General features: G+C 42.9%; 2 pseudogenes and 3 gene segments (V, D, J or C); all 5 read left to right on the top strand.

Annotated features, from left to right (window-relative positions):
* Positions 1 to 24443: 24443 nt before the first annotated feature.
* LOC128772860 (immunoglobulin heavy variable 3-74-like) lies at positions 24444 to 52069 on the top strand (annotated as a pseudogene).
* Positions 52070 to 66940: 14871 nt separating this feature from the next.
* Positions 66941 to 70242, top strand: LOC128772859 (immunoglobulin heavy variable 3-74-like). The segment is given in 3 exon segments: positions 66941 to 66986; positions 67086 to 67433; positions 70061 to 70242. Coding segments are annotated over 3 exon segments (576 nt in total).
* A 5685-nt stretch (positions 70243 to 75927) lies between these two features.
* On the top strand, positions 75928 to 76372 carry LOC128773086 (immunoglobulin heavy variable 1-69-2-like). The segment is given in 2 exon segments: positions 75928 to 75979; positions 76059 to 76372. Coding segments are annotated over 2 exon segments (366 nt in total).
* Positions 76373 to 88120: 11748 nt separating this feature from the next.
* LOC128772858 (immunoglobulin heavy variable 3-74-like) lies at positions 88121 to 125162 on the top strand (the record flags this gene model as incomplete). The annotated part of the segment is given in 2 exon segments: positions 88121 to 88230; positions 124816 to 125162. Coding segments are annotated over 2 exon segments (393 nt in total), but the record flags the coding sequence as incomplete, so codon positions are not given.
* Positions 125163 to 140543: 15381 nt separating this feature from the next.
* Positions 140544 to 142769, top strand: LOC128772857 (disintegrin and metalloproteinase domain-containing protein 21-like; annotated as a pseudogene).
* The last annotated feature ends 1410 nt before the right edge of the window (positions 142770 to 144179 follow it).

Genomic DNA, 144179 nt, shown 5'->3' with positions numbered 1-144179 from the left:
AAGATAAAATTATGGGGGAAATGAAGCAGGAAAGAAGAGGAAAACTAAATATTGCATCTCAAACGTATACTTCGGGAACTCAGCAACTCCAAAAAGTGAAATAAAATTCTTTTCAAAGGAGTCCCTGAGAAATTGTGGTTTATATACACAAAGGAGTACTACGTGGCAATGAGAAAGAATGAAATATGGCCTTTTGTAGCAACATGGATGGAACTGGAGAGTGCTATGCTAAGTGAAATAAGCCATACGGAAAAAGACAGATACCATATGTTTCACTCTTATGTGGATCCTGAAAAACTTAACAGAAACCCATGGGGGAGGGGAAGGAAAAAAAAGGAGGTGAGAGTGGGAGAGAGCCAAAGTGTAAGAGACTCTTAAAAACAGAACACACTGAGGGTTGATGGGGGGTGGGAGGGAGGGGAGGGTGGGTGATGGGTATTGAGGAGGACACCTTTTGGGATGAGCACTGGGTGTTGTATAGAAACCAATCTGACAATAAACTTCATATAGTGAAAAAAAAGGAGTCCCTGAGCAAAATGAGAGGGAGAAAAAAAAGGAAAAGTTTTATCTGAGTGCATTATAGTGGAAAATGTCCACAAACTGGGGAAAGAAACAGTCGTCCACATCTATGAGTCACAGAGAACTCCCATTAAAATAAAAAAAAGCAGGCAACAGAGAGACATATAACAGTAAAATTAGCAAAATACATATAGAAAGAAAAACACTAAAAGCAGCAAGTCAAAAGAAGTCGCTAACTAAAAAGGGAAGACATAAAAGATTATGGCAGATGTCTCCACAGAAACCTGCAGACAAGAAAGGAGTGGAATGATATCCTCAACATGCCCAATTCAAAAATATGCAGCCAAGAATCCTTACCCATCAAGGCTGTCATTCAGATACAAGGAGAGAGAGAATTTCCCAAACAAAAACCAAAGGAGTTCGTGGCATCTAAACCAACCCTTTGAGAAATATTAAATGGGACTCTTTGAGTGGGTAAGGAAGACTAAAAGAAACAAAGACTAGAAATAAGCAGAGAAAATCTCCATAAATAGTGACTTGAGAGGTAACACAATGGCACTAAGTTTATATCTATCAATAATCACTGTGAATGTAAAAGGGCAACATGCTACAATCAAAAGGCATAGGAAAACAGAATGGATAAAAAAATAAAAGACCTTCTATACACTGCATACAATAGACTCATCTTCAACCCAAACACCTGTAGATTGAAAGTGAGGGGAGGGATAGCAATTTATCATGCTAACGGACGTCGAAAGCAAGTTGTAGTACCATACACGTATGATACTAACTAGATTTTAACCAAAATCTGTTACAAGAGATGAGTAAGGCAGTATATCATCATAAACTGGTCTATCCAATGAGAAGATACAAAGCTTTAAATCTTTATATGCTAAAATTGTAACCACTGATATATATAAATCAGTTAATAAGAAACATAAAGAAACTAATTGATAATAATACAATAATAATAATAGAGAACTTTAACGCTCCACTTACAACAATGGACACATCATCTAAGCTGAAAATCAATAAGGAAACAATGGCTAAGGAAGACACACTGGACCAAATGGACTTAACAGATATATTCAGAACATTCCATTCTAAACAGCAGAATACACATTCCTTTTGAGTGCACATAGAACATTCCCCAGAACAGATCACATACTATGTCACAAATCAGCCCTCTACAAGTACAAAAAGATTGACATAATACCAAGCATATGTTCAGACCAGGACACTATGAAACTTGAAGTCAACCACAAGAAACCTTTGGCAACACCACTAATACATGAAGTTAAAGACACTGTAGTAAAGATTGTATGAGATTTTCAGGAAATTAAGGAAACAGTAAAAAATACATGGAAGCAAATGAAAACGGAAACATGCCAGTGCCAAACCATCTGGATGCAGCAAAACTGGTTGGAAGAGGGAAATATATAGCAATACAGGCCAAACTCAAGAAAGAAGAAAAATCTCAAACACACAACCATGTTACACCTAAACAAGCTAGGAAATGAACAGAAAATGAACGCCGAAGCCAGCAGGAGAAGGTAAATAAAGAGCACTAGACCAGAAATAAATGATAAAGAAACAAACAAAAACAGTAGAACAGATCAATGAAACTATAAGCTGGGTTTTGGAAGCATAACTAAAAATGATAAACCGAGGCCATACTTAGCAAAAACAAAAGAGAAAGGACTAAGTAAATTTTTTTTTAATATGAAATTTATTTTCAAATTTGTTTCCATACAACACCCAGTGCTCATCCCAACAGGTGCCCTCCTCAGTGGCCATCACCCACCCTCCCCTCGTCCCACCCCCCATATACCCTCAGTTTGTTCTCAGTTTTGAGGAGTCTCTTCTGTTTTGGCTCCCTCCCTCTCCAACCATTATTTGCCTTCCCCACCCCCATGGTCGTCTGTTAAATTTCTCAGGATCCACATAGGAGTGAAAACATACGTCCTTATCTGTATGACTTATTTCACGTAGCATAACACTCTCCAGTTCCATCCATGTTTCTACAAAAGGCCATATTTCATTCTTTCTCATTGCCACGTAGTATTCCATTGTGTATATAAACCACAATTTCTTTATCCATTTGTCAGTTGATGGACATTTAGGCTCTTTCCATAATTTAGCTATTGTTGAGAGTGCTGCTATAAACGTTGGGGTACAAGTGCCCCTATGCATCAGCACTCCTGTACCCCTTCGGTACATTCCTAGCAGTGCTACTGCTGGGTCATAGGGTAGGTCTATTTTTAATTTTTTGAGGAACCTCCACACTGTTTTCCAGAGAGGCTGCACCAGTTTGCATTCCCACCAACAGTGCAAGAGGGTTCCCGTTTCTCCACATCCTCTCCAGCATCTATAGTCTCCTGTTTTGTTCATTTTGACCACTTTGACTGGCATGAGGTGCTATCTGAGTGTGGTTTTGATTTGTATTTCCCTGATGAGGAGCGACTTTGAGCATCTTTTCATGTGCCTGATGCCCATCTGGATGTCTTCTTTAGAGAAGTGTCTATTCATGTTTTCTGCCCATTTCTTCACTGGATTATTTGTTTTTCAGGTGGGGAGTTTGGTGAGCTCTTTATACATTTTGGATACTAGCCCTTTGTCCAATATGTCTCTTGCAAATATCTGTTCCCATTCCATTGGTTTCCTTTTAGTTTTGTTGATTGTTTACTTTGTGGTGCAGAAGCTTTTTATCTTCATGAGGTCCCAATAGTTCCTTTTTGCTTTTAATTCCCTTGCCTTTGGGGTTGGGTCAAGTAAGAAATTGCTGCAGCTGAGGTCAGAGTTTTTCCCTGCTTTCTCCTCTAGGAGAAAGTCTGAGTCTCCTGTCTCAGACTCAGGTTCTTTATCCATTGTTAGTTTGTTTTTGTGAATGGTGTAAGAAAGTGGTCTAGTTTCATCCTTATGCATGTTGCTGCTCAGTTCTCCCAGCATCATTTGTTAAAGAGACTCTCTTTTTTTTCCATTGGATATTGTATCCTGCTTTGTCAAAGATTAGTTCGCAGGTCTAGATTAGTTTTGTGGGTCTATCTTTGGGGTTTCTATTCTATTCCATTGGTCTATGTGTCTCTTTTTGTGCCAATACCATGCTGTCTTGATGATTATAGCTTTGTGGTAGAGGGTAAAGTCTGGGATTGTGATACCCGCTTTGGTATTCTTCTTCAAAATTACTTTGGCTATTTGGGGCCTTTCGTGGTTCCATACAAATTTTAGGATTGCTGGTTCTACCTTCGAGAAGAATGCTGGTGCGGTTTTGATTGGGATTGCATTGAATGTGTAGATAGCTTTGGGTAGTATTGACATTTTAACAATATTTATTCTTCCAATCCATGAGCACGGAATGTTTTTCCATTTCTTTATATCTTCTTCAATTTCCTTCATAAACTTTCTATAGTTTTCAGCATACAGATCTTTTACATCTTTGGTTAGGTTTATTCCAAGGTATTTTATGATTCTTGGTGCAATTGTGAATGGGGTCAGTTTCTCTATTTGTCTTTCTGTTGCTTCATTATTAGTGTATGAGAATGCAACTGATTTCTGTACACTGATTTTGTATCCTGAGATTTTACTGAACTCATGTATCAGTTCTAGCAGACTTTTGGTGGAGTCATCAGGTTTTCCATATATAATATCATGTCATCTGCAAAATGCGAAACCTTAACTCCATCTTTGCCAATTTTGATGCCTTGATTTTCTTTTCTTGTCTGGTTGCTGATGCTAGAACTTCCAACACTATGTTAAACAACAGCGGTGAGAGTGGACATCCCTGTCGTGTTGCTGATCTCAGGGAGAAAGCTCTGTTTTTCCCCAATGAGGATGATATCAGCTGTGGGATTTTCATAAATGCCTTTTATGATGCTTAAGTAGGTTCCTTCTATCCCGAGTATCCTGAGGGTTTTTTTTTTTAAGAAACGATGTTGAATTTTGTCAAATGCTCTTTCTACATCGATTGACAGGATCATATGGTTCTTATCTTTTCTTTTCTTAATGTGATGTATCACATTGATTGATTTGCGAATGTTGAACCAGCGCTGCAGCCCAGTGATGAATCCCACTTGATCATGATAAATAATTATTTTTATATGCTGTTGAATTCGATTTGCTAGTATCTTATTGAGAACTTTTGCATCCATATTCATCAGGGATATTGACCTGTACTCTTTTTTTCCTGGGTCTCTGTCTGGTTTAGGAATCAAAGTAATGCTGATTTCATAGAATGAGTCTTGAAGTTTTCCTTCCCTTTCTATTTTTTGGAATAGATTGAGAAGAATAGGTATTATCTCTGCTTTAATGTCTGGTAGAATTCCCCTGGGAAGCCATCTGGTCCTGAACTCTTATTTGTTGGGAGATTTTTGATAACTGATTCAGTTTCTTCACTGGTTTTGGGTCTGTTCAAGCTTTCTATTTTTTCCTGTTTGAGTTTTGGAAGTGTGTGGGTGCTTAGGAATTTGTCCATTTCTTCCAGGTTGTCCAGTTTGTTGGCATATAATTTTTCATAGTATTCCCTGATAATTGCTTGTGTTTCTGAGGGAGTGGTTGTAATAATTCCATTTTCATTCATGATTTTATCTATTTGGGTCATCTCCCTTTCTTTTAGAGAAGACTGGCTCCAGGTGTATCAATTTTGTTTATTTTTTCAAAAAAAAACCACAACTCTTGGTTTCATTGATTAGCTCTACAGATTTTTTAGATTCTGTATTGTTTATTTCTGCTCTGAACTTTATTATTTCTCTCCTTCTGCTGGGTTTGGGGTGTCTTTGCTGTTCTGCTTCTTTTCCTTTAAATGTGCTGTTAGATTTTGTATTTGGGATTTTTCTTGTTTCTTGAGATAGGCCTGGATTGCAATGTATTTTCTTCTCAGGACTGCCCTTGCTGCATCCCAAAGCGTTTGGTTTGTTGAATTTTCATTTTCATTTGTTTCCATATATTTTTAAATTTCTTCTCTAATTGCCTGGTTGATCCATTCATTCTTTAGTAGGGTGTTCTTTAACCTCCATGCTTTTGGAGGCTTTCCAGACTTTTTCTTGTGGTTGATTTCAAGTTTCATTTCATCACATTGTGGTCTGAAAGTATGCATGGTATGATCTCAATTCTTGTATACTTATGAAGGGCTCTTTTATGACCCAGTATATGATCTATCTTGGAGAAGACTCCATGTGCACTCAAGAAGAAGGTATATTCCGTTGCTTTGGGGTGCAGAGTTCTACATATATCTGTCAAGTCCATCTGATCCAGTGTATCGTTCAGGGCCCTTGTTTCTTCATTGATCCTGTGTCTAGATCATCTATGCTCTGTTGTAAGTGGAGTATTAAAGCCCCTGCAATTACCACATTCTTATCAATAAGGTTGCTTATGTTTGTGATTGTTTTATATATTTGGGGGCTCCCTATTTGGTTCATAGACATTTATAATTGTTAGCTCTTCCTGATGGATAGACCCTGTAATTATTATATAATGCCCTTCTTCATCTCTTTTGTTACAGCATTTAAAGTCTAGTTTGTCTGTTATAAGTGTGGCTACTCCACCTTTCTTTTGACTTCCAATAGCATGATAGTTGGTTCTCTATCCCCTCACTTTCAATCTGAAGGTATCCTCAGGCATAAAATGAGTCTACTGTAGACAGCAAATAGATGGGTCTTGTTTTTTTATCCATTCTGATACCCTATGTCTTTTGGTTGGAGCATTTAGTCCATTTACATTCAGTGTTATTATAGAAAGATATAGGTTTAGAGTCATTGTGTTATCTGTAGGTTTCATACTTGTAGTGATGTCTCTGGTACTTTGTCTCACATGATCCCCCCTAGGATCTCTTTAGAGCTGGTTTAGTGGTGATGAATTCCTTCAGTTTTTCTTTGTTTGGGAAGACCTCTTTCTCTTCTTCTATCCTACATGACAGACTTGCTGGATAAAGGATTCTCAGCTGCATTATTTTTCTGTTCATCACACTGAAGATTTCTTGCCATTACTTTCTGGCCTGCCACGTTTCAGTAGAGAGATCCGTCACTAGTCTTTTGGTCTCCCTTTATATGTTAGAGCATGTTTATCTCTAGCTGCTTTCAGAATTCTCTCTTTCTCCTTGTATTTTGCCAGTTTCACTATGATATGTCATGAAGAAGATCGATTCAAGTTACATCTGAAGGGATTCTCTGTGCCTCTTGGATTTCAATGCCTTTTTCCTTCCCCACATAAAGGAAGTTCTCAGCTATAATTCCTTCAAGTACACCTTCAGCACCTTTGCCTCTTCCTCCTCTAGAATCCCAATTATGCATATATTATTTCATTTAATTATGTCACATAGTTCTCTAAGTCTCCCCTCATACTCCTGGATTTTTTGATCTCTCTTTTTCAGCTTCTTCTTTGTCTATAATTTTATCTTCTAATTCACCTATTCTCTCCTCTGCCTCTTCAATCTGAGCTGTGGTCGCCTCCAATTTGTTTTGCAGCTCATTTATAGCATTTTTAGCTCCTCCTGACTGTTTCTTAGTCCCTTGATGTCTGTATTAGTAGATTCTCTGCTGTCCTCTATACTTTTTTCAAGACCAGCGATTAATTTTATGACTATTATTTTAAATTCATTTTCTACTATACTGCTTAAATTGTTTTTGATCAGTTCATTAGTTGTCGCTATTTCCTGTAGTTTCTTATGGGTAGAATTCTTCCGATTCATCATTTTGGAGAGTCCCTGGAGTGGTGCGGAACTGCAGGGTTCTTCCCCTGTGCTGTCTGGAGTAACTTCCATTGGTGGGCGGGGCTGCAGTCAGACCGGATATCTGCCCCCAGCCCACCGCTGGGGCCACAGTCAGACTACTGTGTACCTTATCTTCCCCTTTCCCAGGGGCAGGACTCACTGTGGAGTGGTGTGGCCTCTGGGCTACTTGCACACTTCCAGGCTTGGGCGCTGCTTTGATGGGATCTGACATATAAGCCTGGATGGATCCACAAGATGCACAGGGGCGGGAGGGGCAGGTTCAGCTCGCTTTGCCTTTGGTGGTCCACTTCAGGAGGAGCCCTGTGGCACTGGGAGGGAGGCAGACCCATTGGAGGGATGGATCCGCAGAAGCACAGCGTTGGGTATTTGTGCGGTGCAAGCAAGTTCGTGCCAGGAACTGGTTCCCTTTGGGATTTTGGCTGGGGGATGGGCAAGGGAAATGGCTCTTCCCTGTGCCTTTGTTCCCCGCCAAGCTGAGCTCTATCCTGTGGGGCTCAACAACTCTCTCTCCCATTGTCCTTTAGCCCTCCCGCTCTCTGAGCAGCGCGGTTGAATTGTAACATTCCAGATGTTAATTCCCACTGGCTGTCAGAACACACTCCATCCAGCCCCTCTGCTTTTGCAAGCCAGATTCGGGGGCTCTGCCTTGCTGGGTGGGCTGGCTGCACCTCCACTGCCTTTTTCCCTCCACCCAGTCCATGTAGCGTGGACCGCCTCTCCAACCTTCCTATCCACTTCTGTGGGCCTCTCGTCTATGCTTGGCTCCAGAGAGTCCATTCTGCTAGTCTTCTGGTGGTTTCCTGGGTAAATTAGGCAGATGTGAGTGGAATCTAAGTGATCAGCAGGACCCAGTGAGCCCAACGTCCTCCTACACTGCCATCTTCCTCCAGGACTAAGTAAATATAATCACAAATTTGAGAGGAGAGATCACAACTAACACCAGAGAAATACAATTATAAAAAAATATTTTGGAATTTATATGCCAAAAAAATTGGTCAATCTGAAAGACATGGATAAATTACCAGAATGATATAAACTAACTAAACTTAAATGTGACGAAATAGGAAACCTGAACAGACTGAAAGGAGAAAATAAATTGAATCAGTAATCAAAATCCTACTGACACACAAAGTCGAGGGCATCATGGCTTCACAGGTGAATTCTACCGGATAATTAGAGTGTAAATATTCTATTTAAGTAGAATAGAATATTCTAGTCTTCTCAAACTATTCCAAATAATAGAAACGGAAAGAAAACTTCCAAACTCATTCTATAAGGTCAGTATGACCATGGTTCCAAACCAGATTAAACCCCACTAAAAACGAGACTTACAGGCCATTAGCCCTAATGAGCATGGATGCAACAATTCTCAAGAAAATACTTTCCAATCGAATCCAACAATACATTAAAATATCATTTACCATGATAGGGTGGGATTTACTCCTTGGCTGTAAGGGTGGTTCAATATTCACAAATAAATCACTGTAATACATCACAGTAATAAGAGAAAGGATAACAACTATATGACCCTCTCAATCGAGGCAAAAAAAATAACTTTTGACAAAGTAAAACATCCTTTCTTGATAAAAACCCTCAACAAGGGATAGAGGAAAAATACCTCGACACCATAAAGTCCATATATGAAAACCCCACAGCTAATATCCTCACTGGGAAAACAAATTTCCTCTAATGTCACGAACACAAGAATGCCCACTCTCATAATTCTACCTAACATATTCCTGGAAGCTTTATCCACACAAACAGACAACAAAAAGAAACAAGGACATTCAAATTGGAAAGGAAGAAGTCAAACTTCCACTCTTCACAGATGACATGACACTCTACATAGAAAACCCAAGACTCCACCAAAACATTGCAAGAACTGATACACCAATTCAGCAAAGTCACAAGATAAAAAATCAACATACAGAATTCTATTGCATTTCTATACAGCAATCGTGAAGAAACAGAAAGAAAAATCAAAAAAAAAAAAAAAAGAAAGAAAGAAAAAGAAATCCATCCCGTTTACTATTGTACGAAAAATAATAGGATACCTAAAGAGTTCAAAGATCTATACTCTGAAAACTATATAACATGATGAAAGAAACTGAGGATGACAGAAAGAAATGGAAACACAGTCAATGTTAAGGATTGAAGGAGCAAATATTATTGACATGTCTATGCTACACAAAGAAACAGGAGACTTCGTGATTGAAAACTTCATGCTATATTACAAAGCTGTAGTCATCAAGACAGTATGTTACAAGAACAAAAGAGACACACAGGTCAATAGAACAGAAAGGTTAACCCAGATATGGACTCTCAAATGTATGGTCCCCTCATCTTGGCTGAAACAGGAAAGAGTATGTAATGGAACAAAGACAATTTTGTCAACAAATGGTGTTGGGCACACCAGACCAGAAGATGCAGAAGAATGAAACCGAGTCACTTTCTTACCCCATACACAAAAATAAATTCAAAATGGGTGAAAGACCTAAACGTGAGACAAGAGACCATCAAAATCCTAGAGGAGAACTCAGGCAGCAAATTCTTTGACACTGGACATCGCCACTTCTTAGTAGACGCATCTCAGAAGGCAAAGGAAACAATAGCAAACATTCAACACTGGGGCTCCATCAAAATAAAAAGCTTCTGCACTAAAGAAACAAACAACTATACTAAAAGGCAACCTACAGAACTGAAAAAGGTATTTGCAAATGACAAATCTCATAAAGGCTTACTATCCAAAATCTATAAATAATGTATCAAACTCAACACCAAAAATACAACTAATCCAGTGAAGAAATGGGCAGAAGACATGACTAGACACTTTTCCAAACAAAGCATCCCGATGGCTAACCGACACACAAAAAGATGCTCAACATCACTCATCATCAGGGAAATACAAATGAAAACTACAATGAGAAACAACCTCAAACTGTCAGAAAGTCTAAAACTAACAACTAGGAAACAAGACATATTGATGAGGCTGAGGAGAAAAGAAAACACTTTTATACTCTTGGTGAAAATGCATAGTGTGGCCATTCCAGAAAACAGTTCAAAATCTTAAAAATGAAACGACCTTACACTCCAGCAATTGATCTATGAGGTATTCACCCAAAGAATACAAAAATTCTGATTTCAGGAGGTACATGCGCCCCAATGTTTACAGCAGCATTACCAATGAGAGCCAAAGTGAGGAAAGAGACCAAAAGTCCACCGAGTGATGAATGTGCTATATGTATAGACTAGAATATTACTCAGAAATGAGAATGAAATCTTGCCATTTGCAAAGATGTTGATGTAGCTAGAGGGTATCATGCTAAGCGAAGTAAGTCAAAGAAAGACAAACATCATATGATTTCCTCATATGGGGATTTTAAGAAACACAACGCGGGAACATAGGCGAAGGGAAAAAAGAGCAAGAAAAACATAAAAGACTCTAATGTTAGAGAACAAACTAAGGGTTGCTAGAGGCCAGGTGTGTGGGGGATGGGATAATGGGTGAGGGGGTTTAAGTAGGCCATGCGTTGTGATGGGTACTGGGTGTTAATGTAAGTGATGAATCAGTAAATTCTGCTAATGAAATTAATATCACCCAATATGTTAACTAACCAAAATTTAAACACAAATTTAATAATTAAAGTAGTAAAAAAAAAAAAAAGGAAGGGAGAAATGTTGTCACAAATTTTCATGAACATGGAATCTAAGATAGTGAGCCTAACTTCCTGGATTTACCCATTTTATCCCTAACTGGTCCTGGACATAAATTAACATATGCACGAATTTTCACAGCAGTGCCAGGCGGGCTGGAACTCAAACTACAGCAACCCTTTCCAAATCCTATGTGCCCATATGTCATGGGCCGCTTGTCCAGACACCTGCACAAGAACCCAAGTTGGGCTTCAGCAGGGACCCACATCTGCAGAACTGGAAAGTCTGGAGAGATGACCCTTTCTGCCAGCCTGTAGGTTTCTTTCCCCAACCTTGTGTCTCAGCTCCCTTGTCTTCCTTTGCCTTTTCTTTTAAAAAGGACCATGTCCCCTGTTAGTGGTGTATGAAAGTGAGGGGCTATCTTTTCTATAAACATTCAATATGACAGATCACTTACATGGGAACCGAACAACAACAACAACAAAAAAAAACCCAGCTATATGGTTCAGCCTGTCTTACACTCCTATCACCGAATGTGGCAGAGTACAAATAAACCTAAATATGCACTTAGTGAAACACTGTACAGCACGTTGGAAAAGCATTAGGGGATGAGAAGGCTGGAAGAATTCCACAAATGCAGATATGAACTCCCCTTTGAAGGAGAAAGAAAAATCATACCCCCAAACATGCAAGAGTAAAATAATTTTAGGAAATAGTTTCAGGAAATGATATAACATTGCAGTGTGTTCTATTCATGAAGTGTCTGACAGTGACAATGCATAATATGAATTTTCAGGGTTTTACATAGAATTGTGAAGGGAAAATCCTGTGTCAAGAACTAGGTTGTGTGCACAGAGCTCAATGGCTCCTGAGACATAGAGAAAGCCCAACACCTGGAAAGGTAAACGCGTTTTTTGACCCCAGGAGCACATCTATCATATGTGATGAGCAATCTGTCCAAAGAGACACGCACAGAATCTCTTATGAAATTTGAAGTTCAATTACAGCATGACAACAGAATTGACCATATAGTTATCAAAAAACCATGCCATGAAACTGAGTTACTGGAGTCCATAAACTGAAACAACAAAACACTAAGTCACCAGAGACCACTGAGGGAACAATTCAACATTGAGAGAAACCAGAAAAAAAGGCTTTTATTTACATTGTAAATCAGGAAATAAGTCGGGTGCCTGGGTGATTCAGTCGCTGTAAGCATCTACTTCAGCTCAGGTCGTGATGTCACAGTTCAAGAGTTTGAGCATCCTGTCAGGCTCTCTGCTGACAGCTCAGAGCCTGGAGCCTGCTTCAGATTCTGTGTCTCCCCTCTCTCTGCCTCTCCACCACTCACCTTCGGTCTCTCTCTCAAGTATAAACATTACAAAATAGATATTAGTCACAATTAATCATCATGAAAACCAAAATTAAAGCTCAGAATACAAGACCCATAAGAAGAAATGGTATAATTACATTTTGTGAAAATCGGATGTTTTTTTCTGCCAATGAGGAAATAGCAGTAAGACAAGTTACATAGGAAGAGACAATATTCACAAATTGCATAACCACCAAGGACCTGCATCGTGAATATGCTAAGAACCCTCGACAGTCAATAGGAAGAAAGGAAACAACCCTCTATAAAACAAGCACAGCCTTGCATAGTAAACATCCCATCCTAGAGGTTGTAGACACATTGGTAAGGACAGGAAAAGTCTCTTCACACCATCGATTGGCAAGGAAATTCTAATCAAGAATGCAATAGATGCCTTATGCACACACCCTGAGGGCTCAGGTATGAAGGGAACACTGGCAACACAATCCAGGTGGGCATCCAGCACTCTGGGGGCCTCAAACACTGCAGGCAGGAATAAAAAATGAACACCAGATCTGGAAAATCATTGGCTGTTACTCATGAAATTATACATGGATGACTTAACATGTAACCTGGAAATACCACTCCCGAGAATTTTCTCCAGAATGAAATCCCATGCTCTGAAAATACATGGTGTGTACATATGTATAGTATCTTTCTTAGTGTTAGAAGCTAAGAATAAGTCAAAAGTCGTTCTAAATATAAAGGAATAAACCAAGTATAAAACTTCCATCAATGGGATGCTTTTCCACAGAAATGTGACACTACTGATGCAGACCTGAAACTAGGATAACCTCAAAGACATGATGTGAGGGAATGAAAGTAGTCTCAAAGACTACAGAGGTGGTGTGGCCTGAGACATTCACACAGCCAGCCTAGATGTGACAGCCTAGGCGACAGTGTTTGGTTAGACTTTATCACTTTCTGACCCACCCCCACATGATAAATTCCTCTGCTGCATGTTGAATGTTGTCCTATGTTCAACAATGCTCTGATGTATGGAGTCTCCACAGACTGAACCTCACCACCTCGGACTCCTCTGAATGGAGAGTTGCTGAGAACAGAATCTCAAATGTGTTCTGACAGCAGTTGTTCCCTCCACTGTCCCTGGCTCTTGCTCTCTCCTGCTGGTGAGCAGGAGTAGGTTAGGAATCCTCCACTGAAGCCATTTGTCTCCTGCACCTGACTCTCCCACAACATGAGGCCCAGACCTTCCTCACACTCAGCTGGAAATGAACTCGGTTGTACCAGAACAGATTTTCACCTTGGTTTAGTGGATTGCTCCAGGTCCCCCCTGCCCTGAGCAAAACTCTGAAGCTGCAGGTGGGGACAAAAGGAGGGATCAGTTTAGGGGTGGGTGGCACCTTCATTTCCTTGTGGCTTGCTTGTCCTGGTGGCATGAGACTCCTGCCATATAAGTCAGGTCTGGGGCGACCAGGCTCCCAGCATCCCTAGTGGACTGTGCCCAGGGCAAAGCCTCCATCCTGGAAGTGGGGCTGCATACAATGAGTCCCACATCTCGGTGGCACCTGCAGGGGCTTGGCGTCAACAGCAAACAGCTTGGGGTCACTGACATTCTGTGCCTCTGGAAAAGAGTCCTCTGAACAGGAGCTGGGCACCGGGAACCCTGTGTATGGGCTACAACAATCTGGCGTGGAGGTTGCAGCCAGACTCAGTGGCACACGCCTATAGTCCCAGGTACTTGCACTGGATTCTCCATTTGCTGAGGTGGGGTGGGGAAGGAAAGGAACATACCTTAGCTCAAAATTCTAGTTGTTCCTTTTGTCAGTATAGTTTTTGGAATAAATGATTCCTAGTGGGCTGTATGCCAACAAGGCCATTTGTAGACACTTAAAATACATTGATTTTTTATTCAAATTCAAGTTAGTTAACATGCAATGCAATATTAGATTCATGTGTAACATATGGTGATTCAAAATTCCCATACAACACCCAGTGCTCATTATGAGTGCACCCCTTCATCCCCATCACCTACTTCCCCAAACCCTCCATTCACCTTCCCTCTGGTAACCATCAGTTTGTTCTCTATACTTAAGAGTATAATTGGTGTGCTTACATGCTCCATGGGCTAAAGCCATGACTCTTGATTTGGGCACATGTCTTGAACTCATGGTTCCTGAGATCGAGCCACACATTGGTTCCTGTACTGACACCACAGAAAATGCTTGGGATTCTCCTTCCCTCTTCCTCTGCCCCTCCTCCCATTTTCTCTCAGAAAAAAACATTGTTAAAATGTTTATACTACCCATTTAACATTGTTAAAATGTTTATACTCACTCGTTCCTCACCCCCACATCTCAGCTGCTCTGGCAAGGAGCTGGAGCTTGCCGGTGGTGTGTAGCTTTGCTTTGGGCTGATGCCAGGTGTTGCCAGAAACCCCCACCCTAAGTTACCAGTGCCATGAAAGGTCAGACTCCCTGCAGAGACCAACAATCAGGCACCATCCTGGGATTCCAGAGGTGTGTATGTCCTACTCATCTCCAAGTGAGATATTGCTGGACACCGAACACCATATCCCTAGATTAGTGTCAAAGAAGACGCCAGCTGCTGGGTCCACTGTGTTGCAGCCAGTACCCTGGTGTTGTGTTTGCTTAGCCATGCCTACCTAGTGACAGAGGCAACTCTGCCAGGAGCATCATGTCTCCCTGGGCGGAGGACACAGCCAAGGCAACCTCCCCCTACTGGCTGTATTCGTCACTGCTGTTGACAATGGCTCCCTATTTGACAGGTGTTGATGGGGACACTGCAGCGTGGGAGGCCTAATCACACGTGTCTGGGAAGAGTTAACTTCTATCCCAGGTCCTCACTACACCAACATATCCACGGACCAGTGTGAAAGAGAGAAATGTTGACAGGCACTACACCATCATGAAAATGCAAGGTTTCCTGGAATCATTTGACCAAAGGGAGGGAGACAAGGACATTGATTGGCTCTAGTGGGTCTTCACAATTGGTTCCAAGCTGTTGCTTTAAGCGCTTGACATACTACAGATGTCTGGATTGGTCCAAGTGCCCCAGATTCATAAATCACTGAAAAGCCCAAGTTATCAATGGCCTGTTTACTTAGAGACAACTTACGGAGCTTCCAGTCTTTTCACTGTATCAAAAGGCTCTGACAATCACCCCAAGGCACATGGCAAGAGACACACACCAAGGAAAAAGGGGAAGGCTCTGAGGAAGAGGCTCCCTAGGGCCCCAGAGCCCACAGAGGTAGGAAGAAAGAAGCTCTGATTCTCCGGACTTGGATTTTTATGGCACGACAGCACAGGTCCACTGGGAGAGGTCAAGGCCAGGTGATGCAATCCAACTCTAAGATAGAATGGGGACAATTCAATGGGTGTGGGATTTGGGTTTTGTTTTGTTTTGTTTCCCTCATGTCATGTGCCCATGAGCCCTTGTCCATTTCCACCTGGAGGAGAGGCACTTGACAACAGAATCTAAGGAGTTCTTCTTGAAGGTCCACTCTGATCTTAAGCCTTGTGCCAATACAGTTCATGGAAATACCAGCTGTAGTGTAGCAGGCATTAGCATGCATGCCATAGTCAGATGTGAAAAGGAGAATTTTCAAGAAGCCCAAGACTTCTTTGCTGCAAATGCTGATGGGATCACCACCTCCATAGATAGGAGCCTACAGGAGGGTCCCAGCAGTGCCCCACCAAGGGGTGGAACTTCAACCCAGATCTCTTGCTCTAGAGATGATGCCCACACTTCTCTTTATGCACAGCTCTGAGAAGAGGGGTCCCTAGTGACTTAATCTCAGGACAGCCTGAACACAAGTCAGAAACTTTGATCAGACTCTTTGGGATCTTCGAGAGAATGCTGTTCCTACCCTTCGGGTGGGTGCCATCACTTCTCTAGACATGACAGCCCTGATAGTGGGGTGCTGGGATCCCAGTGGGTGGGGAGATGCCAAGGCCCCTGCCTAGGGACCCGGAGGTTTGTGGTGTATGTCCTTCCTCCTGGGACAATTGCCTATATACTTCTATAATTACCCTGTAGGACACAGACACAGACAACACTTTATTTCTCTCATTGACCCTGAAGCCAAGGTACAGTACTTCCCAGGAACCCCTCCAAATATAAGTGTGGTGCCCTTTAGCTTACAAGGTACAAAGGGAGGGATAGTAGAAGGGTCTCAACATCCCTTTAATGTCACTATTGGAAGAATCTTTACTGAATCTCTTTTACCAACGGTGGCCCCTTTGACCCTGCATTGTCTTCCTAATGGTGTGGATGCCCTCACATGCCATCAAGGCCAGTGGAAACAAACCCAGTGCCTGGCTTTCCTGGGGGGAGCTACATATCAGGAGTCTGTAGGACTGCAAATTGCACCCCCCACATCCATTTAAGACAGTATATGTACATCAATATTGTGTGCAATAGAGGACTGAGTAATTGCACCCCATAATTCAAGATTTCCTAAAGGAGCGGGGACATTAAGCACACCATTTCTCCTTTCAGTCTACCCACTTGACGGGCATTAAAGCCCCCTCCTAACAGGTGGCGCTTTACACTTGACTACTGAAATGTAAATTCCCAGCTGTCCATAAGATGGCTCACATTCCCAAGACTGTCTAGGCAGTTGAGGGTATCTCAAGAGCCACAGGGGAGACTCTGTCATGACTGAGCTAGACAGTATGTCCCATTCAGCATCGATGACCAAGGAGTCCCAGCCAGTCTGCTCTCAACCTGTACATCTCTATCCTGCTGCCTTGGGAATTCCTAACAGGCCAAAGAGTGCCAAGATGTTAGGCTGACCAGCTCATGTAGAGCCTGTCATGAGTTCCCACTGGTGGGCAATTGAGGGTCACTGTCACTGGTCAATTATCATACATTCCTGAAAGTTTGTGAGACATGGGAGGCCTGCAGTCCTTCAGCAGCTATAAGGTGGGTTTTGTCACCTGACTGAACTACTCCAGATTTTCGGTCTACTCTCATATGACTTGTGCTGTTAGGCAGCCTTACCTGGAAGTGGCTGAGCTATGCCACTTGATGCACAGGTAGTCTGAGTGCCAATGAAACATTTTGGGATCTGGACAGTGTTTGTGCCATGGGGGTTATGCTGGAGCACCTAGTGACCATCTGGCACCAGACTGCCTTGCTATGTCACCGAGAGAGAGAACATAGCACCATGACTGTCTTCATACAAAGGGAAATATTCTCTCCCAATACTTCACCTGAGCAAAGGACCATCCTGAAGCTTCCATCAAAGTTGTGGTCCCAATCAATGCAGTGGAAGGAAATGCAGAGAGACATTGTCGTTCTGGTTGTGGATACCACACCCTTCCATTTGTCCATCCACATGGTGCATTCACCTGCTTACACTGGCAGGAAATAACACTACTTTGGGTGCTTACTTGCTATCCCGATGACAAAACAATTGACAATCAGACTGATTATTTACTGTAGACGGGACTTGGAAAACTGGTGTAAGGGTCTGTGTCTGACCTGCTGAGATAACTACGCAGGTGAAAGGGGCAGATGCAGTCTGAAGACAGACAGTCATAGAGGTTCAGAGGGAGAGCAGGAAATGTAGTCAGTCTTTTAATAGTGGGGGAAAGGGTAGGCTCCATTTTAAAAAGTTTTTTTTTTTTTTTCCTGACAGGAAAGAGCCAGAAAATAAAACTAGGTGGAAATGCAGTTTTTTGATCCGTGACCTACTATGTGATGCCATGTGCTTCTGAAGCCTGGGAATTGGCTCTGGGAATCCTTACTAATGGTCATCATGGGGATGGTCATCCACGGTCTTGACAATGGCGATCTGGAACTATTTTGTGCAGCTTGCGTGAATCCAGAAGAATCTTTCCCTTATTCTGATGGCAGTGTAGTCGGTTAGGGGTTCGTCATAAGGTCCCTCTCAGCAAGGTGGCACTGGGTGCTCTCTGAAGACCTGATGAGTGTCCCATATTCTGTAGAAAGGGTGGCAAGGCTAGTCAGTGGCAGAGGCCATGTTCTTATTGTCTGTGGATGATATGACCCAAGTGCACCTGTTACTTCTTGGACATGGCTATGCATGGCATCAACTTGGTCATATAAGTTATCATGAAGTTCACCCAATCAGTAAAGAAAGGGTTAAGGATTCCTTTCGAAAATACTGTTGCAAAGGGGGGTCAGTCCCTGCCTGCTATTTGGAGCATTCCAAATCTCATTAAGGGCCAAGGACAACGATTCTGGATGTTCCAGGCCAGTTTCCAGGTGGATTTTTCCTGAAGGAATTTTGTGTCTAGTTTTTCATGTTCCATATCTGTTCCCCTAATCCACATATCCTCATCGTCCTCTTCTGTAATGATTAAGGATGATGTGGGGTATGAAATTCTAATTATCACCCCCAAGTTTGCAAGTACGTAGTTTGTCTATGTGCTGAAGTGAGTTCCTTGGTCTGGCTAAATCCATAATGGAATGGCAAATCCAGGAACCATTTCAGGCATTACATTCTTTACCACAGTCGTGGCATTGGCATGTCCAGTCAGACAGCATCAGTCCATCCACCAAACATGCAGCCATTAACCAAAGAGGAAGCCAATTTGTCAAATCCATCTGGAGAGCCCCAGTGGCAGGGAGGGGCTAGAGGGACTCCCTGGGGCCTGCTGATATTACACAAAACTTGGAGAGATTTACAAGTAGTGCCCTGGGAAATAATTTAGTCAGAGGTTTAGTGGATGCCTGGGAAGAACCCGCTGTCTCTCAGTTTCTTAATTATCCCATCTGATGGGGTTGGTGCAAGACCAAAGGAGAGAAGAAAGGGGCCTCAGGAGGCCCACTCAACCCCGATGTACACCCCATCTGATCATTATCTGTCCACCTGTCTTTTCCCATTGTGAGGAACTTACATGATAAACAATAGTCCAAGTCAGGGAAAAAGGCAGGCTTCTAAAGTGAAGGAAAGGACAGGGGCCTCTGATCTTGGCTGTGTATTTGACAGCCTTGTGAGCTCTGTCAGTCGCTGGAGAGATAGTGACAGTCTCCTCACGGTTTGGGCTGGAGAGTGACTGTTAGCAATTTTAGCAGAAAGATCAGTTGCGTATAATAGGGCAGCAATTATAGGCCTGCTGGCAAAATGTCCTCTGTCCTCTGGTACTCATGGCGGTTAGGACCTGTGGGATCTCCAGAGGGTGCCAACAGCCCTGAAGACTCCAGGGCATGTCTGGAATGGCTGTGAATAGTGGCGGTCTTTCCCTTTGCAGATGTGCAAGCTTGGGAAACCCTGGGAGTGCAGTGGCTTAGGCTGATTTCACAGCAGGCAGAGAGGACGCCTGGAGTACTTCTAGTAGGGAAACTGGCCTGAGTGGCTCCTATGTTTCCCCACATACAGAAGCTGTCACAAAATAGAAGTCAGGGAGGGGCACCTGGGTGGCTCAGTTGGTTAAGCTATGGACCTCAGCTCAGGTCATGATCTCGCAGTTTGTGAGCTCAAGCCCCACATCGGGCTCTGTACTGACAGCTCAGAGCCTGGAGCCTACTTCAGATTCTATGTCTCCCACTCTATCTACCCCTCCCCTGCTCACGCCCTGTGTCTCTGTGTTTCAATAAGAAATAAATGTTAATTTTTTTTTTTTTAAATAGAACTCAGGGTTGACCACCAGATGTCCCAGAAACCATTCCTGTAGCTGAGGGCAATCGTGTGGAATGAAGTAGGGTCTCCCCTTTTAAATTTTTTTAATGTTTATTTATTTTTGAGAGAAAGAGTGTGAGTTGGGAGGAGCAGAGAGAGAGGGGGACACAGAATCTGAAGCAGGCTCCAGGCTCTCAGCTGACAGCACAGAGTCCGATGCAGTGCTCAAACTCACAATCCGCGAAATCATGACCTGAGCTGAACTAGGACGCCCACCAACTGAGCCACCCAGGTGCCCTGGGTCTCCCTTTTTAGAGAGGGGAGTGGGATAGCCCAATTTAAACTGTTAACATGACACAAGATGATGCAGGGGTTGGTCAGTGGCCTGCTGGTAGGTAGGTGGTGGGCCTGGAAATTACAAACTTGTCAGAGAGGAATACAGAGGTGAGTGGGGATCCTAATGTATCCAGACAGCAGCTGTGGGGGTACAAGCATGCAGTGGGGCCTGATGGCCCAAGGTCTAATTTTCATGGGAAGAAAGTTATAGGACATATCCGAGAGGCACAGGTTGTCACAGGATACCTGCAGCCACTCCATTTCCATGGAATGAGAGGTGAAACATATTATTGATATTCAGACAGATGAGAGTTTGCGGTGTGCACAGAGCTAATATTAACACTTTAAAGTAGGTCAATGACTCTGAAAGCCACGAAAAGAAATCTGTGGCAGCATCAGGTAGGTGTGAGGGGCTCACAGAGACAGAGCAAAGGCAGTGAAGTTAGGGGTCCTTGGGAAGCAGTAGCCAGGTTTTCTTAGAAGCTTATGCAACTGCATTTTTGTACCGGTGAGAGGGATGTGAAAAACTGACAAGACACTTTGTGGGGAGTTTTGAAGCACTGTGACATAGTCCTCGTTGGCAGTAGCTGTTTGCAACCATGGACATTAAGAAGACAGGAGGGTGTATGGCCCTGACCGGCTGGTGCTTTAGGAGGGTGGGGGAGTCTGCAAGGGCTCTCTGACTCCTTTGGTAATAGAGTGACAAGTCACAGACATACTAAACAAGATTGCAGCCTTGGGTGAAGGCACAGAATGTAAGTTGGCTTCAAGAACTTGGGAGTACTATTGAGCCCTACTTAGTTGCCTTCCCCAAGCATACATGAAAAGAGTACTTTTGAATCAGACTGCAATGGCATTGACAAGAAAGTTGAGCAGATGTTCATTCCAGGAATGCATCTTCATCACCAGGAATTGAGGCATGAGCAGCAGCCCAGTTAGGGACAAAAGATGGTGGGGGGGTGTAATAGATGACAAAAGACTTTATGGTTCCTACATTGTACAAAGCAGTAGCTTTGTCTTCTGAATGAAATTCTGTTCTTTCTTTACTTACAAGATCGGGGTGTTACACGGTGAGGAGGTAAAGCAAGAACATCCTGCGGTAACAGAGTCTATCACAGGGTCAGGTCCTCCCTCTGCAGCGAGACAGGGCATCTGGCTACTGATGGGTGGGGGCAGTTCCTTTCTCAGGCCCCCTGAGCACAGGCTCTGCACTGGGGGCAATCCATCCTCTTGTGCATGTGAGGCCCAGACACTAGTGGGCACATCTTTTAAGACTCATCCTCTGAGGAGCACTTTGAATGGAGGTGGGTCTCCATTAGGGAAAGGGGGAAGCTTGAGGTGTGGTCTGATGGCAGGGAAATGAGAACTCCTTATTGTCTCTCCTGCATTTTGGATATTAACTCCTTTTCAATGTTTTTTATTGTAATGTCTACCCTCCAATAGACTGCCTTCTAGCTCTGCAAATATTTGCTTGCCCCTTTTCTGGTATGATGTAGTCCCCCTTGCCTGCTTTGTTCTCTGTGACTTTGCTTTTATATCAAATCAATCATTCTCAAGTGAATGTCATCATGTTTATCTTTCATGTTTTCTTTGAAGGCATTTAGGTTCAAGTGTTCTTCTTAATCCTTCATCCATTTTAAGATTTTTTTGTGTCGACGTATATGTATGAAGCAAGGTTATGGCCAAATGTTATTATTTTGTATGTATATATCAATACTATTTTTTACTTTTTACTTTGTTTTTGAGTGAGAGGGACAGATCATGAGTAGGGAGGCACAGAGATAGAGGCAGAAACAGAATCCAGGCCCTGAGCTGTCAGCAGGAGCCTGATGTGAGGCTCGAACCCACAAACCGTGAGATCATGACCTGAGTGGAAGTGGGATGCTTAACTTACCGAGCCACACAGGTGCCCCTAGTCAACACCACGTTTAAGAGACACTATCCTCCCCCCACTGTGCATTGTTGGAAATCTCGTGGAGGATTTGCTCACTGCATCTGCAAACTTCTACTTCTGGGCTCCGTAATGAGCTCCACTGGCCTAAATGTCTCATTTGATGCCAGCAGCACACTGTTGTGGTTAATGTACCTCTCCAATATCTTTAGAAAGAGAGAAGTGTGATGTCTCCAGGTTCTCTTGACGTCATGATTGTTTTGTTGCTTCCATGTGTTGTGTGCTTTCATATGAATTGTATATTTTTCAGATTCCTTAAAAAACTCATTGGCATTTTTATTGACATAACAAGATAAACATGAAAATACCATAAAAATATAAAGCAGACAGAAAATAGAGACTATCACAAATACAGAAAACAAATCAATTACATAAAAATTTGTATTTGGAAAAGTATGTAAAATTTGAAACAAATAGGTAGCCTGGGGAAATAAGGAAGACTCAAACAAATGCAATCAGAATTGAAAATGGAGACAAAACTGAAATAAAGACATGAAAAGGATCATTAAAGAAAAACTTAGGTATTTATAGGCCAACAATTAGATCACCAGGAACAAATTACACATTTTATACCATAATGTAGGCCACCAAGACTGTATCATGGAAAAATACAAAATGAACAAAAGAAAAATTAATAACATTTGTCTATCTAAAACCTCACCCTCCAAAAAATCTGCCTAGGAGTCCATTGCTTTATTAAAACTTCTACTAAGTATTTAAAGAGGAATTAATGCTAATATTTCTCAAACTATTACAGAACACTGATAAAAAAACAGCACTCCCAAATGAAATTTGTGAGGACAGCATTGTTTTCACACCAAAACCAAAGAAAGACACCACAAGAAGGGAAACTACAGGTCACTATCTCAAATGAACATACATGCAAAATTCCTTCACAAAATCTGAGCATACTGAATTCAACAGAACATTGAGAGGATCATACAACATAATCCAGTGGGATTCACTCCAGGGATGCAAGGATCCTTCAACATACACAGATGCATAAATGTGATGTCCACCATTAACAGAGGGAATGAGTGAATCAAAGCCATCATTAATTGATTCAAAAAAACATTAGACAAAAATCAACACATGTTCATCATTTAAAAAGAACCCAATTAAAAAGGAACTGAAGGAAATTACCTCCACATGATCATGGCCACTATGAAAAGCCCACACCTGACAGCATATTGAACGGTAAAATGCTGAAGGCTTTCCTGTCAAATCAGGAGCCAGGCAATGATGGTCACCCCTAACATAAGTGTTCCCCATGATAACGTGAAGAATACATATGCCACCTCAAACTATGTCATCTTGTCACACTGCTTATTTGGGTGAAAGTCACTTGAGAAAGAGCCCAAGTACACTCAGACTCTCCATCGTCCCTTGACAGCAGGATATAAATCTCCCTCACGTGTACCAAGAGGGAAGAACCATCGTTAGCACCAGAATAAGGAACACAGGGACAAGAAGGCTATGCAAACAAACCTACTTACTCGGTGACTAACATAATACCCCAAACTTAACTCTTGCCAAATCCAATGTTTTGTTGTCTGAAAGACACAAGTGCCACCTGCTTTGTCCTTTCTCTGGGTGTCATGTCATTAGGAAGGCCATGCACTTACAAAATGAAATTTATTCTCTCCTGTAGATAGGTCTTAGGTCAATTGAATCCTTACACTGGCTAAATCCCAGAAAAAAAGAAGGGAAAAGCTTTCTTCTCCTACCACTGGAAGACATAACCAGAAAAAAAAAATATGGAATAAAAAAAATAAAAGACATTTAAATCAGTAAGGAGGAAGGAAAACTACTTGTTTGCAGGTGACATTGATCTTAAACATAACAAAACCCTAGAGATTCCACAAAAAATATTAGAACCAGTTTTTTTAAATGAGGAAAAGAGCAGGATGCAAAATGAACAAAGAAAATAAATAGAAACAAACCACCTATGATTCTACACACCAGCATGAAAATACATGCAAAATAAATAACAAAATTATACAAGTGAAAATGGCAGAGAATGAAGTATTTTGGGTTAAACTTCAAAAAGTATGTTAAATACTTGTAGAGTTAAAATGATCTATGTTGATGAAAGACCTGTAAAAATGCACACAGGACTGCAAATACACCTGTACTCACTGAATACAATTATTCAAATTGTCACAGCACCATCTACACAAACTAAACTACAAGTGCGTCCCTAACCCTGTAGTTCACTTTTAAAGAATCAAATCTAAGACTGGAGCTTGATATATATGTCAGAGCACATGCAAATGGGGTCCTCTCTGTGCTGATAAAACCAGCCCATCCCAGACTCTGCAGCTGGGAGAGGAGCCCCAGCCCCGGGAGTCCCAGGTGTTCCCATTCTCTGATCAGGAGAGAACAGACACCTCACCATGGAGTTTGTGCTTGGCTGGGTGTTCCTGGTTGCCCTTTTAAAAGGTAAGTCATGGTGAATTAGAGACACTGAGTATGTGAGTGGGTATGAGTGAGAACCAGTGGATGTGTGACAGTTTCCTGACCAAGATGTCTTGTGTCTGCAGGTGTCCAGTGTGACGTGCAGCTGGTGGAGTCTGGGGGAGACCTGGTGCAGCCTGGGGGGGCCCTGAGACTCACCTGTGTGGCCTCTGGATTCACCTTCAGTAGATATGGAATGAGCTGGGTTTGCCAGGCTCCAGGGAAGGGGTGTAGTGGCTCACATGTATTTATGATGATGGAAGTAGCACGTACTACGCAGACTCGGTAAAGGGCCGACTCCCCATCTCCAGAGACAACTCCAAGAACACGCTGTATCTGCAAATGAACAACCTGCAGGCCGAGGACAAGGCCACATATTACTGTGCAAGAGACAGGGTGAGGGGACCTCGCTGGGAGCCCAGACACAAACCTCCCTGCAGGAGGCGATCAGCACCACCGGGGGGCGCACACTATGTACAATTCTGCTTTGTGTTGCCAGGAGCAGGTGAAGATGGAGGTTACAGGCAGGTTTCCTCTCAGGGTCTGGGGCTTCCTCTCCACACAGCAGTTTCTCCAGGGAGCCTCTCTGGACACAGGATTCTGTGTTTACCTATTACCTGTGTGAATTAGATCATTGTTTTCCTAGGAAAACTACCCTAACATGCACAAAGACACAGTTGTTTGCATTCCTTACTCCTGTCCCTCAACATGAGTGAATTACAGATTTCCTGAGGCACAACAGCTGCACCTTTACATGAGTCCCAGATGCACTCCCTGTGCAGCCAGGACCACAAGCTCCCACAGCTCCCCATTATCTTCACCCAGCCCTTGTCCCAATCAAACAACGTGACACTTCCTTCATGACACTTTGCTACTCAGGACTTTAAATGAGCTACACCTTTATTCGATTCCTCTAAACAAGAGATAAATCATCTGCATGTATTAGTCAGGATTCCCTCGAGCAACAGAACCCAAGGCACATTGGTTTCCAAGACAAAATATGTGGAGAAGTCCCATGATCTACTGTCACAAGTTGGGGAGCCAGGAAAACCTGTGGTATAATTCTCGCCTGATTCTGAACTAGTGTGTAGTCTCAGAACCTGCAGAGCCTATGATGTAACTTTAAGAACAAGGGCAGGAGGAGACCAATTCCAATTGTTCCAGTTCAAACAAGCACATGGGAAGTAAAAATGAGGGAAATCTTCCTCCCTCTGCATTGGATTCTACTCAGAACTATGATGGAATGGGTGATGCCCAGGCAGAAAGAAACCATGGATGGAAATGCCAATCTCTTCTGGAAACTCATCACAGACATACACAGAAACAGTCATGAATCTGGACACCCATGACGCAGTCAAGATGACACATAAACGTAATCATGACAAGTCAGCCTGCTGTAAATGTCCAGTTCAAAAACTGAAGATTTAGAACTCCATGCCATCACTGGGGTGGACCCTGGTGGGCATAGCAGTGCTCCTGTGGAGAAGGAGCCCCGAGGCCCATAGGGACTGCTGCGGTTTGAGGATCCCCTGGGTCATATCAGGTGAGACAGTTACCTTCTTGGAGTGCATTTGGGAGACAGGGCATTGCCCCTCATGGGGCAGGAGAGCTGACAGGCACCATTGCACTGCCCTGGTCATTACCATAGGAGCCTCTGCTGAGAGAAGCTAACTGAATGCTGCCTTCTTGTTCTTCCTCACCATTAACTCCAAGCTCCTAGTGTTCATGCAACTGCCCTTCTGGGATAACCAGCTCCAACCACATCACAGCAACACACTGTCCCAGAGGATCAGTGGGGTCCCTGTCACATTGAGTTCAACAATTTGGTGTATTCAAACCCAAGTAGAGCTCCTGAGATAAAACATAAGAGCCCTAAGCTGCCAGGTGTGCCAATGGATTGGACAAAGGCAGGGTGAAGGCCGGGTTCTGAAGGAAGCCTGGGACCCATGAGTACAGATTGTTCTATGTGAGGGCTTCCTGAACAGGGGTGGCTGGAAACTCCAACTGCAGGGACTAGAGAAGGAGTTGATGCCAATATTTCCTCCCACCAATTATCATGGACAGAATTCAGTGAGCAGCACAACACCCCCCAGTAGATACTGAGCCACTGACACCAAGACATACCCACCTTTCCTTCCTCAGGTGCTTCCTTACAAGGGAAAGAGTGCCTACAACCCAGATCGCCATTGCACCCCTCCCTCCAAAGACCACCATATACCCCCACAGGCACCAAGTCTACTGACCATAGAGTGAGGCATAGCTTCACCTCTAGGGGAAATAGGAATTAGCCTCTTTTAATAAGGAGACCAAACTCACCTAGTTAAAACTCACAACACTATGGACAAAGTTGAAAAAATCTCCCCTGGAGGCAAGGAGATCTCTGCAGAGGACTGACCTGAGGGACAGAGCAGCCAATACAAGACAGCACAGTGCACACAGCACATGCAAGAAATGCTTCCAGAATGTCAGGTTGTTAACAGTATGTAAACATTTCTCAAAAAAGACACTACTCTAGAAGCAGAAAACATAACAGGATTTTACTAAAACACTTAAGAAAGCGGAGAGGGGCACCTGGGTGGCTCAGTCGGTTAAGCGGCCGACTTCGGCTCAGGTCATGATCTCGCGGTCCGTGAGTTTGAGCCCCGCGTCGGGCTCTGTGCTAACAGCTCAGAGCCTGGAGCCTGTTTCAGATTCTGTTTCCCTCTCTCTGACCCTCCCCCATTCATGCTCTGTCTCTCTCTGTCTCAAAAATAAAAATAAAATGTTAAAAAAAAAAAGCGGAGACATGGACATACAGAGTGATGGAGGAATTCATGCCAAAAGAAAAAGCCATAAAGGACATTGCCAGGGATATAATTAAAACACATATAAATAATAAGCTTCAAACAGAAATTAATACCTATCATAAGGAAACTGAACTTTTAAAAACTATCATAAGGATACTAGCTATGCTTGAGAAAGCCTAGAAGACATGAGAATACCCTGACTACAGATGGAAAAGACCTAAAACCCAGTCAGGCTGAAATTTTTAAAATGCTGTAACCGAGACGTGAACCTGATTGGATATAATGAACTCAAGGCAGAAAGAAGCAGATGAATGAGTAAATGACATGGAAGATAAAATTTTGTGAGAAATGAAGCAGGAAAGAAGAGGAAAATTAAAACATTGCATCACATACGTATACTTAGGGAATCAGCAACTCCATAAAGTGTAATAAAATTATTTTCAAAGCAGTCCCAGAAGAAGAAGAGAGGGAGAAAAAGGGGAGAAGTTTTGTCTGAGTGCATTAGAGTGGAAAATTTCCACTAAATGGTGAAGGAAACAGACGTCCACATCTATGAGTCACAGAGAACTCCCATTAAAATTAAAAAAAAAAAAAAGCAGGCTGACTCTGAGACATAACATAGTAAAACTCACAAAATACACAGATTAAAAAAACCTATAAACATGAAGACAAAAGAGTTTGCTAATGAATACAGGAAGATAAAAGATTATGGCAGAAGTGTCCACAGAAACCTGCAGGAAAGAAGGGAGTGGCATAATATCCTCAAATGTTCAAATGAAAATCAGGCAGTCAATGGGGGAGGAGACAAGATGGCGGAACAACATGGAAGACTTTTGTGTGTCTCACGTCCATGAAATACAGCCAGACCAACACTAAACCATCCTACACACCTAGAAAACTGATTGAGGATTAACACAACAATCTGCACAACCTGAACCACAGAATTCAACAAGTACGTGGCGTGGAGAGGGGACCTTGGGGAGCACGAAGCTGCAGGAAGGGAGGTGCTTTTGCAGGCGGAGAGAGGACGGAGACTGGGGAGTGGGGGAGAATAAAGGAAAAGCACCCCTCCCCAAAAGCAGCTGGAGAGAACGTGGAAAATTGGAAACAGCCACAGGGACTCAACTAAAAAGGGAGAAAGGAGAAAGGAGAGTATGTAAATTCCACTAAGACTGTAAACAAGGGGAGTGCAAAGGCTGCAACTCCACAGCTCGATACCTGGAGGTGCTCTGGTGGGAAGGGAGAATCCCAGGAACAGAGTGGGGTCCGGGATGTTCTCAGGCCACACCGGGAGAGGCAGTTGCACTGATGGAAGGACATTTGGAGGAGACTGCCAAAGCCCTCTGGTCCCAGCAGACCCCGGAAAACGGCCACATTCGCTGCTGCTGGAACAAGGTCGTTTAGGGTGAAGCCTGATGCCAGACGTGTGTTGTGATTTTCCATAATCCATGAAACGCTGCTGCTACACTCTCTTGCGAATTTTTTCTGGGGCGGGCTGGCACCTGGCCAAAGTCTCGGGGCACTGACAACAACAGGGTCCAGCAAGCGTTCCTAGGTGCTGCTGATACTTGGCCATTGCTCATTAGGACATTGCTTGGTGAGACCCTCCCACAGAGGGGCAGAACAGGTCAAAGCTGCGGTCCTTTGGACGTAAGGGACCGGGGAAAACAGCCGCGTCTGTGACAAAACTTGGAACAGAGGTGCGGCCTGGGGCCTGGTCACGGAGAGTGAAGGAGCAGGGAGTGGACAAGGGTTGAAGACAGAGGATGGGTGCCCGATTGCTGATCCAGGAGAAGAGACTGGATACCTGAGTGGCGCCATTTTCACTTCTCCCGCGCATGTGCATTCGCACCTACAAGCACCGCAACAATCCACCCCAGGAGCCTAAAAGCGCCATCTAGTGGACAGCAGAGCCATTACACTGAACCCCGCCCAACTGGGCCAACAGGGCTCTTCAGGAATACAAGTCTCACTGCCACTTACTTTATGGACTATAAAGAGCTACATAGACTGACATCTAGGGGATAAGGAAGTAATTTCAGTCCTACTTCAATCTGTTAGCCGATTCATCTAGTCAATTTTTCTTTTTTTTCTTTCTCTCTTTTACGCTTTTCTTTTTCTTGAATGTAGAAACAGAAAAAATTATTTTTATTATCAATTATTATTAAAAATATTTTCTTTAATTTTTATTACTATATTTTTTACATTTCTGAATTTTAGTAAAAGTTCTATTTTACTTCCATCATTTTATTTTACCCTACGTCAGTGTATTCTCGTTTTCAAATTTCCAAACAATTTCCTTTTTATTTTTTCTTTCTTTTTCTTTTTTTCTCTTCTTTGTTTCTGTAGTTTTTCTGGAATGCAAAATGAGAAAAACTTGATTTTACTTTCAATTTCTATTAAAAATATTTTATTTAATTTTTTTACTATATTGATTGCTTTTATGTAAATTTTCTCAAATTCTATTTTACTTCCATCATTTTATTTTAGTCTACTATGGTGTATTCACTTTTTGAATTTTCAAATGATTTCCTTTTTTTCCTTTTTTTATCTTTTTTCTCTTTTTTGATTCCTCTCTTTTTTCTAGAATACAGAAAAAGAAAAAAATCACATTTATTTTTAATTTTTATTAAAAATATTTTTCTTTATTTTTTCTATTATATTCTTTACTTTTCTTTATATTTTTTCAAACTATATTTTACTCCCATCCTCTCATTTCAGTCTACTTCAGTGTATTCATTTTTTCAAATTCTCTAATTATTTCCTTTTTTTTCTCCCCCTCCCATATTTTTCTCTGTCAAACCAATTTCAACACCCAGAACAAAACACACCTAGGATCTAGCATATTCCGTTCAATTTGTGTGTGTGTGTTTAATTTTTAATTTTAATATTTTTGTAATTTTATCTTTTTATTTCACTTTTGCGACCTCATTAATTCCTTTTCTCCCTTCAAAATGACAAAACGAAGGAATTCACCCCAAAAGAAAGACCACAAAGAAACGACAGCCAGGGATTTAACCAACACAGATATAAGCAAGATTTCTGAACCCGAATTTAGAATCACAATAATAAGAATACTAGCTGCAGTCAAAAATAGATTAGAATCTCTTTCTGCAGAGATAAAAGAAGTAAAAAATAGCCAGAATGAAATTTAAAATGCTATAACTGGGCTGCAATCACAGATGGATGCAGCGGTGGCACAGATAGATTAGGCAGAACAGAGAATCAGCTTGATAGAGGACAACCTTATAGAGAATAATGAAGCAGAAAAAAAGAGGGAGATTAAGGCAAAAGAGCAAGATTTAAGAATTAGAGAAATCAGTGACTCATTAAAAAGGAACAACATGAGAATCACAGGGGTCCCAGAAGTGGAAGAGAGAAATAGGGGTGGAAGGGTTATGTGAGCAAATCATAGCGGAAATCTTTTCTAACCTGGGCAAAGACACAGACATCAAAATCCACGAAACACGGAGGACTCCAATTAGATTCCACCAAAACCGACCATCAACAAGGCACATCATAGTCAAATTGACAAAGTACTCAGGCAAGGAGAGAATCATAAAACCAACAGGGAAACAAAGTCCATAACTTACAAGGGAAGACAGATCAGGTTTAGCAGACCTATCCACAGAAACTTGGCAGGCCACAAAGGAGTGGCGGGATGTATTCAGTGTGCTAAATCAGAAAAATATGCAGCCAAGAATTCTGTATCCAGCAAGGATGTCATTCAAAATAGAAGGCACATGAAAAGATTCCGATACAAACAAAAATTAAATGAGTTTGTGACCACTAAACCAGCCCTGCAAGAAATTTTAAGGGAGACTCTCTGAGGGGAGAAAAGATGAAAATATATCTGTATAAATAAATAAATACCAAAATCAACAAAGGTTAGAAAGACCAAAGAACACCACCATAAACTCCAACTCTACAAGCATCATAATAGCAATAAACTCATATCTTTCAGTACTCACTCTAAACGTCAATGGACTCAATGCCCCAATCAAAAGACATAGGGTAACAGAATGGAGAAGAAAACAAGATCCATCTATACGCTTTTTACAAGAGACCCACTTTAGACCTAAAGACGCCTCCAGATTGAAAATAAGGGGATGGAGAACCATCTATCATGCTAATGTTCAACAAAAGAAAGCCGGAGTAGCCATATTGATATCAGACAATCTAGACTTTAAAATAAAGACTGCATCAAGAGATGCAGAATGGCATTACATCATTCATAATCAAAGGGTCTATCCACCAAGAAGACCTAACGATTGTAACCATTTATGCGCCAGTTGTGAGAGCACCCAAATATAGAAATCAATTAATCAGAAACATAAAGAAACTCACCTATAAGAATACCATAATAGTAGGAGACTTCAACACCTCACTCACAATAATGAACACATCACCTGATCAAAAAATCAACAAGAAAACAATGGCTTTCAATGACACACTCGACCAGAAGGACTTAACAAATATATTCAGAACATTTCATCCTAAAGCAACAGAATATGCATTCTCTCCAGTGCACATGGAGCTTTCTCCAGAATAGACCATATACTGGGACACAAATCAGCCCTAAGTAAGTACAAAAAGATCGAGATCATACCATGCATATTTTCAGACCACAATGTCATGAACTCAAAATCAACCACAGGAAAAAAATTTGGAAAGGTAACAAATAATTAGAGACTGAAGAACCTACTAAAGAATGAATGGGCTAACCAAGCAGTTAAAGAAGAAATTAAAAAGTATATGGAAGTCAATGAAAATGATAACACCACAATGATAACCTCTAGGATGCAGCAAAGGCGGTCATAAGTGGAAAGTATATAGCAATCCAGGCCTTCCTAAAGAAGGAAGAAAGATCTCAGATACACAACCTAACCTTATGAATAAAGAGCTGGAAAAAAAACAGCAAATAAAACCCAAAACCAGCAGAAGGCAGGAAATAATAAAGATTAGAGCAGAAATTAGTGCTATTGAAACCAAAACACAGTAGAACAGATCAATGAAACTAAAAGCTGGTGCTTTGAAAGAATTAACAAAATTGATAAACCACTATTCAGTTTGATCAAAAAGAAAAAGGAAAGGACCCAAATGAATAAAATCAAGAATGACAGAGGAGAGATCACAACCAACACAACAGAAATAAAAACAGTAATAAGAGAAAGTTATGAGCAATTATATGCCAATAAAATGGGCAATCTGGAAGAAATGGACAAATTCCAAGAAACATATACACTACCAAAACTGAAACAGGAAGAAATAGAAAATTTGAACAGACCCCTAACCAGTAAGGAAATCGAATTAGTAATCAAAAATCTGCCAAAAGACAACAGTCCAGGACCAGATGGCTTTCCAGGGGAATTCTACCAAACATTTAAGGAAGAGTTAACACCTATTCTCTTGAAGGTGTTCCAAAAAATAGAAATGGAAGGAAAACTTCCCAGCTCTTTCTATGAAGCCAGCATTACCTTGATTCCAAAAACAGACAGAGACAACACTTAAAAAGACAACTATACACCAATTTCCCTGATGAACATGGATGCAAAAATCCTCAACAAGATATTATCCAACCGGAAACAATAATACATTAAAAAATTATTCACCACGACCAAGTGGGATTTATACCTGAGATGCAGGGCTGGCTCAATATCTGTAAAACAATTAACGTGATTCATAACATTGATAAAAGGACAGGAACCATATGATCCTCTCCATAGATGCAGAGAAAGCATTTGACAAAATACAACATCCTTTCTTGATAAAAACCCTCAAGAAAGTAGGGATAGAAGGACCATACCTCGAGATCATAAAAGCCACCTATGAATGACCCAATGCTAATATCATCCTCAATGGGGAAAAACTAAGAGCTTTCTCCCTAAGGTCAGGAACAAGACAGGGATGTCCACTCTCGCCACTTTTATTCAACATAGTATTGGAAGTCATAGCCTCTGCAATCAGAAAACACAAATAAATAAAAGGCATCCAAATCAGCCAGGAGGCGGTCAAACTTTCACTCTTCACAGATGTCATGATACTCTATATGGAAAACCCAAAAGACCCCACCAAAAAAAACTGCTAGAATTGATTCATGAATTCAGCAAAGTGGCAGGATACACAATCAACACAGAGAAATCGGTTGCATTCCTATACACCAACAATGAAGCAACAGAAAGAGAAATCAAGGAATCTATCCCATTTACAGTAGCACAAAAACCATAAAATACCCAGGAATAAATCTAACCAAAGAGGTGAAAAATCTTTACACTGAAAACTATAGAAAGCTTATAAAAGAAATTGAAGAAGACAAAATATGGAAAAAGATTCCATGCTCCTGAATAGGAAGAACAAATATTGTTAAAATGCCAATAGTACCAAAATCAATCTACATATTCAATGCAATCCCGATCAAAGTGACACCAGCATTTTTCACAGAGCTAGAAAAAATAATCCTAAAATTTGTATGGAACAGAAAAGACCCCGAATAGCCAAGGCGATCTTGAAAAACAAAACCAAAGCAGGAGGCATCACAATCCCACACTTCAAGCTGTACTTCAAAGCTGTAATCATCACGACAGTATGGTAATGGCACAAGAACAGACACTCAGGGGCATCTGAGTGGATCAGTCTGTTACGCATCCGACTTTGACTCAGGTCACGATCTGGCAGTTCGTGAGTTAGAGTCCCACATCAGGCTGTGTGCTGACAGCTCAGAGCCTGAAGCCTGCTTGGAATTCTGTGTCTTCCTCTCTCTCTGACACTCCCCCGCTCATGCTCTGTCTCTGTCTCTGAAAAGTAATAAATAAATGCCAAAAACAATAAAAAAAAAAAACAAGAACAGACACTCAGATCAATGGAACAGAATACGAAATCCAGAAAAGGACCCGCAAATGTATGGCCAACTAATCTTTCGCAAAGCAGGAAAGACTATCCAATGGAATAAAGACAGTGTCCTCAGCAGGTGGTGCTGGGAAAACTGGACAGCGACAGGCAGAAGAATGAACCAGGACCACTTTCTTACACCATACACAAAAATAAAATTCAAAATGGATGAAAGACCTCAATGTAAGTCAGGAAGCCATCAAAATCCTCGAGCAGAAAGCAGGCAAAAACATCTTTGATCTTGGCCACACCAACTTCCTACTCAACACGTCCCCAGAGGCAAGGGAAACAAAAGCAAAAATGAACTACTGGGACCTCATCAAAATCAAAAGTTTCTGCACAGTGAAAGCAACAATCAGCAAAACTAAAATTCAACTGACAGAATGGGAGAAGATACTTGCAAATGACATCTCAGATAAAGAGTTAGTATCCAAAATCTATAAAGAATTTATCAAACTCAACACCCAAAACACAATCCAGTGAAGAAACGGGAAAAAGACATGAATAGACACTTCTCCAAAGAAGACATCCAGATGGCCAACCGACACATGAAAAAATGCTCCACATCACTCGTCATCATGGAAATGCCAATCAAAACCCTAATGAGATACCACCTGACACCTGTCAGAATGGCTACCTTAACAACTCAGTCAACAACAGACGTTGGCGAGGATGCAGAGAGAGGATCTCTTTTGCATTTTTGGGGGCAATGCAAGTTGGTGCAGCCACTCTGGAAAACTGTATGGAGATTCCTCACAAAACTAAAAATAGAACTCCCCTATGAACCAGCAATTGCACTACTAGGCATTTATCCACGGCACACAGGTGTTCTGTTTCAAAGGGACACATGCACCCCCATGTTTATCGCAGCACTATCAACAATAGCCAAAGTATGGAAAGAGCCAAATGTCCATCGATGGATGAATGGATAAAGAAGAAGGGGTAAATATATACAGTGGAGTACTACTTGGCAATCAAAAAGAGTGAAATCTTGCCATTTGCAACTAAGTGGATGGAACTAGAGGGTATTATGCGAAGTGAAATGAGTCAGTCAGAGAAAGACAAAACTCATATGACTTCACTCATGAGGACTTTAAGAGACAAAACAGATGAACATAAGGGAAGGGAAACCAAAATAACATGAAAACATGGAGGGGACAGAGCATAAGAGACTCATAAATATGGAGAACAAACAGAGGGCTACTGGAGGGGTTGTGGGAGGGGGGATGGGCTAAACTGGTAAGGGGCACTAAGGAATCTACTCCTGAAATCATTGTTGCACTATATAATAACTAATTTCGATGTTAATTTTTAAAACTAAAAATAAATACTAATTAATAATAAAAAAATTAAAATATTTTAAGAGAAAATATTGCGTGATCATGCTGTTGAGGTAAATGTTTCTTAAAGATTATGCGAAGCCTCCATTAATAAAGGTAAAAATCCAAAACTGAAAAAAAAAAAGAATTCTTCATATTGTCACACCGCCATCCACACAAACTAATGTAGAAGTGCATCCCTAACCCTGTCATTCACTTTTACACAATCAAACCTAAGTCTGGAGCTTGATATATATGTCAGAGGACATGCAAATGGGGCCCGTTCTGTGCTGATAAAACCAACCCAGCCCGACCGTGCAGCTGGGAGACGAGCCCCAGCCCCGGGAGTCCCAGGTGTTCCCATTCTGTGATCAGCACAGAACACACACACCTCACCATGGAGTTTGTGCTGGGCTGGGTGTTCCTGGTTGCTCTTTTAAAAGGTAATTCATGGTGAACGAGGGACACTGAGTCTGTGAATGGATGTGAGTGAAACAGTGGATGTGTGACAGTTTCCTGACCAAGGTGTCTTGTGTCTGCAGGTGTCCAGTGTGACGAGCAGCTGGTGGAGTCTGGGGGAGACCTGGTGAAGCCGGGGGGGTCCCTGAGACTCACCGTTGTAGCCTCTGGATTCACCTTCAGTAGCAACAGCAAGGACTGAGTCTGCCAGGCTCCAGGGAAGGGGCTGCAGTGGGTCGCATGTATTAGATATGACGGAAGGAGCACAAGCTATGCAGACTCCGTGAAGGGCCGATTCACCATCTCCAGAGACAACGCCAAGAACACGCTGTATCTGCAGATGAACAACCTCAAGACCGACGACACGGCCACATATTACTGTGCGAAAGACACAGCGAGGGGACATCACTGGGAGCCCAGACACAAACCTCCCTGCAGGAGGGGATCAGCACCACCAGGGGGCGCACACTAGGCACAATTCTCCTTTGTGTTCCCAGGCGCAGGTGCAGATGGAGGTTACAGGCAGGTTTCCTGTCAGGGTCTGGGGCTTCCTCTCCACACAGCAGTTTCCCCAGGGAGCCTCCCTGGTTATATGATTCTGTGTTTACCTATTAACTCTCTGAATTAGCAACTGGGTTGTCATAGGGAAACTAGACTAACATGCACAAAGACACAGTTGTTTGCACTTGCTTACTCTGATCCCTCAATATGAGTGACTTACAGATTTCCTGAGGCACAACAGCTGCACATTTACAGGATTCCCAGATGCACTCCCTGTGCAGCCAGGACCACAGGATCCCACAGCTCCTCCTTATCCTCACCCAGCCCTTGTCCCAGTCAAACAACGTGACACTTTCTTCATAGCCCTTTGCTACTCAGGACTTTAAATGAGCTACAGTTTTATTCAATTACTCTAAAGGAGAGACAAACAATCTCCATGTATTAGGCAAGATTCCCCTGAGGAACACAACCCAAATGTCATTGGTTTCCATAACTAAATATGTTGAGAAGACCCATGATCTACTGTCACAAGCTGAAGACCCAGGAAAACCAGTGATGTAATTCTTGTCTGATTCTGACTAGAGTCTAGTCTCAGAACGTGGAGAGCTGATGATGTAACTCTCAGAAAAAGGGCCAGAGGAGACCAATATTCCAGTTCAAACAAGCACATGGGAAGTAAAAATGAGGGAATTCGTCCTCCATCTGCATCAGATTCTATTCACAAACTTAATGGAATGGGTGGTGCCCAGGCAGAAAGAAACCATAGATGGAAATGCAAATCTCTTCTGGAACACATCACAGACATCCACAGAAACAGTGGTGAATCTGGGCACCCATGACACAGTCAAGATAACCTATAAAGTTAATCATGACAAGTCAACCCCCTGTAAACGTGGAGCTCAAAGACTGAAGATTTAAAAGTCAATCCCATCATTGGGGTGGAGTCTGGTGGGCACAGCAGTGCTCCTGTGGAGGAGGGCAGAGGCACATAAGGGGAACTGTGGTCTGAGTATCCCCTGGGTCGCATGGGGAGAGACAATTCCCTTCGTGGAGTGCATTTGGGAGAAGGTGCATTGCCTCTCATAGGACAGGAGAGCTGACAGGCACCATTAAAGTTCCCTGATCATTAGCATAGGAGCCTCTTCTGAGAGCAGCTAGCTGGACACTGCCTTCTGGTTGTTCTTCACCATGCACTCCAAGCCCCTAGTATTGATGCAGCTGCCCATCTGGGGTAAATCAGCTCCAGGCACAGCACACCAAGACCCTCTCCCAGAGGATCAGTGGGGTCCCTGTCATATTGAGTTCACACAATTTGGAGTTTTCAAACCCAGCTAGAGCTCCTGAGATAAAACATAAGAGCCCTGTGCCACCAGATGGGCCAATGGCTTGGACGCAGACAGGGTGAAAGCAATTCTGACGGAAGCCTGGGACCCACAAGTGTTCTTGCTGTGTGAGGGCTTCCTGAACAGGGGAGGCTGGGACCTCCAACTCCAGGGACTAGAGAGGGAGCTGATGCCAATATTTCCTTCCACCAATCAGCATGGACAGATTTCACTCAGCAGCACAGCATCCCCAGTGCAAGCTGAGCCACTAACACCAAGCTCCACCTACTCCAGCACCCATCAAGTGTTTACTTACTAGGAAAGAGTGCCTGGCAACCAGACCACCACTACACCCCATCCTCCAAAGACCACCGTAAACCCCCACACGCATCAAGTCAGCTGATCATACAGTGACGCATATCCTCACCTCTAGGGGAGATAGGAATTAGCCTCTTTTAACAAGCAGACCAAACTCACCTAATTAAAACTCACAACACTGGGCACAAAGTCCAACACTCCCCACTGGAGGCAGGAGAAAATCTGCAGAGGACTGTCCTGAGGGACAGAGCAGCCAAAACACGACAGCCCAGTGCCACGGAACATAAAACAAATGCTTCATGAAGTGTCAGGCCCTGGACAGTATGTGAACACTGCTCAATAAAGATACTACCCTAGAAGCAGAAAAGATAACAGGATTTTCTAAAACATTTAAGAAGGCAGAGACACAGACAACATGATTGAAGAACTCATCCTAAAAGAAAAAATGATAAAAGGTCATTGTGAGGGATATAATTAAAACACATAAACTAATGTGCCTCAAACAGAATTTCTAAAAACTCTCATAATGAAACAGGATTTTCAAAAAGTATCATAAGGATACTAGCTGTGCTTGAGGAAAATATATGAGACATGAAGGATATGCTTACTGCAAACAGAAAAGACCTAAAAACTAGTCAGGATGAAATTTTAAATGTTGTAACCGAGATGTGAAACTGATTGGATATAATGACCTCAAGGCGGAAAGAAGCAGATGAATGAGGAAGGGACATAGAAGATAAAAGTATGGGGGAAATGAAGCTGGAAAGAAGAGGAAAATTAAAATATTGCATCACAAACATACACTTAGGGAATTCAGTAACTCCATAAACTGTAATAACATTCTTTTGAAAGGAGTCCCAAAAGAATAAGAGGGAGAAAAAGGGGATACAATTTAGCTGAGTGAATATAGTGAAAATTTCCACAAGCTGGGGAAGGAAACAGACATCCACCTCTAGAAGGCAGAGAGAACACCCATTAAAATAAAAAAAAAAAAGCAGGCCAACACTGAGACATATCATAGGAAAATGGCAAAATATCCAGATAAAGAAAAACCATAAAAGCATCAACACAAAAGAAGTTGCTAACTAACAAGGGAAGATTAAAAAAAAACTATGGCAGATATCTCTACAGAAACCTTCATGCAAGTAGGGAGTGGCATCATATCCTCAACATGCGCAATTGAAAATTTTGCAGCTAAGAATACTTTCTCCAGTAAGGCAGTCATTCAGATACAAGGAGTGATAGAATTTCCCTGACAAACAAAAACCAAAGGAGTTCATGGCCTCTAAATCAGCCCTGTGAGAAATTAAAGGGGACCCTTTGAGTGGGAAAGGAAGACTAAAAGTAACAAAGACTAGAAATAAGCAGAGAAAATCTCCAGAAACAATGACTTTGGAGGTAACACTATGGCACTAAGTTTATATCTATCAATAATTACCGTGAATGTACATGGGCAAAATGCTCCAATCAAAAGACATAGGATACCGGAATGGATAAAAACAAATACAAGATCCTTCTACACACTGCACACGATTGACTCATTTTCAACCTAAAACACCTGTAGATTGAAAGTGAGGGGAGGGTAATCAATTTATCATACTAATGGACGTCAAAAGAAAGTTGTAGTACCATACTCATATCACACTACCCAGTTTTCAAACCAAAGTTTGTTACAAGAGATCAGGAAGGCAGTATATCATCATAAAGGGGTCTATCCAACAAGAAGATCTGAAGCTTTAAATATTTATACCCCCAAAATGTAAGCACTGAAATATATAACTCAATTAATAAGAAACATAAAGAAACTCATTGATAATAGACAATAGTAATAATAGAGAACGTTAACACTCCACTTACAACAATGGAAAGACAATTTAAGCTGAAAATCAATAAGGAAACAATGGCTTTGAAAGACACATGGACTGAATGGACTTAACAGACATATTCAGAACATTCCATCCTAAAGCACCAGAATACACATTCTTTTTGAGTGCGCATGGAACATTCTCCAGAACAGATCACATACTATGTCACAAATCAGCCCTCTACAAGTACAAAAAGACTGAGATCATTCCATGCGTATTTTCAAACCACAACACTATGAAACTTAAAGTCGACCACAAGAAAAATTTGGGCAACACCACCAAAACATTAGGTTAAAGAACATTGTAGTAAAAGCTGAATGAGATTTTCAGGAAATTACAGAAGCAATAAAAAATACATGGAAGCAAATGAAAATGAAAACATGCCCGTTCCAAACCATCTGGAGGCAGCAAAGTTGATGGAAGAGTGAAATATATAGCAGTACAGGCCAAACTCAAGAAAGAAGAAAGGTCTCAAACACACAACCACTTTACAACTAAAGAAACTAGGAAAAGAAGAACAAATGAACCCTAAAGCCAGCAGGAACAGGTAAACAAAAAAGATTAGAGAAGAAATAAATGATATAGAAACAAAGAAAAACAGTAGAACAGATGAATGAAACTATAAGCTGGTTTCTGTAAGAATAAATAAAAATGAAAACCCATGGGCAGACTTGGCAAAAAAAAAAACAGAAAGGACGAAAGTAAATATAATCAGAATTTGAGAGGAGACATCGCGACTGACACCACAGAAATACATCTATGACACAATAGTTTGGAGATTTATATGCCAACAAATTGGGCAATCTGGAAGAAATGGATAAATTCCCAGAATAATGAAGACTACCTAAACTGAAAAAGGAAGAAATAGAAAACGTGAACAGACTGATAATGAGCAAAGAATTTGAATCTTTAATCAAAAATCTACTGACACACAAAAATCCAGGGCCAGATAGGTTCACAGGTGAATTCTACCAGATATTTAACAAGAGTGTGAAATATTCTATTTAAGTAGAATAGAATATTCCTGTCTTCACAAACTGTTCCAAATAATAGAAATGGAAAGAAAACTTCCAAATTCATTCTACAAGATGAGTATGATCACAGTTTTAAACCAGATTAAACCCCACTAAAAATGAGACTTACAGGCCACTAGCCCTAATGAGCAAGAATGCAACAATTGTCAAGAAAATACTTGCAGGGGCGCCTGGGTGGCTCAGTTGGTTAAGTGTCCGACTTTGGCTCAGGTCGTAATCTCGCGTTCCGTGAGTTCGAGTCCCGCGCGGGCTCTGTGCTGATAGCTCAGAGCCTGGAGCCTGTTTCAGATTCTGTGTCTCCCTCTCTCTGACCCTCCCCCATTCATGCTCTGTCTCTCTCTGTCTCAAAAATAAATAAACGTTAACAAAAAAAAAGAAAGAGAATACTTGCAAATTGAATCAACCAATACATTAAGAGGATCCTTTAATGTGACCAGGTTGGATTTATTCCTTGGCTGTAAGGGTGGTTCAACAGTCACAAATAAATCAATGTAATACATACCATCAATCAGAGAAAGGATACGAATGATATGACCCTCTTAATAGATGAAAAAAAAAATTTTTGACATAGTACAGCATCCTTTCTTGATAAAACCCTCAACAAGGGGTAGAGGAAACACACCTCAAATTCATAAAGTCCATACATGAAAACCCCACAGCTAATATCCTCAGTGGGGAAAAAAACTTTTTCCTCTACTATCAGGAACACAAGAGGGACGTCCACTCCCATCATTCTACTTAACACAGCAGTGAAAGTCTTATCCTCAAAAACAGACAACAAAAATAAAGAAAGAAAGAAAGAAAGAAAGAAAGAAAGAAAGAAAGAAAGAAAGAAAGAAAGAAAGAAAGAAAGGCATTCAAGTTACAAAAGAAGAAGTCAAACATTCCCTCTTCTCAGATAACATGACACTGTATAAAAAAACTCAAGACTCCACCAAAATATTGCAAGAACTGATACACAAATTCAGCAAAGTCACAAGATACAGTATCAACATACTGAAATCAGCTGCATTTCTACACAGCAATAATGAAGAAACAGAAAGAAAAATAAAAAAACTATCCATGCCGTTTACAACTGCAACAAATATAATGGGATACCTAAAGAGTTAAAATATCCATAATCTGAAGACTCTAAAAATGGTGAAAGAAACTGAGGATGACACAAAAAAATGGAAACACTTTCATGTTCATGGATTTAAGGAGCAAGTAGTGTTGAAATGTCTCTGCTACACAAAGAAATGGTGGCTTCATGATTATGGATTTCATGCTATATTACAAAGCTATATTATCAAGACAGTAAGCTACAAGCACAAAAGAGACACATAGATCAAGAAAACAGAAGAGTAAACCCAGATATGGACTCACAAATGTATGGCCACCTCATCTTGGATGAAGTAGGAAAGACTATGTAATGGGAAAAAAGACAGCCTTGTCAACAGAGGGTGTTGGGAAAACTGGACCAGAACATGCAGAAGAATGAAACTGAACCACTTTCTTACTCCATACACAAAAATAAATCCAAATGGGTGAAAGACCTAAATGTGAGACAGGAGACCATCAAATCCTAGAGGAGAACAGGCAGCAACCTCCTGGACTTCAGACATAGCAACTTCTTACTAGACATGTCTTGAGAGGCAAGGGAAACAACAGCAAACTTGAACTACTGGGACCTCATCCAAACAAAAACCTTCTGCACAGCTAAAGAAACAATCAACTAATCTAAAAGGCATTCTACAGAAATTAAAAAGGTATTTGCAAGCCACATATCTGATAAAGGCCTACTATCCAAAATCTATAAAAAAAACTTCTCAAACTCAACACCCAAAATACAAAGAATCCAGTGAAGAAATGGTCAGAAGACATGAGGAGATACTTTTCCAAACAAAGCATTCAGATGGCTAACCGACACACGAACATTCGCTCAACATCACTCATCATCAGGGAATTACAAATCAAAACTACAATGAGAGATGACTGCACACCTGTCAGAATGGCTACAATTAACAACTCAGGAAACAACAGATATTGATGAGGATGAGGAGAGAAGGGAACCCTTTTATACTCTTGGTGGGAATGCAAAGTGCCCGGACCATTCCAGAAAACAGTTTAAAAACTAAAAATTAAACAACCTTTCACTCCAGCAATTGCTCTACTAGGAATTCATCCAAAGCATACAAAACTTCTGATTTGAGGAAGTACATGCACCCCAATGTGTACAGCAGCATTAACTATGACAGCCAAACTGAGGAAAGAGACCAAAAGTCCACCATGTGATTAATCTGCTATATGTATAGAATGGCATATTACTCAGTCATAAAAAAGAATGAAATCTTGCCATTTGCAAAGATGTTGATGCAGCTACAGGGCATCATGCTAAGCAAAGTAAGTCAGTCAAAGATGACAAACACCATATGATTTCCTCCTATGGGGAATTTAGATCTAGGGGAAGGGGAAAAAGAGCAAGAAATCATAAAAAAAAAACTCTAAGGTTAGAGACCAAACTGAGGGTTGCTGGAGGGTAGGTGTGTGGGGGATGGGATAATGGGTGTTGGGGATGAAGGAGGCCACGTGTTGTGATGAGTACTGGGTGTTAATGTAAGTGATGAACCAATAAATTCTACTACTGAAATTAATATTACACAATATGTTAACTAACAAATATTTAAACACAAACTTAAAAAATTTAAAAAGTGGAAAAAAGGAAGGGAGAATTGTTGTCACAAATTGTCATGAACATGGAATCTAAGGTAGTGAGTCTAACGTCTTGCATTTACTCATTATATCCCTAACTGATGGTGGACATAAATTAACATACTCATGAATTTTCACAGCAGTGCCAGGTGAGCTGGAATTCAAACCACAGCTGCCCTTCCCAACTCCCCTGTGCCCACACATCATGGGCAGCTTGTCCAGACACCTGCACAAGAACCCAGGTTGGGCCTCAGCAGGGACCCACATCTGCAGAACTGGAAAGTGTGGACAGTTGACGCTTCCTGAGAAGCTCTGGGGTTCCTTCCCCAACTTGCTGTCTCAGCTCCCTTGTCTTCCTTTCCTGTCTCTTGAAGAGAACCATGTCCCCTATTAGTGGTTCATGAAAGTGAGGGGCTATATGTTCTATACACATTCAATATGACAGGTAACATACAAGGGGACAAAAAAAAAAAACCCATATGATGCAGCCTCTCTCGCGGCTCCTATCACCCAATGTGGTAGAGTACAAATAAACCTAAGTATTCATTTGGTCAAAAATTGCACAGCACGTTGGGAAAGTATTAAGAGATGAGAAGCCTGAAAGAATTCCACAAATGCAGATATGAGCTCCCCTTGGGAGGAAGAAGAAAAATTACAGTCCCAAACACGCAAGAGTAAAATAATTTTAGGAAATGATACAAGAGCTTCAATGCATTCTATTCATGAAGTGTCTAAAATTGGCAATGCAAAAATGGATTTTGAGGGTTTCACATAGAATTGCGAAGGAAAAATTGTGTCAAGAACTCAGTTGTGTGCACAGAGCTCAGCGGCTCCTGAGACATATAGAAAGCCCACCACCTGAAAAGGTAAACGTGTTTTTGGACCCCAGGAGCATATCTATCAAATCTGATGAGCAGTCTGGCCAAAGAGACACAGAATGGCAACTCTTGTGAAATTTGAACTTCAATTTCCTATATTTCCACTTAATTTCCATATATTAGGAAAAACCATGCCACAAAAATGATTTGCTAGAGTCTATAAATTTAAAAACAAACGACAAAACTCTAAGTCACCAGAGACCAAATAGGGAACATGTCAACATTGAGAGAAACCAGAAAAAAAAACAAGACTTTTAGTTACATTGTAAGTCAAGAAATCAGTGGGGTGCCTGGATGGTTGAGTCAGTTAAGTGTCTCACTTCAGCTCAGGTCTCGGTGTCACAATTTGAGGGTTTGAGCCCCGTTGTCAGGCCCTATGCTGACAGCTCAGAACCTGGAGCCTACTTCAGATTCTGTGTCTCCCTCTCTCTCTGCTTTTCCCTGCTCACGTTCTGTCTCTCTCTCTCTCTATCAAGAATAAACATTTTTAAAAAATATTAGTCATAAGCAATCAATCAACAAGAAAAGGAAAACTATCGCTAAGAACACAACACCCATAAAAAGAAATGGTATAAATAGACTTTGTGAAAATCAATTCCGCTTATCTGCCCACGTGAATACCAATAGTAAGATAAGTTACAGAGTAAGAGACAACATTCACAAATTGCATAACCACCAAGGGACCTGCATCTTGAATATGCTAAGAACCCTCAACAGTCAATAGGAAGAAAGGAAACAAACCTCCATCAAACAAGCACAGCCTTGTGTAGTAGACATCCTATCCTTGAGGTTATAGACACATTAGTTACTGACTGGAGAAGACTCTTCACACCATCGACTGTCAGGGAAATTCAAATCAAGAATGCAACAGATGCCCTATACACACATCCCAATGGCTCAGGTAGGAACAACTCTGACAACAACATCCAGGTGAGCATCCAGCATACGTGGGGCCTCAAACAATGCAGGAAGGTTGACAAACAAACACCAGCTCTGGAAAACCGTTGGCTGTTGCTTATGAAATTATACATGGATGACATAAAAAGGAACCTGGAAATACCACTCCCGAGTATTTGTCCCTGAAGAATGAAATCCCATGCTCAAAAAATAAATGGTGTGTAAATATTTACAGCATCTTTCTTAGTGTTAGAAGCTCAGAATAAGGCAAAAGTCTTTCTAAATATAAAGGAATAAACCAACTACGAAACTTCCATCAATGGGATGCTTTGCCAGAGAACTGTGACACTACTGATGCACACCTGAAATCAGGTGAAACTCAAAGACATGATGTGGAGGGAAGGGCAGTAGTCCCATAATTACAGAGGTGATGTGACCTGGGACATTCACACAGCCAGACCATGGTGACAGTGGTTTGGTTGGGCATTCCTTATCTCTTTCTTTCCCAAACCACATGATGAGATACTCTGCTTCATTTGACAGCACTCCTATGTTCAACCACCCTCTGATGTATGGAGTCTCCACAGACTGAACCCTACAACCTCGGACTCCTCTGAATGGAGAGTTGTTGAGATCATACTCTGATGTGTGTTCTGACAGGAGCTGTTGCCTCCACTGTCCCTGGCTCTGGCTCTCTCCTGCAGGTGAGGGGGAGTAGGTTAGGAATCCTCCACTGAAACCATCTGTCTCCTGCACCTGACTCTCCCACAACATGAGGCCCAGACCTTCTTCCTCACACTTAACTGGAAATGAAGTCAGTTCTATAGGAACAGATTTGCTCCTTGGATTAGAGGATTACTCCATCTCCCCCTTACCCTGGGCAATATTCTGGGCAAAGGTCTGCAGCTGCAGGGGGTGTCGGGGACAAACAGCATTCCAAACAGTTTGGAAACTGAGGGCTCTGTTTAGGGGTGGCTGGCAGCTTCACTGCCTTGTGGCTTGCTTGTCCTGGTGGCATGAGACTCCTGCCATACAAGTCAGGTCTGGGGTGATCAGGTTCCCAGCATCCCTAGTGGACTGTGCCCAGGGCAGAGCTTCCTTCCTGGGAGTGGGGCTGCCAACAATGAGTGAGTCGCACATCTCAGTGGCACCTGCTGGGGCTTGGCCTCAGCAGCAAACAGCTTAGGGTCACTGACATCCTGTCCCTCTGGGAAAGAGTCCTCTGAACAGGAGCTGGTCACCGGGAACCGTGTGTATTGGCTACAACAGTCTGGAGGGGAGATTGCAGCCAGGCTCAGGGGCACCTTCCTATAGTCCCAGTTACTTGCACTGGAGTTTCTTCTTGCTGATCTGGGGTGGGAAAGGAAAAGAACATACCTTAGTTCAAATAGTCTAGGTATTCTTTCTGGTAGTATATTTTCTGCAATAAATGCTTCTTCATGGGCCGTATGCCAACATGGCCATTTGCAGGCACTATAAATACATTATTTGAGTTTTTCTTCAAATTCCAGTTAGTTAACATGCAATGTACTATTACTTTCAGGTGTAAAATATAGTGATTCAACATTGCAATACAGCACCCAGTGTTCGTGATGAGCGCTCCCCTTAATCCCCATCAACTACCTCCCCATCCCTCCACACACCCTCCCCAGGGTAACCATCAGTTTTTCCCCTATAGTTAAGTATCTGTTTCGTGGGGCTTACATGGTTCCATGGGTTAGGCCCACGACTCTTGATCTGGGCTCTTGTCTTGATCTCATCATTCCTGAGATCGAGCCCCACTTTGGTTTCTGCACTGACAGCACGACGTTTCCTTGGGATTCTCTTCCCATCTGCCTCTGCCCCACCTCCCATTCTCTCTCTAAATAAATAAGTGAACATTGAAAAAATCGCCTATTTCTTGGTTTGCCTCTTTTATTTGTCCCTTTGCCCATTTGTTGTTTCTTAAATTCTACATATGGAGGAAATCATATATTTGTCTTTCTCTGACTTATTTCCGTAAATATAATACTCTCTAGGCCCATCCCTGTCCTTAACAATAGGTAATGTCATTCCTTTTACGGCTGAGAAATATTCCAGTGTGCGTGGACGGGGTTATGTGGATATACCACGTATTCTATACCCATTCATCAATCAATGCATACTTCGGCTGGGTTGTTTCCATAGCTGGGCTGTTTGTGACATAGCTGCTATAAACAGAGAGGTACAATTCCCTTAAATTAGTATTTTTGTATCCTTTGGGTAAATACCTAGTAGTGCATTTGTTCTATCGTAACGGAGTTGTATTTTTAGCTTTCTAAGGAACCTCCATGCTGTTTTCCATAGTGGCTGTGCCAGTGTGCATTCCCACCAGCACCTCCAAAAGGATCCTCTTTCTCTGCATCCTCACCAACACCTGTTGTTTCTTGTGCTGTTGAGTTCAGCCTTTCTGACCAGTGTGAGTTGATATTTCATTGTAGTTTGGATTTATATTTCCCTGATGAGGAGTGATGTTGACCATATTTTCATGTGTTTAGTGACAATCTGTAGGTCACATTTGGAAAAATGCTTATTCATGTCTTCTGGCCATGTTTTAATAGGATTATTCAGTTCTGAAGTTGAATTTTATACCATATATAGAAAACCTGAAAGACTCAACCAAAAAAAAAAACCCGCTAGAACTGGTACAATAAACCTGTAAATTTGTAACATACAAAATCAACATATAGAAGTTTGTTACATTTCTATACACCAATAATGAAGCAGGAGAAAGAGAAACCAAGGAATCAATCCCATTTAAAATTACACCAAAAACCATAATATACTAGAAATAAACCTAAGTAAAGAAGTAAAAGATCTGTACTCTGAAAAGTCTGGGACATTTATGGAAGAAATTGAAGAAAACACAAAGAAATGGAAAAATATTCCATGCACATGGATTAAAAGAAAAATCATTGTTAAATGACAATACTATCCAAAGCAACCTAGACATTCAATGCAAATAATTCAATTTCCTGTCAAATAATACCAGCATTTTTCACAGAGCTAGAACAAATAACTCTAAAATTATCATGGAACCACAAAAGACCCCAAATAACCAAAGATCTTGAAAAAGAAAAAAACCTGGAGGCATCACAATTCTGGATATCAAGCTATATTACAATGCTGTAGTCATCAAGACAGGATGATACTGGCAAAAAATAGACACATACATTGATGGAAAAGATTAGAAAACCCTGAAATGGACACATCACTATATGATCAACTAATCTTTGACAGAGCAGGAAAGACTATCAAATGGAAAAAGTCCCTTCAACAACTGGTGTTGGGAAAACTGGACAGCATCGTGAACTTGTAAGGAACCTGGACCACTTTCTTACAGTACACACCAAAATAAATACAAATTGAATGAAAGACCTAAATGGGAGACAGGAAACCATCAAAATCCTAGAGGAGGACACGGGCACCAACCTCTTTGACCTTGGCCAGAACAAGTTCCTACTAGACATGTCCCTAGAGGCAAGGGAAACAATAGCAAAAATAAACTATTGGGATCTCATCAAGATAAAAAGCTTCTGCACAGCAAAGAACAAATCAACAAAACTAAAAGGCAACTGACAAAATGGGGGGAGATATTTGTATGACATCTCAGACAATGGGTTAGTATCCAAAATCTACAAAGAACTTACCAAACTCAACGCTCAAAAAACAAATAATCCAGTGAAGAAATGGGCAGAAGACATGAATACATATTTTTCCAAAGAAGACATCCAGATGGCAAAATGACACGAATAAAGATGCTCAACAACACTCTTCATCAGTGAAATATAAAGCAAAACCACAATGAGATACCAACTCACACCTGTCACAATGACTAAAATTAACAAGTCAGAAAACACAAAATATCAGCAAGGATGCAGAGAAAGCGAAACCCTTTCGCACTGTTGATGGTAATGCAAACTGGCGCAGCCACTCTGGAAAACAGTGTGGAGATTCCTCAAAAAATGAAAAACGGAACTATCCTGTGATCAAGCAATTGCATTTATCCAAGGATACCAAAGGTATCCAAAGGATACCAAAAGGCTGATTCGAAAGGGCACGTGCATCCCAATCTTTATGGCAGCCTTATCAACAAAAAACAAATTGTGGAACAGCCCAAATACTCATCAACACATAAATGCATAAAGAGGTGGTAAATATATACAATGCAATATTACTTAGCCATCAAAAAGAATGACATCTTGCCAATTACAATAATGTGGATGGATCTACAGTGTATTATGCTAAGTGGAACAAGTCAGTCAGAAAAAGTCAAATATCCTATGATTTCACACATTAGTGGAATAGAAGAAACACAACATACAGAAAGGAAAAATAAAATAAATCAAAACAGAGAGGGAGGAAACCAGAAGACACTCTTAAATACAGAGAACAAACTGAGGGGAAGTGGGGGAGGTGGGCTAAATGGCATGTGGCCATTAAGGAGGGCACCGGGTGAAATGAGAACTGGGTGTTATATGTATGCGATGGTTCTCTAAATTCTACCCCTAAAATCAGTACTACACTGTATGTTAACAGATTGAATTTACATTAATATAATACAAGAAAATTATATATAGAGAGAGACTACCTCAAAATAGCAAGCTTCTGCACAGTGAAGGAAACAATCAACAAAACAAAAAAACAACCTATGGAATGGAAGAAGATATCTGTAAATGACATGTCCTCAGGGTTAGTTTCCAAAACGTATAAGTTTTTTAACTTGTTTTCAAATTATCAGTAGAGAGTGTGTCCATGCAGTTCAGCACACTGTTGTGTGAGAAGCAAAACTCGTGTCTTCCACTTTTATATTGTGGTAAGATCTCACTGAACATGAGACCCAGACTCTTCACAAAATTTTAACCATACATTACAGTATTGTTAATTACAGGGGTAATGCTGTGGAGACCCCTCTAGAACTTAATCATCTTGCATAACACAAAATCATAGCCCTTGAGATCTACTCCTCACTGACCCTCCCTGCCAGGCCCTGGAAACTGCCATTTCACTCTCCATTTCATTGTTATCAAAACCCAAATTCAGCTGCCTGTTGCTGGAAAGGTCAATGTTCAAAGTTTTAGTTTGGGTGGCAAAAGAATTTGATCTATATTCAGAAGGCCAGCCACTGGGGAAAAGGCAAACTCTTGTCCAAACACCAATTCTGAGGTTTCTCCCTGACCCAGGGCGTTTTAAAGCAGTAGAGGGTACTTATTCAAGCAAGGGAGTGCCATGGTCAAACCCATCTTTTGATCATGGGCAGACTCCATGGTGCAAGCTGCAAAGTAACCTCAACTCCCCTCCATCTCCAGCTGAAGAGGGAACCAAACTACATGGGAGGAGACTGCCAGAGGCCAGGAAAGAACCCCCATAAGGGATTAGAGGAGAAAACCCCTGGGGCTCACACATGGTCAGGAGTACTTTCTGTTCTCCCCAGCTGGCATAAGAAAATACTAAAATACAACCTTGTAGTTCACCAATCATCACTCAGAATACTGACAAATGTTTTCCTCAGTGAACTCAGAGGAACCTTCAAAGCAAAAACCAAAAGGACCAAATGGCTTGCAAACTAATAGCCAAGGAGAGTAAGACACACAAAACTACAAAGAGATTTTTTGCATCCCCCATAAAGGTAAAATTGACAATGTTTACCTCCACATCACAAGGAAGCAAAAGCAGTGGTCTCTGTAATGAGGAAAAGTAGTCATCCAAAGAAAGTGACCCAGCAGTACCAAAGGACATGGAATAGGTAGAGAAGTTCAGGGTGTTATAACTGCATAGCCCATATGCAAGTAGCTTCAGTAAAGATTGAAGGTGTTGACTACAGCCATGCCTCTGGGTCCAAATCCCTACCCATGTCCATGTGACCACTCTTGACCATGGCCCACCTGACCCTCCCACATCCACCCCAGCCGAACTGATGTGCAGGGTCACCCAATGCCACACCCTGGGACTGTTGCCGAACCCCACAGGGGGCCCCCAAGAGCAGGGTGCTGGCCACCTGGCACAGCCCTCTGTTCTCTCTGATGGTCTAGACCTAGTTTTGCTGAGGATCCTCCATTTATCCATTCTCACTGGCAGATGTCCCTGAGCAGGGGCATGAGGCTGGCAGAGGGCCAGGTCACCCTGAGGGCACCCCTCTTGCTGTTTGCACTCTGGGCAGTGCTGGCTCCTGTGTAGGGTTCTCAAGGGCATCCCTCATGGTGCTACATCTCCTCTGAGATGGTAATTCCCAAGAAGGAGCCGCACCACAGCAAGGGCATTCAGATGCCTGGCTGGCTGTCCTATAGCCTGCGTTTTGGGGGCAAGAGACATGTTATGCACATGCGGCACAAGAAACTCTTTTGGTCCAGACTCTGCTGATGATGACTCAGGATGCTCAGGGAGCATCCTGACTACACTTTCATGCCTCCAGACTGTTACTACCTCGGCTACCTGGAGGAGATTCCTCTTTCCATGGTCACAATCAACACAGGCTATGGCAGCCTTGAAGATATCATGAAGTTGGATTAATTTGCCTATGAAATGAGACCCCTCGGTGATTTCCAATGGTTTGAACACTTTGTTTCTCACATAGTCGCAGACATCTGTGCAATGGGACCTACTTATAATCTAGGATATAAGGAGGACAGGGGACCCCCTGTTCCTCAAGGAAATGCCAGTGCAGCCCCAAGGATCTCTAGTAAGTTCTGTTCATCCCATCATGGAATTTTCAAAGAACTTGCTCTCAGTTTCAAAACAATGTATAGTGTGTTAACCACGTGGAAAAAAGTGCCCAATTCCGAATAAGGCTAGTTAGCTTAATTGAGTCAATATTTCATGGTATCGATGTAAGTTATTGGTTTCATGGTCATTTATAGTGAGAGACATCAAGCTCACGCGGGCAATTATGTGTTGCATCAGAGTCCTTTTGTCTCTTCAGTAGGATGAGTCAAAGTATTTTCGATTTCTTAAAACACATTCACCCTTAATGTGATTTGAGATGGGCCCCATGAGGTTCATTGCACTCCAGTTGTGTATTCTATATGCCATCCACCAGTGGGTTATATGCCATCATTCTGAGTTATTTAGGCAGACATTATTTACTCTTGTCTGTCATAGCAACACATCAGATGGCAAGAAATTGTGGCTTGTGCATTGACACTGATGGATGTGCTTGCCAAAAAAGGTCCAGCTGCCTTAGGACCCAACTAACTGGTATAATGGAAGCTTTCAGTAACTGTTCCTTCATTCATATGCAGCACATAATGAATTGTGGAACAGGCAAGTGCATGTTCAACACTGAACTGGTGCATTTAAATAAAAGCCTGACCCACTATCATTATGGAAACTACATAGTGGATCCAAGAAAGCAGTGTGACTGCGGCTCATTCAACCAGTGCTACAGCAATCTAGGCTGTATGCGTGATTGTATCTGAACCCCTGGGGGCAAATGGAATACAGGCAGATGCTATACAGACTGCACCAACTCCGCTGCTTGGACACCCTGCAGACCAATCCAAAATATACGTGATCTTCCAGAGTTCTGCCATGGGGTGACCTGGCGTACCCTGTGACTTCCATATGCAAGATGGAACCGGGTGCACTGAAGAGGGCTGCTGCTATCATGGAAACTGCACTGACCGCACTATTCACTGCCAAGAAAGCTTTGGCGGAAATTCTGGGAAAGGTGAAGATGTCTGCTATACCATAAATCACAAAGGCAGCCGACATGGACACCGCAGAACACCCTGGGGGAGTCAACGCTGAACCTGTTCCCCTACAGGCGTGCCGTGTGGAAGGCTGCAGTGTAGGAATGTCACACATCTCCCTCAGCCGCAAGAACATGTTGGATTCCATCTGTCTGAGATCCAGGGTTCTCATGTTTGGGGCTGGATTCACAGCGTAGCACAGGAACAACCCAGATCGGTCATGTGAGAACTGGTACTTCCTGTGCTTCTGGATAGTTCTGTCGGGATACCTACTGCACTGGCAGTGGGGCTCAGCTGAATTATGACTGTATCCCAGAGAAATGCAGTCACAGAGGGATGTGCAACCATAACAGGAACTGCCACTGCCACACAGCCTGGGATCCTCCATGGTGCACGGACAAGGCACTGGTGGGAGCACAGACTGTGGACCCCTCCAAGAAGAATTCAGCCAGTCAGGCAAAGTCATGAATCCATGGTGTATCTCAGAGTGGGTTTTGGTCACATTTACGCCATAATAACTGCATTCCTCTTTGTTGTTTCTGTAAATGTCAGAACTATAGACACAGAGAAAGTTAAGGAAGAGATTTTTGGAGAAGACAATCCATAATTTAGCCTCCAGACCCCTGAACAACTATACACAATGCATCTGGTGCATCTGTAAAAATACAGTATTGAGGCGGCACAGCTGACATCCACGTTTCCAAGGGTCTACGGGAGACACAGGGGTCCTCAGGGACATCACAGCTCTGACACCAGGTCTCTCATGGGTCACCGACCAGCACTCTGAAAGAAAACTTGAAAACTGCATGTTGTGGCTTTTATGTAGTTTTTAGGCCTGTAAGAACCCAAACTGAGCCTTAGTTTCTCGGAAGAGGACCTGAGTCAGAGCTGTGTCTTGAGCAGAAGTGTCTGGTTCCAGAATTAAGAGAAGTTGACACAAGCTCCTTCATTGGCAACTTCATGAGTTTTCTCCAAAACTACGCTGTTGTGGACTGAAAAGTTTCTCATTCTCCAGGTAATTTGTCTTACCCCAGTCCCATGTGGGCTCAGGATAATGGAGGGCTACCACCCACCCATACTGCCTGTCCCACACGGGGGTGTCTGCGGGCTGTGAGGGAAGGGTACTGGCATTAGGTTCCACTAGTGTAAGCTGTGCCTCGCTGGAGAGCAAATTCCCAAATGTGGGAGACTGAGACCATGAGGCTCAAAGGAGCACCCCATACATCAATCAGCAAGGTAGGCACAAGTGTCTATGGATGACTCTGGCATCCAGAGGGAGACTGGTAAATGTGAATCCCTGCTCTCTTTCTCTTGCCTACTTTTCAGTGAGTTTAACCGTAGATAAGAATCTGCCTAGGGTTCTCACTTTGGTTTCCCAAGCACCTTCTAGAATAACACAGAGGTGAGCCTGTGAAAGTTAGTGAATTCAGCCCCATCCGCTCCCAAGAAATCCTGTACTTGCTACCCTGTTTTCTATGTCCTGATCATTGCGAATGTGGGATGGAGGCCTGCCCTTCCCTGGGTCCTTGTGCCCTCTTGTTCTGGGCTCTGTAATCCATAAATCCTGTGCTTCCATTTCCTTTGTTGGGGGTGTACTGAAACCCCACCTTCAGTCACAAGGGGCCCGCACATCTCATGTACCCCAAACGAGGGCTCAGATGCCTAGGGAGCTGCCTGTCACCCACTGTGACTTCCTGTTGCCACTTCCTTCAGCAGGTCACAGTCTACATGTTCTTAATTCAGTCCAGAAGCTGAGTCCCACAATACATTTATCCCCACGGATGGGATTGGGAGCCTAGCTGATGCCCCCCTACAATGCCTTAGACCTAAGAATGGCTCACTCATTCCTCACCCTCACGTCTCAGCTGCTGTGGGAAGGAGCTGGTGCTTGCTGGTGGTCTGTAGCTTTGATTTGGGCTTATGCCAGGTGTTGCCAGAAACCCTCACCCTAAATTATCAGTGCCATAAAAGGTCAGACTCCCTGCAGAGACCAACAAGCAGGCACCAGTCTGGGTGCAGGGGTGTGTATTTCCTATTCACCTCCAAAGGAGGTGGACACCGAGGACAGTGTTCCTAGATTAGTGTTGAAGAAGACGCCACCTGCTTGGTCCACTGTGTTGCGGCCAGCACCGTGGTGTTGTGCTTGATTAGCCAGGCCTAGCTAGTGATGGAGGCAAATCTACAAGGAGCATCATGGCACCCAGGGTGGAGGACTTGGCCAAGGCAAGCTCCCCCTAGTGGCTGCAATCCTAGCTGCTGTCACCAATGGCTCCCCACTTGTCAGGTGTTGAGTGGGACACCTCAGTGTGGGAGGCCACAGAACACGAGTCTGGAAAGAGATAACTTCTATCCCAGATTTTCCCTGTCACGATCCACTACACCTACATGTCCAAGGACCAGCGTGAGAGACAGAAATGATGACAGGCACTATACCATCATGGAAATGCAAGGCTTCCTGGAATCATTTGTCCAAAGGGAGGGAGACAAGGACACTGATTGGCTTTTGTGGGTCTTCATCATTGCCTCCGAGCTGTTGCTTACAACGCTTGACATGCTGCAGCTGGCTGGATTGTTCCTAGACCACCAAAGTCATCATTCACTGAAAAACTCAAAGTATCCACAGCCTGTTTACAGAGACACCCTAGAGGAGCCTCCAGACTTTTCACTCTATCAAAAGACCATGACAAGCACACCAAGGCCCAGGGCAGGAGACACAGACAAAAAAAAAAAAGGGGGGGAAGGCTCTGAGGAAGACGCTCCCCAAGCCCCCAGAGCCCACAGAGGTAGGAAGAAAGAAGCTCTGATTCCTGGGACTTGGATTTTTATGGCATGGCAGCACAGGCCCACTGGGAGAGGTCAAGCCCAGGTGACGCCATCCACCTCTAAGATAGAATGGGGACAATTCAAAGAGTGTGGGGTTTTTGTTTTTTGTTTTTGCCTTGTGTCATGCGCCCAAGATCCTTGACCATTTCCAACCTGGAGGAGAGGCCCTTGACAACACCATCTAAGGAGCTCTTCATGAAGGACCACTCTGACCTTAAGTCTGTGCCATTACATGCACAGTGGGGGAACAGGACGACATAGGTTCCTGTCCACGTGACAAGAATCTGATCTCAGGACTCACTGTGAAGACTTCCGGTGGAGGAGCGCCCGCGTCCACGCCGACCAGAACTGGTTTCATCAGAACCCGCTGTGAAGGATTCAAGAGGACTAGGGCCCACGTCCAAACCCAGAAGTACCTGGTCTCCACAGGACCCCCTGCGGAGGATTCGGGAGGACTAGGGCCTGTGTCCATGCTGACAAGAACCGGCTTCATCCGGACCCGCTGTGGGGGATTCGGAGGACGAAGTCCCAGGTCCAAACCGACAAGAACCCAGTCTCTACAGGACCCGCTGTGGAGTCTTGGGGTAGACTAGGGCCCACGTCCGAACCGACAAGAACCTGGTCTCCTCAGGATCCGTTGTGAAGACTTCGGGCGGACAAGGTCCCGTGTCCACACCAACAAGAATCCGGCTTTTCAGGACCCGCTGTGGAGGATTCGGAAGGACCTGGACCTGCGTCCACACGGACAAGAACCCGATCTCCTCAGGACCCGCTGGGGAGGATTCAGGGGGATGTGGCCCCACGTCCACACAGACAAGAACCCGGTGTCCTCATGACCCGCTGTGGAGACTTCGGGGGGATGAGGGCCCGTGTCCACACCGACAAGAACCCGGTTTCGTCAGCACCCGCTGTGGAGGATTCAGGGGGACGTGGCCCTGCCTCCACACTGGGGACGTGGCCCTGCGTCCACACTGACAAGAACCCGGTTTCGTCAGGAACCGCTGTGGAGGATTCGGGAGGACCTGGGCTTGTGTCTACACAGACAAGAACCCGGTCTCCTCAGGACCCACTGTGGAGGATTCAGGGGGACGTGGCCCTGCGTCCACACTGGGGGACGTGGCCCTGCGTCCACACTGACAAGAACCCGGTCTCCTCAGGACCCGCTGTGGATACTTCGGGGAGACGAGGGCCCGTGCCCACCCCGACAAGAACCCCGTGTCGTCAGGACCCACTGTGGAGGATTCAGGGGGACATGGCCCTGCGTCCACACAGACAAGAACCCAGTGTCCTCACGCCCCGCTGTGGAGACATCGGATGGATGAGTGCCCACGTCCACACTGAGAAGAACCCGGTCTCCTCAGGACCCGCAGTGGCGGATTCAGAGGTACATGGCCCCGTGTCCACACTGACAAGAACCCGGTCTCCACAGGACCTTCTCTGGAGACTTCGGGGGGGGATGAGGGCCCGTGTCCACACCGACAAGAACCCGGTTTCTTCAGGACCTGTTGTGGAGGATTCAGGGGGACGTGGCCCTGTGTCCACACTGGGGGACGTGGCCCCGCGTCCACACTGACAAGAACCCGGTCTCCTAGGGCCCACTGTGGAGGATTCAGAGGGACGTGGCCCTGCGTCCACACTGGGGGATGTGACCCTGCGTCCACACTGACAAGAACCCGGTCTCCTCAGGACCCGCAGTGGCGGATTCTGAGGTACATGGCCCCGTGTCCACACTGACAAGAACCCGGTCTCCTCAGGACCCACTGTGGAGCATTCAGGGGGACGTGGCCCCGCGTCCACACTGACAAGGACCCGGTCTCCTCAGGACCCACTGTGGAGGATTCAGGGGGACGTGGCCCCGCATCCGCACTGACAAGAACCCAGTCTCCACATGACCTTCTGTGGAGACTTCGGGGGGACGAGGGCCCGTGTCCACCCCGACAAGAACCCGGTGTCGTCAGGACCCGCTGTGGAGGATTCAGGGGAACGTGCCCCTGCGTCCACACTGGGGGACGTGGCCCTGCGTCCACACTGACAAGAATCCGGTCTCCTCAGGACCTTCTGTGGATACTTCGGGGGGATGAGGGCCCGTGTCCACACCGACAAGAACCCGGTTTCGTCAGAACCCGCTGTGGAGGATTCAGGGGGACGTGGCCCTGCGTCCACACTGACAAGAACCCGGTCTCCCAGGGCCCACTGTGGAGGATTCAGAGGGACGTGGCCCTGCGTTCACACTGGGGGACGTGGCCCCGCGTCCACACTGACAAGATCCCGGTCTCCTAGGGCCCACTGTGGAGGATTCAGGGGGACGTGGCCCCGCATCCACACTGACAACAACCCGGTCTCCTCAGGACCCGCAGTGGCGGATTCAGAGGTACAAGGCCCCGCGTCCACACTGACAAGAACCCGGTCTCCTCAGGACCCACTGTGGAGGATTCAGGGGGACGTGGCCCCGCGTCCACACTGACAAGAACCCGGTCTCCTAGGGCCCACTGTGGAGGATTCAGAGGGACGTGGCCCTGCGTCCACACTGACAGGAACCCGATCTCCTAGGGCCCACTGTGGAGGATTCAGAGGGACGTGGCCCTGCGTCCACACTGACAACAACCCGGTCTCCTAGGGCCCACTGTGGAGGATTCAGGGGGACGTGGCCCCGCGTCCACACTGACAAGAACCCGATCTCCTCAGGACCCACTGTGGAGGATTCAGGGGGACGTGGCCCTGTGTCCACACTGGGGGACGTGGCCCCGTGTCCAAACTGACAACAACCCGGTCTCCTAGGGCCCACTGTGGAGGATTCAGAGGGACGTGGCCCCGCGTCCACACTGACAACAACCCGGTCTCCTAGGGCCCACTGTGGAGGATTCAGGGGGACGTGGCCCCGCGTCCACACTGACAACAACCCGGTCTCCCAGGGCCCACTGTGGAGGATTCAGAGGGACGTGGCCCTGCGTCCACACTGGGGGACGTGGCCCCGCGTCCACACTGACAACAACCCGGTCCCCTCAGGTCCCGCCAAGGGAGGAGCAGGCGAGGAGAAAGCCAGGCCCCGGGAAGAGGAGCTTCCGGAACCTGGAGGCTGAGGGGGGCGCTGTTCGCCAGACCCTGGGGGGAAAGGACCCTGCGCGGCTTCGTGCGCGGTGACACTGTGTCCCCCGCGGGGCTTACCTCACCGGCGCCGGGCGGCGGGGCCGCGCGGCCGTGTTCCTGCTCCGCGCCCACTCGGTTCCCGCCGCTGCCTCATGCGGTTCGCGGTCCAGGAGCGGGCTCCCCTGGCGGAGCTCGCACTCCCGCCGCTCTGGCCTCGCGGGTCCCTTCGGCCTCCGCGCGGGGCGGGGTGTCCCTCCCGAGTCTGCCACGGCGCCGTGGGGACTTCTGTACGACACCCCGGAGCTGCAGATGGCTCCGGGCAGGACAGACGTGCTCACAGGGGCGGTTCCTCCGCGGCCAGGAGCACAGAGCAGCTCTCCGCCCCCGTGCGTCTTCCTGCCTTTCTGTCCCCAGTGCCCTGTCCTGGGACAGCAGGCCTGCCACCTCCTTGCTCAGATTTCCTCTGGGGCACGTCGTTCCTTCCGCCGCGCTTGCAAATGGCACCGTCTCTTCCTTTCTCTTTCCGACGGGTCGTCAGGAGCGTGCAGACGTGCACGTGGTGTGTGTGTGCTGCTCTCCTATCCTGCGAGTGTCCTCGTTGCTCCTTCCGTTGCCCTTGGCAATAACGCCGCCAGTTATGTTACCAGCCAAAGTGGGTTTCTTCAGGAGTAGCGGAGAATTGCCATCCGGGCCCAGCAATCTGTGGCAAAACCGCGGCCGAGCGGGGAGCACACGGAGAGGAGCGCTGTTTCGCGGAGAAGAGGAAGTTGGGAGCGTGGTTTTGAAGCGAAGTCCGCAGGAGGAAAGCAGGGCTGCAGGGCGAGCAGGCGCCTCCCGGGCCCAGCTGCAGGCGCGGTGGGTTTCCTGCAGGGGCCGCAGGGCACAGCTTCCCCTGGTGGGGCCTGAGCCTGGGGCTTCTCTCTGTGGAGGGTTCTAATCTTGGGTCTGTAGCGGTGGGTTGTTCCCCAGCCTGACCCTGGGTGGTGGGCTCCGCCTTCCAGCCTCCCCTCCCTGCCTCCCGAGTCCACTTCCGGGAGATGTCCCTTCATTGGTTTTCGCAGTTCTAACAGCTTCTTAGTGGCGTCTTGTGGACAACGGGAATTCCAAATCCCACTGCTTCCGCTGCACCCAAGACACGTGGCCACCAATAGACCCCTCCCACGTGCCTCTGGCTCACGTGCTGCCTCCTGCAGGGCCCGTGGCCTCTCCGCCTGGGTGAGCTGGGTCTGGGCGTGGGCCTACGTCACAGCGTTTGACCCCTCTCTTGCTTCTATCGTGTGGGGCTGACACTGTTGTTTGCAGGAGTACCTTACTCTGTGATTTCAGACGTGCAGTGAACGTGTCACGGCAGCGCAAATACGCTTTACCTGGAGGCTCATTTCTTTGCCGCGTTTGCCACTTCACACGAGATACTTTGGTGCGTTTTACCCCAAACAGGGACACCCTCCAGAGAAACCACCACAGAACCCCAAATGAGGAAATCCCTGCGTTTCCACATTAGACCCCTGACCACAGGCCCACTTCAAGTGTCCCCACCTGCCCCACTGTGAAATGTCTTTTCCCAATCTGATCTGGATTCTTTTGGGGAAGTGCTCCTGAGACTTTCCCCTATCTGTGTAACCTGGGGGGATTTAAAGAGCAAGGTGGTTCCTGGGGCTCCTGGGGTCTCAGTCTGCTAAACGCCGAGTTCACATCAGGTCGTGATCTTGAAGTTGATGGCTACCAGCACCTGCTTCTGGCTGTGTGCTAACAGCTCAGAGCCTACAGATTGCTTGAGATTCTGTGTCTCCCTCTTGCTAACCCCTCCCCCTATCATGACCTGTCTCTCTCTTTTTCAACAATAAATAATAAATGTTAAAAAAAAAAAAAAGGAGCAAGATGGTTCCTGAGTGGCCTTTTCTGGATGGCTTCTGTCACTGAGGATGTTTTCTGCATTCACCCATGTTGTGATGTGTATCAGTCCTTCCTTTTTAAATTCTGATTAAATGTATGTAACATAACACTTACCACGTAAGTCACTTTAAGCATACAGTTGTCTGGCATTAACTGCATTCACACTGTTGTACATCCATCTCCAGAACGTTGTCATGTTCCCCTAGGGAAACTCTGTATCTATTAAACCCTAAATCCCAATTCCCCTTTCCCCTCGGCCCCTACAGCCATATGCTACTTGGTGTCTCTGAGTATGACTTTTCTGGACACCTCACTTAAGTGGAAACATAGTGTATTTTCCTTCTGTCACTGGCTCATTTCACTCAGCATAATGACTGCCAAGTTCAGTCGGTGTGCTAGTGTGTGTCAGAACTCTCTTCCTTTTGAAGGCTGAATTATATTCCATTGTGTATATACTACATTTTATTTACTCACCTGTGAATAGTTACTTGGGTTGCTTCCATCTTTTGGCTGTTGTGAAGAAGCTGCTATGAATACGGGAACATGAATACCTGCTCAAGGCTTTGCTTTAAATTTCCAGATGTAAGTGCAGATGTGGAGTTCTGTGATAGCTTTCTGAGAAACCAGTATTCTCTACAGCCACAACATTTTATTTTATTTCTTTGTAAGACAGAATAATATTCCTGTTTAAGGGTCTGCCCCAGGTTGTTTATCCATTCACACACCGACAGGCATTTGCATAGTTTCTACAATGTGGCTATTGTGAACAGTACTGCTATGTATGTGCACATGCACTTTGTTTAAACAACTGTTTTCAATTCTTCGAGATACACATCTAGGAGTTGTATTGTTGGGGCATATGGTAATTCTATGTTTTTATCTTTTTTTTGGGGGGGGGGGGGAATTGCCAAACTCTTTTACACATAGTGTCCACCATTTTACATTTCCACAAGCAAGGTTGAAGGGTTCCAATTTCTCAACATCTTTACCAACATTTGTTGTTTTGTAGTTGTATTGATTAGAGCATTTTTAGTGCGTGTAAAAGGGTACCTCAATGTGGTTTAAATCTTTCAACACGTGCCTCTGGCTCGTTTCCATAAGGACTATTGATGTTTAATATCTTTTCAAGTGGTATTCACCATTTGTATGATTGCACTGGGGAAAGATATATCCAAATCCTTTGTCCATATTAAAAATTGGGTTGTGTTTTTGTTGATGAGTTGTAAAAACTCTTTATACATTCTGCATAACACGCTCTTACCAGACAAATACTGTGCAAATATTGTCTTCCATTAGGCTTTGTCTTTTCACTTTGGGGATAGCATCTTCTGGTGTACAAAGGTTTCTAATGTTGAGAAAACTAAATTTATCTACTTGTCTTTCCTTGCTTGTGCTTTGGTGTCATCTCTAACAGCATTGCTAAACCCAATGGTCATGAAGATTTATCTCGATATATTGCTTCCAGAGGTCATAATTTTACATTTCAACTGTTGATCCATTTTGATTTGATGTTTGTATATGGTGTGAGATATGGACGCAATTTCATTCCTCTGCACATGGATAGCCAGCTGTCTAGCACCATTTATTAAAAAGACCATTTGCTCCCCAATGTCATGTTGTCTGCTCTTGTCAAAATTCAGTTGACTAAAGATGAAGGGGATTATTTCTGGGTTCTCCCTTAAATATCACTGACCTGTACGTATGTTTATTTATTTTTGAGACAGAGAACATGCAAGGCCCAGAGAGAAAGGGAGAGATAGGAAACTGATTGGTGTGCAAAGGAAAGGGTTTGGATAGACCTGAGAAGGATACATTTCTTTGACCTGTGGTTACTCGGTTGTCCTGTAACTTGATTATGTTCATCTAAACTCATAGAATCTTATAATAAACATGGTCATTTACCATATTTAAGTTACTTCTGTTAATATCTCATTACTTTGATTATTAGATAAAATTTTATAAAATTATTTCTATAAATACTTATGTCTTCACACTCTGTATTGTGTTCCTTCTCAGCTTGGTGGTTGTCTGATGACCATATAGAGTAGATAGATAGGATGGACCAGTTGTGTAGGGGGTACAGATTTAGTTCCGTTCATGAAAGTGACAGTTTCTAAGGCAAGACTGTGGGGTCAAGGGGCTGAGATGAGGTGCAAAATAATAACATCATGGGAATGAACTCAAGGCTATTATGGAGAGAGTCTGTCATGTTTTACCTATACAGTTCTTTCCTCAATGCGAATTATTATTAGGAGACCTGCCAACCTAATAAACTGTTGTTAAATCCACAGGAAATGAATGGAAGAGTCCAGAAGGAGGCTGGCAGGTGGTGGATGCAGGGATGGAGCCTGGTGGGCAGAAGCCTGGTGGTTGAGCAAGGGCCTGGAAGGAGCTGTAAATGTTAGGCCAGAGGGACGATGGTCCAGATCCAGGACAGAGCTCTTGTCCCTGCACATCCCAGAGCTCAGGACATCCTAGGAAGGGAGACCCTGGGAACAAATAGGAATGGAAGCCAAAGCCCCAGAGGGAGGAGGAATCTACAAGCAGGCATGTGCTACCCCATGTGGAAGCTGTATTCAGAAAAAATTGAAGTCATAATTATTTCTTTTGTATATCTCAAGTTGGTGTCAAATATTCTTTTCCGTATGAAATTATGGTCTTTTAAAAAATATTGCTAATAGTGGATAATTTCATTATAATACATTCATAATGATGTGAATCCTCTATAATGACTTTAATATAACATAAAAATATCTATCTATCATCTATCTACCCTCTATCATCCATCACCTATCCTCTTATCTATTTACTATCTAGCATTCTGATCTCTATTTGAGGTCTATTCAGCTAGCTCAGCATTTATCCTCTTGGCACATGCCTTCAGGACTATGAACACATTTTCTACAATTTCTTTAGGCTCCGGATATTTAGATTCCAATGATGTCCAGGTCAGCCAATCCATTTTCATTAATGTGGTTGTTTTAGTGCCATTAACTTCTTACCTCAGATACTGATGGTCTATGTCCATATCAGTGAAGAGTCCCCCACTTTTCTGTGACATCTGTGCCTCCTCCCTGAGTTAACAGCCCCTTGTGTTGGATGGGGATTTCTCAGGAGATGGAGACACCAGCCATGCATGGGAATCATATCTGCAGGTGACAGAAAGGTGTCCATGTCTTGGTGTCTGTGCACTTAAAGATGTCGGCACTGCTTCCAAGCTTTGCAGATGACTGAGGAAGCAAACCCCCTCAGCAGAGAACCATCAAGATCAGAAGTCTCCAGGTGTGCTCAAGCTCTGCAGGTAGTTGTCAGGTGAGGTTAATACATCAGTGTGGAAACTAAAAGAAATATGATCCTGGGAACAAGTGTCCTTTGCTTGTTATATTTACACCAGACTGGATACCAATATAGATTTTTCCTATGCAGTTATGTGTGGAATGACTGTTAAAATTGAATGTATTTAAAGACTTGATTTGGAAAGTTTTCTGGAGAAAGTATGGATCCCTTCAAATATCTTTCGGACAGATAGAGTATAGTGAATTGTGGTCCACTCATTTGTTCACTATCTGATCAGAAAGATGAGGCGATCACTTGACCTGCCTCCAACACAATTCATAGACCAAGTGTTGTCTTGACCAAGGACCAACAAGCCTGCGGATCCACAAAGAGATGCCCACAGGTGGACCTGGAAGGACAAGGGGAGCCTGACTCAATTTTTGCCCACTTATCAGGACATGCTCCCTCCCACACAGGCAAACTTCTCAAGATCTAGAGTAAACTTCAATCTCAGGGTGTGGGAGCCCACACCGCTCTCTCCTCAGACAGTGCTGAAGTCCGTAAGGAAGGCAGAACTGTATTCCAGAAACAGAAGAGACTGCAGGGCCTTCCTTGAGCCTGGTGAGAGCTCCCAAAGGTGAGGGTTTCAGATGTCAGATGTGGGATGATGGGAATGGTTGTGACTGCTGGTGACTGGCCCAGGCTGCGTCTCCTTGTCCCCAGGGGTCCTGTCCCAGGTGCAGCTGCAGGGGTTGTGCCCAACTGGTGAGTGCCTTGCACACTCTGCACCTCACTAGCAGCATCTTGGGGTTCTCCATCTCAACCAGTAATTTCTGGTGGAATTGGATCCACCGACCCCAGCAGAGTGGATGCAGTGGATGGTTCACATACTATCATATATTCTATATCACATACTAGGGTCCAGACCACAAGAGCCACATGTCCAAGAGTTAGGCAGTTTGTTAGGCAAGAGGAAGAGGGATGAAGCAGGTGCTGGCCACCCCCTTGGAGGTTCCCCCAGGATTAACAGCCACACAATCAGAACCCGCTCTAAGGGTGAACAGGACAGGATAGGCCTAGCCACAGAGCTGGCTCAAACACCACAAAGGACTTCTGAGAGCTGAACATCGGCCCAAAAATTGTGATTTGCCCTGAGGTTACCTAAAAGTCACGAGGGGGCATTCAGGACAACAGGGGTAACTGAGATCTCCTGGGGTGCTCAGGTTACCAGGGGGAGCTGAGGACACCAGGGTCGCTCAGTTCTGCATGGAGCACTCAGACCTCCAGGGGGATGCTCAGGTCTCCATAGGGCATTGAGGTCACTAGCTGCCACTCAGTTCACCTGGGGGCACTCAGGTCATCAGGAACACACAGGACACCAGGAGCCACGTAGGGAACCTGGAGGTTCAGAGGTCTCCAGGGGGCACCCAAGATCTCAGAATTCATATCCAGAACCAGTGTTTCAGGGTCAGGTTTCCTGTGAAGCATCTTTCTCATCATGCCATGCAAACTTCATCCTGACCAGTAAACAGTACACACTGTTCCCTAAACCATTTACAAACACAGATGTCTTCTAACATTTAGAGTGAACAGTCATATAGTAGTGCCGACCTTGACAGAGACCAAGCTCGGGGATAAATCAATTCATATACAGACCTGTGCCTCACCAGTACACGGGCCACCATTTAAAATAGATGCAAGTGATTTTCAAACAGAGGAGACTGACTCATTCAAGTGATCTAAATTTAATATACTTGAGCAGCTCCTCTCTCCTTTTATTTTCCTTAAGGTTTTCCTTTGATGCCCATGAAGAGAGACCATGAGTAAAGACCCTTGTGGTTGTCGAAACCCCACAGCATCTTCATCAACTCCACGACTTTCTCTCAAGGATTCTCAGTATATACACGTTCCTGTGAGAGAAAAGAGTAGTTTCTACTCTTCACTGCTTTTTTTCTCCATCCAGTTCAGGAAGCCAGAGACAAACAGTGGGCAGGCACACTGAGTCAAGTCTTACAAAACGGTCAGCCAGGGGTCCATTCTACTGAAGTAGTTAAGGAATCATCCACTGGATCCACCTGTCTCTGCACCTGCCTCTCCACAGAACATGAGGCCCAGACCTTCCTCACACTCAGCTGGACATGAAGTCAACTGTATGGGAGCAGATTAGGAACTCAGTTTAGTGGGTTATTTCACCGCACTTTTCCATAGTAGCTACACGATGTTGCACTCCCATCAAGTGAATTCTAGGATTGCCTGTTCTCCACATCCTCAGCAACACTTGAGATGTTCTGGTTGTGTTTGCCTTATTTTATAATAGCCTTGCTTCCGTTGTGAGGTGATATCTCAGTGGATCGGGGGTGGAATTCTCTGATGTTTAGTGCATCTCTGCATCATCTCTGATGATTAGAAGTGAATCCCTAAACCTGCCATTCACTTTTAAAGAAGCAAATCTAAGTCTGCAGTGTGATATATATGTAAGAGGACATGCAAATAGGGCCTTCTCTGTGCTGATAAAACCAGCCCATCCCGACCGTGCAGCTGGGAGAGGAGCCCCAGCTCCAGGCATCCCAGGTGTTCCCATTCTGTGATCAGGACAGAACACAGACACCTCACCATGGAGTATGTGCTTGGCTTGGTTTTCCTTGTTGCTTTTTTAAAAGGTAATTCACGGTGAACGAGGGACACTGAGTCTGTGAATGGATATGAGCGAAACAGTGGATGTGTGACAGTTTCCTGACCAAGATGTCTTGTGTCTGCAGGTGTCCAGTGTAACGTGCAGCTGGTGGAGGCTGGGGGAGACCTGGTGAAGCCTGGGGGGTCCCTGAGACTCACCTGTGTGGCCTCTGGATTCACCTTCAGTAGCTATGGAATGCAGTGGGTCCGCCAGGCTCCAGGAAAGGGGCTGCAGTGGGTCGCATATATTAGATATGACGGAAGGAGCACAAGCTATGCAGACTCGGTGAAGGGCCGATTCACCATCTCCAGACACAACGCCAAGAATACGCTGTATCTGCAGATGAACCTGAGGGCCGAAGACATGGCCACATATTACTGTGCAAGAGATTGGGTGAGGGGACCTCGCTGGGAGCCCACACACAAACCTCCCTGCAGGAGGGAATCAGCACCACCAGGGGGCGCACACTAGGCACAATTCTGCTTTGTGTTGCCAGGAGCAGGTGCAGATGGAGGTTACAGGCAGGTTTCCTGTCAGGGTCTGGGGCCTCCTGTCCACACAGCAGTTTCCCCAGGGAGCCTCTCTGGACACGGGATTCTGTGCTTACCTATTAACTCTCTGAATTAGATACCTGTTGTCATAGGAAAACTGCACTAACATGCACAAAAGACACAGATGTTTCCATTGCTTACTCCTGTCCCTCAACATGAGTGAATTACAGATTTCCTGAGGCACAACAGCTGAACCATTAGAGGTGTCCCACATGCACTCCCTGTGCAGCCAAGACCACAGGATCCCACAGCTCCCCATTATCCTCACCCAGCCCTTGTCCAATCAAACAACGTGACACTCCCTCCTGGCACTTGCTACTCAGGACGTTAAATGAGCTACAACTTTATTCAATTCCTCTAAAGAAGAGATAAATCATCTCCATGTATCAGTCTGGATTCTCCTGAGGAAGAGAACCCAAAGCACATTGTTTTCCATGACCAAAGAGGTTGGGAAGTCCCATGATATACTGTCACAAGCTGGAGACCCAGGAAAACCAGTGGTGTAATATGTCTGATTCTGAACTAGGGTCTAGTCTCAGAACGTAGAGATCTGATGATATAACTCTCATAACAAGGGCCAGAGGGGACCACTGTTCCAGTTCAAACAAGCACATGGGAAGTAAAAATGAGGGAATTCTTCCTCCCTCTGCATCAGATTCTATTCACAACCTTAATGGAATGCATGATGCCCAGACAGAAACCATGGAAGGAAATGCCAGTCTCTTCTGGAAACACATCACAGACATCCACAGAAACAGTGGTGAATCTGGGCACCCATGACTCATTCCAGATAACCCATAAAGTTAATCATGACAAGTCAACTTCCTGTAAACGTGGAGCTCAAAGCCTGAAGACTTGAATTTAAATTAAAAATAAAACAAGAAAATTAAATACATACATATATGAACTATTGGGACTACCTGAAAATAGCACACTTCTGCACAGTGAGGGAAACAATCAACAAAACTAAAAGGCAACCTATGGAATGGAAGAAGATATTTGTAAATGACATATCCTCAGGGTTAGTATTCAAACTATGCAAATGCTTTTAAATTATTTCCACATTATCAGTAGAGAGTGTGTCCATGCAGTTCAGCATACTGTCATGTGAGAAGTAAAATTCGTGTCTTCCACTTTTGTTTTGTGTTAGGATCTCACTGAACATGAGACCAACACTCTTCACAAAATTTGAACCATACAGTACAGTACTGTTAATGACAGGGGTAATGTTGTGGAGACCCCTCTAGAACTTAATCATCTTGCATAACAGAAAATCATAGCCCTTGAGATCTACTCCTCATTGCCACATCCTGCCAGCCCCTGACAACTGCCATTCCACTCTCCATTTTATTGTTATCAAATCCCAAATTCAGCTGAGTATTTCTGGAAAGGTCAATGTTCAAAGTTTTAGTTTTGGTAGGAAAAGAAGTTGAGCTTTATTTAGGAGACCAGCCACCCGGAGCTAAGGCAGACTCTTCTCCAAAAGCCAACTCTGAGGGTTTCTGCCCAACCCAGAGGATTTTAAAGGACTAGACGGTACTTAAACAAGGGAGTTCCATGGTGGATACCATTTTCGGTCATGTGCAGCCTCCATGGTGCAAGCTGCCAAAGTAACCTCAACTCCCCTGCATCTATCTCCACCTGAGGAGAGAAACTCACAGGCATGGGAGAAGACTGCCAGAGGCCAAGAAAGAACCAGAATAAGGGATTAGAGGGGAAATCCCCTGGGGCTCACACATGTTCAGCAGTACTTTCTGTTCTCACCAGATGGCATAAGAAAAAACTAAAATACAACCTTGTCCTTCACCAGTCATGACACAGAATACTGGGAAATGTTCCCTCAGTTAACTCAGAGGAAGCTTCAAACCAAAAACCAAAAGGATCAAATGGCCTGCAAACTAATAGCCAACCAGAATAAGACATGTAACATTACAAAGCGATGTTTTTCAATACGTACAAAGGTAAATTTGACAGTCTACCTCCATATCCCATGGAAGTAGGAAGCATTGGTCTCCATAATGAGGAAAATCAGTCATCCAGAGAAAGTGACCCAGCAGTACCACAGGACATGGAATTGGTAGGGAAGTTCAGTGTGTTATAATTGCATATCCCGTATCCAAGTAGAAGGAGAAAAGATGGAATGTGTTGAATAGAGCCGTGTTTCTGGGTCCAAGTCCCTACCCATGTCCATGTGAGCACTGTTGACCATGGCCCACCTGACTCTCCCACATCCACCCCAGGTGAACTGATGAGCAGGGTCACCCAATGCCACACCCTGTGACTGTTACCTAACCCCACAGGTGGCCCCGAGGTGTAGGGTGCTGGCCACCTGGTACAGCCCTCTGTTGTGTCTGATGGTCTAGACCTGGTTTTGCTGACGATCCTCCATTTATCCATTCTCACTGGCAGATGTCCCTGAGCAGGGGCATGAGGCTGGCAGAGGACCAGGTCACCCTGAGGGCACCCCTCTTGCTGTTTGCGCTCTGGGCATTGCTGGCTCCTGTTCAAGGTTCTCAAGGTCGTCCCTCATGGCGCTACATCTCTTCTGAGGTGGTAATTCCCAAGAAGGAGTTGCACCACGGCAAGGGCGTTCAGATGCCTGGCTGGCTGTCCTATAGCCTGCATTTTGGGGGCAAGAGCCATGTTATCCACATAGGCACAAGAAACTCTTTTGGTCCAGACATTTGCTGATGATGACTCAGGATGATCAGGGAGCCTTGCAGATGGACTACCCCTTCATCCCTCCAGACTGTTACTACCTCGGCTACCTGGAGGAGATTCCTCTTTCCATGGTCACCATGGACACGTGCTATGGGGGCCTTGAAGGTATCATGAAGTTAGATGACCTTGCCTATGAAATCAGACCCCTCAGCCATTCCCAATGGTTTGAACACGTTGTTTCTCAGATAGTGGCAGACACCAATGCAACGGGACCTACTTATAACCTGGGATATGAGGAGGATAGGAACCCCCTGTTCTCTCAAGCAAATATCAGTGAAGCCCCCAGGATCTCTAGTAAGTTGTATTCATCCCATCATGGGATTTTGAAAGGACTTGTTCTCGGTTCCAAAACAATGTTTAGTGTGTTCAACAACGTGTCAAAATGTGCCCAATTCCTCACAAGGCTTATTAGTTTGACTGACTCAATGCTTCAAGGGATTGATGTAAGGCACTATATTTGATGTAAGGCCCTCTTGCACTGTTGGTGGGAATGCAAACTGGTGCATCCTTCCTGGAAACTAGTGTGGATGTTCCTAAAAAATTGAAAATAGGTCTACCCTATGACCCAGCAATAGCACTGCTAGGAATTTACCCAAAGGATACAGGAGTGCTGATGCATAGGGGTACTTGTACCCCAATGTTTATAGCACCACTTTGAACAATAGCCAAATTATGGAAAGAGTCTAAATGTCCTTCAACTAATGAATGGATAAAGGAATTGTGGTATCTATTCAAAATGGAATACTACCTGACATTGAGAAAGAATGAAATGTGGCCTTTTGTAGCAACATGGATGGATCTGGAGAGTGTTGTGCTGAGTGAAATTAGTCATATGGAGAAAGACAGATACCGTATGTTTTCACTCTTATTTGGATCCTGAGAAACTTGACAGAAGACCATGGGAAGGGGAGAAAAAAAAGTTATAGGGAGGGAGTCAAACCATAACAGACTCTTAATAACTGAATAAACTGAGGGTTGATGGGGGTGGGAGGGTGGGGAGGGTTGGAGATGGGTATTGAGGAGGGCGCCTGTTGGGATGATCATTGGGTGTTGTATAGAAACCTATTTGACAATCAATTTCATGTTTACAAAATAATCTTATTTAATTGTCATTACTATGTTTTTTTAGTTGTATGTAAATTTTTTCAAATTCCATTTTATTTCCATCATTTTACTTTAGTCTACTACAGTATATTCACTTTTTCAAATTATCAAATTATTTCTTTTTTTTCTTTTCTTTATCTTTATTCTCTTTTTCATTTCTTTACTTTTTTCTTAAATACAGAACAAAAAATTCATAATTTTTATTAAAAATATTTTTATTTAATTTTTTCTACTGTATACTTTACTTTTGTCTATATTATTTTCAAATTCTATTTTACTCCCATCTACCCATTTTACTCTACATCAGTGTATTCATTTTTTCAAATTCTCAAATGATTTACTTTGCCCCCTTTTTTTTCCCTAATCTGTCAAACCACTTTCAACACCGAAACAAAACACACCTAGGATCAAGCATTAACTATTAGATTTGTGTGTGTGTGTGTTTAATTTTTAATTTTAATATTTTTGTAATTTTATTTGTTTTATCTCAATATTTCTACTTCATTAATTCCTTTTCTCTCTTCAAAATGACAAAACAAAGGAATTCACCCCAAAAGAAAGACCACGAAGAAACGACAGCCAGGAATTTAACCAACACAGGTACAAGCAAGATGTCTGAACCAGAATTTAGAATCACGATAATAAGAACACTATATGGAGTCAAAAATAGATTAGAATCCCTCCTGAAGAGTTAAGAGAAGTAAGAAAAAAAATAGCCATAATGAAATTAAAAATGCTATACCTGAACTGCAATCACGGATGGATGCAGCTGTGGTAAGGATGGATGAGGCAGAACAGAGAATCAGCGATACAGAGGAGAAACTAATAGGAAATAATGAAGCAGAAAAAAAAGAGGGAGATTAAGGCAAAAGGGCATGAATTAAGAATTAGAGAAACCAGTGACTCATTAAAAAGGAACATCAGAATCATAGGAGTCCCAGAAGAGGAAGAAAGAGAAATAGGGGTAGAAGGGTTATGTGAGCCAATCATAGCGGAAAACTTTCCTAACCTGGGCAAAGACACAGACATCAAAATCCAGGAAGCACAGAGGACCCCCATTAGATGCAACAAAAACTGGCCAGCAACAAGGCATATCATAGTCAAATGCACAAAATACTCAGGCAAGGAGAGAATCATGAAAGCAGAAAGGAAAAAAAAGTCCCTAACATACAAGGGAAGACAGATCAGGTTTGCAGCACACCTATCCACAGAATCTCAGCAGGCCAGAAAGGAGTGGCGGAGTCTATTCAGTGTGCTGAATCAGAAAAGTATGCAGACAAGAATTCTTTATCCAGGAAGGCTGTCATTCAAAATATAAGGTGAGATAAAAGTTTCCCAGACAAACAAAAATTAAAAGAGTTTTTGACCACTAAACCAGCCCTGCAAAAAATTTTAAGGGGGACTCTCTGAGGGGACAAAAGATGAAAAAAAAATATATATATATACAAATATATATATATATATATATGTATATATATATACATATATATATACATATATATATGTATATATATATATATACATCAAAAGCAAGAAAGATGAGAAACGACCAGAGCACACCATCAGAAACTCCAGATCTACAAGCATCATCATGGCAATAAACTCACATCTTTCAGTACTCACTCTAAACCTCAGTGGACTCAATGCCCCAATCAAAAGACATAGGGTAACGGAATGGATAAGAAAACAAGATCCATCTATATGCTGTTCACAAGAGACCCACTTTAGACCTGAAGACACCTTCAGATTGAACATAAGGGGATGGAGAACCATCTATCATGCTAATGGTCAACAAAAGAAAGCCCGAGTAGCCATACTTATATCAGACAATCTAGACTTAAAAATACTGTATCAAGAGATGCAGAAGGGCATTATATCATGATCAAGGGGTCTATAGATGAAGAAGACCCAATAGTTGTAAACATTTATGTGCCAAATGGGAGAGCACACAAATATATAAATCAATTAATCACAAACATAAAGAAACTCACCGATAGTAATACCATAATATTAGGAGACTTCAACACCCCACTCACAGCAATGGACAGATCATCTCAACAAAAAATTGACAAGGAAAGAATGGCTTTGAATGACACACTGGACCAGATGGACTTAACAGATATATTCAGAATATTTCATCCTAAAGCAGCAGAATATGCATTCTTCTCCAGCGCACATGGAACGTTCTCCAGAATAGACCATATACTGGGACACAAATCAGCCCTAAGTAAGTACAAAAAGATTGAGATCATACTGTGCATATTTTCAGAACACAATGCTGTGAAACTCAAAATCAACCACAAGAAGAAATTTCGAAAAGTAAAAAATACTTGGAGACTAAAGAACATCCTACTAAAGAATGAATGGGCTAACCAAGCAGTTAAGAGGAAGTTAAAAAATATATGGAAGTCAATTAAAATGATAACACCACAACCCAAAACCTGTGGGACGCAGCAAAGGTGGTCATAAGATGAAAGTATATAGCATTCCAGGCCTTCCTAAAGAAGGAAGAAAGATCTCAGATACACAACCTAACCTTACACCTTAAGGAGCTGGAAAAAGAACAGCAAATAGAACCCAAAACCAGCAGAAGACAGGAAATAATAAAGATTACAAAAGAAATTAATGCTATCGAAACCAAAAAAACAGTAGACCAAATCAATAAAACCGGAAGCAGGTTCTTTGAAAAATGAACAAAATTGATAAACCACTAGCCAGTTTGATCCAAAAGAAAAAGGAAAGGATGCAAATAAGTAAAATCAAGAATGACAGAGGAAAGATCACAACCAACACAACAGAAATAAAAACGATAGTAAGAGAATATTATGAGCAATTATATGCCAATAAAATGGGCAATCTGGAAGAAATGGGCAAATTATAGAAACATATACACTACCAAACGGAAACAAGAAGAAATATAAAAATTTGAACAGACCCATAACCAGTAAGGAAACAGTATTAGTAAACAAAAATCTGTCAAAAACAAGACTCCAGGGCCAGATGGCTTTCCAGGGGATTCTACCAAACATTTAAGGAAGAGTTAATACCTACTGTCTTGAAGCTGTTCCAAAATATAGAAATGTAAGGAAAACTTCCATACTCTTTCTGAAGCCAGAATTACCTTGATTCCAAAAGTAGACAGAGACCACACTAAAAAGGAGAACTATAGACCAATTTCCCTGACGAACATGGATGCAAAAATCCTCAACAAGATATTAGCCTACCACATACTACAATACATTAAAAAAATTATTCACCACGACCAAGTGGGATTTATACCTGGGATGCAGGGCTGGTTCAATATCTGCAAAGCAATTAACGTGATTCATCACATCAATAAAAGAAAGGACAAGAACCACATGATCCTCTCCATAGATGCAGAGAAAGCATTAGACAAAATACGGCATCCTTTCTTGATAAAAACCCTCAAGAAAGTAGGGATAGAAGGAGCATACCTCGAGATCATAAAAGCCATATATGAAGGACCCAACACTAATATCATCCTCAATGGGGAAAAACTGAGAGCTTCAATGTGCTTAGTGTTACTACAGTAGTGAAGAACTAAGGTTTCTCTGCACAGCATTCTGGGGCCTGAATTCCTTTTTCTGGTGCTAAGGACATTTCTCCCCTCCTGGTACAAAAAGGGTGTATTTCACATAGGAGATTTATATTCTGTTTAGGGAACAAAGGATGGTCAGTGCGTCTCTGCACTGACTGTTTCTCAAGCATGTTTCATTCCAGCGGCATATTTGGGGTGGCATATTCTGCTCCCCTCCACCATGTAATGCTGGAGTAGAGACACTGGAATAAATGTCCTGTGAGTCTTGACAGGAACCTCCCTGCAGGACTGGGCCTAGACTGCAGGGAGCTTTCAGTACTACCCAGCACCAGGCTGCCCCCCCCAGGTGAGTAGGAGCACAAGGGGTGAGGAAGGCTTTCCTGTCGGAAGCCAGTGTTTCCTTTTCCAGAAAGCAATCTAAAATATGAGTAGGATGAGGGATGCTAAAGGGTGTTTAAATATCCTGTTCCATCAGAGCATTTAATGAACTCAGGCAGTGAGAATACACTTGACGCTGCTACTCCAGGGCTTTTAGGTATCTTCATCTTAGAGATGGAAGCCAGGACGCATTTATTACCCCATTTTGTGCAGCAGTTCGGAGACACGCTTCTCCAGGAATAAGACGTTCAGATATCAGAGCCAACAACAGGTTCAGGTGGTCTCTGCCTCATTCAATACTGGTCCACAATGGGGAGAATTTCCTGTAAGGTCTTATCAATCAGTGGCAGGAGCTCAGTCTGCACACAGTTCAGGAACCTGGCCAAGGACCCATGTCCTCAAACAAGGATTAGACTGGTGCTCTCTGAGTCACAATGTACACGGTCTCTGGGACCGTCTCCAGATGGTTCTGGTCCTGTGTATGAAATACTCTGTCTCATGACTAGGCAAATAGTCCTAAGAGCACTAGGTTAAGTATGGGTGTGTCTGTGCCCTGAGAGCATCACCGTACAATGCCATCCTCTACCGGATACCCTGAGACACATCCCCTCACAATGGACTGGAGCTGGAGAATCCTCTACCTGGTGGCAGTGGCGACAGCTAAGGGTCAGCCAAGTCCCTGGACACAGGAGAGGACCAGGACCAGTCAACACTGATTTCATCCACTCTTGTCCCCTCTCTACAGGTGTGCACTCCCAGGTTTTGCTGGTGCAGTCTGGGGCTGAATTGAGGAAGCCTGGGGCATCAGTGAAGATCTTCTGCAAAGTATCTGGATACAGCTTCACTGATTACTATATTCACTGGGTGCGACAGGCTCCTGCACAAGGGCTTGAGAGGATGGGAAGCATTGACCCTGAAGATGATTCTACAAGCTATGCACAGAAGTTCCAGAGCAGACTCACTCTGACAGCAGACACATCCACAAACACAGCCTACATGGAGCTAAGCAGTCAGAGGTCTGCAGACACGGCCATGTATTACTGTCCAAGGACACAGTGAGGGGTTTTCAGTGTGAGCCCAGACACAAACCGCCCTGTAGAAGAAGATCAGGACCGCCAGGGGGTGCACACTATGCACCATTCTGTTTGTGTTCCCAGGAGCAGGTGCAGGTAGGGGTTGTTGGAAGGTTTTGTGCCATGGCCTGGGGCTTCCTCTCCATACAGCAGTTTCCCCCAGGAAGCCTCTCTGGACACATGATTCTGTGCTTACCTACTCGGGTCTGGTTTACAAAGTTTGTTTTACCAGGAACACTATACTTACATGAACAAGAGATAGAGTCTCTTACAATTGCTTACCCTTGTACTAATTATCAATGGTTTACACGTATCCTGATGCACATCAACTGAACATTTACAGGAGTCCCAGGTGCGCTCACTTTGCATCTAGGACCACAGGATCCCATAGCTCCTCGTTATCCTCACCCTGCTCTTGTCCCAGTCAAACACCATGACACTTCATTCATGTCACCTAGGTTCTCAGAACTTTATATGTGTTACAGTTTTCTTCAAATACTTGAAACTACAAGAGAAAAAGCATGTACATGTATTAGTCAGGATAATCCTGAGGAACAGAACACATAGCACATTGGCTTACATGACTAAATAGGCTGAGAAGTCCCATGATATACTATCACATGCTGGATACCCAGTAAAGTCAAAGGTGTAATTCTCATCTGATTCCAAACTAGTGTCAAGTCTGAGAATGTGGGGATCTGATGGTTTAACTTTCACTCCAAGGGCAAGAGGAAGCCAATGTTACAGCTCAAGCAGGCACACAAGAATAAAAACGAGAGAATCTGCTTCACTTTTATTTTTATTCTATTCATAACCGTAATGGATTGGGTGATGCCCACTTACCAAGACACCAAAACGCAAGAACACAGTGCACACAGCACTCACCGCAAACCCTTCCTGAAGCGCCAGTCTCCGTACAGCATATGAACTCTTCTTAATGTAGCCATGACTCTCAGAAGCAGAAAACATAACAGGTTTTCTAAAACACAGAAGAAGACAGAGACCTAGACAATATGAGAATATGGAGGAATTCATCCCCAAAGAGAGAACAAGAAAGGATCATATCCAGGGATCTAATCAAAACAGATATAAGGAATAGGCCTACAACAGAACTGAAAACAACAATAGTAAGGATAATGGATGGGCTTGAGAACAGCATAGAAGACATCAAGGATATGCATACCACAGATATAAAAGACATAAAAAATTGGTCAACGGTGAAATTTAAAAATTCTATGAAAGAGACATGATGCTTACTGCACATAATAATGGGTGGAAACAGCAGAGGAATGACTAAGTGATATAGAAGATAAAATTATGGAAAATAAGGAATCAGAAAAGAGAGGGTAAACTAACTTCTTGGGTTATGGATGTAGACTTAGAGAACTCAGCCACTCTGTACAGTGTAGTAAAATTCCTTTCTGAGGAGTCCCAAAAGAAGAGAGGGAAAAAGGGACAGAAGGTTTATCTGTGCAAATTGTAGCTGAAAGTTGCCTTAACCCAAGGAAGGAAATGAACATCCAAATCCAGAAGGCACAGAGAACTCCTATCAAAATCAACAAAAGTAGGCCATTACCAAGAGAAATCAGAAAATTGACATAATATAGAGATAAAGGAAAAATCCTAAAAGCAGCAAGAGAAAAGAAGTCCCTAAGAAGGGAAGGCAAATAAGGTTAGTTCCCTTCACAGAAACTTACCAAGAGAGAAGGGAGTGTCATCATACATTCAATGTGCTGAATGGGAAAAAAATGGGCAGGGAAGAATACTTTATCCAGGAAGTTTGTCATTGAGAAGAAGGAGAGATAAAGAGCTTCCCAGACAAACAAAATCTAAAGGAGTCTGTGACCCCTAATCCAACCCTGCAAGAAATACTAAAGGGGACTCTTTGAGTGGGAAAGGAAGACCAAAAGCAACAAACATTAGAAAGGAATAGAATAAATCTCCAGAAAAAAAATTACTTTACAGAAACATTGTGATAACACAATTACACTAATATCATATCTTTCAGTAATCACTGTGAATGTAAATGAACTAAAAAGTCCAGTCAAAAGGCACAGAGTATCAGAATGGATTAAAAAAACAAGATCCATGTATATTCTGCCTGTAAAAGACTCCTTTGAGACCTAGAGATACGTGTTGATTGGAAGTGAGGGGTTGCAGAACAATTTATCATGCTACTGGACATAAAAAGAAAGCTGTAGTACCATATTCATGTCAGGCAACCTGGATTTAAAATACAAAGCCTGCAAAAAGAGATGAAGAAGGGCATTATATCATAAAGTGGTCTATCCAACAAGAAGCACTAACAACTGTAAATATTTATGACCACATATTGGGGCACTGAAATATGTAAAGCAATTAATGACATAAAAAAACTCATTGATAATAATACACTAGGAGTAGGGGACTTTCACTTGTAAGTAGGGGACACCCCACTTACAACAATGAACAGATAGTGTAAGAAGAAAATCAAGAAGGAAACAATGGCTTTGAATGACACAGGTGCAGATGGACTTAACAGATATATTCAAAACATTCCATCTTAAAGCAGCAGAATACATTCTTGTCGAGTGCACATGGAACATTCTCCAGAATAGATCACACACTGGGTCATAAATCAGCCCCTACAAGTACAAAAAGATTGAGACTATGGCATGCATATTTTCAGATCAGAACACTATGAAACTTGGAGTCGACCACAAGGAAAAATTTGGAAACACCACTAATAGTTGGAGTAAAAGACCATTGAAGAATAAAGCGGTTGACCAGGAAATTAAAGAAGAAATAAAAATACATGGAAGCAAATGAAAATGTTAGCGTTGACGGTCCAAATCCTGTGGGATGCAGCAAAAGCAGGTTTAAGATGGAAGTAGATAGCAGTACAGGCCTAACACGATAAAAATAAAATTTTAAACACACAAACACTTTACACCTAAAGAAGCTAGAAAAGGAAGAGCAAATGAAGCCTAAAGTCAGACGAGGAGGGTAAACAATCATAGAGTACCTATAAATGGCATAGAAAGAAACAAAAACAGTAGAAGAAATCTACAAAACTTTTAGGTTGCTTTCTGAAAGAATGAATAAAATTGAACTTCCTGGACCAGATTATTCAAACAGAAAAGAAAAAGGACCCAAAGAGACAAAATCATGAATTTCATGGGACAGATCACAACCAACACCAGAAATACAATCAATTATAAGAGAATATTATGAAAAACTATATACCAACCAATTAGGCCATCTGGAAGAAATGAATAAATTCCCAGAAACATGTAAACTACCAAAATTTCAACAGGAAGAATTAGAAAAGGATAATTACAGACCAATTGCCCAGGTGAACATGGATGCAAAAATTATCAACAACATACTTACAAATTGAATCCAACAGTACATTAAAAGAATCATTTACCAGGATGAAGTCGGATTTATTCCTGGGGTCAAGGATGGATCAATATTAACAATCAATCAAAGTTATACACCATATCAATAATAGGAGAAGATCCAAATGATCCTTTCAAAAAATGCAGAGAAGCATTTGATAAACTACACTATCTTTTCTTGATAAAAACCATCGAGCAAGTAAAGATAGATGGAAAATTCTTCAACGACATAAAGGCCATATACAAAACACGCACTGTTAACATCATCCTCAATGGGGAAACACTGAGTGCTCTCCACATATGGTCAGGAACATGACAGGGATATCCACTGTCACTAATTTTGTTCAACGTAGTACTAGAAGGCTTAGTCTCTGCAATCAAACAATGAAAAGAAATAAAAGGCATAGACATTTGAAAGGAGTAAGTCAAACTTTCACTCTTTGCAGATTACATGATACTCTATGTGGAAAATCCAAAAGATTCCACCAAAAGACTTCTAGGGTGGAGACAAAACTCAGAAAAGTTGTAGGATACAAAGACAACATCAAGTTATTGGCACTATATACATACACCAAAAATGAAGCAGAAAAGAGAGACATTAAGGAATCAGACCCATTTACAATTGCACCAAAAATCATAACATACCTAGGAATAAACCTAACCAAACATGTTAGAGATCTGTATGCTAAAAACTATAGAAAGCATATGAAGCAAATTACACAAGACACAAAGGAAGAGCATTCCATGGTCATGGATTGGGAAACAAATATTGTTAAAATATCAATACTACCCAAAGCAATCTACACATTCAATGTGATCCTTACCAAAATAACACCAACATTCTTCACAGAAAAAGAACAAAGAATTTTAAAATTTGTATAAAAGCAGAAAACACCGAATTGGCAGAGCAATGTTGAAAAAGAAATCCAAACCTGGAGGCATCACAATTCTAGACTTCAAGCTGTATTACGAAGCTGTAATCATCAAGAAAGTATGGTACTGGCACAAAAATAGACGCATTCATGAATGGGACAGAATAGAGAACCAGATTTGCTGAACAGTCTGTTCAGCAAATGGTGCTGGGAAAACTGGATAGTAACATGCAGAAGAATGAATCTGGCACACTTTCCTACAGCAAACACAAAAATATATTCAAAATGGATGAAAAACCTAAATGTAAGACCAAAAAGCATCAACAACTATAAGAGAAAACAGACAGAAACCTCTTTGACCTCGACCTCGGCAACTTCTTAATACACACGCCTCTAGAGGCAAGGAAAACAAAAGCAAAAAATGAACTATTGGGACCTCATCAACATAAAAAGCTTCTGCACAGTGGAGGAAACAGTCAACAACACTAAGTGGCAACTGACAGAGGAGTGAAGATATTTGAAAATGACATACATGGTAAGAGTTAGTATCCAAAATCTATAAGAACTTAACAAACACAGAAGAACAAATAAATATCCAGTGAATGGTCAAAAGACATGAGCAGACACTTTTCCAAAGAAAACATCTGGATGGCTAAGAGACACATGAAAAGATGCTCAACATCACTCATCATTGGGGAAAATCAATTCAAAATCATTGTAAGATACCACCTCACACATGTCAGAATGGCTAAAATGAACAATTCAGGAAACAACAGATATGGGCAAGGATGTGGAGACAGAGGAACCTTCCTATATTCTTGGTGGAAATGCAAAGTGGTGTGACCACACTGGAGAAGAGTTTAAAAAGTTAAAATAGAATTACCTTATGTCCCACCAATTTCTCTACAAGGTATTTACACAAAGGACACAAAAATTCTGATTCAAATAGCTAAACGGGTGATGGAGATTGTGTAGGTCACTTGTGATGCGCACTGGGTGTTAATGTATGTGATGAATCACTAAATTTTATTCCCAAAACTAAAACTACACTACATGTTAACTAACAAAGATGTAAATAAATAAAATCTTCATATATTAAAAAACAGGGGGAAAAAAGGAAGGGGACAAATGTTGTTACAAATGGCCATAACCAATGGGATCTAGGGCAGTGAGTCTAACAACTTGCATTTACCCATTTTATCCCTAACTGGTAGTGGACATTAATTAAAAAACATACTCAGGATTCCCAATGTTGGTGCCACGTGAGTGGGAATTCAACCCCAGCTGCCCATCCCTGCTTCTCTGTGACCACATCTCATGGGCAGTCTGTCTAGACAGCTGGCATCTATGTACTGCCTGTGTGTAGACGTCCTTGCTCCTGGACCAGGCTCATTCACCCAGGTCTGCTGGGTACTCAGAAAGCACAGACTAGTGTCACCCGGCATTCCTTGTACTTCACATTCCTCTCTAGGGAACAAGCTCAGCCTTGAGGATGCATGGTTACCATGTGCTGTTCCACTGGTCTACACCACCTGACACCACCCATGTATTCCAGTACTTGCTTCTGAAGGGAATCTCCAAACAGATGACAATTTCACTAGTGATTTACACCAAAAAATTATTGGGTCCAAGTGAGGGCACAATATTGGATTTTAGCTGCATGTTAAGGGGAACTTTGCTTTCATTCTTAGAAGACAGAGAAGAGGTTTATACCAGAGACAAGGTCAGAAGGACGGATCCTCCCAGAACCAGCAGTGGACCATCGCCTTACTGAGAGAGGGTACATTTCACATACAATAGAAGCTGTGAATGTATAACATCTGGAGGGAGTGACCTCAGAGGGTGGAGGGGCCACAGGGTGGCCAGGACACCTCTTTACCCTCAGGTGAGGGACCTCCCGAGTCATGTCACTTGTCCACAATACAGTCAGCTTTGCGGGTGGCTATGGTTCTGTTCTTACATCCCAGAGCCCAGTTTGTAGGGCTACCCCCAAACTCCACTGGCTAGTGTCCAACAACGTCCAATCAAGGCTGCAGAAAACAGGATGCATGTCAGCCCCACAAGTCCTCTCTCAATGGCAATGACTCCTTTATGTGACTTTCCTTGCTGTTATCTGTCTTTCTTCATGTTTCTTTCCTTACTGTTTCTCTTCACCTCAGAGCATTTTGGGGACATCCATGCATATCCACCTGGGTTCAGTTAGACACTCAGATCCAGAGGGAGACTTGAACTTCATGCAAGAAAGTGTCTGTGCCTGGTGATGAGGGGTTTCATCCCACAATTCTCAAGGTATTCCCTCCCACAGATGTGCTGTCTTCAGGACCCACTCATCTTCAGTTCCGAGACGGACACTTGGTGACTGCCCATCTGTGTCCTGAACGCCATCCCCAGACTCATACACATGGCAGTAATATCAATGTGTCAAAATTAATCTCATGTGACAAGTCCCTTTGGCCACATAAGTTATTCTACACAGGTTCAAGAATGACATAGATGACCACAGTCCACACTGATGTCAGGGAAAGTTCACCTCCATCCCACATGACACTCACATTACCACACCCCCAAATCCTGCAACATGTCAAATCATTACATATTAAGTCAAGTCCAAAACGTTCCTAAATTTCATTACCTCTAAAACCCCAAATCTAACCATGTAGCTTGGGTAGGGTGAGACCGTGGTGCCTTCCATCCTGGGGTGAAACCCTCTCCATCAGCCGACCTGCATTTCTAGAAAACCATTCATGTTCTTCTGAATGCTTCTGCATGGTAACCATAACATAACAGGTACTGACATTCCTATCCCAGAAGAAATACAGTGTAATTTAGAAGTGCATCACCAACAAGAAACAATTTGATTATCAATCTGGGGAAACCCGTTACGTTCAAAGACAGAATGCTCTGAATCTCAGACTCCAACGTGTCTCTGGGATTGACACTTCCTTTTTTCTTAAAGGTGGTACATGTCTGAAGCTGAGCACATTTATCCCAGTTTCATGAAGGTAGAATTTCTGAGCCCAAAAATCTTTCTTTTGTTCTCTCTATTATCAAATGAAAAGTTCTCCTGACTCTTGCCAGCTGATAAGGATAACTATTCAAGATTGTTCCTCACCAATGATTAAAGGAAATATAACTGTATATTTATAGGCAAGAAGCAGAGTGAAGGGTTCAAAGATGGAAAATATGTAGGAGGAGACATCCTGTGAACAGAAGGGTCTGCAGTGCTCATGATGGAAAGGTCTCACCCTTGCCTGTTGCATAAATGGGGAGGGGAATAAAGGAGTCACTGTATCTCTGCAGGGGTCTGTGAAACAACAGGAGCACGGGGACCACCGGGGGGCAATCACAACCACCAGGGGTAACTCAGAGACCACGGAGATCATGATCCAGGACAAGAGATTGGTTGAGGACTGGTCTCCTCGGAAGGGCTTTCAGATCCAGGCTCTGCACACTTCCTCTGACATGAACACAGCAAAGAGTTTGTAAAAGCTGTGGAAACACACAAGTGTCCTCCCTGTTTAAATAAACCATGATAAGGGGAATACACAATTTTCCCAGGGTCAGACACTGGGATAAATACATCTTTGATCATTCTCACATTAACAAGAGTTTAGAAGAATAATGATCTCCATTTCATAGATGAAGAAATATTTTTAATTAACATCATCCTTCCTGTTCTCAGGTGTTTTGCCTTCAACATATTTTAATAAAATTCAACCATTTTAACGTTATTGAGGCTTTCTTTTTTTAATGTTTATTTATTGTTATGGGAGGGAGAGACAGACTACGAGCGGGCAAGGGGAAGAGAGAGAGAGGAGACACAGTATCAGAATATCAAGCAGTCTCCAGGCTCTGAGCTGTCAGCACAGAGCCCGACACAAGGCTCAGACTCATAAACTGTGAGACCATGACCTGAGTCAAAATCGGACACTTAACCAACTGAGCCACCCAGAGGCTCCATATTGAGGGTTTCCATTGATGTCCACATAGGGTTCATGTGTAAATGACCCCTTGTGTTTGTAGAAAAACCCTGGCATCTCCATCAGCTCTGTGAGTCTCTGTCGAGGCTTCTCACTCTCTCCAATTTGTGACAGAATAGACCTGGCTTCCACCCATCACTCTCCTGGGACTTCTAGAAAGTCAGGAACCTGCAAACCTCACTGGGATGTCCAGCCTTGTCCTGCATGTGGTTCAGGAGGCCGGTGGGTCCCCTGATGGGGAGCACAGGTTCAGATACTGGGACTACTCGCACCTCATACGTGATCTTGGACATTCACACACTCTGTCTCTGCCGCAGTGTATCTGTTAACCTGTACAATGGTGGTATACTGATTCTTACCTCAAGTGTTTGGGTTCATATGTGAAAATAAGGATTATCATGGGTACTTATAATCACTGCAGCAAAATCACAAATTAATAAATCACAATGTCCTGAAAGATATTGTGACACCAAACACTGCCCCATCCCTTACACCTGCCAAAGGTCACTGGGTTCTTGAGGATTCTGTTGCAAAATTTGCTATATTGTCAAAGGACATCTGTATGCTGATTAAACCCTCCCATCCCTGAAACTGTAGCTGGGTGAAGAGCCCCAGCCCCTAAGTGTTCACATTCAGTGATCAGAACAGAACACAGACATCTCACCATGGAGTTTGGGTTCACTTTGGTTTTCCGTGGTTCTATTTTAAACAGTAATTCCTGATGAACAAGAAACACTGACTATGATAGTGGATATGAGTGAGAGAAACAGTGGGTGTGTGACATTTTCCTGACTTGTATCTGTAGTTGTCTTGTGTGACTTAGAGCTGTTCCAGTCAGGGGGAGACCTGATGATGCCTGGCAGGGGAGGGGGTCCCTGAGAATCTCCTGTGCAGTCTCTAGATTCACCTTCAGTAGCTAATTGATGAGGTGGGTCTGCTAGACTCCAGGGAAGGGGCTGAATGGGAGTCTACATATCTGTATGGTATAAGATAAGGACCAAATGTCATTATTTTACTCACTGGAATTCAAAACCATTTGTGAAAGAGGCCATTTTTTCCCTAATTTTAATTCTATGAAATCTCATGGAGGATTTGCTGACTGCATCCAGACACATTTCACTCTGGTCTCTGTAATCTGCTCCACTGGTCTGTGTGTCTGACTCTGTGCCAGCAGCACAGTGTTATAGACAATGTACCTCTGCAATATACTTAGAAAGGAGGACGTGTGCTGTCTCCAGGTTTGTTCTTCTTTCTCAGGATTGTTTTCTCACTTCTGTGAGCTTTGTGGTACCATATAAATAAGAATTTCCCAGATACATTCATTGTCATTTTTATTAACTCAACTAATATTAGAAATTATTAGAACAGATAAAAGGAATAAAAAGTGTAATAAAACAAAAAATTAACAAATTGAAATTGATATCTGGAAAGCTAAATGCAATTGAAAAAGCATCTCTACTAGGAAATAGGTAAAACTCAAACAGATACAATCAGAATTAAGGAGGGGACATAACTGATACCAAAGAAGTGAAAAACAATAACAGAAAATGCCTAGATAATTATAGACCCATTATTAGATAACTAAGGGGCAACTAGGCAGTTTCTAGAGTTATACAATGCGCAAGACTGTACATGAAGAAACAGAAAATTAACAGAATTAAAGCAAGTAAGATTGAATCTAAAATCTAATCATACACCGCCCCAAAAGAAAAAAGTCAGCTTGGTAACAGAGGACTTTATCTATGAATTATATCAAAATATAAAAGATATTTAATGACAATATCTCTCAGACTCTTACCAAATACTGAAAACAAAGGAATACGCCCCAACTCATCTACAAGACCAACCTTACTATACTGCAAAATCGAAAGACACCGTAAGAAGGGAAACTAAAGGCCAATATCTCAGATGGACATACATGCAAAACTCCTAGCATAGTGAATGCAACAACACAATGAAAGTGTCATATGTGACAAGGCAGTCACATCTGTGGATCATCTAGATCATCATCTATTGATACTTATAAAACTAGACAAAATTCAACAAATTGTCATTATTAAAAAATCTCAGCAACTGAGGGAAAGAAAGAAATTACCTCCACAAAATCGTGGCCATAGATGAAAAGGCCACACCTGACAGCATATTTAACAGTGAAAAACTGAAGCTTTTCCTGTCACATTAGGAGCCAGGCAAGGATGCTCATTCCCTACATAGGTATTCCACATGGTAACATGAAGACCAGTAAAATATGGCACCCAATGTATGTCATCTTGTCACATGGCTTATTTGGAGGAAAGTCACTAGAGTACAGCTAGTCTAAGCAATCTGTGACCCTTCTTTGTCCCCCTGAGAGCAGGACATAAATCTCTCCTGGGAAACTTCCTTTCCCTCTACCAGAATGGGAGAACCATCCTTACACCAGAAATGGGAACTTTAGCACCAAGAAGGCTGTGCAAACAAGCCTTGTTAATTCCTCACTAATTGACTTGCCCAAACCCAAATCTCTGTCTTGTTAACTCTTCACAAATCCATTTTTTTTTCCTAAAAGGCACAAGGGCCACCTACTTTCTTCATTCTCTGGGTGTCATATTATTAGGAAGCTTGTGCACATGCAAAATGAGATTTATTCTCTTCTGTAGATCTGTCTTATGTCAATTGAATCCTTAGACCATACAAAGAACACAGAAGCAAAGAAGGAAAAAGCTTGCTGCTCCTATAAGTTGCAGATGTACCCATAAAAATTCGGTAAGAAAATGAAATAAAGACATGTAAATCAGTAAGAAGAAAATTATTTGTTTGAGAATCACATGAACTTACATATAGTGAAACCTTAGAATCTCCACAAAAAAAGTATTAGAACTAATAAACTCAGGAAAAGTTCAGGGTACAAATCAACATACAAAAATATGTTGTATTTCCACACACCTAAAACATAGTATATGAAAAAAATAACAAAATCACACAATTGAAAATGGCACAAAATGGAGCATCTGTGTGGCTCAATCCGTTAAGGGCCTACTGTTGATTTTGGCTCAGGTCATGATCTCCTGGTTCCTGAGTTTAATTCTAAGGCAGGGTCTGCAATGATTGTGCAGAGCCTGCTTGGGATTCTCTGTCCCCTTCTCTCTCTCTGATCTCTCTCTCCTTCCCTCTATCTGTCACACAAAAATAAACACACATTAAAATATATGGCACAAAATAAAGTATTTAGGATTAAATTTCACTAAAAAGTAAAATAGTATACCAAACATGATGTGCTGGGAGAAAGACATGTAAAATGGCAAACACAGATGAAAAGATCACTGTGTTCACAGATCAGAATTATTTATACTGTCACAGTCCCTTCTGCAAGAAGTGATCCAGAAGTGCCTCTCAAACACTGGTTTTTAATTTGAAACAAATCTAAGTCTGGAGCCTGATATATAGTCAGAGGATATGCAAATAAGGCCCTCCCTGTGCTGATTAAACCAGTCCAGCTCCAACCCTGCAGCTGGGAGAGGAGCCCCAGCCCCGGGAGTCCCAGGTGTTCCCATTCTGTGATCAGCACAGAACACACACACCTCACCATGGAGTTTGTGCTGGGCTGGGTGTTCCTCGTTGCTCTTTTAAAAGGTAATTCATGGTTAATGAGGGACACTGAGTCTGTGAATGGATATGAGTGAAAGAGTGGATGTGTGACAGTTTCCTGACCAAGATGTCTTGCGTCTGCAGGTGTCCAGTGTGACGAGCAGCTGGTGGAGTCTGGGGGAGACCTGGTGAAGCCTGGCGGGTCCCTGAGACTCACCTGTGTGGCCTCTGGATTCACCTTCAGTAGCTATGGAATGCACTGGGTCCGCCAGGCTCCAGGGAAGGGGCTGCAGTGGGTCGCAAGCATTTATAGTGATGGAAGTAGCACATACTACGCAGACTCCGTGAAGGGCCGATTCACCATCTCCAGAGACAACGCCAAGAACACTCTGTATCTGCAGATGAACAGCCTCAAGACCGAGGACACGGCCACATATTACTGTGCAAGTGACACGGTGAGGGGACCTCACTGGGAGCCCAGACACAAACCTCCCTGCAGGGGGGATCAGCACCACCAGGGGGCGCACACTATGCACAATTCTCCTTTGTGTTCCCAGGAGCAGGTGCAGATGGAGGTTAAAGGAAGCTTTCCTGTCAGGGTCCCACAGGTACAGATTGTTCTCTCTGTGGGAGGGCTTCCTGAACAGGGGAGGCTGGGAACTCCAACTCAAGGGACTAGACAGGGAGCTGATGCCAATATTTCCTCCCACCAATCAGCATGGACAGAATTCAGTGAGCAGCACAGAACCTCCCAGTAGAAGCTAAGCCACTGACACCAAGCTATACCCCCCCCCTTGCCTTCCTCAGGTGCTTCCTTACTAGAGAAAGAGGGCCTGGAAACCAGATCAGCACCGCGCCCCTCCCTCAAAAGACGACATATACCCCCAAAGGCACCAAGTCTACTGACCATATAGTGAGGCATAGCTTCACCTCTAGGGGAAATAGGAATTAGCCTCTTTTAACAGGCAGAACAAACTCACCTGGTTAAAACTCACAACATTGTGGACAATGTCTAAACACTCATCGATGGAGAAAAGGAGAAACTCTGCAGAGGACTTAGCTGAGGGACAGAGCAGCCAATACACAACACCACAGTGCACACAGAATATGCAACAAATGCTTCCTAAAGAGTCAAGCCCTCAACAGCAATTGAACACTTTTCAATAAAGACACTACTCTAGAAGCAGAAAACAAAACAGGATTTTCTAAAACACTTAAGAAAGCAGAGACATAGACATACACCATGATGGAGGAATTCATCCCAAAAGAAAAAACGATAAAAGGTCATTGCCAGGGATATTATTAAAGCACATATAACTAATATGCCTCAAACAGAATTTCTAAAAACTCTCACAAGGAAATAGAATTTTTAACAACTATCATACGGATACTTGCTGTGCTTGAGGAAAGCATAGGAGACATGAAGGAAACCCTTACTGCAGATAGAAATGACCTAAAACCTAGCATGCTGAAATTTTAAATGCTGTAACCAAGATGTGAAACTGATGGTATATAATGACCTCAAGGCGTAAAGCAGATGAATGAGCAAGTGACATAGAAGATAACATTGTGGGGGAAATAAAGCAGAAAGGAAGAGGAAAATTAAAGTATTGCCTCACAAACATATACTTAGGGATCTCAGCAACTCCATAATGTGTAATAAAATTCTTTTCAAAGGAGTCCCAGAAGAAGGAGAGGGAGAAAACAAGGGAAGAAGAGTTATCTGAGTGAATTACCATGGGAAATTCCCCAAAATGGGGAAGGAAACAGACATACACATCTAGGAGGCACAGAGAATGCCATTATTTTAAAAAAGCAGGCCAACACTGAGACATATCAGAGAGAAATTGGTAAAATACACAGAAGAAGGAAAACGCTATAAGCACCAAGACAAAAGAGGTCACTAAATAAACAGGGAAGACAAAAGAAAAGATTATGGCAGATATATCCACAGAAACCTTCAGGCAAGAAGGGAGTAACATGATATCCACAACATGCACAGTTGAAAATTATGCAGCAAGAATACTTTGTCCAGAAAGGGTCATTCGGACACAAGAAGAGATAGAATTTCCCAGAAAAGCAAAGACCAAAGGAGTTCATGGCCTCTAAACAAGCGCCCTGCAAGAATTATCAAAGGGGACTCTTTGAGTGGAAAAGGAAGACTAAAAGAAACAAAGACTAGAAATAAGCAGAGAAAATCTCCAGAAACAGGGACTTTAGAGATAACACAATGGCAAAAGTTTATATCTATCAATAATCACTGTGAATGTAAAAGGGAAAAATGGTCCAATCAAAAGACAAAGGATATCAGAATGGATTAAAAAAATGCAAGACCTTCTGTACACTACCTACGATAGACTCATTTTCAACCTAAAGCAACTGTAGATGGAAAGTGAGGGGAGGGAGAACAATTTATCAGGCTAATGGACATCAAAAGAAAGGTGTAGTACCATACTCATATCACACTAACTAGATTTTAAACCAAAGTCTGTTACAAGAGATGAGGAAGTCAGTACATCATCATGAAGGGGTCTATCCAACAAGAAGATATAAAGCTTTAAATATTTATACACCGAAAGGGTAAGCACTGATATATACATAAATCAATTAATAAGAAACATCAAAAAACTTATTGATAATAATAAAAGAATAATAATAGAGAACTTCAACACTCCACTTACAGCAATGGACACATCACCTAAGCCAAAATTAATAAGGAAACAATGGCTTAGAAAGGCACACTGGACCAAATGGACTTAACAGATATATTCAGAACATTCCACCGTATAGCAGCAGAATACTCATTCTTTCTGACTGCACATGCAACATTCTCCACAACAGATCACATACTATGTCATAAATCAGCTCACTACAAGTTCAAAAAGACTGAGATCATACATGTACATTTTCATACCAAACACTATGAAACGTGAAGTCAACCACAAGAACTTTGGCAACACCACTAATACCTAAGGTTAAAGAACATTGTGGTAAAGAATTAATGAGGTTTTCAGGAAATTAGAGAAGCAATAAAAAATACATAGATGCAAATTAAAATGAAAACATGCCAGTGCCCCATCTGGATGCAGCAAAAGTGGTTGGAAGAGGGAAATATATAGCAATACAGGCCAAACTCAAGAAAGAAGAAAAATCTCAAACACACAACCACTTCACAACTAAAGAAGCTAGAAAATGAACAGCAAATGAACCCTAAAGCCAGCAGAAGGTAAATAAAAAACATTAGAGCATACAAATGATAAAGAAACAAACAAAATATTAGACAGATCAATGAAAATATAAGTTGGTTTTTGGAATCATAAATAAAAATGATAAACCCAAGGCCAGGTTTGCCAAAAACAAAAGAGAAAGGACTAAGTAAATATAACCACAAATTTAAGACGAGAGATCACAACTAATAGCACAGAAATACAATTAGAAGAAAATATTTTGGAAATTTATATGCCAACAAACTGGTCAATCTGGAAGAACTGGATAAATTCCTACAGTAATGTAAACTACAGTAACTGAAATAGGAAGAAACAGAAAACCTGAACTGACTGATAATGAACAAAGCAATTGATCCGTAATCAAAACTCTACTGAAACACAAAAGACCAGGGCCTGATGGCTTCACAGGTGAATTCTACCTGATATTTAAAGAAGAGTGTAAATAATCTATTTAAGTAGCATAGAATATTCTAGTCTTCTCAAACTGTTCCAAATAATAGAAATGGAAAGAAAACTTCCAAACTCATTCTATAAGAACAGTATGACCATGGTTCCAAATCAAATAAAACCCAACTAAAAAGGAGACTTAAAAGCCACTAGCCCTAATGAGCATGGATGCAACAATTATCAAGAAAATAATTGCAGCTTGAATCCAAAAATACGTTAAAATTATCATTTACCACGATCAGGTGGGATTCATTCCTTGGTTGTAAGGGTGGTTCAATATTCACAAATGACTCAATGTCATACAACACATCGATAAGATAAAGGATAAAAACTATATGATCCTCTCAATAGATGTGAAAAAGAGCATTTGACAAAGTACAGCAACCTTTCTTAATAAAAACCCTCAACAGGGCATAGAGGAAACACACCTTAACATCATAAAGACCATATATGAAAACCCCACAGGTACTATCCACAGTAGGGAAAAAACCTTTTCCTCTACTGTCAGGAACACAAGAGGGATGCCCACTCCCATCATTCTACTTAACATAGCTGGAAGTCTTATCCTCACAAACAGACAACAAAAAGAAATAAAGGCATTCAAATTGGCAAGAAAGAAGTCAAACGTTCACTCTTCACAATGACATGACACTCTATATAGAAAACCCAAGAATCCACCAAAATATTGCAAGCACTGATACACAAATTCAGCAAAGTAACAAGATACAAAATCAACATGCAAAAATCTATTGCATTTGTATATAGTAATAATGTAGAAACAGAAAGACAAATCCAAAAAAATTCCATCCCCTTTACAATTGCACCAAAAATAATAGGATAACTAAAGGGTTAAAAGATCTATACTCTGAAAAATACAAACATGATGAAAGAACTGAGGATGACACAAAGAAATGGAAACACAGTCAATGTTCAGGATTGAAGGAGCAAGTATTGTTGACATGTCTATTCTACACAAAGAAACAGGAGACTTTATGATTGCAGACTTCATGGTATATATTACAAAGCAGTAGTCATCAAGACAGTATGCTACAAGCACAAAAGAGACACACAGATCAATAGAACAGACTAGTAAGTCCAGATATGGACTCACACATGTATGGTCACCTCATCTTGAATGAAGTAGGAAAGACTATGTAATGGGAAAAAAAAAAAGACAGTCTTCTCAATGAAGGGTGTTGGGAAAACTGGACCAGAACATGCAGAAGAATGAAACTGAGCCACTTTCTTACACCATACACAAAAATAAATTCAAAATGGGTGAAAGACCTAAATGTGAGACAGGAGACCATCAAAATCCTAGAGGAGAACTCAGGCAGCAACTTCTTTGACATTGGACATCGCAGCTTCTTACTAGACGTGTCTCAGAAGGCAAAGGAAACAATAGCAAACATTAACAGCCAGGGCCTCATCAAAATGAAAAGCTTCTGCACAACTAAAGAAACAATCAACTACTCTAAAAGGAAACCTACAGAATTGAAAAATGTATTTGCAAATGATATATCTCATAAAGCCTTTCTATCCAAAATCTATAGAGAACATATCAAACTCAGCATCCAAAATACAAACAGTCCAGTGAAGAAATGGGCAGAAGACATGACTAGACACTTTTCCAAACAAAGCATCCAGATGGCTAATGAAAAATACTCATCATCACTCAACAACAGGGAAACACAAATCAAAACTTAATGAGATAGGACCTCACAAGTCTCAGAATGGCTAAAATTAACAACTCAGGAAACAACAGATATTGATGAGGATGAGGAGAAAATGGAACCCTTTTATACTCTTGGTGGGAATGCAAAGGGGTGTGGCCATTCCAGAAAACACTTTAAATACTTAAAACTGAAACTACCTTGTACTCCAGTAATTGCTCTACTAGGTATTCACCCAAAGGATACAAAAATTCTGATTTGAGGAGGCACATGCACCCCAATGTTTATAGCAGCATTAACAATGAGAGCCAAAGTGAGGAGAGAGACCAAAAGTCCACCGAGTGATGAATATGCATATATATGTATAGACTAGAATATTATTCGGTCATAAAAAAGAATGAAATCTTGCCATTTGCAAAGATGTTGACGCAGTTAGAGGATATCATGCTAAGTGACATAAGGCAGTCCAAGAAAGACAAGCATGATATTATTTCCTTATATGGGGAATTTAAGAAACACAGCAGATGAACATAGGGGAAAGGGAAAAAAAGAGCAAGAAAAAATATAAAAGACTCCAAGGATAGAGAACGAATTGAGGGTTGCTGGAGGACAGGGGTGTAGGGGATGCGTTAATGGATGATGGGGATTAAGTAGGCCAAGTGTTCTGATGCGTACTGGATATGAATGTGGGTGATGAATCAGTGAATTCTACTACTGAAATTAATATCACACAGTATGTAATCTAATAAAAATTTAAACACAAACTTAAAAAGTTAAAAAAGTGGAAAAAAAGGAAGGGAGAAACATTGTCACAAATTGTCGTGAACATGGAATCTAAGGTAGTGAGTCTAACTTCTTGCATTTACTCATTTTATCCCTAACTGCTAGTGGACATTAATTAACATACTCATGACTTTTACAGTGGTTCCAGGTGGGCTGGAATTCAAACCACAGCTGCCCTTCCCAACTCCACTGTGCCGACACCCCATGGGCAACTTGTCCAGACACCTGCACAAGAACCCAGGTTGGACCACAGCAGGGACCCTCATCTGCAGGACTGAAAAGTGTGGAGAGATGACCATTCCTGCCAGGCTCTGGGTTTCCTCCCACGACCTTGCTGGCTCCACTCCCTTTTATTCCTTTCCCTTCTCTTTGAAAAGAAGCATGTCCCCTGTTTCTGGTGCATGAAAGTGAGGGGCTCTGTGTTCTATAAATGTTCAACATGACCGATCACTTACATGGGGACAAATAAAAACCCATATGGTGCAGCCTGTCTCATGGGCTCCTATCACCCAAAGTGGCAGAGTACAAATAAACCTAAATATGCACTTAGTGAAACACTGTACAGCACGTTGCAAAAGCATTAGGACATGAGAAGCCTGGAATAATTCCACAAATGCTGTATGAGCTCCCCTTGGAAGGAAGAAGAAATCTTATACTCCCAAACATGCAAAACAAAAAATAAATGCAGGAAATGATAAAACAGTTTCATGTGTTCTATTCATGAAGTGTCTGACAGTGACAATGCACAGAATGAATTGTCAGCGTTTCGCATAGAATTGTGAAGGAAACATCTTGAGTCATGAACTTGGTTGTGGGCACAGAGCTCAATGGCTCCTGACACATATAGAAACCCCAAAACTTGGAAAGGTTAACGTGTTTTTTGGCCCCGGAGCACATCTATCAAATCTGATAAACAATCTGTCCAAAAAGACACACACAGCATATCTTGTGAAACTTGAGTTCAATTTCAGCATGAGAACAGAATTTCCATATATTATGAAAAAACCATGCCATGAAAATGAGTTACTACACACTATAAACTTAAAAACAAACAACAGAGACCAGAGACCAGTTAGCGAATAAGTCAGCATTGAGAGACACCAGAAAAAAAAAAAAAAAGATTTTAGTTATATTGTAAATCAAGAAATTACTGGGGTGCCTGCGTGGCTCAGTCAGTTAAGCATCTGACTTCAGCTCAGTTCACAATCTCACGGTTCATGGGTTTGAGCCCCGTGTCTGTTTCTATGCTTACAGCTTGGAGCCTAGAGCCTGCTTCTGATTGTGTCTCCCTCTCTCTGCCTCTCGCCCACTTGCACTCTCTCTCTCTCTGTCTCAAGAATAAAAATTTAAAAAAAAAATTATCAGTCACAAGCAATCAATCATTATGAAAACCAAAATTATACCTAAGAACCAAAGGCCCATAAAAAGAAATAGTATAAATGGGCTTTGTGAAAATCAAATAATTTTTTTTTCTGAACACGTGGCAATCAATAGTAGTAAGACAAGTTACGGAGGAAAAGACAATATTCACAAATTGCATAACCACCAAGGGACTTGCATCCCGAATATGCTAAGAACCCTCAACAGTCAATAGGAAGAAAGGAAACAACACTCTATAAAACAAGCACAGCCTTGCGTAGTAAACATCCCATCCTAGAGGTTAAGGACACATTAGGTAAGGACAGGAAAAGACTCTTCACACCATCAACTGTCAAGGAAATTCAAATCAAGAATGCAATAGATGCCCTATGCACTCATCCTGAGGGCTCAGGTATGAAGGGAACACTGGCAACACCATCCAGGTGAGCATCCAGCACACGTGGGGCCTCAAACACTGCAGGTAGGAATGAAACACGAACACCAGCTCTGGAAAACTGTTGGCTGTTGCTTATGTAATTATACATGGATGACTTAACATGTAACCTGGAAATACCACTCCCGAGTGTCTGCTCCAGAGTGAAATCCCATGCTCACAAAATAAATGGTGTGTAAATATTTATAGCATCTTAGTGTTAGAAGCTAGGAATAAGGCAAAAGTCTTTCTAAATAAAAAGGAATAAACCAAGTATGAAACTTCCATCAATGGGATGCTTTGCCACAGAAATGTGACGCTATTGATGCAGAATTGAAACTAGGAGAACCTGAAAGACATGATATGAGGGAAGGGGAGTCGTCTCAAAGACTACAGAGGTGGTGTGGCCTGGGACATTCACACAGCCAGCCCAGATGACAGTGTTTGGCTGGGTTTCTTTATCTCTTTCTGCCCAACATTCACATGATAAGTTCCTCTGCCTCATGTTGAATGCTGTCCTGCGCTCAACAATGCTCTCATGTTTCAACTCTCCACAGACTAAACCCTACAACCTCGGACTCCTCTGAATGGAGAGTTGTTGAGGCCATAATCTGACATGTGTTCTGACAGGAGCTGTTCCCTCCACTGTCCCTGGCTCTGGCTCTCTCCTGCAGGTGAGGAGGAGTAGGTTAGGAATCCTCCACTGAAACCATCTGTCTCCTGCACCTGACTCTCCCACAACATGAGGCCCAGACCTTCCTCACCCTCATCTGTAAATGAAGTCAGTTATACTGAAACAGATTTGCACCTTGGTTTAGTGGATTGCTCCAGCTCCCCCCTGCCCTGGGCAAAACTCTGCAGCTGCAGGTGGGGACAAAATGAGGGATCAGTTTAGGGGTGAGTGGCAGCTGCACTTCTTTGAGCCTTGCTTGTCCTAGTGGCATGAGACCCCTGCCGTACAAGTCAGGTCTGGGGCGACCAGGCTCCCAGCATCCCGAGTGGACTGTGCCCAGGGCAGAGCTTCCTTCCTGGGAGTGGGGCTGCAAACAATGAGTGAGTCCCACATCTCAGTGGCACCTGCTGGGGCTTGGCCTCAACAGCAAACAGCTTAGGGCCACTGACATCCTGTCCCTCTGGGAAAGAGTCCTCTGAACAGGAGCTGGTCACCAGGAACCCTGGTATTGGTTGCAACAGTCTGGAGGGGAGGTTGCAGCCAGGCTCAGTGGCACATGCCTATAGTCCCAGCTCCTTGCACTGGAGTTTCCATTTGCTGAGCTGGGGTGGGGAAGGAAAGGCACATACCTTAGCTCAAAATTCTAGCTTTGCCGTCTGTCAGTATATTTTCTGGAATAAATGTTTCTTCATGGGCTCTATGCCAAGAAGGCCATTTGCAGACACTGTAAATACATCATTTGAGATTTTATTCATATTCCACATAGTAAACATTCAATGTAGTATTACTTTCAGGTGTAAAATATAGCGATTCAACATTTCCATACAACACCCAGTGCTCATTATGAGTGCGGCCCTGCAACCCCATCACCTACTTCCCCAAACCTCATCCCACGTTCCCTCTGGTAACCATAAGTTTGTTTTGTATAGGTAAGAATCTGTTTTGTTGGGTTTATATGTTCCATGGCTTAAGCCTAAGACTCTTGATTTGGGTTCATGTCTTGATATCATGGATTCTGAGATCAAGCCCCATTTTGGTTTCTGCACTGACAGCAAAGAGACTGCTTGGGATTCTCCTTCCCGCTTCCTCTGCTCCTCGCCCCATTCTATCTCAACATAAATTTAAAAACATTGAAAAAAGTTTATTTCTTGGTGTAGCTCTTCTCTCTTCTTTGTCCCATTTCCCATTTGAAGTTTCTTAAATTCTACATATGAATGAAAGCATATATTTGTCTTTCTCTCACTTGTTTCAGTTAGCATAATACTCTCTAACTCCATCCATATCATTACAAATAGCAAATGTCATTCCTTTCAGGGCTGAGAAACATTCCAGTGTATGAGTATGAGTGTGTGTGTGTGTGTGTGTAGATATACCACATATACTTTATCCATTTATGAGTCAATGCTTACTTGGGCTGTTTCCATAGCTGGGCTGTTTTTGATAGGGCTGCTATAAATATAGAGTTGCAATCCCCTTTAAATTAGTACTTTTGTATCCTTTGGGTAAATACCTAGTAGTTCAATTGATCAATCATAAGGTAGTTATATTTTTAGCATTTTCAGGAATGCCCATGCTGTTTTCCAGACAAGCTGCACCAGTTTCCATTCCCACAAGCAGTGCAAAAGTGTTCCTCTTTCTCTGTATCCTCACAAACACCTGATGTTCCTTATGTAGTTGAGTTTAGTCATTCTGACAGGAGTGAGTTGATATTTCGTTGTAGTTTTGATTTATATTTCCCTGATGATGAGTGATGTTGAGCATCATTTCATGTGTTTATTGGCCATCTGTATGTTGCATTTTGGAAAGTCTATTCATGCCTGCCTTCTGCTCATTTTTTAATAGGATTATTCAGTTTTGGAGCTGAATTTTATACTACATACAGAAAACCTAAAAAACTCCACCAAAAAAACCCCACTAGAACTGATACAATAAACCAGTAAAGCTGCAGCATACGAAATCAACATACAGAAATTTGTGCATTTCGATACAACAATAATGAAGAAGGAGAAAGAGAAATCAAGGAATTTATCCCATTTACAATTACACAAAAAAACATAAGATACCTAGAAATAACCCTCACTAAAGAGTTACAAGAGCTTTACTCTGAAAAACCTGGGACATTTATGGTACAAATTGAAGAAGACACAAAGAAATGGAAAAATATTCCATGCACATGGATTAAAACAAAAAACATTGTTAAAATGTTGATACTACCCAAAGCAATCTAGACATTCAATGCAAATAATTCAATGCAAATATCCCTGTCAAATAATACAAGCATTCCTCACAGAGCTAAAACAAATATTTCTAAAATTATCATGGAACCACAAAAGACCTTGAACACCCAAAGCGATCCTAAAAAAGAAAAAAATGGAGGCATCACAATTCTGGGTTTCAAGCTATATTACAATGCTGTAGTCATCAAGACAGTACGGTCCTGGCACAAAAAGAGACACATAGATTAATGGAACAGAGTAGAAAACCCTTAAATGGACACATAACAATATGGTCAACTAATCTTCGTCAAAACAGGAAACAGTATCAAATGGAAAAATGACAGTCCCTTCAACAAAGGGTGTTGGGAAAACTGGACAGCAACAGGAAACTCTAATGGAACTGGACCACTTTCTTACAATATACACAAAGACAAATTCAAAATGGATGAAAGACCTAAATGTGAGACAGGAAACCATCAAAATCCTAGAGGAAAACACAGGCACCAAACTCTTTGACCACGGTCAGAACAACTTCTTACTGGACATGTCCCAGATGCAAGGGAAACAAAAGCAAAAATGAACTATTGGGACCTCAAGATAAACAGCTTCTGTACAGCAAAGACACAATCAACAAAACTAAAAGGCAACTGACAAAATAGGAGAAGATATTTGCAAATGGCATTATCAGATAAAGGCTTAGTATCCAAAATCTATAAAGAACTTCTCAAACTCGACACTGAAAAAAAAACAAATAATCTGGTGAAGAAATGGTCAGAAGACATGAATAGACATTTTTCAAAGAAGACTTCCAGATGGCGAAATGACACGTGTAATGAGGCTCATTGTCACTCCTCGTCAGGGAACATAAATCAAAACCACAATGAGATAACACCTCACACCTGTCAGGATGGCTGAAATTAACATGGTGGGAATGAAAGCTGGTGCAGCCATTCTGGAAAATAGTGTGGAGATTCCTGAAAAAAATTAAAAATAGAACTATCCTGTGATCGAGCAATTGTTTTACTAGGTATTTATCCAAAGGATACCAAAATGCTGATTCGAAGGGGCACATGGACCCCAATGTTTATAGCAGCCCTATCAACAACAAGCAAATTGTGGGAGAGCCCAAATATCCATCAGGAGATGAACACATAAAGAAGAGGTGGTAAATATATACAATGGAATATTACTCAGCCATCAAAAAGAATGAAAATGTGTGTGGAACAACAACGTATTAACCTAAGTGAAAGAAGTCAGTAAGAAAAAGTCAAATATCATATGATTTCATTCATATGTGGAATATAAGAAACACAACATAGGAGAAGGAAAAATAAAATAAGAGAAAAACAGAGAGGGAAGAAACAGGAAGAGACTTAAATACAGAGAACAAACTGAGGGGAAGTGGGGAAGTTGGGCTAAAAGGGAGATAGGCATTAAGGAGGGCACTTGTTGAAATGAGAACTGGGTGTTATATGTACGTGATGAATCACCAAATTCTACACCTGAAATCAATACTACACTGTAGGTTAACACACTTAAATTTAAATTAAAAATATTACAAGAAAATTAAATACATACATATATGAACTCTTGGGAGTACCTCAAAATAGCAAATTCTGCACAGTGAAGGAAACAATAAACAAAACTAAAAGACAACCTATGGAATGGAAGAAGATACTTGTAAATGGCATATCCCCAGGGCTAGGATCCAAAGTATGTACATTTTTTTAAATTATTTTCACTTATCAGTACAGAGTGTGTGTCCATGCATACTTTGTGTGAGAAGCAAAACTCGTGTATTGTGGTAAGATCTCACTGAAACTGAGATCCACCCTCTTCACTAAATTTTAACCGTACAGTACAATATTGTTAAGTACACATGTAATGTTGTGGAGAAGACCTCTAGAACTTAGTCATCTTGCATAACAGAATATCACACACCTTGATATCTAACCCTCATTGCGCCTCTCTGCCAGCGCCTGGCAACTGCCACTCCACTCTGTTTTATTGTTATCAAATCCCGAATTCAGCTACCTGTTGCTGGAAAGGTCAACATTCAAAGTTTGAGTTTTGGTAGGAAAGGAATTTGAGCTTTATGCACAAAGCCAGCCACTGGTAAGAATGCAGACTCCTGTCCAAAAGCCAACTCTGAGGTTTCTCCCTGACGCAGGGGGTTTTAAAGGAGGAGAGCATATTTAATCAAACAAGGGAGTTCCATGGTTGATAACGTCTTTTGATCATGTGCAGACTCCACGGTGCAAGCTGCCAAAGTTACCTCCACTCCCTGGCATCTCCAGCTGAGGAGGGAACCACACATGCATGGGAGGAGACTGCCAGAGGCCAGGAAAGAACCCCAATAAGGGATTAGAGCGGAAAACCCCTGGGGCTCACACATGGTCAGCAGTACTTTCTGTTCTCCCCAGCTGGCATAAAAAAAATACTAAAATACAACCTTGTACTTCACCAATCATGACAGAATACTGGGAAATGTTTCCTCAGTAAACTCAGAGGAAGCTTCAAACCAAAAACCAAAGGATCAAATGGCTTGAAAACTAATGTCTAACCAGAATGAGACATGAAAAACGACGAAGCTATTTTTTTAGTCACCTATAAAGGTAAAATTGACAATGTCCACCTCCACATCCCAAGGAAGTAGGAAGCATTGGTCTCCATAATGAGGAAAAGCAGTCATCCATAGAAAGTGACCCAGCAGTACCACAGGACATGGAATTGGTAGAGAAGTACAGGGTGTTAAAATTTCATATCCCATATTCACTAGCTGGAGGAAAGATGGAATGTGTTGAATACAGCCATGTCTCTGGGTCCAAGTCCTTACTATGTCCATGTGAGCACGGCTTGAACTGGCTCACCTACTTCTCCCACATCCACCCCAGCTGAACTGTTGTGCAGGGTCACACAATGCCACACCCTGGGAATGTTACCTAAACCCACAAGTGGATCCCAGGTGCAGGGGACTGGCCACCTGGTACAGCCCTCTGTTCTGTCAGATGGCCTAGACCTCACTTTGCTGAGGATCCTCCACTTATCCACTCTCACTGGCAGATGTCCCTGAGCAGGGGCATGAGGGTGGCAGAGGGCCAGGTCACCTTGAGGGCACCCCTCTTGCAGTTTGCATTCTGGGCAGTGCTGGCTCCTGTCCAGGGTTCTCAAGGTCGTCCCTCATGGCGCTACATCTCCTTGAGGTGGTAATTACAAAGAAGGAGCTGCACAATGGCAAGGGCATTCAGATGACTGGTTGGCTGTCCTGTAGCCTGTGTTTTGGGACAAGAGACCCGTTATCCACATGTGGCCAAAGAAACCCTTTAGGTCCAGACATCTGCTGATGATCACTCAGGATGATCAGGGAGACTTGCAGATGGACTACCCCTCCATGCCTCCAGACTGTTACTACCTCGGCTACCTGGAGGAGATTCCTCTTTCCATGGTCTCCATGGACACGTGCTATCAGGGCCTTGAAGGTATCATGAAGTAGGATGACCTTGCGTATGAAATCAGACACATCAGCGATTCCCAACATTTGAACACATTGTTTCTCAGATAGTGGCAGACACCAATGCAACGGGACCTACTTATAACCTGGGATATAAGGAGGATAGGGACCCCCGTTCCTCAAGGAAATGCCAGTACAGTCCTCAGGATCTCTAGTAAGTTGTAGTCATCCCATCACGGAATTCTGCTCTCAGTTCCAAAACAATATATAGTGTGTTCAACCACAGGTCAAAAGGTGCCCAATTCCTAATAAGGCTAGTTAGCTTAATTGACTCATTGTTTCATGGGATTCATGTAAGTTACTATATTGGTTTCATGATAATTTATAATGAGAGAGATCCAGCTAACATGGGCAAATATGTGTTGCATCAGAGTCCGTTTTTTTCGATACTATGAGTCCAAGGGTTTTTGAATTCTTAAACCACATTCATCCTTAGTTGTGATTCGAAATGGATCCCATGAAGTTAATTTCAGTCCAGTTGTATGAAGTATATGCCATCCACAAAGCCCCATCGTGATGGGTTATTTAGGCAGACATTATTTACTCTTGTCTGTCATAGCAACACATCAGATTGCAAAAAATATTGGTTTGTGGGTTGACACTGATGAATATGCTTGCCAGAAAAGGTCCAACTGCATTAGGACCCAATTCTCTTGTATACCTGAAGCTTTCAGGAAGTGTTCCTTCATTCATATACAGCACAAAATTAGTGGCAGATTAGGCAAGTGCCTCTTCAACAACTGAATGGTGCATTGAAATAAAAGCCTGACCCACAATCATTTCGGAAACTACTTAGTTGACCCAGGCAAGCATTGTGACTGCAGCTCCTTAGAGCAGTGCTATAGCAATCTATGCTGTATGAGTGATAGTATTTTAACCTCTGGGGACAAATGTAATACAGGCAGATGCTATACAAACTGCACCGATTTCGATGCTGGGACACTTGGCAGGCCAATCCAAAATATATGTGATCTTCCAGAATCCTGCCGTGGGGTGTCCTTGTCAGGCCCTGAGGACTTCCATATGCAAGATGGAACCCCGTGCACTGAAGAGGGCTGCTGCTATCATGGGAACCGCACTCACTGCATTATGCACTGTCAAGAAATCTTTGCAAAAATTCTGGAAAGGTGAAGATGTCTGCTAGACCATAAATCAAAAAAGCAGCCGACATGGACACTGCAGAAGACCCCGGGGAATGCCACACTGAACCCTGTTCCCACACAGACGTGCCTTGTGGAAGGCTGCAGTGTAGGATCGTCACACATCTCCCTCAGCTGCAAAAGCATGTTGGATTCCATCCATCTGAGATCTCAGGGTTCTGGTGTTGGCGGCTGGGTTCATGTCATAGCACAACCGATATTGGTCATGTGAAAACTGATATGTCATGTGTTCCTGGAAACATCTGTCAGGACACCTACTGCAGTCGCCGTGTGGCTCAGCTGAATTATGACTGTATCCCAGAGAAATGCAGTCACAGAGGGTCGTGCGACACTAACAGGAACTGCCATTGCCACATAAGCTGGGATCCATGGTGCACTGGACGAGGCACTGGTGGGAGCACAGGCAGTGGACCCCTCCAACAAGAATGCGGCCAGTGAGGCAAAGTCATGAATCCCTGTTATATCTCAGAGTGGTTTTTGGTCCCATTTAAGCCATAATAGTTGCATTCCTTGTGTTGTCGCCACAAATGTCAAATTATCAACCCCGAGAAAGTTAAGGGACTGATTGTTGCTGACGACAATCCATAATTAGCCTCCTCACTGCTGAACAACTACAGGCAATCCAACTGGCACATGTGTGAAAATACAGTAATGAGGCTGCAGAGCTGATATCCACGTTTCGGGGGTCTGCAGGAGACACAGGGGTCCACAGGCACATCACGGCTCTGACACACATCTCTCATGGCTCACTGACCAGAACGCTGAAATAAAACTTAAACACTGCATGCTTGTGGCCTCTACGTATATATCTAAGCTTCCAAGAGCCCAAACTGAGCCCGAGATTATGTGCAGAGGACCTGAGTTTGCATCTGGGTCTTGAACTGAGGTATATGCTTCCAGAATTAAGAGACGTTCACACAAGCTCTTTCAGGGACAAACTCATGAGTTGTCTCCAAAACTGTGCGGTTGCACACTGAACATTTTCTCATTCTCCAGGTAATCTGTCTTCCCCCAGTCCCAATGTGGGTTCAGGATAATGGAGGGCTACCACCCACCCACACTGCCCGTTCCAACTAGAGTGTCTGTGGGCTATGAGGGAAGGGGACTGGCATTAGGTACCACCTAGCACAAGCTGTGCCTCCCTGAGGACAAAATTTCCAAATGTGGGAGACTGAGACCATGAGACTGAATGGAGCACCCAATGAAATGAATCAGAAAGGCAGGCACAAGTGCCTATGGATGACTCTGGCATCCAGTTGGAGCCCGATGAATGTGAATCCCTGCTCTCTTTCTCTTGCCTACTTTTCAGTGAGTTTAACCTTAGATAAGGATCTGCCTAGGATTCCCACTTTGGCTTTCTGAGAGCCTTCTTGAATAACCACACAGAGGTGAGCCTGTGAAAAGTTAGGGACTTCAGCCCCATCCATTCTCAAGTAATCAGGTACTTGCTACCCTGTTTTCTATGTCCTGATCACTGGGACTGTGGGAAGGAGGTCTGCCCTTCCCAAGGTCCTTGTGTACCCTTGCTTCTGAGCCCTGTGAGTCATAAATCCTGTGCCTCCATTTCCTTTGTTGGGGGTGCACTGAAACGCCACCTTGAGCCAGAGGGCCCCATGCATCTCAGGTATCCAAAGCCAGAGCTCAGATGCCTAGGGAGCCACCTGTCCACCCCCTGAGCAATGGCTCTTGCCTAATCCTTCAGCAGGATACAGTCTACATGTTCTTAATTCTGTACAACAGCTGGGGTCCCCAACACATTTGTCCCCAGGGATGGGATTGGGGGTCTAGGTGGTGCCCTCCAACAATGTGTTACCACTGAGAATGGCTCACTCGTTCCTCACCCCCACATCTCAGCTGCTTTGGGAAAGAGCTGGAGCTTGCTGGTGGTCTGTAGCTTTGCTTTGGGCTGATGCCACGTGTTGCCAGAAACCCCCATCCTAAGTTACCAGTGCCATAAAAGGTCAGACTCCCTGCAGAGACCAACAATCAGGCACCATCCTAGGGTTCCAGAGGTGTGTATTTCCTACTCATCTCCAAGTGAGATATTGCTGGACACCGAAGACCATATCCCTAGATTAGTGTCGAAGAAGACGCCAGCTGCTGGGTCCACTGTGTTGCAACCAGTACCCTGGTGTTGTGCTTGCTTAGCCATGCCTACCTAGTGATAGAGGCAACTCTACCAGGAGCATCATGTCTCCCTGGGCGGAGGACATGACCAAGGCAACCTCCCCCTACTGGCTGCATTCCTCACTGCTGCTGACAATGGCTCCCTACTTAACAGGTGTTGTCGGGGACACCTCAGTGTGGGAGGCCTCAGCACACGTGTCTGGGAAGAGCTAATTTCTATCCCAGGTCCTCCCTGTCAAGACCACTACACCAACATATCCATGGACCAGTGTGAAAGAGAGAAATGGTGACAGGCACTACACCATCATGAAAATGCAAGGTTTCCTGGAATCATTTATCCAAAGGGAGGGAGACAAGGACATTGATTGGCTCTAGTGGGTCTTCACAATTGGCTTCAAGCTGTTGCTTTAAGCACTTGACATACTACAGCTGTCTGGATTGGTCCAAGTGCCCCAGATTCATAAATCACTGAAAAGCTCAAGGTATCAACGGCCTGTTTACTTAGAGACAACCTACGGAGCTTCCAGTCTTTTCATTGTATCAAAAGCTATGGCAATCACCCCAAGGCACATGGCAAGAGACACACACCAAGGAAAAAGGGGAAGGCTCTGAGGAAGAGGCTCCCTAGGGCCCCAGAGTCCACAGAGGTAGGAAGAAAGAAGCTCTGATTCTCCGGACTTGGATTTTTATGGCACGACAGCACAGGCCCACTGGGAGAGGTCAAGCCCAGGTGATGCAATCCAACTCTAAGATAGAATGGGGACAATTCAATGGGTGTGGGTTTTGGGTTTTGTTTTGTTTTTGCCTTATGTCATGCGCCCATGAGCCCTTGTCCATTTCCACGTGGGGGAGAGGCACGTGACAACAGAATCTAAGGAGTTCTTCTTGAAGAACCACTCTGATCTTAAGCCTTGTGCCAATACAATTCATGGAAATACCAGCTGTAGTGTAGCAGGCATTAGCATGCATGCCATAGTCAGATGTGAAAAGGAGAATTTTCAAGAATCCCAAGGCTTCTTTGCTGCAAATGCTGATGGGATCACCACCTCCATAGATAGGAGCCCACAGGAGGGTCCCAGCAGTGCCCCATTCAAGGGGTGGAACTTCAACCCAGATCTCTTGCTCTAGAGATGATGCCCACACTTCTCTTTATGCACAGCTCTGAGAAGAGGGGTCCCTAGTGACTTAATCTCAGGACAGCCTGAACACAAGTCAGAAACTTTGATCAGACTCTTTGGGATCTTCGAGAGAATGCTGTTCCTACCCTTCGGGTGGGTGCCATCACATCTCTTGACAGGACAGCCCTGGTAGTAGGGAGCTGGGATCCCAGTGGGTGGGGAGATGCCAAGGCCCCTGCCTAGGGACCTGGAGGTTTGTGGAGTATGTCCTTCCTCCTGGGACAACTGCCCCTACACTTCTGTAATTACCGTGTAGGACACAGACACAGAGAACACTTTATTTCTCTCATTGACCCTGAAGCCAAGGTACAGTGCTTCCCAGGAACCCCTCCAAATATAAGTGTGGTGCCTTATAGTTTACCAGGTATAAAGGGAGGGATAGTAGAAGGGTCTCAACATAATTTTGATGTCACTATTGGAAAAATCTTTACTGAATCTCTTTTACCAACGGTGGCCCCTTTGACCCTGCATTGTCTTCCTAATGGTGTGGATGCCCTCACATGCCATCAAGTCCAGTGGAAACAAACCCAGTGCCTGGCTTTCCTGGGGGGAGCTACATATCAAGAGTCTGTAGGACTGCAAATTGCACCCCCCACATCCATTTAAGACAGTATATGTACATCAATATTGTGTGCAATAGAGGACTGAGTAATTGCACCCCATAATTCAAGATTTCCTAAAGGAGCGGGGACATTAAGCACACCATTTCTCCTTTCAGTCTACCCACTTGACGGGCATTAAAGCCCCCTCCTAACAGGTGGCGCTTTACACTTGACTACTGAAATGTAAATTCCCAGCTGTCCATAAGATGGCTCACATTCCCAAGACTGTCTAGGCAGTTGAGGGTATCTCAAGAGCCACAGGGGAGACTCTGTCATGACTGAGCTAGCCAGTATGTCCCATTCAGCATCGATGACCAAGGAGTCCCAGCCACAGTCTGCTCTCAACCTGTACATCTCTATCCTGCTGCCTTGGGAATTCCTAACAGGCCAAAGAGTGCCAAGATGTTAGGCTGACCAGCTCATGTAGAGCCTGTCATGAGTTCCCACTGGTCTGGGCAATTGAGGGTCACTGTCACTGGTCAATTATCATACATTCCTGAAAGTTTGTGAGACATGGGAGGCCTGCAGTCCTTCAGCAGCTATAAGGTGGGTTTTGTCACCTGACTGAGCTACTCCAGATTTTCGGTCTACTCTCATATGACTTGTGCTGTTAGGCAGCCTTACCTGGAAGTGGCTGAGCTATGCCACTTGATGCACAGGTAGTCTGAGTGCCAATGAAACATTTTGGGATCTAGAAAGTGTTTGTGCCATGGGGGTTATGCTGGAGCACCTAGTGACCATCTGGCACCAGACTGCCTTGCTATGTCACCGAGAGAGAGAACATAGCACCATGACTGTCTTCATACAAAGGGAAATATTCTCTCCCAATACTTCACCTGAGCAAAGGACCATCCTGAAGCTTCCATCAAAGTTGTGGTCCCAATCAATGCAGTGGAAGGAAATGCAGAGAGACATTGTCGTTCTGGTTGTGGATACCACACCCTTCCATTTGTCCATCCACATGGTGCATTCACCTGCTTACATTGGCAGGAAATAACACTACTTTGGGTGCTTACTTGCTATCCCGATGACAAAACAATTGACAATCAGACTGATTATTTACTGTAGACGGGACTTGGAAAACTGGTGTAAGGGTCTGTGTCTGACCTGCTGAGATAACTACGCAGGTGAAAGGGGCAGATGCAGTCTGAAGACAGACAGTCATAGAGGTTCAGAGGGAGAGCAGGAAATGTAGTCAGTCTTTTAATAGTGGGGAAAAGGGTAGGCTCCAGTTTTAAAAGGTTTTTTTTTTCCTGACAGGAAAGAGCCGGAAGATGGAACTAGGTGGAAATGCAGTTTTTTGATCCATGACCTACTATGTGATGCCATGTGCTTCTGAAGCCTGGGAATTGGCTCTGGGAATCCTTACCAATGGTCATCATGGGGATGGTCATCCACGGTCTTGACAATGGCGATCTGGAACTATTTTGTGCAGCTTGCGTGAATCCAGAAGAATCTTTCCCTTATTCTGATGGCAGTGTAGTCGGTTAGGGGTTCGTCATAAGGTCCCTCTCAGCAAGGTGGCACTGGGTGCTCTCTGAAGACCTGATGAGCGTCCCATATTCTGTAGAAAGGGTGGCAAGGCTAGTCAGTGGCAGAGGCCATGTTCTTATTGTCTGTGGATGATATGACCCAAGGGTACCTGTTACTTCTTGGACATGGCTATGCATGGCATCAACTTGGTCATATAAGTTATCATGAAGTTCACCCAATCAGTAAAGAAAGGGTTAAGGATTCCTTTAGAAAATACTGTTGCAAAGGGGGTCAGTCCCTGCCTGCTATTTGGAGCATTCCAAATCTCATTAAGGGCCAAGGACAATGATTCTGGATGTTCCAGGCCCGTTTCCAGGCAGATTTTCCCTGAAGGAATTTTGTGTCTAGTTTTTCATGTTCCATATCTGTTCTCCTAATCCACACATCCTCATCGTCCTCTTCTGTGATGATTAAGGATGATGTGGGGTATGAAATTCTAATTATCACCCCCAAGTCTTTGCAAGTATGTAGTTTGTCTATGTGCTGAAGTGAGTTCCTTGGTCTGGCTAAATCCATAATGGAATGGCAAATCCAGGAACCATTTCAGGCATTACATTCTTTACCACAGTCGTGGCATTGGCATGTCCAGTCAGACAGCATCAGTCCATCCACCAAACATGCAGCCATTAACCAAAGAGGAAGCCAATTTGTCAAATCCATCTGGAGAGCCCCAGTGGGTAGGGAGGGTCTAGAGGGACTCCCTGGGGCCTGCTGATATTACACAAAACTTGGAGAGATTTACAAGTAGTGCCCTGGGAAATAATTTAGTCAGAGGTTTAGTGGATGCCTGGGAAGAACCCGCTGTCTCTCTGTTTCTTAATTATCCCATCTGATGGGGCTGGTGCAAGACCAAAGGAGAGAAGAAAGGGGCCTCAGGAGGCCCACTCAACCCCGATGTACACCCCATCTGATCATTATCTGTCCACCTGTCTTTTCCCATTGTGAGGAACTTACATGATAAACAATAGTCCAAGTCAAGGAAAAAGGCAGGCTTCTAAAGTGAAGGAAAGGACAGGGGCCTCTGATCTTGGCTGTGTATTTGACAGCCTTGTGTGCTCTGTCAGTCGCTGGAGAGATAGTGACAGTCTCCTCACGGTTTGGGCTGGAGAGTGACTGTTAGCAATTTTAGCAGAAAGATCAGTTGCGTATAATAGGGCAGCAATTATAGGCCTGCTGGCAAAATGTCCTCTGTCCTCTGGTACTCATGGCGGTTAGGACCTGTGGGATCTCCAGAGGGTGCCAACAGCCCTGAGACTCCAGCGTATGTCTGAAATGCCTGTGAATAGTGGCGGTCTTTCCCTTTGCAGATGTGCAAGCTTGGGAAAACCTGGGAGTGCAGTGGCTTAGGCTGATTTCACAGCAGGCAGAGAGGACGCCTGGAGTACTTCTAGTAGGGACACTGGCCTGAGTGGCTCCTATGTTTCCCCACATACAGAAGCTGTCACAAAACAGAAGTCAGGGTGGGGCACCTGGGTGGCTCAGTTGGTTAAGCTATGGACCTCAGCTCAGGTCATGATCTCGCAGTTTGTGAGTTCAAGCCCTACATCGGGTTCTGTACTGACAGCTCAGAGCCTGGAGCCTACTTCAGATTCTATGTCTCCCCCTCTCTCTACCCCTCCCCTGCTCACGCTCTGTGTCTCTCTGTCTTTCAATTAGAAACAAATGTAAAAGAAAATTTTTTTTTTAAAAAATAGAACTCAGGGTTGACCATCAGATGTCCCGGAAACCATTCCTGTAGCTGAGGGCAATCGTGTGGAATGAAGTAGGGTCTCCCCTTTTAAATGTTTTTAATGTTTATTTATTTTTGAGAGAAAGAGTGTGAGTTGGGAGGAGCAGAGAGAGAGGGGGACACAGAATCTGAAGCAGGCTCCAGGCTCTCAGCTGACAGCACAGAGCCCGATGCAGGGCTCAAACTCACAACCCACGAAATCATGACCTGAGCTGATGTAGGATTCCCACCAACTGAGCCACCCAGGTGTCCTGGGTCTCCCTTTTTAGGGAGGGGAGTGGGATAGCCCGATTTAAACTGTTAACACGACACAAGATGATGGAGGGGTTGGTCAGTGGCCAGCTGGTAGGTAAGTGGTGGGCCTGGAAATTACAAACTTGTCAGAGAGGAATACAGAGGTGAGTGAGGATCCTAATGTATCCAGACAGCAGCTGTGGGGGTGCAAGCATGCAATGGGGCCTGATGGCCCAAGGTCTAATTTTCATGGGAAGAAAGTTATAGGACATATCCGAGAGGCACAGGTTGTCACAGGATACCTGCAGCCACTCCATTTCCATGGAATGAAAGGTGAAACATGTTGTTGATATACAGTTGAGAGTTTGGGTGTGCACAGAGCTAATATTAACACTTTAAAGTAGGTTAATGACTCTGAAAGCCACGAAAAGAAATCTGTGGCCGCATCAGGTAGGGGTGAGGGGCTCACAGAGACAGAGCAAAGGCAGTGAAGTTAGGGGTCCTTGGGAAGCAGTAGCCAGGTTTCCTTAGAAGCTTATGCAACTGCATTTTTGTACCGGTGAGAGGGATGTGAAAAACTGACAAGACACTTTGTGGGGATTTTCGAAGCACTGTGACATAGTCCTCGTTGGCAGTAGCTGTTTGCAACTGTGGACATTAAGAAGACAGGAGGGTGTATGGCCCTGACCGGCTGGTGCTTTAGGAGGGTGGGGGAGTCTGCAAGGGCTCTCTGACTCCTTTGGTAATAAAGTGACAAGTCACAGACATACGAAACAAGAGTGCAGCCTTGGGTGAAGGCACAGAATGTAAGTTGGCTTCAAGAACTTGGAGTACTTTTGAGCCCAACTTAGTTGCCTTCCCCAAGCATACATGAAAAGAGAACTTGTGAATCAGAGTGCAATGGCATTGACAAGAAAGTTGAGCAGATGTTCATCCCAGGAATGCATCTTCATCACCAGGAATTGAGGCATCAGCGGCAGCCTGGTTAGGGACAAAAGATGGGGGGGGGGGGGGTAATAGATGACAAAAGACTTTATGGTTCCTACATTGTACAAATCAGTAGCTTTGATTTCCATCTGAATCAAATTCTGTTCTTTCTTTACTCACAAGATCGGGGTGTTACACGGTGAGGAGGTAAAGCAAGAACATCCTGCGGTAACAGAGTCTATCACAGGGTCAGGTCCTCCCTCTGCTGCAAGACAGGGCATCTGGCTACTGATGGGTGGGGGCAGTTCCTTTCTCAGGCCCCCTGAGCACAGGCTCTGCACTGGGGGCAATCCATCCTCTTGTGCATGTGAGGCCCAGACACTAGTGGGCACATCTTTAAGACTCATCCTCTGAGGAGCACTTTGAATGGAGGTGGGTCTCCATTAGGGAAAGGGGGAAGCTTGAGGTGTGGTCTGATGGCAGGGAAATGAGAACTCCTTATTGTCTCTCCTGCATTTTGGATATTAACTCCTTTTCAATATTTTTTATTGTAATGTCTACCCTCCCATAGACTGCCTTCTAGCTCTGCAAATATTTGCTTGCCCCTTTTCTAGTATGGTGTAGTCCCCCTTGCCTGCTTTGTTCTCTGTGACTTTGCTTTTATATCAAATCAATCATTCTCAAGTGAATGTCATCATGTTTATCTTTCATGTTTTCTTTGAAGGCATTTAGGTTCAAGTGTTCTTCTTAATCCTTCATCCATTTTGAGATTTTTTTGTGTCAACGTATATGTATGAAGCAAGATTATGGCCAAATGTTATTATTTTGCATGTATATATCAATACTATTTTTTAATTTTTACTTTGGTTTTGAGGGAGAGAGCAGATCATGAGTAGGGAGGCACAGAGATAGAGGCAGAAACAGAATCCAGGCCCTGAGCTGTCAGCAGGAGCCTGATGTGAGACTCGAACCCACAAAGTGTGAGATCATGACCGGGGTGGAAGTGGGATGCTTAACCTACCAAGCCACACAGGTGCCCCTAGTCAACACCATGTTTAAGAGACACTATCCTCCCCCCACTGTGCATTGTTGGAAATCTCGTGGAGGATTTGCTCACTGCATCTGCAAACTTCTACTTCTGGGCTCCGTAATGAGCTCCACTGGCCTAAATGTCTCATTTGATGCCAGCAGCACACTGTTGTGGTTAATGTACCTCTGCAATATCTTTAGAAAGAGAGAAGTGTGATGTCTCCAGGTTCTCTCGACGTCATGATTGTTTTGTTGCTTCCATGTGTTGTGTGCTTTCATATGAATTGTATATTTTTCAGGTTCCTTAAAAAACTCATTGGCATTTTTACTGACATAACAAGATAAACATAAAAATAACATAAAAAGATAAAGCAGACAGAAAATAGAGACTGTCACAAATACAGAAAACATATCAATTACATAAAAATTTGTATTTGGAAAAGTATGTAAAATTTGAAACAAATAGGTAGCCTAGGGAAATAGGGAAGACTCAAACAAATGCAATCAGAATTGAAAGAGGAGACATAACTGAACTAAAGACATGAAAAGGATCATTAAAGAAAAACTTAGGTATTTATAGGCCAACAATTAGATCACGAGGAACAAATTACACATTTTATGCCATAAGGTAGTCCACCAACACTGTTTCATGGAAAAATACAAAATGAACAAAAGAAAAATTAATAAGATTTCTCTATCTAAAGCCTCACCCTCCAAAAAATCTGCATAGGAGTCCATGGCTTTATTAAAACTTCTACTAAGTATTTAAAGAGAAATTAATGCCAATATTTCTCAAACTATTACAAACCACTGATAAAAAAACAGCACTCCCAAATGAAATTTGTGAGGACAGCATTGTTTTCACACCAAAACCAAAGAAAGACACCACAAGAAGGGAAACTACAGGTCACTATCTCAAATGAACATACATGCAAAATTCCTTCACAAAATCTGAGCATACTGAATTCAACAGAACATTGAGAGGATCATACAAAATAATCCAGTGGGATTCACTCCAGGGATGCAAGGATCCTTCAACATACACAGATGCATAAATGTGATGTCCTCCATTACCAGAGGGAATGAGTGAATCAAAGCCATCATTAATTGATTCAAAAAAACATTAGACAAAATTCAACACATGTTCATCATTTAAAAAGAACCCAATTAAAAAGGAACTGAAGGAAATTACCTCCACATGATCATGGCCACTATGAAAAGCCCACACCTGACAGCATATTGAACGGTAAAATGCTGAAGGCTTTCCTGTCAAATCAGGAGCCAGGCAATGATGGTCACCCCTAACATAAGTGTTCCCCATGATAACGTGAAGAATACATATGCCACCTCAAACTCTGTCATCTTGTCACACTGCTTATTTGGGTGAAAGTCACTTGAGAAAGAGCCCAAGTACACTCAGACTCTCCATCGTCCCTTGACAGCAGGATATAAATCTCCCTCCCATGTACCAAGAGGGAAGAACCATCGTTAGCACGAGAATAAGGAACACAGGGACAAGAAGTCTATGCAAACAAACCTACTTACTTGGTGACTAACATAATACCCCAAACTTAACTCTTGCCAAATCCAATGTTTTGTTGTCTGAAAGACACAAGTGCCACCTGCTTTGTCCTTTCTCTGGGTGTGATATCATTAGGAAGGCCATGCACTTACAAAATGAAATTTATTCTCTCCTGTAGATATGTCTTATGTCAAATGAATCCTTACACTGGCTAAATCCCAGAAGAAAATAAGGGAAAAGCTTTCTTCTCCTACCACTGGAAGACATAACCAGAAACAAATAGGGAATAAAAAAAATAAAAGACATTTAAATCAGTAAGGAGGAAGGAATATTACTTGTTTGCAGGTGACATCGATCTTAAACATAACAAAACCCTAGAGATACCACAAAAAATATTAGAACCAGTTTTTTTAAATGAGGAAAAGAGCAGGATGTAAATGAACAAAGGAAATAAATAAAAATAAACCACCTGTGATTCTACACACCAGCATGAAAATACATGCAAAATAAATAACAAAATTATACAAGTGAAATAGGCACAGAATAAAGTATTTTGGGTTAAACTTCAAAAAGTATGTAAAACACTTGTAGAGTGAAAATGATCTATGTGGATAAAAGACCTGTAAAATGCACACAGGACTGCAAATACACCTGTACTCTCTGAATACAATTATTCAAATTGTCACAGCACCATCTACACAAACTAAACTACAAGTGCGTCCCTAAAACTGTAGTTCACTTTTAAAGAATCAAATCTAAGACTGGAGCTTGATATATATGTCAGAGCACATGCAAATGGGGTCCTCTCTGTGCTGATAAAACCAGCCCATCCCAGACTCTGCAGCTGGGAGAGGAGCCCCAGCCCCGGGAGTCCCAGGTGTTCCCATTCTCTGATCAGGACAGAACAGACACCTCACCATGGAGATTGTGCTGGGCTGGGTGTTCCTGGTTGCTCTTTTAAAAGGTAATTCATGGTGAACGAGGGACACTGAGTCTGTGAGTGGATATGAGTGAGACAGTGCATGTGTGACAGTTTCCTGACCAAGATGTCTGGTGTCTGCAGGTGTCCAGTGTGACGTGCAGCTGGTGGAGTCTGGGGGAGACCTGGTGAAGCCGGGGGGGTCCTTGAGACTCACCTGTGTGGCCTCTGGATTCACCTTCAGTAGCAACAGCAAGGACTGAGTCTGCCAGGCTCCAGGGAAGGGGCTGCAGTGGGTCTGACGGATTGATACTGATGGAGGCGGCCCGTACTTCGCAGATTCCGTGAAGGGCCGATTCACCATCTCCATAGACAACGCCAAGAACACGCTGTATCTGCAGATGAAAAACCTCAAGACCAAGGACACGGCCACATATTACTGTGCGAAAGACACAGGGTGAGGGGACCTCACTAGGAGCCCAGACACAAACCTCCCTGCAGGAGGGGATCAGCACCACCAGGGGGCGCACACTATGCACAATTCTCCTTTGTGTTGCCAGGAGCAGGTGATGATGGAGGTTACAGGCAGGTTTCTTTTCAGGGTCTGGGCCTCCTGTCCACACAGCAGTTCCTCCAGGGAGCCTCTCTGGACACAGGATTCTGTGTTTACCTATTACCTGTGTGAATTAGATCATTGTTTTCATAGGAAAACTACCCTAACATGCACAAAGACACAGTTGTTTGCATTGCTTACTCCTGTCCCTCAACATGAGTGAATTACAGATTTCCTGAGGCACAACAGCTGAACATTTACATGAGTCCCAGATGCACTCCCTGTGCAGCCAGGACCACAAGCTCCCACAGCTCCCCATTATCTTCACCCAGCCCTGTCCCAATCAAACAAGGTGACACTTCCTTCAATGGCACTTTGCTACTCAGGACTTTAAATGAGCTACAGCTTTATTCAATTCCTCTAAACAAGAGATAAATCATCTCCATGTATTAGTCAGGAATCCCTCGAGCAACAGAACTCAAAGCACATTGGTTTCTGTGACAAAATATGTTGAGAAGTCCCATGATCTACTGTCACAAATTGGGGAGCCAGGAAACCCAGTGGTATAATTCTCGCCTGATTCTGAACTAGTGTCTAGTCTCAGAACCTGCAGAGCCTATGATGTAACTCTAAGAACAAGGGCAGGAGGAGACCAATGTTCCAGTTCAACCAAGCACATGGGAAGTAAAAATGAGGGAATTCTTCCCCCCTCTACATCGTATTCTACTCAGAACTGTGATGGAATGGGTGATGCCCAGGCAGAAAGAAACAACGGAAGGAAATGCCAATCTCTTCTGGAAACTCATCACAGACATACACAGAAACAGTTGTGAATCTGGACACCCATGACGCAGTCAAGATGACACATAAAGGTAAACATGACACGTCAACCTGCTGTAAATGTCGAGTTCAAAAACTGAAGATTTAGAACTCCATGCCATCACTGGGGTGGACCCTGGTGGGCATAGCAGTGCTCCTGTGGAGAAGGAGCCCCGAGGCCCATAGGGACTGCTGCGGTTTGAGGATCCCCTGGGTCATATCGGATGAGAAAGTTACCTTCTTGGAGTGCATTTAGGAGACAGGCCACTGCCTCTCATGGGGCAGGAGAGCTGACAGGCACCATTGCACTGCCCTGGTCATTAGCATAGGAGCCTCTGCTGAGAGCAGCTAACTGAACGATCCCTTCTTGTTCTTCCTCACCATGAACTCCAAGCTCCTAGTGTTCATGCAACTGCCCTTCTGGGATAACCAGCTCCAACCACATCACAGCAAGACACTGTCCCAGAGGATCAGTGGGGTCCCTGTCACATTGAGTTCAACAATTTGGTGTACTCAAACCCAGATAGAGCTCCTGAGCTAAAACATAAGAGCCCTGAGCTGCCAGGTGTGCCAATGGATTTGACAAAGGCAGGGTGAAGGCCAGGTTCTGAAGGAAGCCTGGGACCCATGAGTACAGACTGTTCTCTCTATGTGAGGGCTTCCTGAACAGGGGTGGCTGGAAATCCAACTGCAGGGACTAGAGAAGGAGTTGATGCCAATATTTCCTCCCACCAATTATCATGGACAGAATTCAGTGAGCAGCAAAACACCCCCCAGTAGATACTGAGCCACTGACACCAAGCCATACCCACCTTTCCTTCCTCAGGTGCTTCCTTACTAGGGAAAGAGTGCCTAGAACCCAGACCACCATTGCACCCCTCCCTCCAAAGACCACCATATACCCCCACAGGCACCAAGTCTACTGACCATAGAGTGAGGCATAGCTTCACCTCTAGGGGAAATAGGAATTAGCCTCTTTTAATAAGGAGACCAAAGTCACCTAGCTAAAACTCACAACACTATGGACAAAGTTGAAAAACTCTCCCCTAGAGGCAAGGAGAACTCTGCAGAGGACTGACATCAGGGACAGAGCAGCCAATACAAGACAGCACAGTGCACACAGCACATGCAAGAAATGCTTCCAGAATGTCAGGTTGTCAACAGTATGTAAACATTTCTCAAAAAAGACACTACTCTAGAAGCAGAAAACATAACAGGATTTTCCTAAAACACTTAAGAAAGAGGAAACATGGACATACAGAGTGATGGAGGAATTTATTCAAAATAAAATACCATAAAAGGACATTGCCAGGGATATAATTAAAGCACATATAAATAATAAGCCTCAAACAGAATTTAATACCTATCATAAGGAAACAGAACTTTTAAAAACTATCATAAGGATACTAGCTGTGCTTGAGAAAGCCCAGAAGACATGAGGGTACCCTGACTACAGATGGAAAAGACCTAAAACCCAGTCAGGCTGAAACTTTTAAAATGCTGTAACCGAGATGTGAACCTGATTGGATATAATGAACTCAAGGCAGAAAGAAGCAGATGAATGAGTAAGTGACATGGAAGATATAATTTTGTGAGAAACGAAGCAGGAAAGAAGAGGAAAATTAAAATATTGCATCACAAACGTATACTTAGGGAATCAGCAACTCCATAAAGTATAATAAAATTCTTTTCAAAGGAGACCCAGAAGAAGAAGGGAGGGAGAAAAAAAGGGGAGTTTTGTCTGAGTGCATTAGAGTGGAAAATTTCCACTTAATGGTGAAGGAAACAGACATCCACATGTATGAGTCACAGAGAACTCCCATTAAAATTTAAAAAAAAAAGCAGGCCAACTCTGAGACATAACATAGTAAAATTCACAAAATACACAGATTAAAAAAACCCTATAAGCATGAAGACAGAAGAGTTTGCTAACGAATACGGGAAGATAAAAAAAGACTATGGCAGAAGTGTCCACAGAAACCTGCAGGAAAGAAGGGAGTGGCATAATATCCTCAAATGTTCAATTGAAAATCAGGCAGTCAAGGGGGAAGGAGACAAGACGGCGGAACAACGTGGAAGATTTTTGTGTGTCTCGCGTCCATGAAATACAGCCAGACCAACACTAAACCATCCTACACACCTAGAAAACTGATTGAGGATTAACACAACAATCTGCACAACCTGAACCACAGAATTCAACAAGTACGTGGCGTGGAGAGGGGACCTGGGGGAGCAAGAAGCTGCAGGAAGGGAGGTGCTTTTGCAGGCGGAGAGAGGACAGAGACTGGGGAGTGGGGGAGAAAACAGGAAAAGAACCCCTCCCCAAAAGCAGCTGGAGAAAACGTGGAAAATTGGAAACAGCCACAGGGACTCAACTAAAAAGGGAGAAAGGAGAAAGGAGAGTATGTAAATTCCACTAAGACTGTAAACAAGGGGAGTGCAAAGGCTGCAACTCCACAGCTCCATACCTGGAGGTGCTCTGGTGGGAAGGGAGAATCCCAGGAACAGAGTGGGGTCCGGGATGTTCTCAGGCCACACCGGGAGAGGCCGTTGCACTGCTGGAAGGACATTTGGAGGAGACTGCCAAAGCCATCTGGTCCCAGTAGACCCCGGAAAACGGCCACATTCGCTGGTGCTGGAACAAGGTCGTTTAGGGTGAAGCCTGGTGCCAGACGTGTGTTGTGATTTTCCATAATCCACGAAACGCTGCTGCTACACTCTTGTGAACTTTTTCTGGGGTGGGCTGGCACCTGGCCACAGTCTCGGGACACCGACAACAACAGGGTCCAGCAAGCGTTCCTAGCTGCAGCCGATATTCGGCCATTGCTCATTCGGACATTGCTTGGTGAGACCCTCCCACAGAGGGGCAGAACAGGTCAAAGACGTGGTCCTTTGGATGTAAGGGACCGGGGAAAACAGCCGTGTCTGTGACAAAACTTGGGAGAGAGGTGCGGCCTGGGGCCTGGTCACAGAGAGTGAAGGAGCAGGGAGTGGACAAGGGCTGAAGACCGAGGATGGGTGCGCAATTGCTGATCCAGGACAACAGACTGGGTACCTGAGTGGCGCCATTTTCACTTCTCCCGCGCATGTGCATTCGCACCTACAAGCACCGCAACAATCCACCCCAGGAGCCTAAAATCGCCATCTAGTGGACAGGAGAGCCATTACACTGAACCCCGCCCAAATGGGCCAACAGGGCTCTTCAGGAACACAAGTCTCACTGACACTTACTTTATGGACTATAAAGAGCTACATAGACTGACATCTAGGGAATAACGAAGTAATTTCAGTCCTACTTCAATCTGTTAGCAGGTTCATCTAGTCAATTTTCTTTCTTTTTTTTCTTTTTCTCTTTTACACTTCTTTTCTTTTTCTTGAATGCAGAAACAGAAAAAATTATTTTTATTATCAATTATCATTAAAAATATTTTTCTTTAATTTTTATTACTATATTTTTTATATTTCTGTAATTTTTTTTCAAATTCTATTTTACTTCCATCATTTTCTTTTACTCTACTTCATTGTATTCCCGTTTTCAAATTTCCAAACAGTTTCCTTTTTACTTTTTCTTTCTTTTTCTTTTTTTCTCTTCTTCGTTTCTGTAGTTTTTCTGGAATACAGAATGAGAAAAAACTTCATTTTACTTTCAATTTTATTAAAAATATTTTTCTTTAATTTTTTTACTATATTGATTGCTTTTATGTAAATTTTTTCAAATTCTATTTTACTTCCATCATTTTATTTTAGTCTACTATGGTGTATTCACTTCTTGAATTTTCAAATGATTTCCTTTTTTTCCTTTTTGTATCTTTTCTCTCTTTTTTGTTTCCTCTCTTTTTTCTAGAATACAGAAAAAGAAAAAAATCACAGTTATTTTTTATTTTTATTAAAAATATTTTTCTTTATTTTTTCTACTATATGCTTTACTTTTCTGTATATTTTTTCAAACTCTATTTTCCTCCCATCATCTCATTTTAGTCTACTTCAGTGTATTCATTTTTTCAAATTCTCAAATTATTTCCTTTTTTTTCTCCCCCTCCCATTTTTTCTCTAATCTGTCAAACCACTCTCAACACCCAGACCAAAACACACCTAGGATCTAGGATATTCCATTCAATTTGTGTGTGTGTGTTTAGTTTTTAATTTTAATATTTCTGTAATTTTATCTTTTAATTTCAATTTTGTGACCTCATTAATTCCTTTTCTCCCTTCAAAATGACAAAACGAAGGAATTCGCCCCAAAAGAAAGACCACGAAGAAACGACAGCCAGGAATTTAACCAACACAGAGACAAGCAAGATGTCTGAACCCGAATTTAGAATCACAATAATAAGAATACTAGCTGCAGTCAAAAATAGATTAGAATCCTTTTCTGCAGAGATAAAAGAAGTAAAAAATAGCCAGAATGAAATTTAAAATGCTATAACTGAGCTGCAATCACAGTTGGATGCAGCGGTGGCACAGATGGATGAGGCAGAACAGAGAATCAGTGTTATAGAGGACAACCTTATAGAGAATAATGAAGCAGAAAAAAAAGAGGGAGATTAAGGCAAAAGAGAAAGATTTAAGAATTACAGAAATCAGTGACTCATTAAAAAGGAAAAACGTGAGAATCATAGGGGTCCCAGAAGTGGAAGAGAGAAATAGGGGTGGAAGGGTTATGTGAGCAAATCATAGCGGAAAACTTTCCTAACCTGGGCAAAGACACAGACATCAAAATCCAGGAAGCACGGAGGACTCCCATTAGATTCAACCAAAACTGACCATCAACAAGGCACATCATAGTCAAATTGACAAAGTACTCAGGCAAGGAGAGAATCATAAAACCAACAGGGAAACAAAGTCCATAACTTACAAGGGAAGACAGATCAGGTTTAGCAGACCTATCCACAGAAACTTGGCAGGCCACAAAGGAGTGGCGGGATGTATTCAGTGTGCTAAATCAGAAAAATATGCAGCCAAGAATTCTGTATCCAGCAAGGATGTCATTCAAAACAGAAGGCGAGATAAAAAGATTCCCATACAAACAAAAATTAAATGGGTTTGTGACCACTAAACCAGCCCTGCAAGATATTTTATGGGAGACTCTCTGAGGGGAGAAAAGATGAAAATATATCTGTATAAATAAATAAATACCAAAATCAACAAAGGTTAGAAAGACCAAAGAACACCACCATAAACTCCAACTCTACAAGCATCATAATAGCAATAAACTCCTATCTTTCAGTACTCACTCTAAACGTCAATGGACTCAATGCCCCAATCAAAAGACATAGGGTAACAGAATGGAGAAGAAAACAAGGTCCATCTATATGCTTTTTACAAGAGACCCACTTTAGACCTAAAGACGCCTCCAGATTGAAAATAAGGGGATGGAGAACCATCTATCATGCTAATGTTCAACAAAAGAAAGCCGGAGTAGCCATATTGATATCAGACAATCTAGACTTTAAAATAAAGACTGCATCAAGAGATGCAGAATGGCATTATATCATTCATAATCAAAGGGTCTATCCACCAAGAAGACCTAACAATTGTAAACATTTATTCGCCAACTGTGAGAGCACCCAAATATAGAAATCAATTAATCACAAACATAAGGAAACTCATCGATAAGAATACCATAATAGTAGGAGACTTCAACACCCCATTCACAACAATGAACAGATCACCTGATCAAAAAATCAACAAGAAAACAATGGCTTTCAATGACACACTCGACCAGAAGGACTTAACAAATATATTCAGAACATTTCATCCTAAAGCAACAGAATATGCACTCTTCTACAGTGCACATGGAACTTTCTCCAGAATAGACCATATACTGGGACACAAATCAGCCCTAAGTAAGTACAAAAAGATCGAGATCATACCATGCATATTTTCAGACCACAATGCCATGAACTCAAAATCAACCACAAGAAAAAATTTGGAAAGGTAACAAATAACTAGAGACTGAAGGACCTACTAAAGAATGAATGGGCTAACCAAGCAGTTAAAGAAGAAATTAAAAAGTATATGGAAGTCAATGAAAATGATAACACCACAACGCAAACCTCTAGGATACAGCAAAGGCGGTCATAAGAGGAAAGTATATAGCAATCCAGGCCTTCCTAAAGAAGGAAGAAAGATCTAAGATACACAACCTAAACTTATGACTAAAGAGGTGGAAAAGGAACAGCAAATAAAACCCAAAACCAGCAGAAGGCAGGAAATACTAAAGATTAGAGCAGAAATTAGTGCTATCGAAACCAAAACACAGTAGAACAAATCAATGAAACTAAAAGGTGGTGCTTTGAAAGAATTAACAAAATTGATAAACCACTATCCAGTTTGATCAAAAAGAAAAAGGAAAGGACCCAAATAAATAAAAACAAAAATGACAGAGGAGGCAAGGGGAAAAATAGCAAAAATGAACTACTGGGACCTCATCAAAATCAAAAGTTTCTGCATAGTGAAGGCAACAATCAGCAAAACTAAAATTCAACTGACAGAATGGGAGAAGATATTTGCAAATGACATCTCAGATAAAGAGTTAGTATCCAAAATCTATAAAGAATTTATCAAACTCAACACCCAAAACAAAATCCAGTGAAGAAACAGGAAAAAGACATGAATAGACACTTCTCCAAAGAAGACATCCTGATGGCCAACCGACACATGAAAAAATGCTCCACATCACTCATCATCACGGAAATGCAAATCAAAACCCTAATTAGATACTACCTGACACCTGTCAGAATGGCTAACATTAACAACTCAGGCAACAACAGACGTTGGCAAGGATGCAGAGAGAGGATCTCTTTTGCATTTTTGGGGGCAATGCAAGTTGGTGCAGCCACTCTGGAAAACTGTATGGAGATACTTCAAAAAACTAAAAATAGAACTCCCCTATGAAGCAGCAATTGCACTACTAGGCATTTACCCAGGGGACACAGGTGTGGTGTTTCAAAGGGACACATGCACCCCCATGTTTATAGCAGCACTATCAACAATAGCCAAAGTATGGAAAGAGACAAATGTCCATTGATGGATGAATGGATAAAGAAGAAGTGGTAAATATACACAATGGAGTATTACTCGGCAATCAAAAAGAGTGAAATCTTGCCATTTGCAACTATGTGGATGGAACTGGAGGGTATTATGCGAAGTGAAATGAGTCACTCAGAGAAAGACAAAACTCATATGACTTTACTCATATGAGGACTTTAAGAGACAAAGCAGATGAACATAAGGGAAGGGAAACCAAAATAACATGAAAACATGGAGGGGACAGAGCATAAGAGACTCATAAATATGGAAAACAAACAGAGGGCTACTGGAGGGGTTGTGGGAGGGGGGATGGGCTAAACTGGTAAGGGGCACTAAGGAATCTACTCCTGAAATCATTGTTGCACTATACGCTAACTAATTTGGATGTTAATTTTTAAAACTAAAAATAAATACTAATTAATAATAAAAAAATTAAAATATTTTAAGAGAAAATAATGCGTGATCATGCTGTTGAGGTAAATATTTCTTAAAGATTATGCCGAAGCCTCCATTAATTAAGGTAAAAATCCAAAACTGAAAAAAAAAAGAATTCTTCATATTGTCACACCGCCATCCACACAAACTAATGTAGAAGTGCGTCCCTAACCCTGTCATTCACTTTTACACAATCAAACCTAAGTCTGGAGCTTGATATATATGTCAGAGGACATGCAAATGGGGCCCTTTCTATGCTGATAAAACCAACCCAGCCCGACCGTGCAGCTGGGAGACGAGCCCCAGCCCCAGGAGTCCCAGGTGTTCCCATTCTGTGATCAGCACAGAACACACACACCTCACCATGGAGTTTGTGCTGGGCTGGGTTTTCCTGGTTGCTCTTTTAAAAGGTAATTCATGGTGAACGAGGGACACTGAGTCTGTGAATGGATATGAGTGAAACAGTGGATGTGTGACAGTTTCCTGACCAACATGTCTTGTGTCTGCAGGTGTCCAGTGTGACGTGCAGCTGGTGGAGTCTGGGGGAGACCTGGTGAAGCCTGGGGGGTCCCTGAGACTCACCTGTGTGGCCTCTGGATTCACCTTCAGTAGCTATGGAATGCAGTGGGTCCGCCAGGCTCCAGGAAAGGGGCTGCAGTGGGTCGCGTATATTAGTAGTAGTGGAAGTAGCACAAGCTACGCAGACTCCGTGAAGGGCCGATTCACCATCTCCAGAGACAACGCCAAGAACACGCTGTATCTGCAGATGAACAACCTCAAGACCGAGGACACGGCCACATATTACTGTGCAAGTGACACGGTGAGGGGACCTCACTGGGAGCCCAGACACAAACCTCCCTGCAGGGGGGATCAGCACCACCAGGGGGCGCACACTATGCACAATTCTCCTTTGTGTTCCCAGGCGCAGGTGCAGATGGAGGTTACAATCAGGTTTCCTGTCAGGGTCTGGGGCTTCCTCTCCACACAGCAGTTTCCCCAGGGAGCCTCCCTGGTTATATGATTCTGTGTTTACCTATTAACTCTCTGAATTAGCAACTGGGTTGTCATAGGGAAACTAGACTAACATGCACAAGACACAGTTGTTTGCACTTGCTTACTCTGGTCCCTCAACATGAGTGAATTACAGATTTCCTGAGGCACAACAGCTGCACCTTTACAGGATTCCCAGATGTGCTCCCTGTGCAGCCAGGACCACAGGATCCCACAGCTCCTCCTTATCCTCACCCAGCCCTTGTCCCAGTCAAACAACGTGACACTTTCTTCATAGCCCTTTGCTACTCAGGACTTTAAATGAGCTACAGCTTTATTCAATTACTTCAAATGAGAGACAAACAATCTCCATGTATTAGCCAAGATTCCCCTGAGGAACACAACCCAAATGTCATTGGTTTCCATAACTAAATATGTTGAGAATTCCCATGATCTACTGTCACAAGCTGAAGACCCAGGAAAACCAGTGATGCAATTCTTGTCTGATTCTGACTAGTGTCTAGTCTCAGAACGTGGAGAGATGATGATGTAACTCTCAGAAAAAGGGCCAGAGGAGACCAATATTCCAGTTCAAACAAGCACATGGGAAGTAAAAATGAGGGAATTCGTCCTCCATCTGCATCAGATTCTATTGACACACTTAATGGAATGGGTGGTGCCCAGGCAGAAAGAAACCATGGATGGAAATGCCAATCTCTTCTGGAACACATCACAGACATCCACAGAAACAGTGGTGAATCTGGGCACCCATGACACAGTCAAGATAACCTATAAAGTTAATCATGACAAGTCAACCTGCTGTAAACATGGAGCTCGAAGACTGAAGATTTAAAAGTCAATCCCATCATTGGTGTGGAGTCAGGTGGGCACAGCAGTGCTCCTGTGGAGGAGGGCAGAGGCCCATAAGGGGAACTGTGGTCTGAGTATCCCCTGGGTCGCATGGGGAGAGACAATTCCCTTCGTGGAGTGCATTTGGGAGACGGGGCATTGCCTCTCATAGGACAGGAGAGCTGACAGGCACCATTAAAGTTCCCTGATCATTAGCAGAGGAGCCTCTTCTGAGAGCAGCTAGCTGGACGCTGCCTTCTGGTTGTTCTTCACCATGCACTCCAAGCCCCTAGTATTGATGCAGCTGCCCATCTGGGGTAAATCAGCTCCAGGCACAGCACATCAAGACCCTCTCCCAGAGGATCAGTGGGGTCCCTGTCATATTGAGTTCACACAATTTGGAGTTTTCAAACCCAGCTAGAGCTCCTGAGATAAAACATAAGAGCCCTGTGCCACCAGATGGGCCAATGGCTTGGACGCAGACAGGGTGAAAGCAATTCTGACGGAAGCCTGGGACCCACAAGTGTTCTCGCTGTGTGAGGGCTTCCTGAACAGGGGAGGCTGGGACCTCCAACTCCAGGGACTAGAGAGGGAGCTGATGCCAATATTTCCTCCCACCAATCAGCATGGACAGATTTCACTCAGCAGCACAGCATCCCCAGTGCAAGCTGAGCCACTAACACCAAGCTCCACCTACTCCAGCCCCCATCAAGTGCTTGCTTACTAGGAAAGAGTGCCTGGCAACCAGACCACCACTGCACCCCTTCACCATAGGGTGAAGACCTACGTAGACCAAAGACCACCGTAAACCCCCACACTCACCAAGTCAGCTGATCATACAGTGACGCATATCCTCACATATAGGGGAAATAGGAATTAGCCTCTTTTAACAAGCAGACCAAACTCACCTAGTTAAAACTCACAACACTGGGGACAAGGTCCAACACTCCACACTGGAGGCAAGAAGAAACTCTGCAGAGGACTGTCCTGAGGGACAGAGCAGCCAAAACACGACAGCACAGTGCCACGGAACATAAAACAAATGCTTCATGAAGTGTCAGGCCCTGGACAGTATGTGAACACTGCTCAATAAAGATACTACCCTAGAAGCAGCAAAGATAACAGGATTTTCTAAAACATTTAAGAAGGCAGAGACATAGACAAGAAGATGATGGAGGAACTCATCCTAAAAGAAAAAATGATAAAAGGTCATTGTGAGGGATATAATTAAAACACATAAACTAATGTGCCTCAAACAGAATTTCTGAAAACTCTCATTATGAAACAGGATTTTCAAAAAGTATCATAAGGATGCTAGCTGTGCTTGAGGAAAATATATGAGACATGAAGGATACGCTTACTGCAAACAGAAAAGACCTAAAAACTAGTCAGGATGAAATTTTAAATGTTGTAACCGAGATGTGAAACTGATTGGATATAATGACCTCAAGGCGGAAAGAAGCAGATGAATGAGGAAGGGACATAGAAGATAAAAGTATGGGGGAAATGAAGCTGGAATGAAGAGGAAAAGTAAAATATTGCATCACAAACATACACTTAGGGAAATCAGCAACTCCATAAACTGTAATAACATTCTTTTGAAAGGAGTCCCAAAAGAATAAGAGGGAGAAAAAGGGGATACAATTTAGCTGAGGGAATTATAGTGAAAATTTCCACAAGCTGAGGAAGGAAACAGACATCCACATCTAGGAGGCAGAGAGAACACCCATTAAAATAAAAAAATAAAATAAAAAGCAGGCCAACACTGAGACATGTCATAGGAAAATGGCAAAATATCCAGATAAAGAAAAACCATAAAAGCATCAACACAAAAGAAGTTGCTAACTAACAAGGGAAGATTAAAAAAAAACTATGGCAGGGGCGCCTGGGTGGCGCAGTCGGTTAAGCGTCTGACTTCAGCCAGGTCACGATCTCTCGGTCTGTGAGTTCGAGGCCCGCGTCAGGCTCTGGGTTGATGGCTCGGAGCCTGGAGCCTGTTTCCGATTCTGTGTCTCCCTCTCTCTCTGCCCCTCCCCTGTTCATGCTCTGTCTCTCTCTGTCCCAAAAATAAATAAAAAACGTTGAAAAAAATTAAAAAAAAAAAAACTATGGCAGATGTCTCTACAGAAACCTTCATGCAAGTAGGGAGTGGCATCATATCCTCAACATGCGCAATTGAAAATTTTGCAGCTAAGAATACTTTCTCCAGTAAGACAGTCATTCAGATACAAGGAGTGATAGAATTTCCCAGACAAACAAAAACCAAAGGAGTTCATGGTCTCTAAATCAGCCCTGCGAGAAATTAAAGGGGACCCTTTGAGTGGGAAAGGAAGACTAAAAGTAACAAAGACTAGAAATAAACAGAGAAAATCTCCAGAAACAATGACTTTGGAGGTAACACTATGGCACTAAGTTTATATCTATCAATAATTACTGTGAATGTAAATGGGCAAAATGCTCCAATCAAAAGACATAGGATACCGGAATGGATAAAAACAAATACAAGATCCTTCTATACACTGCACACGATTGACTCATTTTCAACCTAAAACACCTGTAGATTGAAAGTGAGGGAAGGGTGAATAATTTATCATGCTAACGGACGTCAAAAGAAAGTTGTAGTACCACACTCATATCACACTAACTAGTTTTCAAACCAAAGTTTGTTACAAGAGATCAGGAAGGCAGTATATCATCATAAAGGGGTCTATCCAACAAGAAGATCTGAAGCTTTAAATATTTATACCCCAAAAATGTAAGCACTGAAATATATAACTCAATTAATAAGAAACATAAAGAAACTCATTGATAATAGACAATAGTAATAATAGAGATCGTTAACACTCCACTTACAACAATGGAAAGACAATCTAAGCTGAAAATCAATAAGGAAACAATGGCTTTGAAAGACACATGGACTGAATGGACTTAACAGATATATTCACAACATTCCATCCTAAAGCACCAGAATACACATTCTTTTTGGGTGCGCATGGAACATTCTCCAGAACAGATCACATACTACGTCACAAATCAGCCCTCTACAAGTACAAAAAGACTGAGATCATTCCATGCGTATTTTCAAACCACAACACTATGAAACTTGAAGTTGACCACAAGAAAAATTTGAGCAACACTGCCAATACATTAGGTTAAAGAACATTGTAGTAAAAGCGGAATGAGATTTTCAGGAAATTACAGAAGCAATAAAAAAATACATGGAAGCAAATGAAAATGAAAACATGCCAGTTCCAAACCATCTGGAGGCAGCAAATTTGATGGAAGAGTGAAATATATAGCAGTACAGGCCAAACTCAAGAAAGAAGAAAGGTCTCAAACACACAACCACTTTACAACTAAAGGAGCTAGAAAAAGAACAAATGAACCCTAAAGCCAGCAGGAACAGGTAAACAAAAAAGATTAGAGCAGAAACAAATGATATAGAAACAAAGAAAAACAGTAGAACAGATGAATGAAACTATAAGTTGGTTTTTGTAAGAATAAATAAAAATGATAAACCCATGGGCAGACTCGGCAAAAACAAAAGAGAAGGGACGAAAGTAAATATAATCAGAATTTGAGAGGAGACATCGCGACTGACACCACAGAAATACGACTATGAGAAAATAGTTTGGAGATTTATATGCCAACAAATTGGGCAATCTGGAAGAAATGGATAAATTCCCAGAATAATGTAAACTACCTAAACTGAAAAAGGAAGAAAGAGAAAACGTGAACAGACTGATAATGAGAAAAGAAATTGAATCATTAATCAAAAATCTACTGACACACAAAAATCCAGGGCCAGATAGGTTCACAGGTGAATTCTACCAGATATTTAAGAAGAGTGTAAAATATTCTATTTAAGTAGAATAGAAAATTCTTGTCTTCACAAACTGTTCCAAATAATAGAAATGGAAAGAAAACTTCCAAATTCATTCTATAAGATGAGTATGATCACGGTTCCAAACCAGATTAAACCCCACTAAAAATGAGACTTACAGGCCACTAGCCCTAATGAGCAAGAATACAATTGTCAAGAAGATACTTGCAGGGGCGCCTGGGTGGCTCAGTCGGTTAAGCGTCCAACTTTGGCTCAGGTCGTAATCTTGCGGTCCGTGAGTTCGAGCCCCGTGTCAGGCTCTGTGCTGACAGCTCAGAGCCTGGAGCCTGTTTCAGATTCTGTGTCTCCCTCTCTCTGACCCTCCCCCATTCATGCTCTGTCTCTCTCTGTCTCAAAAATAAATAAACGTTACAAAAAAGAAAGAAAATACTTGCAAATTGAATGCAACAAGACATTAAAAGGATCCTTTAACGTGACCAGGTGGGATTTATTCCTTGGCTGTAAGGGTGGTTCAATAGTCACAAATAAATCAATGTAATACATACCATCAATCAGAGAAAGGATACGAATGATATGACCCTCTCAATAGATGCAAAAAAAAAATTGACATAGTACAGCATCCTTTCTTGATAAAACCCTCAACAAGGGGTAGAGGAAACACACCTCAACATCATAAAGTCCGTACATGAAAACCCCACAGCTAATATCCTCAGTGGGGAAAAAAAAACCTTTTCCTCTACTGCCAGGAACACAAGAGGGATGTCCACACCCATCATTCTACTTAATACAGCAGTGGAAGTCTTATCCTCAAAAACAGACAACAACAAAAAATAAAGGCATACAAGTTGGAAAAGAAGAAGTCAAACATTCCCTCTTCACAGATGACATGACACTCTATATAAAAAACTCAAGACTCCACCAAAATATTGCAAGAACTGATGCACAAATTCACCAAAGTCACAAGATACAGTATCAACATACTGAAATCGGCTGCATTTCTACACAGCAATAATGAGGAAACAGAAAGAAAAAAAAAACTATCCATCCCGTTTACAATTGCACCAAATATAATAGGATACCTAAAAAGTTAAAATATCCATAATCTGAAGACTCTAAAAACGGTGAAAGAAACTGAGGATGACACAAGGAAGTGGAAACACCTTCAATGTTCATGGATTTAAGGAGCAAGTAGTGTTGAAATGTCTATGCTACACAAAGAAACGGGAGACTTCATGACTATGGATTTCATGCTGTATTACAAGCTGTACTTATCAAGACAGTAAGCTACAAGCACAAAAGAGACACATAGATCAAGAGAACAGAAGAGTAAACCCAGATATGGACTCACAAATGTATGGCCACCTCATCTTGGATGAAGTAGGAAAGACTATGTAATGGGAAAAAAGACAGCCTTGTCAACAGAGGGTGTTGGGAAAACTGGACGAGAACATGCAGAAGAATGAAACTGAACCACTTTCTTACTCCATACAAAAAAATAAATCCATTGGGTGAAAGACCTAAATGTGAGACAGGAGACCATCAAATCCTAGAGGAGAACAGGCAGCAACCTCCTGGACTTCAGACATAGCAACTTCTTACTAGACGTGTCTAGAGAGGCAAGGGAAACAACAGCAAACTTGAACTACTGGGACCTCATCAAAATAAAAACCTTCTGCACAGCTAAAGAAACAATCAACTAATCTAAAAGGCATTCTACAGAAATTAAAAAGGTATTTGCAAGCCACACATCTGATAAAGGCTTACTATCTAAAATCTATTAAAAAAACTTCTCAAACTCAACACCCAAAATACAAAGAATCCAGTGGAGAAATGGGCAGAAGACATGAGGAGATACTTTTCCAAACAAAGCATTCCGATGGCTAACCGACACAGACGAACATATGCTCAACCTCACTCATCATCAGAGAATTACAAATCAAAACTACAATGAGAGATGACTGCACACCTGTCAGAATGGCTACAATTAACAACTCAGGAAACAACAGATATTGATGAGGATGAGGAGAGAAGGGAACCCTTTTATACTCTTGGTGGGAATGCAAAGTGCCCGGACCATTCCAGAAAACAGTTTAAAAACTAAAAATTAAACAACCTTCCACTCCAGCAATTGCTCTACTAGGAATTCATCCAAAGCATACAAAACTTCTGATTTGAGGAAGTACATGCACCCCAATGTTTACAGCAGCATTAACTATGACAGCCAAACTGAGGAAAGAGACCAAAAGTCCACCATGTGATTAATCTGCTATATGTATAGAATGGCATATTACTCAGTCATAAAAAAGAATGAAATCTTGCCATTTGCAAAGATTTTGATGCAGCTACAGGGTATCATGCTAAGCAAAGTAAGTCAGTCAAAGATGACAAACACCATATGATTTCCTCCTATGGGGAATTTAGATCTAGGGGAAGGGGAAAAAGAGCAAGAAATCATAAAAATAAACTCTAAGGTTAGAGACCAAATTGAGGGTTGCTGGAGGGCAGGTGTGTGGGGGATGGGATAATGGGTGTTGGGGATTAAGGAGGCCACGTGTTGTGATGAGTACCGGGTGTTAAAGTAAGTGATGAACCAATAAATTCTACTACTGAAATTAATATTACACAATATGATAACTAACAAATATTTAAACACAAACTTAAAAAATTTTAAAAGTGGAAAAAAGGAAGGGAGAATTGTTGTCACAAATTGTCATGAACATGGAATCTAAGGTAGTGAGTCTAACGTCTTGCATTTTCTCATTATATCCCTAACTGATGGTGGACATATTAACATACTCATGAATTTTCACAGCAGTGCCAGGTGAGCTGGAATTCAAACCACAGCTGCCCTTCCCAACTCCCCTGTGCCCACACATCATGGGCAGCTTGTCCAGACACCTGCACAAGAACCCAGGTTGGGCCTCAGCAGGGACCCACATCTGCAGAACTGGAAAGTGTGGACAGTTGACGCTTCCTGAGAAGCTCTGGGGTTCCTTCCCCGACTTGCTGTCTCAGCTCCCTTGTCTTCCTTTCTTGTCTCTTGAAGAGAACCATGTCCCCTGTTAGTGGTTCATGAAAGTGAGGGGCTATATGTTCTATAAACATTCAATATGACAGGTAACATACAAGGGGACAAAAAAAAAAAAAAACATATGATGCAGCCTCTCTCGCGGCTCCTATCACCCAATGTGATAGAGTACAAATAAACCTAAGTATTCATTTGGTCAAAAATTGCACAGCACGTTGGGAAAGTATTAAGAGATGAGAAGCCTGGAAGAATTCCACAAACACAGATATGAGCTCCCCTTGGAAGGAAGAAGAAAAATTACAGTCCCAAACACGCAAGAGTAAAATGACTTTAGGAAATGATACAAGAGCTTCAATGCATTCTATTCATGAATTGTCTAAAATTGGCAATGCAAAAAATGGATTTTGAGGGTTTCACATAGAATTGCGAAGGAAAAATTGTGTCAAGAACTCAGTTGTGTGCACAGAGCTCAGCGGCTCCTGAGACATATAGAAAGCCCACCACCTGAAAAGGTAAACGTGATTTTTGACCCCAGGAGCATATCTATCTAATCTGATGAGCAGTCTGGCCAAAGAGACACAGAATGGCAACTCTTGTGAAATTTGAACTTCAATTTCCTATATTTCCACTTAACTTCCATATATTAGGAAAAACCATGCCACGAAAATGATTTGCTAGAGTCTATAAATTTAAAAACAAACGACAAAACTCTAAGTCACCAGAGACCAAATAGGGAACATGTCAACATTGAGAGAAACCAGAAAAAAAAAACAAGACTTTTAGTACATCGTAAGTCAAGAAATCAGTGGGGTGCCTGGATGGTTGAGTCAGTTAAGTGTCTCACTTCAGCTCAGGTCTCGGTGTCACAATTTGAGGGTTTGAGCCCCGTTGTCAGGCCCTATGCTGACAGCTCAGAACCTGGAGCCTGCTTCAGATTCTGTGTCTCCCTCTCTCTCTGCTTTTCCTCGCTCACGTTCTGTCTCTCTCTCTCTCTCTCTATCAAGAATAAACATTTTTAAAAAATATTAGTCATAAGCAATCAATCATCAAGAAAAGAAAAACTATAGCTAAGAACACAAGACCCATAAAAAGAAATGGTATAAATAGACTTTGTGAAAATCAATTCCGCTTATCTGCCCACGTGAATACCAATAGTAAGATAAGTTACAGAGTAAGAGACAACATTCACAAATTGCATAACCACCAAGGGACCTGCATCTTGAATATGCTAAGAACCCTCAACAGTCAATAGGAAAAAAGGAAACTAACCTCCATCAAACAAGCACAGCCTTGTGTAGTAGACATCCTATCCTTGAGCTTATAGACACATTAGTTACTGACTGGAGAAGACTCTTCACACCATCGACTGTCAGGGAAATTCAAATCAAGAATGCAACAGATGCCCTATACACACATCCCAATGGCTCAGGTATGAACAACTCAGACAACAAATCCAGGTGAGAATCCAGCGTACGTGGGGCCTCAAACAATGCAGGAAGGATTGACAAACAAACACCAGCTCTGGAAAACCGTTGGCTGTTGCTTATGAAATTATACATGGATGACATAAAAAGGAACCTGGAAATACCACTCCCGAGTATTTGTCCCTGAAGAATGAAATCCCATGCTCAGAAAATAAATGGTGTGTAAATATTTACAGCATCTTTCTTAGTGTTAGGAGCTCAGAATAAGGCAAAAGTCTTTCGATATATAAAGGAATAAACCAACTACGAAAATTCCATCAATGGGAGGCTTTGCCAGAGAACTGTGACACTACTGATGCACACCTGAAATCAGGTGAAACTCAAAGACATGATGTGGAGGGAAGGGCGGTAGTCCCATAATTACAGAGGTGGTGTGACCTGGGACATTCACACAGCCAGACCATGGTGACAGTGGTTTGGTTGGGCATTCCTTATCTCTTTCTTTCCCAAACCACAGGATGAGATACTCTGCTTCATTTGACAGCACTCCTATGTTCAACCACCCTCTGATGTATGGAGTCTCCACAGACTGAACCCTACAACCTCGGACTCCTCTGAATGGAGAGTAGTTGAGACCATAGTCTGATATGTGTTCTGACAGGAGCTGTTCCCTCCACTGTCCCTGGCTCTGGCTCTCTCCTGCAGATGAGGGTGAGTAGGTTAGGAATCCTCCACTGAAACCATGTGTCTCCTGCACCTGACTCTCCCACAACATGAGGCCCAGACCTTCTTCCTCACACTTAGCTGGAAATGAAGTCAGTTCTATAGGAACAGATTTGCTCCTTGTATTAGAGAATTACTCCATCTCCCCCTTACCCTGGGCAATACTCTGGGCAAAGGTCTGCAGCTGCAGGGCGTGTTGGGGACAAACAGGATTCCAAACAGTTTGGAAATTGAGGGCTCTGTTTAGGGGTGGCTGGCAGCTTCACTGCCTTGTGGCTTGCTTGTCCTGGTGGCATGAGACTCCTGCCATACAAGTCAGGTCTGGGGTGATCAGGTTCCCAGCATCCCTAGTGGACTGTGCCCAGGGCAGAGCTTCATTCCTGGGAGTAGGGCTGCCAACAATGAGTGAGTCGCACATCTCAGTGGCACCTGCTGGGGCTTGGCCTCAACAACAAACAGCTTAGGGTCACTGACATCCTGTCCCTCTGGGAAAGAGTCCTCTGAACAGGAGCTGGTCACTGGGAACCGTGTGTATTGGCTACAACAGTCTGGAGGGGAGGTTGCAGCCAGGCTCAGGGGCACATGCCTATAGTCACAGTTACTTGCACTGGAGTTTCTTCTTGCTGATCTGGGGTGGGAAAGGAAAAGAACATACCTTAGTTCAAATAGTCTAGGTATTCTTTCTGGTAGTATATTTTCTGCAATAAATGCTTCTTCATGGGCTGTATGCCAACATGGCCATTTGCAGGCACTATAAATACATTATTTGAGTTTTTCTTCAAATTCCAGTTAGTTAACATGCAATGTACTATTACTTTCAATTGTAAAATATAGTGATTCAACATTGCAATACAGCACCCAGTGTTCGTGACGAGCGCACCCCTTAATCCCCATCAACTACCTCCCCATCCCTCCACACACCCTCCCCAGGGTAACCATCAGTTTTTCCCCTATAGTTAAGTATCTGTTTCGTGGGGCTTACGTGGTTCCATGGGTTAGACCCACGACTCTTGATCTGGGCTCTTGTCTTGATCTCATCATTCCTGAGATCGAGCCCCACTTTGGTTTCTGCACTGACAGCACGATGTTTCCTTGGGATTCTCTTCCCATCTGCCTCTGCCCCACCTCCCATTCTCTCTCTAAATAAATAAGTGAACATTGAAAAAATCGCCTATTTCTTGGTTTGCCTCTTCTCTCTTATTTGTCCCTTTGCCCATTTGTTGTTTCTTAAATTCTACATATGGATGAAATCATATATTTGTCTTTCTCTGACTTATTTCCGTAAATATAATACTCTCTAGGCCCATCCCTGTCCTTAACAATAGCTAATGTCATTCCTTTTACGGCTGAGAAATATCCAGTGTGCGTGGACGGGGTTATGTAGATATACCACATATTCTATACCCATTCATCAATCAGTGCATACTTCGGCTGGGTTGTTTCCATAGCTGGGCTGTTTGTGACATAGCTGCTATAAACAGAGAGGTACAATTCCCTTAAATTAGCATTTTTGTATCCTTTGGGTAAATACCTAGTAGTGCATTTGTTCTATCATAATGTAGTTGTATTTTTAGCTTTCTAAGGAATCTCCATGCTCTTTTCCATAGTGGCTGTGCCAGTGTGCATTCCCACCAGCACCTCCAAAAGGATCCTCTTTCTCTGCATCCTCACCAACACCTGTTGTTTCTTGTGCTGTTGAGTTCAGCCTTTCTGACAGTGTGAGTTGATATTTCATTGTAGTTAGGATTTATATTTCCCTGATGAGGAGTGATGTTGACCATATTTTCATGTGTTTAGTGACAATCTATAGGTCACATTTGGAAAAATGCTTATTCATGTCTTCTGGCCATTTTTTAATAGGATTATTAAGTTCTGGAGTTGAACTTTATACCATATATAGAAATCTTAAAGACTCCACCAAAAAAAAACCCCGCTAGAACTGGTACAATAAACCTGTAAATTTGTAGCATACAAAATCAACATATAGAAATTTGTTACATTTCTATATACCAATAATGAAGCAGGAGAAAGAGAAATCAAGGAATCAATCCCATTTAAAATTACACCAAAACCATAATATACTAGAAATAAACCTAAGTAAAGAGGTACAAGATCTGTACTCTGAAAAGCCTGGGACATTTATGGAAGAAATTGAAGAAAACACAAAGAAATGGAAAAAATATTCCATGCACATGGATCAAAAGAAAAATCATTGTTAAATGACAATACTATCCAAAGCAATCTAGACATTCAATGCAAATAATTCAATTTACTGTCAAATAATACCAGCATTTTTCACAGAGCTAGAACAAATAACTCTAAAATTATCATGGAACCACAAAAGACCCCAAATAACCAAAGATCTTGAAAAAGAAAAAAACCTGGAGGCATCACAATTCTGGATATCAAGCTATATTACAATGCTGTAGTCATCAAGACAGGATGATACTGGCAAAAAATAGACACATACATTGATGGAAAAGATTAGAAAACCCTGAAATGGACACATCACTATATGATCAACTAATCTTTGACAGAGCAGGAAAGACTATCAAATGGAAAAAGTCCCTTCAAAAACTGGTGTTGAGAAAACTGGACAGCATCGTGAACTTGTAAGGAACCTGGACCACTTTCTTACAGTACACACCAAAATAAATACAAATTGAATGAAAGACCTAAATGGGAGACAGGAAACCTTCAAAATCCTAGAGGAGAACACAGGCACCAACCTCTTTGACCTTGGCCAGAACAATTTCTTACTAGACATGTCCCCAGAGGCAAGGGAAACAATAGCAAAAACAAACTATTGGGATCTCATCAAGATAAAAAGCTTCTGCACAGCAAAGAACAAATCAATAAAACTAAAAGGCAACTGACAAAATGGGGGGAGATATTTGTATGACATCTCAGACAATGGGTTAGTATCCAAAATCTATACAGACCTTACCAAACTCAACACTCAAAAAACAAATAATCCAGTGAAGAAATGGGCAGAAGACATGAATACATATTTTTCCAAAGAAGACATCCAGATGGCAAAAAGACACGAATAAAGATGCTCAACAACACTCTTCTTCAGTGAAATATAAAGCAAAACCACAATGAGATACCAACTCACACCTGTCACAATGACTAAAATTAACAATTCAGAACACACAAAATGTCAGCAAGGATGCAGAGAAAGCGAAACCCTTTCACACTGTTGATGGTAATGCAAACTGGCGCAGCCACTCTGGAAAACAGTGTGGAGATTCCTCAAAAAATGAAAAACGGAACTATCCTGTGATCAAGCAATTGCATTTATCCAAGGATACCAAAGGTATCCAAAGGATACCAAAATGCTGATTCGAAAGGGCACGTGCATCCCAATCTTTATGGCAGCCTTATCAACAAAAAACAAATTGTGGAACAGCCCAAATATTCATCAACACATGAATGCATAAAGAAGAGGTGGTAAATATATACAATGCAATATTACTTAGCCATCAAAAAGAATGACATCTTGCCAATTACAATAATGTGGATGGAACTACAGTGTATTATGCTAAGTGGAACAAGTCAGTCAGAAAAAGTCAAATATCCTATGATTTCACACATTAGTGGAATATAAGAAACACAACATACAGAAAGGAAAAATAAAATAAATCAAAACAGAGAGGGAGGAAACCAGAAGACACTCTTAAATACAGAGAACAAACTGAGGGGAAGTGGGGGAGGTGGGCTAAATGGCATGTGGCCATTAAGGAGGGCACCGGGTGAAATGAGAACTGGGTGTTATATGTATGCGATGGTTCTCTACATTCTACCCCTAAAATGAGTACTACGCTGTATGTTAACAGATTGAATTTACATTAATATAATACAAGAAAATTATATATAGAGAGAGACTACCTCAAAATAGCAAGCTTCTGCACAGTGAAGGAAACAATCAACAAAACAAAAAAGCAACCTAGGGAATGGAAGAAGATATCTGTAAATGACATATCCTCAGGGTTAGTTTTCAAAACATATAAGTTTTTTTTAATTGTTTTCAAATTATCAGTAGAGAGTGTGTCCATGCAGTTCAGCACACTGTTGTGTGAGAAGCAAAACTCGTGTCTTCCACTTTTATATTGTGGTAAGATCTCACTGAAAATGAGACCCATACTCTTCACAAAATTTTAACCATACATTACAGTATTGATAATTACAGGGGTAATGATGTGGAGACCCCTTTAAAACTTGTCATCTTGCATAACACAAAATCATAGCCCTTGAGATCTACTCCTCATTGACCCTCCCTGCCAGGCCCTGGCAACTGCCATTCCACTCTCCATTTCATTGTTATCAAAACCTAAATTCATCTGCCTGTTGCTGGAAAGGTCAATGTTCAAAGTTTTAGTTTGGGTGGCAAAGGAATTTGATCTATATTCAGAAGGCCAGCCACTGGGGAAAAGGCAAACTCTTGTCCAAACGCCAACTCTGAGGTTTCTCCCTGACCCAGGGCATTTTAAAGCAGTAGAGGGTACTTAAACAAGCAAGGCAGTGCCATGGTCAATACCATCTTTTGATCATGGGCAGACTCCATGGTGCAAGCTGCCAAAGTAACCTCAACTCCCCTCCATCTCCAGCTGAAGAGAGAACCAAACTACATGGGAGGAGACTGCCAGAGGCCAGGAAAGAACCCCCATAAGGGATTAGAGGAGAAAACCCCTGGGGCTCACACATGGTCAGCAGTACTTTCTGTTCTCCCCAGCTGGCATAAGAAAATACTAAAATACAACCTTGTAGTTCACCAATCATCACTCAGAATACTGACAAATGTTTTCCTCAGTGAACTCAGAGGAACCTTCAAAGCAAAAACCAAAAGGATCAAATGGCTTGCAAACTAATAGCCAAGGAGAATAAGACACACAAAACTACAAAGTGATTTTTTGCATCACCCATAAAGGTAAAATTGACAATGTTTACCTCCACAACACAAGGAAGCAAAAGCAGTGGTCTCTGTAATGAGGAAAAGTAGTCATCCAAAGAAAGTGACCCAGCAGTACCATAGGACATGGAATTGGTAGAGAAGTTAAGGGTGATATAACTGCATAGCCCATATGCAAGTAGCTGGAGGAAAGATTAAAGGTGTTGACTAAAGCCATGCCTCTGGGTCCAAATCCATACCCATGTCCATGTGACCACTCTTGACCATGGACCACCTGCCCCTCCCATATCTACCCCAGCCTAACTGATGTGCAGGGTCACACAATGCCACACCCTGGGACTGTTGCCGAACCCCACAGGGGGCCCCCAGGTGCAGGGTGCTGGCCACCTGGCACAGCCCTCTATTCTGTCTGATGGTCTAGACCTGCCTTTGCTGAGGATCCTCCATTTATCCATTCTCACTGGCAGATGTCTCTGAGCAGGGGCATGAGGCTGGCAGAGGGCCAGGTCACCCTGAGGGCGCCCCTCTTGCTCTTTGCACTCTGGGCAGTGCTGGCTCCTGTGCAGGGTTCTCAAGGGCATCCCTCATGGCACTACGTCTCCTCTGAGGTGGTAATTCCCAAGAAGGAGCCGCACCACAGCAAAGGCATTCAGATGCCTGGCTGTCTGTCCTATAGCCTGCGTTTTGGGGCAAGAGACATGTTATGTACATGCGGCACAAGAAACTCTTTTGGTCCAGACTCTGCTGATGATGACTCAGGATGCTCAGGGAGACTTGCAGGTGGACTACCCCTTCATGCCTCCAGACTGTTACTACCTCAGCTACCTGGAGGAGATTCCTTTTTCCATGGTCACAAGTGACACAGGCTATGGCAGCCTTGAAGATGTCATGAAGTTGGATTAACTTGCCTATGAAATGAGACCCCTCGGTGATTTCCAATCATTTGAACACTTTGTTTCTCAGATAGTCGCAGACATCTGTGCAATGGGACCTACTTATAACCTGGGATATAAGGAGGACAGGGGACCCCCTGTTCCTCAAGGAAATGCCAGTGCAGCCCCAAGGATCTCTAGTAAGTTCTGTTCATCCCATCACAGAATTTTCAAAGGACTTGCTTTCAGTTTCAAAACAATGTATAGTGTGTTAACCACGTGGAAAAAAAGTGCCCAATTCCTAGTAAGGCTAGTTAGCTTAATTGAGTCAATATTTCATGCTATTGATGTAAGTTATTGCTTTCATGGTCATTTATAGTGAGAGACATCAAACTCACACAGGCAATTATGTGTTGCATCAGAGCCCCTTTTTTTCCTCTTCAATAGTATGAGTGAAAGTATTTTCGATTTCTTAAAACACATTCACCCTTAATGTGATTTGAGATGGGCCCCATGAGGTTCATGGCAGTCCAGTTGTATATTCTATATGCCATCCACCAATGGCTTATATGCCATCATTCTGGGTTATTTAGGCAGACATTATTTACTCTTTTCTGTCATACCAACGCATCAGATGGCAAGAAATTGTGGCTTGTGCATTGACACTGATGAATGTGCTTGCCAAAAAAGGTCCAGCTGCCTTAGGACCCAACTAACTGGTATAATGGAAGCTTTCAGTAACTGTTCCTTCATTCATATGCAGCACATAATGAATTGTGGAACAGGCAAGTGCATGTTCAACACTGAAAGGGTGCATTTAAATAAAAGCCTGACCCACTATCACTATGGAAACTACATAGTGGATCCAGGAAAGCAGTGTGACTGCGGCTCATTCAACCAGTGCTACAGCAATCTAGGCTGTATGCGTGATTGTATCTGAACCCCTGGGGGCAAATGGAATACAGGCAGATGCTATACAGACTGCACCAACTCCGCTGCTTGGACACCCTGCAGACCAATCCAAAATATACGTGATCTTCCAGAGTTCTGCCATGGGGTGACCTTGGCGTACCCTGTGACTTCCATATGCAAGATGGAACCGGGTGCACTGAAGACGGCTGCTGCTATCATGGAAACTGCACTGACCGCACTATTCACTGCCAAGAAAGCTGTGGCAGAAATTCTGGGAAAGGTGAAGATGTCTGCTATACCATAAATCACGAAGGCAGCCGACATGGACACCGCAGAACACCCTGGGGGAGTCAACGCTGAACCTGTTCCCATACAGGCGTGCCGTGTGGAAGGCTGCAGTGTAGGAATGTCACACATCTCCCTCAGCCGCAAGAACATGTTGGATTCCATCTGTCTGAGATCCAGGGTTCTCATGTTTGGGGCTGGATTCACATCGTAGCACAGGAACAACCCAGATAGGTCATGTGAGAACTGGTACTTCCTGTGCTTCTGGATAGTTCTGTCGGGATACCTACTGCACTGGCAGTGGGGCTCAGCTGAATTATGACTGTATCCCAGAGAAATGCAGTCACAGAGGGATGTGCAACCATAACAGGAACTGCCACTGCCACACAGGCTGGGATCCTCCATGGTGCACGGACAAGGCACTGGTGGGAGCACAGACTGTGGACCCCTCCCAGAAGAATTCAGCCAGTCAGGCAAAGTCATGAATCCATGGTATATCTCAGAGTGGGTTTTGGTCACATTTACGCCATAATAGCTGCATTCCTCTTTGTTGTTTCTGGAAATGTCAGAACTATAAACACAGAGAAAGTTAAGGAAGAGATTTTTGGAGAAGACAATCCATAATTTAGCCTCCAGACCCCTGAACAACTATACACAATGCATCTGGTGCATCTGTAAAAATACAGTATTGAGGCGGCACAGCTGACATCCACGTTTCCAAGGGTCTGCGGGAGACACAGGGGTCCTCAGGCACATCACAGCTCTGACACCAGGTCTCTCATGGGTCACCGACCAGCACTCTGAAAGAAAACTTGAAAACTGCATGCTTGTGGCTTTTATGTAGTTTTTAGGCCTGTAAGAGCCCAAACTGAGCCTTAGTTTCTGGGAAGAGGACCTGAGTCAGAGCTGTGTCTTGAGCAGAAGTGTCTGGTTCCAGAATTAAGAGAAGTTGACACAAGCTCCTTCATTGGCAACTTCATGAGTTTTCTCCAAAACTACGCTGTTGTGGACTGAAAAGTTTCTCATTCTCCGGTAATCTGTCTTCCCCCAGTCCCATGTGGGCTCAGGATAATGGAGGGCTACCACCCACCCATACTGCCTGTCCACACGGGGGTGTCTGCGGGCTGTGAGGGAAGAGGACTGGCATTAGGTTCCACCTAGCGCAAGCTGTGCCTCTCTGGAGAGCAAATTTCCAAATGTGGGAGACTGAGACCATGAAGCTGAAAGGAGCACCCCATAAATCAATCAGAAAGGTAGGCACAAGTGTCTATGGATGACTCTGGCATCCAGAGGGAGACCGGGAAAGGTGAATCCCTGCTCTTTCTCTTGCCTACTTTTCAGTGAGTTTAACCGTAGATAAGAATCTGCCTAGGGTTCCTACTTTGGTTTTCCAAGCACCTTCTACAATAACACAGAGATGAGCCTGTGAAAGTTAGCGAATTCAGCCCCATCCGCTCCCAAGAAATCCTGTACTTGCGACCCTGTTTTCTATGTCCTGATCATGGCGAATGTGGGATGGAGGCCTGCCCTTCCCTGGGTCCTTGTGCCCTCTTGTTCCGGGCTCTGTAAGTCATAAATCCTGTGCTTCCATTTCCTTTGTTGGGGGTGTACTGAAACCCCACCTTCAGTCACAAGGGGCCCACACATCTCATGTACCCCAAACGAGAGCTCAGATGCCTAGGGAGCTGCCTGTCACCCACTGTGACTTGCTGTTGCCACTTCCTTCAGCAGGTCACAGTCTACACGTTCTTAATTCAGTCAAGAAGCTGAAGTCCCACAATACATTTATCCTCAAGGATGGGATTGGGAGCCTAGCTGATGCCCCCCCACAATGCCTTAGACCTAAGAATGGCTCACTCATTCCTCACCCTCACGTCTCAGCTGCTGTGGGAAGGAGCTGGTGCTTGCTGGTGGTCTGTAGCTTTGATTTGGGCTTATGCCAGGTGTTGCCAGAAACCCTCACCCTAAATCATCAGTGCCATAAAAGGTCAGACTCCCTGCAGAGACCAACAAGCAGGCACCAGTCTGGGGGTA

The sequence above is a fragment of the Panthera pardus genome, unplaced genomic scaffold (assembly GCF_024362965.1).
Source record: "Panthera pardus isolate Hobbes unplaced genomic scaffold, ASM2436296v1 HiC_scaffold_24, whole genome shotgun sequence".
NCBI lineage: Eukaryota > Metazoa > Chordata > Mammalia > Carnivora > Felidae > Panthera > Panthera pardus.
The sequence above is the reverse complement of the archived record's forward strand: the minus strand, read 5'-3'. Positions and strand labels throughout refer to the sequence as shown.